A 144179-nucleotide genomic window follows, 5' to 3' on the forward strand; every position below is an offset into this window, starting at 1 on the left:
CATTGCTTAGTTTTATCTTTTGCATCAGTGTGGAGTTTAGGTTCTGTCCTTTAATTTCTGAGTTCTTACTTTGCTGCTGATCCATTGTGGTGGTCAGTGTGCAGAACAGGTTGAAGTATTTCCTGTAGAGCTGGTCTTGTTGTGGCGAATTTCCTCAATGTTTCTATATCCGTAAATGATTTGATTTCTCCGTCAATTTTGAAGCTTAGCTTAGCAGGGTACAGAATTCTGGGCTGGAAATTGTTCTGTTTAAGTAGATTAAAGGTAGATGACCATTGTCTTCTTGCTTGGAAAGTTTCATTAGAGAAGTCTGCGGTCACTCTGATGGATTTGCCCCTGTAGGTCAACTGGCGCTTACTCCTGGCAGCTTGCAGAATCTTTTCTTTTGTCTTGACTTTGGACAGGTTCATTACAATGTGTCTTGGAGAAGCTCGGTTAGAGTTGAGGCGACCTGGGGTCCGATAGCCCTCTGAAAGCAGTGTGTCAGAATCTTTGGTGATATTTGGGAAATTTTCGTTTATAATATTCTCTAGTATGGCTTCCATTCCTCTGGGGCATTCTTCTTCCCCTTCTGGAATTCCTATAACTCGTATGTTGGAACGCTTCATAAAGTCCCATAATTCTGACAGTGAACGTTCTGCTTTCTCTCTCTTCTTTTCTGCCTCTTTTACTATCTGAGTAATCTCAAAAACTTTGTCTTCTACCTCTGAAATTCTTTCTTCTGCATGGTCTAACCTGTTGCTGATACTTTCCATTGCATCTTTAAGTTCCCTGATTGTTTCATTTCCTTCAGCTCTGCTATATCCTTTTTATATTCTTCATATCGTTCATCTCTTATTTGGTTCTGTTTTTGGATTTCCTTTTGGTTATTTTCCACTTTATTAGCAGTTCCCTTCATTGTTTTCAACATGTGTATTCTAAATTTCCTTTCTTTCATTCCTAACATTTCTGTATAGGTGGAATCCTCTGCAGTAGCTACCTCATGGTCCCTTGGCGGGGTTGTTCTGGACTGGTTCTTCATGTTGCCTGGAGTTTTCTGCTGATTCTTCCTCATGGGTGATTTCTTTTATGTTTCCTTGCCCTAATTTTCCTTTCACTTCCTCTTGCTCTTTAACTTCTCGTGCCTGTGGAAGTTGCGGGCGGGTTTAGACGGATTGAACACACGCAACCACTTGCTGGTTTTCCACTGTTTTAGTCCTCCTCTTGGGGTCCAGAAGTCTCTCGCTGACTCCCTGTATCCTCTCAGGGGTGATGATAGGCAGATCCCACCAGCCAGAGATGCCTGGAGTTCTATCTCCCCAGACTCACGGTGCCCAGATGCAAGGAAGCTGTTACTCGGCTGCCATCTTGCTCCACCTCAAGGGCAATTACTTTCTAGTCTTATTTTTTTTAATAGAAAATGGAAAGCTAGTTCATACAACGTGGAAACTCAGAGATAGTTATTCCAGAAAACTTGTAGAAATTAGGTATTCTTCTCACTTTTGTTACAACATATAGTGTATCTTCTGGAAAAGGAACACACTGATATTTGGAGAATCTGGGTTATCAGCAAACTCATCACTCCATGGGTATCCAAGCAACCACCAGAAAGCCCCACTTCACCCCAACAGTGCCCTCTGCTACTACCTGGTAGATTAATATGATAGATGATCAATAAATATTTGCTGAAGAAATGATTGAAGAATGAATGAATAAATGAATGTTGTCGATTTTCCAGTTGCTATAGGTTGGATGTGGTTTGTCCCACCCTTCAAATCTCATGTTAAAATTAGATCCCCACTGTTGGAGGTGGGGCCTAATGAAAGGTGTTTGGGTCGTGGAGGGTAGTGTCCTCCATGAATAGATAAATGCCCTCATTCTATTCACTCTGAGAGAGCTGACTGTTAAAAAGAGCCTGGCCCTCTTCTCTCTCTCTCTTTCTGGCTTCTTTTCTCACAATGTGACCTTTGCACACACATCAGCTCCCCTTCACCTTCCCTTGTGAATGGAAGTGGCCTGAAGCCCTCAGGAGAAGCAGCCTGAAGCCCTCAGGAGATGACAGTGCCATGTTTCTTGTACAGTCTGCAGAACCATGAACCAAATAAACCTCTTGTCTTTATAAATTACCCAGCCTCAGGTATTTCTTTATAGCAATAAAAATAGATCAAGACACCAGCCTTGATAAACATTGCCAATACCTTAGAAGCAGGTACCTGTGACAGATAAATGGCAAATCATTCATTTTTCAATCATGTTAATACATTATTTTTCTTAACTTCCTGTGATTGATAGCAACACTAATACATTAATTCCATCTGGCCTGAGTACCTATGGGGGTCTCTGGAAGGCATGTAATTAGATTTATGAGGGCTGTCTGCAATTATAGTTGGGCTTAAGACATGAGGAGGAATAAAATGTGCACTACATTCATGCTCCATGAAATTCCACAGATGCTCAGAATGCAAAGAGTTATTCAGGAGAATAATTACATTGTAATAAAGTATTACATTGGCTGGATTGGACCTGTGCATTTTCTATCAATAATTCATTTACTTCCATTTCATTCAGCCTGTAATGTATGATGAAGATACTCTAGAGGGAGGAGAATTAGCAAACATTCAACAGCCTCACTGGGGACACAAGACATAACTTTGACATGACATTGAGAGAGTGGCCCATCCAACAGACACGTGGAATCACAAAGCAGGTACACCAGAGGCAGTGAAAATCCAAGGGATCAAATGCAAGACACCAAACTCATAAGGGAGTATGAAATCAAACCAGTAGGAGTCAATAATTTAAAGCAGTCATTATAACCTTCCTGCATGAGGTAAATATAAGCTCTTCTGAATCAAAAAGAAAGAAACAAGCTGTCAGCAGAGAAAGAGAAACTATAATAAAAAGAGCCAAGTAGAAATTTGAGAATTTAAAAATAAAATATCTGAAATTAAAAATGTACTAGGTGGGCTCAACAGCAAAAAGGAGATGGCTGAGGAGTGTGTCAGGGAACTTGAAGATAGATCAGTGGAAATTACCTAATCTGAAGAACGGAGAGAAAAAGGATTAAAAATAGGTAAACAGCCACAGGACCTGTGGAACAATCTCATTGGAGTCCCTGAAGAAGAGAAGGAATATACTGAGACAGATAGAACATTTGAAGAAATAACATCTACAAACCCTCAATTATGGTGAGAGACATAAATACACTGATTCAAGAAGTTACTGAACCCAAACAAAATAAATTCAATGAATACCATACTGTGCACTTCAAAATTAAGCTACTGAAACCCAAAGATAAAGGGAAATTTCTTGAAAAAAAAATCCATAACAAATTGATACATTTTGTGTAGAGGAACAATCCAAATATTACAGATACTAGAGAATATTAACAATTCCTCACCAGAAACCATAAAGGCAGTAACTGAAAGAAAAAAATATATCAACTTAGAATTTTATAGCCAGTGAAAATATCCTCCAAGAAGGATAAGATAAGGTAAAATAAGAATATTCTCAGATGAAGGAAAACAAAGAGCATTTATTGCCCATATATCCACACTAAGAGAAACTCCTAAAAAAAGTTAAGGCTGAAGGAAAATGTTCCCAGTAAAATACTTAGAACTTCATGAATGAAGAAAAAGCAATAGAAATGATAAATATCTGGTTAAATAATGTATTTAATATCTTTTTTAAGTTATTTAAATAAGGTATGAAGGGGTGGCACCTGTGGCTCAGTCGGTAGGGCGCCGGCCCCAAATACCGAGGGTGACGGGTTCAAACCCGGCCCCGGCCAAACTGCAACCAAAAAATAGCCAGGCGTTGTGGCAGGTGCCTGTAGTCCCAGCTACTTGGGAGACTGAGGCAGGAGAATCACTTAAGCCCAGGAGTTGGAGGTTGCTGTGAGCTGTGTGAGGCCACGGCACTCTACTGAGGGCCATAAAGTGAGACTCTGTCTCTACAAAAAAAAAAAAATAATAATGTATGAAGGTTAAAAGTAAAGACTATAAGCCCAGGACAGTCAATGTATTCAAATGTAAAATATGCCAACTATAACATAAAGTGGGCAAGGAGATATGGATGCAAGTCTTCTAAATTTTATTTGACATTGTTAAATATTAATTCTATATAGACTGGGAAAACTTAGGGATATATCTTATAAGCCCTAGAGCAACCACTGGGGGAAAACACACACACACACACACACACACACACAAAGATACAGCAGAAAAAGCTAACGGGTAAATTGAAATGCAATATGCAAAACTCTTCAAAAGAAGACAGAGAGACAAAGAAATAACAAAATGGTATCATTAATCACATTAAATGTAATACTCTAAACACATCATTTGAAACAAAGACTGTCAAACTGGATTTTCTTTTTTTTTTTGAGATAAGAGTCTATGTCACCCTCAGTAGAGTGCTATGATGTCACAGCTCACAGCAACCTCAAACTCTTGTGCTTAAGCGACAGCCTCCTGAGTAGCTGGGACTACAGGCGCCCACCACAACACCCGGCTATTTTTTGTTGCAGTTGTCATTATTGTTTAGCTGGCCCAGACGGGGTTCCAAACTGCGAGCCTCTGTGTATGTGCTGGCACTATAACCACTGTGCTATGGGCACTGAGTCAAATTGGATTTTTTTTAAACAAACAGCATGTCATCTACAAGAAACCTACTTTAAATATAATGATAAACATATATTAAATGTAAAATGGTAAAAAACCAGATAAATCATGAAAACTCTCATGAAAAGAAAGCTGTATTATCTATTAATTCAATAAATTAGACTTTAAATAAGAGAAAATTACTTACCAGGGATAAAAAGGGACAGCACAAAATGATACAAAGTTCAGTCCATCAAGATGTACAACATCAGTTTGTATCCACCTACCAGAGCTCTGAAAAGAATGAAGCAAAACCTGATCAAACTAAATGGAGAACAGACACATTCACAATTCTACTTGGTGGCATCAACATTCCTCTCCGCTATCGATAGAACAAGAACACACAAAAAAAAAAGATCAGTAAAGGACATTTAAAGAATATCCACCCAAGCAAGGCATGGTGGTTCAGGCCTGTAATCCCAGGCCTGAGGGAGGCTGAGGCAGATGGATTGCCTGAGCTCACAGGTTCAAGACCAGCCTGAGCCAGAGCGAGACCTTGTCTCTAAAAATAGCTGGGCATTGTGGCAGGGGCCTGCAGTCCCAGCTACTGGGGAGGCTGAGGCAAGAGAATCTCTTGACTCGAAGAGTTTGATGTTGCTGTGAGCTATGATGCCACGCACTCTACCGAGGGCAATGAAGTGAGACTCTGTCTCAAAAAAAAAAAAAGAATATCCACCCAACAAGGATAGGATGTACATTCTATTCTAAGGGACATGGAACAATCACCAAGGTAGACTACATAGCAGGCCATAAACTACACTTTAACAAGTTAAAAAGAATTGAATTCATATAAATTATTTCTGTAGAGCATAATGGAATTAAACAAGAAATAAGTAAGAGAAAAATATCTGAAAAATCCCCAATACTTAGAAATACCTTACCTTCCCCACCCTCAACACCAGGCATGTGCTCTTCACTGGCTCCCAGGGTTCACTAGCAGAACTGAGCTTCTGTCCAGAGGTAACCTACTTGATATTTTGCCCTCTATTTCCTGCCTTTCCTTGCCTCTCTTGCTTTCTTACACCCATGGAAATGTTTCCGGGGATCAATTCCCAAATAAACTCCTCTCTTGGGGTCTGCTTCTAAGATAAGCCAAACTAAAACAGCTGCATAATATGCTTATTTCTCATTATTCATGGTAATTAGATTTTCTAAAGTCAGAAAAGTGTGACTCAATCAATACTAACTTATTTCTAGGGGTAATACAAGATTAGATTCCCTTGGCCAGGTGAGGCGGCTCATGCCTGTAATCTTAGTACTCTGGGAGGCCAAGGTGGGTGGATTGCCTGAGCTCATGGGTTCCAGACCAGCCTGAGCAAGAGAGAGAGACCTCATTTCTAAAAAATAGGCAGGTGTTGTGGCAGGTACTTGCAGTCCCAGCTACTTGGGAGGCTGAGGCAAGAGAATCTTTGAGCCTAAGAGTTTGAGGTTGATGTGAGCTATGACGCCACTGTACTCTACAGAGGGCAACAAAGTAAGACTCTGTCTCAAAAATATATATATATATATTGCTTTCCCTTGAGCCGCTGGTTACATTTTCATCTACTGGTTATAACCTTATTCTATGTGTTTTACTATTTAAAGACACCTTATTTAGTGTATATCAATGGTTCATTAACATTGAACTCGCAAACAGCACTATAGCTTATGCCTGGACAAAACTTATCTAACACATGTGTTTCCTCTGCAAGGCACAACACAGCCTTCTTATACTTAGGGACACTAGACAGCACTTCAGCATTATGCTGAGGGGCCACTTTCTTTCTTTTTCTTTTTTTTTTAGTTCAGATTAATATGAGGGTACAAATGATTAGGTTACAATGTTTGTGTTTGTTAGGTAAAGTCCCTGTTGTAGTTGTGTCCCACACCCAGGAGGTGTGCCCTTGGGAGCCATTTAAATAGAAAATCACAAACCACAAACCACAAAGATTCTCTTGCTTCAGCCTCCCAAGTAGCTGGGACTGCAAGTACCTGCCACAACACCTGCCTATTTTTTAGAAATGAGGTCTCTCTCTTGCTCAGGCTGGTCTGGAACTCGTGAGCTCAGGCAATCCACCCACCTTGGCCTCCCAGAGTACTAGGATTACAGGCATGAGCCACCGCACCTGGCCAAGGGAACCTAACCTTGAATTACCCCTAGAAATAAGTTAGTATTGATTGAGTCACACTTTTCTGACTTTAGAAAATCTAATTACCATGAATAATGAGAAATAAGCATATTACGCAGCTGTCTTAGTTTGGCTTATCCTTATCCTTATCACAAACCAAAAAAGCACAAAAATATGGGGAAAAAGTGGCACTAAACAGACCACAAGGACATTTGTTCACATTAGTTGAAACAGGAAAGTAGAGCGTCACCTGGTTCAAACTCAGCTGTGCGTGTGAACTTCAGGTGAGTCGAGTTTTCCACCACTCCGGGGTTGTCTGTGAATGACTGCAAAGGCTGTGTGAGTATTGATTTGGGTACTACAAATAAGTTTTAGTGACTCAGCAAATTTCCAAATACAGAATCCATAAATAATGAGGATTGACTGTGACTTTTTAATCATTTTTAGAGTCTTGACTTGGTGATTTATGGATGGAATTCTTAATTTACTTCCTTCTTGTACACAACAAAACTTTTGCTTAATCAACAAGGACACCATTCTCTAACATCTTTCTCAGCCCTCCAATGCATGTAAATTATATAACATCGTGCTTAATGTGTATTTGACAACTTTCTTTGTGGCTCTCCTCAGCTGACTTTATTGTAGCCATCCTTCATGTTCTTTTCTATGCATTTGGACAGGTTGTAAGTTAAGTTTTGGTGTAAACAAGAAAAAGTAGAATGGCTCTGGAAAAAAGACTAGCCATTTCTTACGCAATACTATCTTATCAGTTCCAATCATTCTCAGAGGGATAACAGAGTATTTGATCTATTGATCAAATATCCTGAGGGAGACAGAGTAGTTGAAAAGTAATCTCTGGGCACAAGTTCAGGTTAATCCTGGTGCAATATACAAAAGAGTGGATAGAATTGCCTTGAAGGAATGAACAAATCCCACAGACATAAGGAACTTAAAGAGAGGTGGTAAAATGAGTCAAATGTTTACTTCTGAAATGTCTTTCTTCTCAAAATCATAACGTTTGGGAATAAGAAAGAATACTCAATAGCAGATAAAATTCCGTATATTATTTTTAATATCTCTGGCATGAACTCTGACATTTAAGACTGTGTAGGAAGGTGATACAAAGCCTCGCTAAAAAGAGAGAGAGAGAGAGAGAGAGAGAGAGAGAGAGAGAATGAGAGAGGATAAATTTTGAAAAGGAAGCATAATAATAGCACAGTTTAATTTATCTCCAGCAATGTCACTGAATTAGAGCAGGACACAATTATGATACAAAACATAGACCATGGACCAATAATCTTTAATGACTAGAAGAAGCTATAATACAACGTCCCCCTAGAAAGTTATAGAATTAAATAATACCATCATTTCCGTGGTGCCACTTTTCCTAGTTCGTTTTAGCACAGGAAACTGGCAATAATCAAATTCCTTTGTCTTGAGCTACCACTCACTAAAAAAGAAATATTTCAAAGCACAAAACACTCATGTTCATGCCTTCTGACAACTTAATAAAAAGGTAGCAATAGGGTGGCGCCTGTCGCTCAGTGAGTAGGGCGCCGGCCCCATATGCCGAGGGTGGCGGGTTCAAACCCAGCCCCCGGCCAAACTGCAACAAAAAATAGCCGGGCGTTGTGGCGGGAGCCTGTAGTCCCAGCTGCTTTGGAGGCTGAGGCAAGAGAATCGCGTAAGCCCAAGAGTTAGAGGTTGCTGTGAGCTGTGTGAGGCCACGGCACTCTACCCGAGGGTGGTACAGTGAGACTCTGTCTCTACAAAACAAAAAAAAAAGGTAGCAATAGACTCACAACTTATTATCAAATGTGGAAAAGAATGGTCTAGACAAAACTTTCAACAGTTCATACATCATTCAATAAACCTTCAACAGAGTACAGTATTTTGTGTCAAGCCATGTGTCAGAAAATGGGAAATGAGATTTAATATAGGATTGAATTTTCCCCAGGTGTGCCCTCTGTAATGAGACAAGTTACTCATCCGACATGAACATACTGACTTAGGAGCTAGCAGAAGTCCAGGAGACTGTAGGAGCTCACAAGGAGAGGACAACATATCCAGGAGGTGGGCCAGAGAAAATTTCCTGGATATGCTAGTGCCTACACTGAGAGTGCATGGAAATGTGGAGACTCTAAGAAGCTGGGCGTCTCAAGTCCACCTGAAATGGAAAGTGCAAGTGTGCGGCTGGAGAGAGATGACTGGGCAGGTAGGCAAGGGCTAAACTTTACGGGCCTGATATTCCAGGCAAAGAAGACCCACTGTGAGATTTGTAAGTCATGGAGGAAGATGGGGGAAATTATGAGTAATGTGAGATTTACAATTTAGAGATCAGTCAGAAAGCAGAAAGAGAATGGATTGCAGAGGTAGAACAGAATCAGCAAACCTGTTACGTGGCTGCTACAGTAATCCAAGTAATAATAATCCCAAAATCAATAGGGGCCTGAATTAAGACCACATAGAGGGAAACCATAAGACAGAAGGAAATCAAGAGCTATTCAGGGACAGAATCACAAGTTTTTGGTGACTGATAGATGTTAGTGAGGTGAGAAAATCCAGGAGTCAGAATCCAGGAGAGAACCAGTGGTGCCAGAATAGTTCCTTACGACAGAATGTAATGGAGTTTTTATATACTGTGACTTAGAATCTGATGGCTTAAACATCAGAAATAAAAATTATCATTATGACTGACAGAGTCATAATGGAACATTCTACTCCGGTATGTTCTACCCTGTTATCTTAAAAAAGAAAGCTTTTCCCCACCATTGAGCATAACACTGTGATGTAGTAGATACCCTGACCCTAAAGATTTATTTTAGCCAGAGACAACATTTCCCAGGCACCTGTGACTGCTAAGAGGGTCTGAGATTCCCTGTACCCAGAACATCATCAACTCTGCTCCAAGGCAGCAGTGGTCCCCTGCAATCAATACTTTTAAGATAGGGTCTAACCAGCCTGGAAATCCCCCTCCCCAAGATGTTCATAAACACAAGGTGGAACCTGATTATGTAAAGGGGTGGAGATTAGAGCTTTGGATGAGGTCTTGAATGGGCTTTTAACTTTCTTTTTTCCATAAGTATTACACTCTGAGGATATACTGGGAGTCTACGATTTCATTGAGAATTGGATAGCCAGGCATGCCAGCTATATCTTCACTGGCTCTCCACTTGCTCTCAGCATAGAATCTAAACTCGTTAGCATCATACAATGATCTTCATGCTCAGGTGGACCATCTACCCAAATCACAATGGTTCCCTTTTGCTGAGAACCAGCTTTGACATGGCAGCCACGTTTCCACAGCACAGTCTGAACTCTTGGTAAAACAGTTTAGCAGAACAAAAGTGGGCCCAAGATGATCATCTGTAAGGAATATTTCCACAATCATCTCCCTTTACTCAAATGCTGGCATACAATGGAGCTGTAGTAAATAACTATTACAGATGCAAATGATTTATATGATAGGAAAAAAATTGCTCTAGAGGTTACAGTTTTACTGTTCTATAGAATATTAATATATTACAGCATTTTTGTATTATACTGGCTGTATAAACTGGTCTTATAAATTCTTCTTTAGCATACTGCTGATTCCCTAATTAATAAGTTAAATGAATCTTTCACACATGCTTTTTCCTAGTTTTAAATTATACTTTGACAAAGACAGCTAACTTTTCACACTTCAATTTTCTCTGTGTGAAACATGGTTAAGTATAAGCCTGAGAAGAATTCATTCATACTGTGAACAGTTTCACTGCCCAACTATGCTTACCAGTAAGAGTTTTCAAAAGTATTTCTATGAGAGCTGTTTCATCTTCTGGAGAACAGTGATCTCTCAATATCTGTAATTTCTGACTAACAGCATTCCCATTATCTTTGAGGGTCAAAGGTAGCCTGCGTGTAGGTCAAGGTCTTTTAGAGATGCAGCTCAGCCTAAAAATTACCACTGTGTTGTAGCTGGAGAAAGGTTTTTTGGAATAAGCTCAAATTGTTCTACCTGGCTTTCAATCATGCTCCCACCTACACGATTATCCACACCTGCCTGGTGAAACAATGGAGCCATCAGCATGGAATAATAAACTTACTAAGTCTTGAACTCTGCCCACTTGCAAGTCTCAATCTTTGGGCAATTCACCTGATTAATCTTTCTGGGTCTCACTTTCCACTACAGCACAAGGCAGTATCATTTTCCCTGCAGGGATGTTGAAAGAATTAAAGTAAGCCTGGCTCACCCCAGGTAGTCCACAAGTGTCAGCAACAAAAATCTAAAACACCCAAGAGTACTCAGATTCTGTACCTTGAGCACTCAATTTAGAGCTATGATTTTTCTTGGAGCAGGGAACTGGCAAAGCAAGATAGCCAAAGGCCCTTTCAACTGTTAAGAATTATTCCCTAAAGAAAATACATTGTAAATTCTTCACCAGAACTCAAAAATACCCACAGACTATTAGGTTAGGGATGCCAGGTACTCTGGCCATTAACGTCCCCTGGTTCTTGGCTCCCACAGCCAAAGAATGAGCATTGATGTCTAGCTGATGGCTGAGTGATCACAAACGCAAAGCAATCACAGTCACACATACATACACATTTATTGCAGAACAATGTAAACGACAAGGTGAATACTCTCAAGGAGTGAGAACCTGAAGTCAGAGCACACACTATCTTTTCCATGTAACTAGTTTGTCCCACTTTTCCTCCTCCCAAGATTGGCTGAGGCCTCCAATCCTTTGGTGTAACTGACAGGTTGGGGTCACACAACAAACTCCCTAATATCACAGTCTCCCCAACTTTAGAGAAGGTGGGTGTCAAAATTTGCGAATTTAATTACAGTAGAACCTCTGTAAATTGACCCCCAAGGGACTGTCACAACCTAGTCAACATATGGAGGGGAGTCCACATAAGGAAGCAGGCCTGCTGTACTGGTACCTACAAATTAGGTCAGCCTAAGGAGGTGGCCAATGTAAGAAGGCAGTCAACCATGGAGGTCCTACTGTATATATGAAAATGAGCCCAGGTCAGTTTCACAAGAGAACAGTCCCTAGCCATAACCTGCTTCCTGCTTCCTGCACCCCCCCACCCCCCCCCCACCCCTGGTCCCTAGACACTTCCCTCTGCCCTCCGCCCTATCAAGGAGAGGAGCTGCAGGGACAAAACAGCACGTCCCCCCCACCCTCCAGGTGGAGAGATGCCTGGGCGAGGCAACCTGTCTCCCTTCACGCCAGGCGGCCAAAGTTGCACATCTCCCCCACAGGCAGCAGCCCTGGAGGGCGGGCAGGGACCGCGCGCGTCCAAGACCCCAACGAGGGCCTGTTCAGCGTGAGCCTGGCCTCGCTCGACGCGCTCGGCCAAGGAACTGCTGGGCGCGCGCGTCTGGCTGCATCTCCACGGGGCACTTGGAGGTGGCGCCCAAGCCTGGCCAGCACAATGGACACGAAAAAGTTTGTGTAAAACATCCCAGAAATCATTTCTGATCCCCAGGAGTCCGTAAACCTTCCATTAGGAGGTGAATAGCGTGGTTATTTTTAAGCACACGCCCCGGATTGTTACTCCACCTCCCGTTTCTAAGGCAGGGTCTGTCCCTTAGGAGCTCATGGCCGGCCCTCGGAGCCCGGGGGTACAGCCGCTGGCCGTTCAGCGCAGGGAGTCCAGTGCCCTGGCCCCTGCAGGATTAGCATTAGTCGGGGTGTTTACGCGACACACTGCCGCTCTCCTACTGAGAAGGACACTGGGAGCAGCCGGCGCCTCCAGCTCCAAGTTTGCTGAAGAGCTGCCCGGCCCAAAGTGCACCCCACGACTCGTTCTTCCACGCGGCGTCCGGGCACTGAGCTCTGCCAGATGGGCCAGCGCCCGCCCCGGGGTCCTGCCCCTCCTCTCCGCGGCCGCGAGAGCCCCGGCCCCGCCCCCGCACTTTCGCCCCGCCCCAAGCCCCGCCCCGAGCCCGGCTCGCTCACGCTCCTGGCGTTGAGATGGCGTGTGTGTCGGTCAGAGTGGCGCGCCGCTGGTGTACGAGGTAAGCTTGGAGTCCAGGCCTGCCGGCGCAGGGTCACCCACGGACTCCCCTCTTTGGGTGAGGGTGTCCGCCCATGGGAGATGCCCTTTCGGTTTTCTTGTCTGGGTGGCAACAGGATTTTACTTTAATGATTTCCCAGCGAGAGAGGACTAAAGTATGACCTTCTCACGCGCTCCCTCTGCCGCTGGGCCGGGGATGGTCAAGAGGGACGCGCGTCCAGGAGGCCAGGGCCCGTGGTTCGCTGTCCGCCTGTCCTCAAGGCCGGCGCCCACCTCCGGGCTCAGTGCGCTGCGGGATCCTCCCGGGGCCGGCTTCTCCCAGCGCCTCTGCGGCCTCTGCAGCGCGTGGTGCTTTCCTGGGAGCCCCGGCCTGCGCCCCACCCTGGGTGCTTTTGGGGTGCGAAGCGTTGCTTGCTGAAGTGGGGTAGAGCATCTTTAGGTTTGTTTGGTGAGTGCTGTGGAAACGCAAGCCGTTGGCATCAACCCGGGCTTAAACTGTTTTTCAGAGAAGATGGTGTAATGTTAAATGTCAGGGTACGCTGCCACCGCTAGGAAATGACCCCAAACGAATCTGCATAGGGAACAAAACTGGAACATGGTGGGTGCCTTGGAGTGATGGAATTATGAGTGATTTCCCCGACTTTCTTTTCTTAAATGATCATGCTTTCTGCAATTTGTTTTTAAAGTTTACACTTTATTTTCAAAGTAAGTTTACACCACAATTAGTGGAAACTTCCACATTTCGGCCTTCTTTGGACATTTGAATTTTTCTTTTCTCCTAGGAATTTGCCGCATAGAATGCAGAGCTTTCCCCTTTTCCAAAAAAAAAAATAATAATAATGTATAAAACTTACTGTATAGTGATTCCGTTGAATCATGTACTAATATTCCAAGGCTTGAACTTAAGAGTAGTTACATAATTCCAGGGGAGGTGATACTTTTGTTAGATTTGAGCTTTATTTGTGGCCTTATTCTGTTGCCCAGGCCAGGTGCAGTGGCACATAGTTCACTGCAGCCTTAACCCCTGGGCTCAAGCCATCCTCCCACTTTTACCGCCCCAGTTACTGGGGTTACCCATGAGTCACCTCAATGGGCTGTAGGTTTGGGTTTTATTTATAACTTTATTATTTTAATCATCTTTGTTACCATTAACTTCATTATTCAGGGTCATTATTAACATCCATTTTTTGCTCATGGTCTCAATACTGTGCACTAAAGGTCACCACCCCACCCCACCCCACTGCATGTGGTTAAAAACTTTTTGTTCAGCCAGCAAGCTGGCTCAGGCCTATAATCCTAGCACTTTGGGAGACCAAAGCAGGAGGATCACGTGAGGCCAGAAGTTCAAGACCAGGCTGAGCAAGAGGTATACACACACACCCCTGTCTGTACAAAAAAATAGAAAAATTAGCTGGGAATGTTGGTATGCCCCTGTAATCCCAGCTACTCTGGAGGCTGAGGCAGGAGTCATTTGAGTTCAAGGCTACAGTGAACTATTAGGAAGCCAAGGCACTTCACTCTACTAAGGCAACAGAGCAATACCCTGTCTCAAAACAAAAAACAAACCATTACTTTTCAAGAGCTTGCTGTTTCTTCTCTGCTCCTGGTTAGCTAGTTAAACATCTTCCATGAGGATGAGGTAGTTCTAGATGAGGATGGGGTATACCTGCTGAACCTGGGCTTACTACCTTCCACCACAGGTGGATTCCCTCCCAGCTGCTGAGAAGGCTGCAGCTCTCTGGAAGGCCAGCATCTGCTCATCTGTCCTTTGGAATATATTTTGTCTCTTCCTTCTTCTTCCCTCTTTCCATTTGTATGTTGGGACACATTTTGTGAGCAGAGAGGCAAGAATTGACCTGACATAGTTTATACTTCGTTAATCAGTGAGGGCAGAGGCTATTCCAGCTCTCGGGACATTTGATGATGAAATACCATGTCCTTTATCTTCTTGGTTGCCTGCCCTCTACTTTGCATGCTCTTCTTTTACATCCTGCCTGTGGCAGAATTTACATGGCTGTTCCAGTTTTGTCTGCTTTTATCTTTGTTTAATTGTACTTGTTTACAAAGACCTCATTTGATTTTACCTTCCTTTTTATCTTAAATTTACCACAGTTAGCTTCTTCTTTTTTTTTTTTTTTAATTAAGGGAGTCTTTTTAACTCTTACTAAACCTGACCCTTGCACCCTGAGTCAGAAGAAAAGGATGGAACAGTGAAGGTCACACAGCTGCTGTGTTGATTTCTTATCTAGGAATTATTACTGCAAACCATTTGTAGCCAGCTGGCTGAGGCAAGTATAGAGAAGATAACTATATGGCGTTTGGGTCTATAAGGGCTGGGAACAATTAGGAGTCAGGCTGCAGAAGTGTAAAAGCTGGGAACAAGTAGAAATCAGTCTCCTCCTATTTGTAGTCCTCCGCAGGCTGTTCATTTCCCAGCAGTTCAGCTGCACATGAGCAGAACAGCAATGAGAGCCAGTCAGAAGGACTTTGAAAATGCAATGAATCAGGTAAAACTCTTGAAGAAGGATCCAGGAAATGAAGTGAAGCTAAAACTCTACGCACTGTATAAACAGGTAAATGCCTAAGACCTAACATTATTTGGAGAAATTTTTTTTTTTTTTTGGATTTTGGCCGGGGCTAGGTTTGAACCCGCCACCTCTGGCATATGGGACCGGCGCCCTACTCCTTGAGCCACAGGCGCCGCCCTGTTTGGAGACATTTTGATCAAATGACCCCTTACATAAATATGCTGTATGTTTACTAAATTGTAACTTTAATATTTTGGGTTTGTATTGTTGCCTTTTCTCCAAAGAATATGTATATAGGGGTTTTTTGTATATTAGATCTTGAAATACTCGTACTATTAAGGACGGAGTAACCCCTTGTGCCAGAGTAAAAGAGACAAGATCTAACAATTAACTTTTAGATATTATTTGGATCTTGATTAGAATAAATCAGTTGAACAAGATGTTTTGAGACAATTGAAGAAATTTAAATATGGACTGAGTATCAGGAGATACCTTCGAAGTATTGTTACTGGAGTCATGGTTATGTAAGAAAATACTTTTTATTTTTTTGAAATGCATACTAAGTATGTACGGGTGAAATAGCATATGTTTGGAATTTACTGAAATTAAACAAAAAGGAGAAAAGAATAGACAAAGCAAGTAAGGCTACTTGGTAATTATTGAATTTGTCTGATGGTACTGGGAATTCATTATAATATTCTACTTTGGTATGTTTGAAAATTTTTATAACAAAATTTTAAAACTAAAGCTTTTCTCTGGCATTCCTGCCTCTCTGGGCTCCTGTGTTGTTATCTATTTTTCTGTTCTGTATGACCCTCTCTTTATTACATATGGGTGTGTATGGTTAATTTAACCTTGCCCCCAAAGAGGTCTGGCTTTGGCCTCCGTCTCTGAGACATTAGTCTCTAAGCATTTGACTGTCCTGTCCGATAAGAGTGTTTGGTGGAATCATCTCAACAATGTGATTTAGGATGAGGGCTTCAGGCTGCATGATCACACATACATGATGGAACCCCAGTAAAAACTCTGGACTCTGGGGCTGGCTTGTCACACATCAATTCTGGGAGAGTGACATTTTCACTCCGCGTGGAGAAGACAGCAAAAATTCCACATTTGCTACTGCCCCAGACTCCATCCTGTGTGCTTCCTCCCACAGCTGATTTTAGTCTCTTTCCCTGTAATAAACCATAATGTTAAGTATAACAGCTTGCAGTGGGTTCTGGGAATCTTTATGGAACCTAACAGTGGTCTTGGGACCTGCCCCCCCCCCCAACTTTGCAATTGGTGTCAGCCGTGAAGATAGAAGTTAAGGGCAAACTCTTGTCTCTTATGAACTGTGTTCCCCCCTCCATTTCCTTAGTCGGCTAACTCTTGCAGTGTTTGTCTATAAAAACCCATAGCCTCCTCTACTGCATTTATTTCTCAAAGCCTCTTTCTTATTTGGTCTGTTAGCTAGCTGCATTATAAAGTTTTAAAATTTTTAAATGGAGTTTTAAATAGCCATTTCTGAAAAGTAACTGAGTGGGATATTTTATTCGTCTTGAAACACTCACTCCATTTCCCCTCAATCAAATAAAGTTTAGTTGTTTTTTGCTTTTTCTCTGCCTGTCCTGCAGTTAAGTTTCCTAAAGGCCAGTGATTCTGATAGCCCCCAACACAACCCATATCTCAGCTGCAATTCTGTTTCCCAGTTACCAGAAGTCCACCTGAATCAGTGGTGTTTTTGGTACCTTTAGATGAGCTTTCAGAATATGCTGTGGGCTTCCCAATGTTTGTTGATGAGGTCCTCTTGAAGATTGTTTGCTTGAATACTTTGTTTGTGAAAAATGTTATCATCAATAGAAAACTATTAGAATTTTTTTAGAAGGTACTTTCCCAGAACCTTTATCTTGCTTTATTTTTGTGGGCAGGAAGTTACTACATATAACCTATCTTAGGGACTTATAGCCAATAGTATCTTTTGTCTTTCCAGTCTCTTTGTTGTCTGTGCATTTCCAGCCACAACATCAGAGACAAGGTGAGGAGGAAGTTCGGATTCAGTTTACATCTCCTGTGAAAGGATCTGGGAGAGGCATTCATGGCCAGCTGTGGTTTTTATGGATCTTAAATATTAAGGGCTCCAGTTTGCATAAATATTTGACCACTGTCCTTCTTCTTTTCACAGGCCACTGAAGGATCTTGTACTATGCCTAAACCAGGCGTGTTTGACTTGGTCAATAAGGCCAAATGGGATGCGTGGAATGCCCTTGGTAGCCTGCCTAAGGTGAATTTACTTGTTGCTCTGCTTTTATTTTATTTGCTGTACTTCGAAAGAAGCTTGGAGCTTCTCTCAAGCCATCAGAGATGGAATGTTTGAGATCTTGATATGCCAATACTGAACTAAAGTCCCTGATCTTTCTTCATTGCAAGATGCTATTTATTAGTATGATAAGTTTCTCAACATACTAATTCAGCCACAAGCTTGAAGTACCTGTTGTCTTATCTTCAGGAAACTGCCAGGCAGAATTATGTGGAGTTGGTATCCAGTTTGAGTTCTGCATCACAGCCCTCTAGCCAGGTGGAGCCTGGAGCAGACAGGAAACCATCTGGATATGAAACCCTGGAGGTGATCTCAGAAGATGGCATCACAAAGATCATGTTCAACCGGCCCACCAAAAAAAATGCCATGAACACTCAGGTAATGTTACCTATCTGGGAAATTTGTTCTGGTTTTCTTTTTTCCTCTCTGTGTTTCATCAAAATTGAAGCCTTTCAGCATCATTTTTATTTTTGTGGTGTTTCTTATTTGATTTATACAGGAAGATTAATAATTGTGGCCACTTCTTATGACCTTGGCATTCATTGTTTAGTGTTCGTAAGCTTCAGATAAGTTCTGACATACCCAAAAGGCACTGCGACTTTCCTAATAATGGAAATACAAATAAGGTAATATAAATGAAACATGTGGATGTAAGAGAATCACACAGAGGCCCTCTAACGTTGGTATAGACTGCCCCTTGAAGTGTCTTGATGTCACTTAGATGACTTGAGAGTCTTTCTCCTCACATGGAGTTCTATTTTGTACAAATAGAGAAAGAAGAAAGGGACTTCATCTTTAAATAGCTTTTGTGAACTGCTTCACAAGGGCAACTTTAGATTGTGAATATCTCGTTGAACTTTAATGATAATAAAATGGCCATATCAGCCCCTTTCTCCTAAAAAAAAAGTTATAGGGAATTAATTGGATGCTTGGGGCTGAACAGGGGCTAAAATTTGAAAGGACTATAACTATTAGGGTTTATAATTTCCATGGTGGTAGAAAGAGCACACTACTTAAAATGGTCTTAAGGATTCCATGAAGTGGAATATGTGACATTCAGTGAATAAAGCATTTAATTCTCACACCTTATTTCCATTTCCCCCTGACTCATTTTTCTACAACCATGGTAATAATAGCTATGCTTTGCAGAGTGCCTAGTAAGCATCAGCACTTTCCACACAGAGGTTCGTTTAATTCTCACAAGGAGCCTCTTTATCATTATTTAACAACAAAATAATTAGGCGAAGAAGAAACTTGCTCAAGTTCACATAACTGATAAGCATCACAACCTAAATTGAAACCCTGGTACATCATGTCCTAATCCTGGTCTCTGCTCTGCTGTGCTGTGTATAACTGTAGCCATGAGGGAGTTACTTCCTTGTCACCTCCTTCTGGGGAAGTGATCACATTTTTACTCATACATAGTCATCTCTCAGTATCCATGGGGCACTGGTTTCGGGACCTCTCACAGAGATATAAAACGGTGTAGTATTTGCATACATGTAATCTACACATATCCTCTCATGTAATTTAAATCATCTCTAGTTAATACCTAATTCAATCTAAATGCTATATAAATAGTTGTACTATTTAAGGTATAATGACTGAGGAAAAAAGTCTGCATGTGTTCAGTACAGATGCAGAAATTTTAAGAAGTATTTTGATCCATGGTTAGTTAAATCCATGGATGCTGAACCTGTGGATAGTGAGGACCAACTGTATTATATAAAGTCCATGTTTGTGTGTTTGTTTGACGTCTTTGTATCCATGAATAACAGCCCTCTTCATTGTTCTTTCCCACATTGAAATCTCATCTAAGGTAGATACTGTACCTATTTTAAATGCATTAAAAATTACAGCTGCATGTTCAAGATTTTCAGAAGTGTTACTGATTTAGAATTTTGAGGTGTTGTCCTTGACTATCATAATAATGTCTTAGCTGTCCCAGCCTCTTGACGTTCATTAACACCTCCACACTGTCTGGGACACTCGCTCTTCCTTGCAGTCACAAGGGTGACCTTGTTTTGTGGATACTTTTCTCTGACCACCTCCCATTCTGCTTGTCCTAGACAAGCCTCAGTCCTCTTAGTTTTCTGGTGCTTTTTACCTTCCACCCCTGACCCTATTTAAGTATCAGAATCCTCTGTTCAAGGCCTATTTTTTTTGTTCCTTTTGGAAAAAAAGATGTTTATCTCCCCTCCAGTATCTACCATAGCACCCAGTCCATATTACACACCAAGTAATTGTAAAAGGAATGAAAATCCTTTCAGGGGTTTGGGTCTACCTGTTAGGTTATAAATATAACCAATTTAAATATTTAGCTCATTGCTGAGACCAAGTTTGCAGACTGACATTTAGTGAAGCTCTTAGGTTATAATCCTTATCTCCAGAGTTACCTTTTCCTTGTCTTCCCATTCATCAGATGTATCATGAAATTATGCTCGCACTCAAAGCTGCAAGCAAGGATGACTCATCGGTAACTGTTCTAACAGGTAACATGTTTTCTTAGACTTCTTAATTAAATTTCTGGTTTTGTGGGGCCGTCTCTTACTACATAGGGAATTAAGTGGCTCTTAAGATCTTTTCCGGTGCTGTGATACTCTAATTTACATATTTCCATAATGCATTATAAAGTAATAAACACAGGGTATCTGCTCGCTGGCAATTACCCAAGATAAATTAAAGTGTATGACCATACAAAGACTTGTACAATCTTTTTGGTACAAAAATGGTAGCCTGATTCACAGTAGCCAGAACATAGGAATCAACTCAAACATACAAAAACAGATGGATGAATAAGCAAATTGTTGATTGTTCATACAATGAAATATAATAAAGAGGAATGAATAAATGGTACACATAAGAATATGGATGAATTTTTTTTTTTTGAGACAGAGTCTCTCTTTGTCAACCCTGGTATTGTGCCATGGCATCACAGCTCACAGCAACCTCCAACTCCTGGGCTTAAGCGATTCTCTTGCCTTAGCCTCCCAAGTAGCTGGGACCACAGGCACCCACCACAACGCTCGACTATTTTTTGGTTGTAGTTGTCATTGTTGTTTGGCAGGCCCAGGCTGGATTCGAACCTGCCAGCTCTGGTGTATGTAGCTGGCACCTTAGCCACTTGAGCTACAGGCGCCGAGCCATACCTGGCTATTTTTTGAGACGTGGTCTTGTTCTTGCTCAGGCTGGTCTTGAACTCCCAAGCTCAGGCAGTCTACCCCTCTTCTCCTCCCAAAGCGCTAGGATGATAGGTGTAAGCCACCTCAGCTGGCCATGAGCAAATCTTTAAAACATAGTTCAGCAAAATAAGACCAAGGCAAGAGGGTGCATATGGCACAAGTCCATTTATAGATAGTGCTGCAGGAGGCAGAAGTTTTAATCGGTGGTGACTGAAGTCAGGGAGTGATTGCCTTCGGGCAGGTGGGGTGGTATGACTAGAAAGGAGCCTAAGGCAACATCCTGGGGCGATGGAGATGTTCTGAGTCTTGCTTTGGATGGTGATCACGTGGGTATTTACAGTGATCAAAGGTCATTGGACTGAACATTCAAGAACTGGACATTTTATTGCACATAAATTATACCTTAATTAAATACATACTCATACGTACCCCTTTACTGGCTCTTAGAACAAAGGCAGAACTTATCAGGATCTACAAAGCTCCACATGACCTATCCTGCATATCCTCACCCTTCACTGACTTATTCTCTCCAGCTTTTTCTGCAGCAGCTATGGTGGCTTTGCTTTCAACACATCATAATATACCAAGGATATCCTCTTCAAAGAACCTTTACACATGCTAGTCCCTCGGCATGATATTCCTCTCACCCTTCTCTTTCTAGCTAACCTGGCCTCCCCTTAGGAAAGATCCTCCCTAAACTCTCCAGTTGGACCAAAGACCCTGCTACATAGCCTCATATTATTACTCATCTCTCCTTCATACCGTAGCTGGATTATTTATATTTATTTTTTATATCAACATTCAGTTTACTCATTAGTTTGTAAATTACAGTAAGAACCATAGCTGATTCTCCAGTGTATTTCTAGCACCTGGCATAGAGCCTGGCACATAGCAGATACCCAATAATGATTAAGCAAATAAATAAATGAATGGTTGGTTTCATTCTTTACAGGAAACGGTGATTATTACAGTAGTGGGAATGATCTGGCTAACTTCACTAATATTCCCCCGGGTGGACCAGAGGAGAAAGCTAAAAATAGTGCCATTTTACTGAGGTAAGAGTGACTGACATTTATCTGATCCCAGAGGTCTCATCCTTACTCATCAAAGTGGTAATAATTGAACAAAAGTGAAATAGCTACTTTTCTGTATCAATGCAGTTAATTGTGACATGGGACACGCATATTTCTCCAGACTGCCTCCATCAGCAGATGGGCTTTTCTCTTTCACTTGGACTTCTTTACCTGTTCATCCTGCTGCTCTAGGGGAGATGCGACTGGAAAACGTAAACATGAGCTATAGATATAAATAGAATTCTCTTTAGATCCACATACCTGAGACTTGGCAAAATAATAAAAAATGAATAAAATAAAATTCTCCTGTATTAAGGCAGAGGAATTTGGTAAATTCTGATCCAGCCAGAGGAACAGAAGACTTCTATGAATTCTGGTAATAGCAGACATGAAGGAGCCTCGAAAAGGACAGAAGGCGGTCATGAAGGCTTTGCTCTTCCTATCACTTTTATCCTTGCCAGGTCTCTAATTCCCACTGAGCTGTAATATTGCAACATGTGCTCAGCCTCCTGCCATAATTGTGAAGACTACAGCTTTTCTCCTAGAACATGTACTGTAGAACTAATAAGTTAGGGTAATTAGTAGATTCTTAAGTGACTTTTACTTATGTGTTGGTAAAATTTGCTGATCCACAACCTTGTAGAAAACATAGAAGGTTTTTTTTGTTGGTTTGTGACTTTTTTTTATTCAGACAAGAGTCTAATTCTGTCACCCAGGTTTGAGTGCAGTGGCATCAGCCTAGCTCACGGCATCCTCAGACTCCTGGGTTCAACTATCCTCTTACCACAGCCTCCCCAGTAGCTGGGATTATGGGAGTGTACTACCACGCCTGGCTAATTTTTCTATCTTTTGTTGAGATGGGGTCTCACTCTTGACTCAGGAGTGTGGAACTCCTGGTCTCAAACAGTCCTTCCTGTTTCAGCCTCCCAGAGTGCTAGGATTACAGGAGTGATCCACCACACCCAGCCAATATATGGTTTTTACCACCAGAGAGAACCCTAATTTATTTGGTTCAGAGGTATTTTTCCCACCAATAGATAGGCCCATATTTTAGAATCCTTATTTCTTTGGATCTTCTTTTGTTGGATTTCATTAAACTAGATTGGACACGTCTACAGACCTAATTCTCATGAATAATTATCCCATATAAGCAGCAAATGAGATTCTAGGTTCTGGGCTGCCCCAACACTTTGCAGGCCCTAAACAGCCCCTAACTCACTGCTGAGAATACAATATTTGAACAACGGTTGACCTGTAGATCTAACTGCATCTGCTTCAGTCAAGCGCCATACAGATGGACATCTGGATGAAGCTGGTGTGTGAACCAGGCTGTGGCTGGACTGGGAAACCCTGCTCCTGGTTGGTGTGGAAACACCCAGCTTGACCAGGAGGGTCTGTCACCTCAGATTCACACTGTCATGCCTATACTCCAGTCACACTGTTTTGGAACATTTGATGATTTTTATATTTTCCATTTCTGTAGAGATTTTATAGGCTGTTTTATAGATTTCCCGAAGCCTCTGATTGCAGTGGTAAACGGTCCGGCTGTGGGGATCTCCGTCACCACTCTGGGGCTGTGTGATGCTGTGTATGCGACTGACAGGGTAAGTCAGCTACCGCAACAGCAAGCGGGCAGGCAAATAGAGGGAGTTAGGCCTTGGGGATCCTCCTCTGTTATTGCTAGTGGTAAGCAGATTACATGTGGTTTGTGGTAGAATGCACTATATTTAGATTTTTGTCAAACAATTAGCCTAATGTGGCCGATTTTATTTTTCCTTCATTATTAACTCACATTTCCCTAAACACAAGTATTGTTGTAAACATTGTCCCACCTCTGATGGTTCTAAATTCTAATCAGATTATATACCATAGTTATTCAATTTTCAATTTTCATTTTACTCTGAAATACTCAGGAGACACTTGAAAGCTTTACAGGAGGGAAGAATAGCATGTTTGCAGGTTGTGCAAGCAGATTATTTGAGCCTTTTTTCTAAGCAAATGAGTCCTGGTATATATAGGATTTTAGAATGAGAAGAGACAGTGAGCATTAGTCTCACTTCCTCCTTTGCAGATAAGAAAACAAAAGCTCTGAAAAAAGAGTTCCTGTCCCAGACATAGTTTAGCTTTGTGTTTATCACTGAATTACATAGATTTTAATTTTTACTCTTAGAATACTGGTAATATATAGATATCCTAGTGGGAGAAAATGTGAAAACTATGGAAAAGTACAAAGGAAATATTTAAGTTAAAAATCACTCCTTGGCTGGGTACGGTGGCTCATGCCTGTAATACCAGATCTTTGGGAAGATTGCTTGAAACCGGAGTTCAAAGATTGGGCAGCATAGTGGACCCTATCTTTATAAAAAATAAAAAAAAAAAATCACTTCTTATCTTATCACTTAGAGATAGCCAAAGCTAACATTTGGGTTATTTAAGTTATCTAATCAGTCCCTGAGTATTGAACCCTGCGCTATTTCTAGGTTTTTCATCATTAGCCAAAATGAAATAAACATGTATCTTAAAACTTTTACCCAAGAACATTTATGGTAGACCCAATAACCACTTTTAGGGTTATCAGATTATTCAAGTGACTTTTGCTTACGTGGTGGTAAAATTTGCTGATCTACAACCTTGTGGGAAACATACGGTTTTTATCACTGAAGAGATTGCTAGTTTTGTTCAGAAGTATTTTTCCACCAATAGACAGCACTATATTTTAGAGTTCTTAATTCTTTGGGTCTTCTGTTGCTGGATTCCATCCAAACAGATTGGATATGTCGGCAGACCTAATTCTTATGAATAATTTCCCCATAAAAATAACAAATAACACTGTAGGTACTTAGGTGGAAGTTTGTATTCAAAGGCAGAAATCAGTAGTCTTTGTTCACATTCTGTGTGGTGGGTACCTGGTTAGTCATTGATCTGCCTTTAATAGAAGCTGGGTAAACAGTTCCTGACCTGAAATCGGAGATCTCATTCTTCAGTACTTGGAGAACAAACATTATCATATTTGAATCTTGTCCTGATTCTCCCACTGAATTCAAAGTTATTTTCAATTTATATCATCCTTGTAAATATTTTGATGACTTTTGTCTTTTGATAAAAATTGTAATGAAAATTAAAGTCAGAGGATGTATATATTCTATATACATTAGAATAAACATCCTGCATATATATTAAAATTGTAATACTCAAGTCACATTTGACTTCTGTTACTCTGAGATACAAGACACAATATACAAGATAAGCAACATTATCAGTATATATTGAATATTATAAATTTTATACAGCTTTTTCCTTTCTTAAAATGTGTATACATTTTTTTGGCACCCACTGTGCCAAAGCATCACTGTACATTAGATGCTTTAAAATTTTGATCCAAAGTAAAATTTATTTGTCAAATAAAGATCTCTGGTAAAAAGCATACCCACTTGAATTAAACCAAGCATCGATGTGGAGAGTGACTAAAGGAAGAATCTGTGGAGAGGATTGGGTTTTATGTAGGATTTATCATTATTGGTTTCATGAATAAATGCCATATTAAATGATGGGTTAATATTTAACCCATGTGAACAAAGTATTAGTCTGTTTTATCCATTCTGTATTATAGGCAATGGTGAAAAATGCCTAGTAGCGTCTTTTGTTAGTACATGATATGATTCCTGTAGAAGTTAATAAAAGGTGGAAATCTTAAAAATGCTGAATATTTGCATGCCACTATGTAGTAGGCATTCGGTTAATACACATTTTATATATATCATAAATATATTTCATGTAATACAGGGGCTGTTGTTCCTCATTTTATAGATGACAAGACTGTGGCATAGGGAAGATAAGAAACTCTCCCTAAGTTGCTGAGTAGTCTGATACCAGAGCCTAAAGTTCGAACCCTTAACAACATCTACTGTTCTGTTTCTGAAAATAAGCACTTAAACGCTGCTCATTGCCAGTTTAGTATGCACCATTTTTTGTTTTTGTTTTTGGTTTTGGTTTTGAGACAGTGTTTCACTATGTCAGCCTTGGTGGAGTGCTGTGGCATCACAACCCACAGCAACCTCAAACTCTTGGGCTTAAGTGATTCTCTTGCCTCAGCTTCCCTAGTAGCTGGGACTACAGGCGCCCACCACAACTCCTGGCTAATTTTTGTTGCAGCTGTCATTATTGTTTTAACTGGCCAGGGCTGGGTTCAAACCCACCAGCCTCCATGTGTGTGGCTGGCACCCTACCTACGGAGCTATGGCCGCCGCCAGTACGTACCTGTTGGTGGTCCCTCTGCTATCTTTGGGCTTTTTTTCACTGTTCCTGCTCATGTTCCTTTGGCTGTGTCTTCTCGCAATAGTTTCTTGAATAAGATATCTTTTTGGATGAAAAAAAGAAGATATGGGACATGAACAAAATTTTTTTATTTTATTTTGATTTATATGCTGCATATATTATGTATTTATATCTTCTAACAAAATATGCATTAAAAATAACACCACGTCTAATTATAGGAAAAGAAACCTAAATATTCTTTTACATATTATTATAAATTAATTTTCTTTTATGAAGATTTATCGTTTATCAAGAAACACGAAAATACTTCTCAAATCTAGAAAAAAACTGAAAATGACTATATTCTAAATATCCAATATTGAAATCAATTCTAGTAGTTAAAGCCAATCAAAAACCTCTGGGGCAAAGTTAAGACAAATGAGAAATTGAAATAATTTTTCATGACAAAGGCTAATGTCTCTAAAATATTTTTTAAGTATATATAATAAAGTGACAGATCAACAACATTACATAAACGTGGGCAGTGGTGAGGAACAAATAGGCCACAAAAAATGAAGTAATAAGTGGGTCTTAAAGTCACATGAGAAAGACACCATTAAGAAAATGAAAAGATAAGCTACCAGGGGAAGATATTTACTTGACACTTACCTGATAGAAGCCATGTTGCCTGAATATGTAAAGAACTCTTACAACTCAATAATAAGCTAAATCGTGTAACTTAAAAAATAGTTGACAAAATATTTTCATAGTTACTTCACCAAAGAATATATACATATACATGGAAAGATACTCAGCATCATTAATTATTAGAGACATTAAATTAAAACAACAGTGAGACACTGATACACACCTACTAGCAAGATTAAAATGAAAAAGACTTTTAATAATTAGGTGTAGCAGGAATGTGGAGCACTGGGAACTCTCTTAGGTTGCTGGTGGGAATGTCAGATGAAAATAGTTTTGTAGCTTCTTTTAAGTTAAATATACATTGACCACACAGCATAGCTATTCTACACCTAGGTATTTACCCATGAAAATTGAAAACATAGGTACACAGAGACTGGTAGACAAATGTTCATAACAACTTATTTTTGTCAGAATTAGCTGAAAAAGATATTTAACATTTTTTTCAGTCTCACAGAGATAAAATCGACAAATAGGAATTGTACAATCACGTGCCATTTTGCAATATTCTAGTCAGTGACAGATTGTACGACTGTGGTCCCATTAGATTATAACACCACATTTTCACTCTCCCCTTTCTGATGTGTTCGGATACACAGATAACTTACCATTGTGTTACAATTGCCTGTAGTATTCAGTACAGTAACATGGTGCACAGTTTTGTAGCCTAGGAATAAACAAGCTACCAAATTTTGCTGGGTATAATGTGCACCCATGTTTTGGGCCCAAATTTTCAGGAAATAAAATCTTTTGTTTTAATTTTGTAATTCAAATTTTTAATTGCTTATATTTAGATACTTGTTTTTTGCATTATAGAGGAATTGTAACTTTTAAAAACATTATGGTATAAAAATGTTATGTAATAAATAATTACAGAACATAAGAGCAGATACAAGGTACAAGGGATTTTGCAATAATTTTTGTAAGATTATCAGCCTAGATTGCTAGCTCCCACCTAATATATATGAACAGAAATAAATTGCTCATTATTGGCCAAAAATGCTTTCGTTGCAAGTTCATTGTAGATTCAACAAAACCAATAACTGTAATCCAGGGTATTATTTTACATCTGGGTATTGTTATTGCTTCATAGAGTTACACACTTTTAACACATAAGCATAAATAAAAGAGTTAAAAACATTTATATAGATATGGAATCAGTACTACCCATGTTTAATACACATCCTTATTTTTCCCTCAAAAATTTGGGCAAAAAAAATGGACATTAAACATAGTAAGATACAGTATTTCCTACAACCTAGGTGTGTAGTTGGCTATACCACCTAGGTCTGCATAAGTACACTCCGTGATGTTTGTACAACAGTGAAATAGCCTGCTACTACAATTCTCAGAAAATATCCTTGTCATTAAGCAACTCAGGACTATGTATTTAAGATGTACAACTTGATGTTTTTCATGACACCCTCAGTCATAATAGCCAGAATACTGGAAACAATATCAGTGGTATTAACTGGTGAAGGGAGAAACAAATTATGATGCATCTGTACAATGGAAAACTTCTCAGAAGTAACTACTAATGGATACAACAGCCTGGTGATTCTCAGAAGCCTTAGGCTGGGGTAACACAGTAAGACTTGAAAGGCTGCAGAAAGCAGAATTCTGTTTATGTAACATCCTAGGAAAAACAAAACTTTAGGGACAGAAAACAGATCAGTAGTTGCTTGGGCGGGGGGGAGGGCTCAGAGGAGGTGATTGAATACAGAGAGGGATAAAGGAACTTTTTTTTTTTTTTTTTTTCAGTTTTTGGCCAGGGCTAGGTTTGAACCCGCCACCTGTGGCATATGAGGCCAGCACCCTAGCCCTTTGAGCCACAGGCACGACCCCATAAAGAAACTTTTGAGGGCGATAGATATGTTCCACATCTTTATAGTGATGATGACTATGTAACTATATTTATTAAAACTCATCAAACTACATACTTTAAAAGAGTGAATTCTGTGTGTGAACTATGCCATATAATCGTAAATTTTAAAAAATGTCATCAAATATTGTGAAGTTATAAGCAAATAGTGATTTTTTTATAATCACATATGAAAAGTTTCTTTTTCTCTCCCCCCACTATAGGCAACATTCCATACTCCATTTAGCCACCTAGGCCAGAGTCCAGAAGGATGCTCCTCCTACACTTTTCCAAAGATAATGGGCCCGAGCAAGGTAACTTTGGGAAAGCTTAAATATAAAATTTAATGAGTCATCTCTATTCTAGAAGTAATCTCACACTCTCTTCTTTCCCTTGCTAATATGAACAGAAGAGATAGAAGCTAATTATTCACTCTTCAACTCTCCAAAGAGTTTTGCATGTGGAGAAACTAGGCTATGGAAAGTGTCTGGTATAAAGGAAAATTAGACGTTCTCTCTGCAGTCCCTAGAACTGGCATTTTCCTCTTTCAGCGAGTTGTCTAGTGCCAACTACTTGCAAGCAGCACAAGACCTTGTCCTCCACAGCTGTGTAGCATTGGTCATTTGAAGGACTGGGGCTGTGCCAGTCTCCCTTGGTCTACTGAGCTCAGGGGCCCTTAATTCCTTTCTGGATGACCAGTGTCCTCTGAGAAAGAGGATGTCTTCACTTTCAGTTTTATTAAGTACCAGCAGCTGTGAGGCTTCACAAGGGTTTACTCCTTCCACAGCCACTCTCACCCACAATAGTCTTCTCATCAGCCAGTTTTGAAAGTGTAATTGTGATTCTCAGGGTGGTTAAGTGGCTGCTAAGTTCTCTCACTGTGTTTATGGAAACCTAGTTGTTCATGCTTCCATGGCGTGACTCCAAGGGAATTATGAAAAGACTGGAGAGCCAGGCAACAGGGAAAGGCTTCACAAAACTTCTTCAGTATTTCAAAGTATGATTGGAGGGAAGGAGGGAGAATTGAGTCTCCCATTATTAGGCCAATGGGAGAAAAGGAGGGAGAATTGAGTCTCCCATTATTAGGCCAATGGGAGAAAAAAATACACACATATATATATATTTTAAATTCGTGAAGCTGTTACAGATTGTTCTTGGATGATTTGAACTTTTTAAGTTTGAAGTTTGGGCAGAACCAACTCTAAATCTTAGAGCATTTGACTATGAAATAATCTTTACTCTTCTGAAGAAGAATCGCAAATGTGGAGAGGATATCCCCATTTTTTTTTTTTTTTGTAGAAACTAAACATAAGTCTTCACTTTCTTTCAGTCAAATAGAATTAATTTGAGTGTCTGTACAAGTAAAGAAAACTCTTAGAGCCAGACCCTGGGTAGAATTTCCAGGGAGTGGAATTTTGAATATTTCTGAAGGTTAATCCTATGACCATGAATTTTTCTTTTCTTTTTTTTCTTTTGTGATGTTTTATAATGTACAAAACAAAAAAAAAATCATAGCTGCCATGGGTTATAGGAGCAGTATCTGCTTTAGGTCATTTGTGCCCCAGGCTGCCCAATCTTGCTTCTCCAGCAAGGCACAGATAGAAACAGCAGCCTTTCCAGACCTTTCAGAGACCTATGGTGTCTCAGCACACAGTTTGCAAACTGTTGCTCATTGAGGTCATCAGCTTCTCCCTTACTGAGCAATATCAGCAATCTCAAAAGATCACGAGTAAATCAATTCCATGCCTCTTAAAAGCAGTCAATTCTGAAGTTAACTGAAGCCTTGTTTTATTAGTGTCTTAACCTCTTTTTCATTTCAGGCAACGGAGATGCTTATTTTTGGAAAGAAGATAACAGCAAGAGAGGCATGTGCTCAAGGACTTGTTACTGAAGTTTTTCCTGATAACACTTTTCAGAAAGAAGTTTGGACCAGGCTGAAAGCACATGCAAAGCTCCCCCCAAATGTTAGTATTCATCCTTTACTCATAGGAACCATGGAAATAATTTCCTAAGGGAAAAATGTGCTTGCCTTCAGAGAATAAGTCACAAAAAAGACAAGATACATAGTTAGTTAGCTTTAAGCACATCTGAATTTGGGTTTAGAGATAATTATAATGTTGGAAATACCATTGACTGTTTAACAACATGGGTGCTGACCACTTGCACAGTCAAAAATCCACATATAACTTGACTCCACACTTAAACTGCTAATAGTCTACTGTTGACCAGAAGCCTCACCAATGACATAATTGTTGAATAACACATACTTTATATGTTGTGTGTATTATATACTGTATTCTTATAATAAACTAGAGGAAAACAATGTTATTAAAAAAACATTAAAGAGAAAGTATATTTACTTAGCATTTAGTAGAAATGGATCTCATAAAGGTTTTCATCCCTATCGTTATGTTGATAGGAAAAGAAGGAGTAAGTAGAAGGAGAGGCAGGTATGCTCAGTGTAACATTTATTGAAAAATATCCATGTATAAGTAGATCCATGCGATTCAAACCTGTGTTGTTAAAGGCTCGACTGTACTGGTTCTTACAAAACTTGCCAAATACACATTCCATTTCTATAAGAGGTCATAGGGTTAATTCTTTATGGGAATAACTTGAGCAGAATGATAGGAAGTATTGATAAATATGTAAATGTACATAAATATATGTAATCCAGGAAGCCAGACAGGTTAACTGAACTTCAGGAAACTCTTACTCTTACTGTATGACACTTTTGTTTTCATAAAATGACTGATTGCTCATATGCTCTTGCTATTTAAAATGTGGTTCTGGAACCAGAAGCTTTAGCATTTATCTGAGCTTTTTGGAAATGTATAATCACAGGCCTGCCCCACACCTACTGAGGTGATTCATATGCACACTGAAGTTTGGAAAGCACTGTCTTATATTACACATGTATCTTAAGAGTTAGCAGGATCAGTTAAATGAACATTGGAGAAATAAAAATCAGAAACATAGAATAGTCCCATCCCTATTAGAATAACTCTTAACCTTCTTGTTGGTTTTGTTTTTCCAGGCCATGAGAATTTCAAAAGAGATAATCAGAAGTAGGGAGAAAGAAAAGCTACATGCTATTAATGTTGAAGAATGCAAGGTCATTCAAGAAAGATGGCTGTCAGATGAATGTATGAATGCGGTCATGAATTTCTTATCCAGAAAAGCAAAACTGTGATTGATGACCACTACAGCAGAGTTAAGCATATCCAAGGAAGAAATGTGCTGTTAACTTATTTCTAGCACTTGAACTAAAAAACTTCATTGTGCCTTTTTTGTAGTGAGAAAATATCAATTATGATAAATATATTTTATCGCAGCTCTGATAAATAAAAAATTTTATAAAACAAGCTTTAAGAATTCACATAGGTTTTTGGTAATAGACATTCTTACATCTTGCCTCAGGAATTTTTGTTGCCAGGAACACTGGATCATGGTGCCTGGAATCCTGCTTCCAAAAGCACTCACAGCATTACAAGCTGAAATTATATCTTTGTACGCCACTATTGCGGTTTGCTGTCCACACACAGTGACTGACTGGATTGTGCCAAACGCTGACAGCCGATAGATCACCAACTTGAGATCTTCGGTGGCTTTCACGTTGTGTTTCAGCCATCTAGCAAGGCAGTAAATAGAAGAAATAGTATTACTGGAAAACAAATAATATTAGTTCTCCCCACCCCCACCCCAATAAAAAGGCATAAGGGGAAAATTGGGTCAAACTGCTAAAAAGTAATGCTCTGTGTCACTAATAATTTCCTTGTTTGTTGTAGAGCCCATTCTTGTCTAATGGGGTATTTTATGAAAGATACCTGCAAGCTGCCTGTACTGTCTTTGCAACTTCCTATTTTGATTAGTGCCTTATGTATCATTGACCAGGGTGGAGGGTGTAATTCCAAGGATAACAAAAGTGGTGTGGGATATTTTGCTTTTCTACAAAATTGACCTTTCCTTAGTCATCAGTTTCCAGGTAGCTAACTCCACCAGATCCCTAACTCTTTAGTTCTTACTTTTATTTTTATTCCAGTAATCCAAATCCAAAATGTTAGGTCTTATAGAAAATATGTGAATAGAAATAACCATTAATTTCTCCTGGGCACTTACTGTAACAGGTGCTTAATACCCATTATCTGGGGCGGCGCCTGTGGCTCAATGAGTAGGGCGCCAGCCCCATATGCCAAGGGTTGCGGGTTCAAACCCAGCCCCGGCCAAACTGCAACCAAAAAATAGCCGGGCGTTGTGGCGGGCGCCTGTAGTCCCAGCTGCTCGGGAGGCTGAGGCAAGAGAATCGCGTAAGCCCAAGAGTTAAGAGGTTGCTGTGAGCCGTGTGACGCCACGGCACTCTACCTGAGGGCGGTACAGTGAGACTCTGTCTCTACAAAAAAAAAAAAAAAAATACCCATTATCATACATTATATTCCCCCCAAAAAAGATGCCAAAAATTAAAAATGAGGTAAGTTCTATTGCTACTATCTTTTATAAGTAGGCATCTTGAAGTATGGAAATTGAAGTAGGTGTTCCAGAGTCAAACTCCTGGTAAGTGTTAAAATACAGATTAACCCTTTCCAATCCAATTTTTTTGCCATCCACATACTCCCCAGCTCTTATTTATTTGGGGAGGGAAAGAGGTTGGTGTGTTCCTTGTAATTATCCCCATTTTAAAAGAGAAAAACAAATATGAACTCACCTGATGGTTTTATTATCTATTTTAGGCTACATAAAGTGTTTTTGTTTATAAACAAACAAAAAAAAAATCATTATGTCAGATGAGGTCAGACATGGGATCAGAAAGGGTTAAAACCCCAACCAAAGTTTTCCAGTTCTACTACTGTGGCATAGACTATTTCCCATTTCCCACACTAATTACAACCAAACCCCCTAGACAACTATGTAAAAGGACTACCTGAGGACACTAATTATACAAAAGCAAGTAAATTGTGGAAGGTAGTGAAAATACAGGGAAGCAATTTTATGCTGTGCCCAGTGGTGCTGTGCCTTTGAGGAAAAAATACCATATTCAAGACAGCCATTGGAATTGTGCTTTGGTGGCCATGTGGCATGGCCAACCAAATGTTGAGAAAAACAAAAACATCTTTCTAGCTAGGAAAAGCATCCCCTGAGAGCTAAAGAGTGAGAGTAAAAAGAAATCCCAGAGCAGAGAGAGAAGTTACCCTAAGTATGAACCTATATAAATCTCAGGTTCATGAGTGAGATAGATTCAAACCAACAGAGCAAAGGCTTTGAAACTTGAACTGGGATTTTAGCTACCACCCACCTAAGATCAAGACAAAGCTTATAGTCTGAACCTAATCATGTTGATTTGCTAAAACAAAAACATCAACATTCTCTAGATGACTGCCACTAGATCCACAAAAACACCAATATCTTCCAGATGATTGCAACAGGACCCAGGATCCATGAGAAATAATAGTCACAATGCCCATAATACAATACAAAATTATTTGACATAAAAAAAAAAAAATCATGAAATAGCTGGGCGTTGTGGCGGGCGCCTATAGTCCCAGCTACTTGGGAGGCTGAGGCAAGAGAATCGCTTAAGCCCAGGAGTTGGAGGTTGCTGTGAGCTGTGTGAGGCCACAGCACACTACCAAGGGCCATAAAGTGAGACTCTGTCTCTACAAAAAAAAAAAAAAAAAATCATGAAAATCTGAAAACTCAATTGAGTTATTAATAGATGACACATATCAGTCCTGAGACAACCCAGATGTCAGATTTGCCACAGTCTTTAAAGAAGTTCTTACAACTGTATTGCATGAGGTTAAGAAAAACACACTAGAAATGATTTAAAATGTAAGAATTTTCAGCAGAGAAACAAAAATGATAAAACCAAATCAAAATTTTAGAAATAAAAATGTGAAAAAAATTATCTGGAGGGATTCACTAGCAGACTCTAGATAACAAAGGAAGGAGTCAAGGAATGTTGAAGATGGATTAGTAGAAATTAGTATGAAGAACTGTTAGAAAAAAATATTGGGGAAAATGAATAAAGTAACATCAGCAAGATGGCAAAATAGTAAGTTCTATGTCCTCATTCTCATGGAAACATCAAAGAAGCAGCTACAGACTGACTAAAATAACTTTATACTATGTAAGAACTAAGAAAATCAGTCAAGCATCTATTGCAAATAAATGAATGCTGAATTCAGAAAATGTCATATCGAAAATGATTGGAAATTTTATGGCCTTTTTACTCACTCTTACCCTATCTACTCTCCTGTGTCATGCAGTCTGAAGGAATCGACCTAATCTCCATTTCCCTCCTTAGGATAAAAGGAGCAGAGTGGAACTTGATTGCAACATTCTGGCCTGTCTGTGTATTTCCTGACTCAGACAGGAAATAGCAGCACAGTTTCAGTTTTAGTTTGAAAGCTGCAGAAGGCAGTGGTAGACAAAGCAGAATAGGAAAAACCACACAAGGACTGCAGACCTTAAAGACAAGACATTACAGGTAGAGGAATACAATAGAACACCTGACGCCCTGAGACTACACAGGAATGAGAGTTCAGGAAATTAAGGCATCTAAAAGCAGTTTAGGGGAAGTTTTGGGAAGCACACACACAGAAAGGAAGCATGCCCAGAAAAGCCTTGAGAAGACCTCAGTTCATCTTAAGGCTATTGGCCCACAAATCAGTAAAAGTCTTACACAACAGTCTGCAAAGACTGAAAGAGCGGTTATTTTTTAGTGCTCAGTTTTCAACCAAAGGTCATAAGGCATGCAAAGAAACTGAGAAAGATAGTCCATTCAAAAGGACAAAATAAATCTCCAGAAACAGTCCTGAAAGAAATATAGGCATCAGGTTTACTAGATAAAGACCATAAAATAATTTTCTTAAATATGCTTAAAGAGTTAAAGACAGAGACAAAGAACTAAAGAAAATCAGGAAGACAATATATGAAAAAAATGAGAATATCAAAATGAGGCAAAAGCTATAATTAGTTTGACGTAAGTACTCCAAATTGTATTTAAAAAATCAACACATAGTACCCCACATATGCATAAATGTATTCATGATCCATGTGTAGATGACTTAATAAAAAAAAGAAAAAGAAAAAACTTCACACCATCATCCTGACCACACTCATGGCAGCAAAGGTGGAAGGAACCCTCACCTGAATACCTCACAGCTGACTAAAGAGAGCTTCATTGCCCCAGAGAAAGAAAAGGTAACTTTTAAAACAGTCAACATGCCCTGCTCCAGCCACATACTGAGAGCTGGCTGGTCCACGCACGAATAAAGCCTGAGGAAACTCCTCATGAGACTTGTCTTAATTAAACTTTGAACTTTGGAAAAAGGGAAGAAGGAATGTAATCTGTGTACCTACATCACTGAAACAAAGAGTGTCTCCTTAAAAAAAAAAAAAAGAAAGAAAGAAAGAAAAAGAGTTTTGAAGCAAGATGGTGGCCGAGTAACAGCTTCCTTGCAACTGGGCACCGTGAGTCTGGGGAGACAAGACTCCACGCATCTCTGGCTGGTGGGATCTGCCTATAATCATCCCTTTGAGGACACAGGGAGTCAGCAAGAGACTTTTGGACCCCAAGAGAAGGATAAAAGCAGTGGAAAACTGGCAAGTGGTTGCATGTGTTCATTCAGTCTAATCCCACTGGCAGGTGACTCATCGAAACCCTAGTCCACAGGCATGGCAACTTAAAGAGTAAGAGGAAGTGAAAAAAAAGTAGGGCAAGGAAACAGATAAAACAAATCATTCACGAGGAATAATCAGCAGAAAACTCCTGGCAACATGAAGAACCAGTCCAGAGCAACCCCTCCAAGAGAACATGAGGTAGCAACTGCAGATGATTCCACCTATACAGAAATGTTAGGAATGACAGAAAGGGAATTTAGAATACACATGATGAAAACAATGTAGGAAATGATGGAAACAATGAAGGAAACAGCTGATAAAGTGAAAAATAACCAAAAGGAAATCCAAAAACAATCAAATAAGAGGTGAACGATATGAAGAATATAGAAAGGATATAGCAGAGCTGAAGGAACTGAAGCAGTCAATTAGGGAACTTAAAGATGCAATAGAAAGTATTACCAACAGGTTAGACCATGCAGAAGAAAGAATTTTGGAGGCAGAGGACAAAGTTCTTGAGATAACTCAGATAGTTAAAGAGGCAGAAAAAAAGAGAGAGAAAGCAGAACATTCACTGACAGAATTATGGGACTTTATAAAGCATTCCAACATACAAGTTATAGGAATCCCAGAAGGGGAAGAAGGATGCCCCAGGGAAATGGAAGCCATACTTGAGAATATTATAAAAGAAAATTTCCCAAATATCACCAAAGATTCTGACACACTGCTTTCAGAGGGCTATCGGACCCCAGGTCGCCTCAACTCTAACCGAGCTTCTCCAAGACACATTGTGATGAACCTGTCCAAAGTCAAGACAAAAGAAAAGATACTGCAAGCTGCCAGGAGTAAGCGCCAGTTGACGTACAGGGGCAAATCCATCAGAGTGACCGCAGACTTCTCTAATGAAACTTTCCAAGCAAGAAGACAATGGTCATCTACCTTTAATCTACTTAAACAGAACAATTTCCAGCCCAGAATTCTGTACCCTGCTAAGCTAAGCTTCAAAATTGATGGAGAAATCAAATCATTTACGGATATAGAAACATTGAGGAAATTCGCCACAACAAGACCAGCTCTACAGGAAATACTTCAACCTGTTCTGCACACTGACCACCACAATGGATCAGCAGCAAAGTAAGAACTCAGAAATTAAAGGACAGAACCTAACCTCCACACTGATGCAAAAGATAAAACTAAGCAATAGTGTCTCACGAAACAAGATGAATAGAACACTACCGCACTTATCAATTATCTCAATAAATGCTAATGGCTTGAATTCCCCACTGAAGAGGCATAGATTGGCTGAATGGATTAAAAAACACAAGCCATCCATTTGCTGTCTGCAAGAAACACACCTGGCTTCAAAAGACAAATTAAAACTCCGAGTCAAGGGGTGGAAGACAATTTTTCAGGCAAATGGAATTCAGAAGAAAAGAGGAGTTGCAATCTTATTTTCAGATACATGTGGGTTTAAAGCAACTAAAGTTAAAAAAGACAAAGATGGTCACTTTATATTGGTCAAGGGAAAAATACAAGAAGAAGACATTTCAATTCTAAATATTTATGCACCCAATTTAAATGCTCCCAGATTCTTGAAACAGACCTTACTCAGTCTGAAAAATATGATATCCGATAATACCATAATAACTGGGGACTTTAACACTCCTCTTACAGAGCTGGACAGATCCTCTAAACAGAAATTAAATAAATATATAAGAGATTTAAATGAGACCCTAGAACAACTGTGCTTGATACGCATATATAGAACACTCCATCCCAAAGATAAAGAATATACGTTCTTCTCATCACCCCGTGGAACATTCTCCAAAATTGATCATATCCTAGGACACAAAACAAACCTCAACAGAATCCAAAGAACTGAAATATTACCTTGTATCTTCTCAGACCATAAGGCACTAAAGGTGGAACTCAACTCTAACAAAAATGTTCAACCCCACGCAAAGGCATGGAAATTAAACAACCTTCTGTTGAATGACAGATGGGTGCAGGAAGAAATAAAACAGGAAATCATTAACTTCCTTGAGAATAACAACAATGAAAACACAAGCTACCAAAACCTGTGGGATACTGCAAAAGCAGTTTTGAGAGGAAAATTTATTGCTTTAGATGCCTACATTCAAAAAACAAAGAGCGCAAACAACAAACTCACAAGCCATCTTATGGAATTGGAAAAAGAAGAACAATCTAAGCCTAAACCCAGGAGAAGAAAAGAAATATCCAAAATCAAACCACAGATCAATGAAATTGAAAACAAAAGAATCATTCAGAAAATTAATGAAACAAGAGGTTGGTTTTTTAAAAAAATAAATGAAATAGATAAACCTTTGGCCAGACTAACTAGAAATAGAAAAGTAAAATCTCTAGTAACCTCAATCAGAAAGGATAAAGGGGAAATAACAACTGATCCCACAGGATACAAGAAATCATCTCTGAATACTACCAGAAACTCTATGCCCGGAAATTTGACAATGTGAAGGAAATGGATCAATATCTGGAATCACACCCTCTCCCTAGACTCAGCCAGGAAGAAATAGAGCTCCTGAACAGACCAATTTCAAGCATTGAGATTAAAGAAACAATAAAAAAAAATCTTCCAACCAAAAAATGCCCTGGTCCAGATGGCTTCACTCCAGAATTCTATCAAACCTTCAAGGAAGAGCTTATTCCTGTACTGCAGAAATTATTCCAAAAAATTGAGGAAGAAGGAATCTTCCCCAACACATTCTATGAAGCAAATATCACCCTGATACCAAAACCAGGAAAGACCCAACCAAAAAGGAGAATTTCAGACCAATCTCACTCATGAATATAGATGCAAAAATTCTCAACAAAATCCTAGCCAATAGATTACAGTTTATCATCAAAGAAGTCATACATCATGATCAAGTAGGTTTCATCCCAGGGATGCAAGGCTGGTTTAACATACGGAAGTCCATAAACATTATCCATCATATTAACAGAGGCAAAAATAAAGATCATATGATCCTCTCAATAGATGCAGAAAAAGCATTCGATAAAATCCAGCATCCTTTTCTAATTAGAACACTGAAGAGTATAGGCATAGGTGGCACATTTCTAAAACTGATTGAAGCTATCTATGACAACCCCACAGCCAATATTTTACTGAATGGAGTAAAACTGAAAGCTTTTCCTCTTAGAACTGGAACCAGACAAGGTTGTCCTCTGTCACCAAGGTTGTCCTCATTCAACATAGTGCTGGAAGTTCTAGCCAATACAATTAGGCAAGACAAGGAAATAAATGGAATCTAAATGGAGCAAAGGAGGTCAAACTCTCACTTTTTGCTGACGTCATGATCTTATACTTAGAGAATCCCAAAGACTCAACAACAAGACTGTTGGAAGTCGTCAAAACTATAGTAATGTCTCAGGATATAAAATCAATGTCCGCAAGTTAGTAGCCTTTGTATACACCAATAACAGTCAAGATGAGAAGTTAATTAAGGACATAACTCCCTTCACCATAGTTTCAAAGAAAATGAAATACCTAGGAATATACCCAACGAAGGAGGTGAAGGACCTCTATAAAGAAAATTATGAAATCCTCAGAAAGGAAATAGCAGAGGATATTAACAAATGGAAAAACATACCATGCTCATGGATGGGAAGAATCAACATCGTTAAAATGTCTATACTTCCCACAGCCATCTACCTTTTCAATGCCATTCCTATTAAAATATCAACATTGTACTTTCAAGATTTGGAAAAAATGATTCTGCATTTTGTATGAAACCCGAAAAAACACTGTATATCTAAGGCAGTTCTTAGTAACAAAAATAAAGCTGGGGGCATCAACATACCAGATTTTAGGCTGTACTACAAAGCCATAGTGGTCAAGATAGCATGGTACTGGCACAAAAATAGAGAGATAGACATTTGGAATCAAATAGAAAACCAGGAAATGAAACTAACATCTTACAACCACCTAATCTTTCATAAACCAAACGAGAACATACCTTGGGGGAAAGACTCCCTATTCAATAAATGGTGCTGAGAGAACTGGATATCCACATGTAAAAGACTGAAACTGGACCCACACCTTTCCCCACTCACAAAAATTGATTCAAGATAAAGGACTTAAAATTTAAGGGATGAAACAATAAAAATCCTCAAAGAAAGCATAGGAAAAACACAGGAAGATATTGGCTTGGGAAAAGACTTCATGAAGAAGACTGCCATTGCAATTGCAACAACAACAAAAATAAACAAATGGGACTTAATTAAACCAAAAAGCTTCTGTACAGCTAAGGAGACAACAACCAAAGCAAATAGACAACCTACAAAATGGGAATGGATATTTGCATACTTTGAATCAAACAAAAGCTTGATAACTAGGATCTATAGAGAACTCAAATTAATCTACTCAATGCAGTCTAAAAGTTCAGATTTCACTTCAGATCTAATGCCATGAATAGGAAGAAAGTGAAAGAATGGAAGAAGATATTCTATGCAAAAGTAATCATAAGAGAGCTGGGTGGACATACTAATTAATAAAATAGACTTAAGTCAAAAAATGTTATGAGAGACAAAGAAGGACATAATATAATGATAAAATAATTCACCAAGAAAATAAGACAATTATAAACATACATGAACCAAATATTAGAGTTCTGAAATATATAAAAGCAACATTGACCAAATTGAAGAAAGAAATACCAGATGCCTTCAATATTCCAATTTCTACAGTAGATAGAAAACCAGGCAGAAAGATCAATAAAGAATTAGAGTACTTGGACAAGACTATAGACCAATTCCACCTAACATATACAGTATACTCCACTCAAAACAACCAAATGCCTTTTTTAAGTTCCCAAGGAACACTTTCCAAGAGAGACCATCTGGTAGACCATAGAACAAGTGTTAATAAACTTAAAGAGATTGAAATCACAAAACTATTTTTTTTTATCACAATGGAATGAAAGTAGAAATTAATACAGAAGAAAAACTGGAAACTTCACAAATATATGGAAATTAAACAACAAACTCTTAACAACCAATGGATGAAGAAAGAAATCATGAGGAAAATTTAAAAATGTGTCAACACAAATGAAAACACAACAAATCAAGGTTTATAGAATGAAGTGAAAGCAGTACTAAGATGAAAATGTATAGTTGCAAACACCTTTAAAAAAGAAAGATTTCAAGAGCTTTACATCTCAAAGAACTAGAAAATAACAAACTAAACCCAAAGCTAGAAAAAGGGAAAGACAAAGATTTAAGTTAAATAAAATAGTATAAAACAGCAAATTCAACCAAGAGCTGGTTCATTGAAAAGATCAACAAAATTTACAAATATTTAGCTATATTGACTAAGAAAAAAACAAGAAAGGACTCAGCTAAAATCAGAAATGAAAGGGGGACATTACCATTGCTTTTACAGAAATACAAATAATTATTATTAATAACTGTATGCCAATAAATTGGATATCCTAGGTGAAATGGATAAATCCCTTGATAGACAACTAGATATACAACCTGCCAAGACTGAATCATAAAGAAATAGAAAATTTGAATAGACCTATAATTAGTAAGGAGATTGTATTAGTAATTCAAAACCTTCCAACAATGATAAACCCAGGACCACATGGCTTCACTGGTGAATTCTATCAAACATTCACAAAGGATTAACATGAATCCTCAAACTCTTTGAAAAAGTTAAAAAAGAGAGAGCACTTCCTAACCCATTCTACAAGGCCAGCATTTCCTTGATATCAAACCCAGTCAAAGACACTACAAGAAAAGAAAACTACAGACAAATATCCCTTATGAACATAGATACAAAAATCCTTAACAAAATACTAGCAAAATAAAATTCAAACACATGCTAAAAGCATTATATGATATAACCAAGTGAGATTTATTCTTGGAATGCAGGGATAGTCCAACATATGAGAACCAATCAATGTAATATGCCATTAACAAAATGAAGGGGGGAAAAACATATCTCTCAATTGCTATGGAAAAAGTATTTGACAAAATTCAAAATCTTTTCAGTATAAAAACACTCAACACACTATGAAAATAAGGAAAGTATCCCAACATAAAGTAGGTCATATATGAAAAACCCACAGCTAACATCATACTTAATGATGAAAGACTGAAACTTTAAGAGCAGAGACAAGGATGCCTACTTTCACCCCTTCTATTCAAAAAGGTACTGAGAGTCCTAGTTAGAACAATTGAGCAAGAAAAGGAAACAAAAAACATTCAAAGCGGAAAAGGAGAAATAAAATTATGTTTTTTAATGACATGACCTTATATATAGAAAACCAGTGAGAAAACCTTATATACAGTAAACCCACGCATACACACACATGCGCACACAAAACTGATAGAACAAATTTGTCAAAGTTTCAGGATACAAAATCTACACACAAAAATTAGTTGCATTGGCGGCGCCTGTGGCTCAGTGAGTAGAGTGCCAGCCCCATATATTGAGGGTGGCAGGTTCAAACCCAGCCCCAGCCAAACTGCAACAACAACAACAACAAAATAGCCAGGCATTGTGGCAGGTGCCTGTAGTCCCAGCTACTTGGGAGGCTGAGGCAAGACAATCGCTTAAGCCCAAGAGCTGCAGGTTGCTGTGAGCTGTGACGCCACAGCACTCTACCGAGGGCGACAAAGTGACACTCTGTCTCTTAAAAAAAAACAAATTAGCTGCATTTCTATATAATAGCAATTGAAGGAGGTTGAGAAAAACCATTCTATTTATAATAACATTGAATTAACAAAATACTTAGGAATAAATTTAACCAAGGAGGCAAAATACTTGTACAATGCAAACTATATAATATCACTGAAAAAAATTACACAAGGCATGAATAAATGGGAAAACATTGTATGTTCATAGATTAAAAGATTTAATACTATTGAGATATTAATAATGACCAAAGTGTACGGCAGATTTAATATAATTTCCATCAAGATCCCAACAATGTGTTCTGCAGACATATAAAATTTATCCTAAAATACATATGGAATATTAAGGGAACCCAAATAGCTAAAAAAAAAAAAAAAAAAAGTTTTACAAAAAGTTGATAGATCCACTTCCTTTAAAATTCTTGGAGGAAAATATAAGGGAAAATACATGGCATTGAATTTGCCAATGATTTCTTGCATATGACACCAAAACCATAACAGCAAAAGATAAAAATAGATACAATTGGATTTCGTAAAATCTTAAAAGTTTTGTGCATCAAATGACATTATCAACAAAGTGAAATTATAGCCCTCAGAGTGGGAGAAAATATTTGCAAATGATATATCTGATAAGTAATTAATACCTAGAATACATAAAGAATTCTTACAGCCCAGTAACATAAAAAAAAAAAACTGAATTTAAAAACTGGGTAAAGGATTTGAAGATATTTCTTTATAGAAGACATAGAAACACCCAATAAACACATGAAAACATAATCAGCATCACTTTTTGATAGGAAAATGTGAATAAAAACCACAAAACAATAGAGAGGTATTATTTTATAACCATTAGGACAGTATTATATTAAAAACAGACACACCTAGGGAGGCACCTGTTGCTCAAAGGAGTAGGGCACCAGCCCCATATACCAGAGGTGGTGGGTTGAAACCCAGCACTGGCCAAAAACTGCAAAAAAAAAACAAAAACAGAAAATAAGTATTGGCAAGGATGTGAAGAAATTGGAAGCCCACTTGATCACAGAGGATTTTTTTTTTTTTTAATGTGCTGCTGAATTAGGTTTCTGAGTATTTTGTTGAGGATTTTTTGCATCTGTATTTATAAAGGATATTGGTCTGTAATTTGTTGTTTTTGTGTCCTTTCCTGGCTTTGATAGCAAAGTGATGCTGGCTTTGTAGTATGAATTGGAAAGGATTCCCTCCTTCTCAATGTTATGGAATAATTTCTGTAATATGGGCACCAGCTCTTCTTTTAGGTCTTACAGAATTCTGCTTTGAATCCATTTGATCTGGGTTTTTGTTGTTGTTGTTGTTGTTATTGTTGAGAGGGTTTCTTTTCTTTCTTTTTTTTTTTTTTTTTGGCCAGGCTGGGTTTGAACCCACCACCTCCGGTTTATGGGGCCAGCGCCCTACTCCTTGAGCCACAGGTACCGTCCAAGAGGTTTTTTGTTTTTTTAATTGCTTCTCATTGGTCTGTTCAGGAGTTCTATTTCTTTCTTATTGAGCCTTGGAAGGTTGTGTGTTCCCAGAAATTTGTCCATTTCCTCTATATTTTCTGGTTAACATGTGTAGAAATGTTTACAATATTCATGAATGATATTTTGTTTTTCTGTGTCATCAGTTGTAATATTTCCTTTTCAATTTCTGATGGAGCTTATTTAGGTCTTTCTTTTCTATTCATGGTTAATCCAGCAAGATATCTATTGATTTTGTTTATCTTTTCAAAGAACAAACATTTGTTTCATTAATCTTTTGTATTATGTTTTAGTTTTCCATTTCATTTATTTCTGCTCTGAGATTTTATGTTTCTTTTTTTCTGTGAGCTTTGGATTTTGTTTGCTCTTCTTTTTATAGTTCCTTGAGATGTGACATTAAGTTGTTAATTTATGACCTATATTTTTGATGTGGGGATTTAAGGCTATGAATTTGCTCCTTGGGACTGCTTTTGCTGAACCCCATGGATTTTGATAGCTTGTGCCCCCTTTGACATTTAATTCAAGGAATATTTTGATTTCCATCTTAATTGTCTCTTGACCTAATAATTGTTCAGCAGCAGGTTGTTTAATTTCCATGACTGTGTATAGTTTGGAGTGTTTCTCTTAGTACTGATGTTATCCCAAGGATGCAAAGATGGTTCAACATACACAAATCAATAAATATGATTCACCACATAAGCAAAAACAAAAACAAAGATCATATGATTATTTTAACAAATGCAGAAAACACATTTGGCAATATCCAGCACCATTTCATAATAAATAAAACACCCTCAACAAAGTAGACAAATAAGGAATATGTCTCAAAATTATCATATCCATTTATGAAAAGTCCATAGCCAACATTATACTGAATGGGGAAAATTTGAAAGCATTCTCCCCTAAGAACAGGAACAAGACAAGGATGTACACTGTTATCACTTCTAAGTATATTCAACAAAGCCAGGGCAATCAGGCAAGAGAAAGAAAGAAAGGGAATCCAAATCAGAAAAGAGAAGGTCAAACTACTACTTTTCACTCACAATACAATTTGATATCTAGACAATCCCAAAGACTCTACCAAAAGACACTGAAATTGAAAAATAAATTCAGAAAGTCTCAAGTTACTAAATCAATGTACACAAATCAGTAGCATTTCTATATACCAATAAACAGTCAAGCTGAGGGTCAAATCGAAGAGTTAATACCATTTACAATAGCTATAAAGAAAATAAAATACTTAGGAATATACTTTTTTTTTTTTTATAGAGACAGAATCTCACTGTAACACCCTTGGGGAGAGTGCCATGACGTCACACGGCTCACAGCAACCTCCAACTTCTGGGCCTAAGCGATTCTCTTGCCTCAGCCTCCCGAGCAGCTGGGACCACAGGAGCCTGCCACAATACTTAAACAAGGAGGTGACAAATCTCTAAAAGGAGAGCTAAGAAACACTGATGAATAAAATTGCCAGTGACACAGATAAATGGAAAAACATTTCATGTTCATGGATTGGTAGAGGAAATATTGTTAAAATGTCCCTACTGCCTAAAGCAATGGTTCTCAAACTGTGGGTCATGACCCCTTTGGGGGTAGAACGACCCTTTCCCCTTTCACAGGGGTCTCCTTAGACCAAAACCACATATTTTCGGTGATCTTAGGAACCAAGACACAGCTCTTCATGTGTGGGGGTCACCACCATATTAAAGGGTCATGTCATTAGGCAAGTTGAGAACCACTGGCCTAAAGTAATTCACAGGTTCACTGCAATCACCAACAAAAACGTCATATTTCATGGATACAGAGAAATTATTCTACACTTTGGGGAAACAATGAGTCTGAGTAGCCACAGCAATTTCAAGCTGAAAATACAAATCTGGAGGCATCACATTAACAGACTTCAAACTACACTATTATAAGGCTATAGTAACCAAAAGAGCATAGTATTGGTACAAAAATAGAGACATAGATAGACCAATGGAACAGAACAAAGAATCCAGATATAAAACCAGCTACCTATAATTAACTGACCTTTAATAAAGCAGACAACAACATACACTGGAGAAATTAAGCCCTACTCAAAAAAATGGTACTGGGAAAATTGGATAGCCTCATGCAGAAGAATGAAGCAGGACCTTTATTTCACCATTAACCAAGAGACTTAAATGTAAGGCATGAAACCATAAAAATTCTAGAAGAAAAGGTAGAAAAATTCATCTAGACATTGATGTAGGCAAAGAATTTATGATTAAGACCCTAAAAACAATTACAGCAAAAACAAAAATAAATAATTAAATCAAAAGCTTCTGCACAGCAAAAGAAATAATTGATAAAGCAAACAGAAGAAAATATTTGCAAACTCTACATCTGATAAAGGGCTAATATCCAAAATCTACAAAGATCTAAAGCAAATCAGCAAGGAAAGAGCAAACATCATGAAAAAGTGAGCAAAAAAAAAATGAATAGAAGCTTTTTAAAAGAAGATAGACAAATGTCCAATAGTCATATGAAAACATGCTGAACATCACTAATCATCAGGGGAATGCATATTAAAACCACAATGGGAAAACCACAATAAGATTACCCTGCCAGAATGGCTATTATTAAAAAGTCAAGGCTGGGCACAGTGGCTCACACTGTAATCCTAGCACTCTGGTAGGCCAAGGCAGGCAAATCCCTTGAGCTCAGTAGTTCGAGACCAGTCTGAGCAAGACTGAGATCCTGTCTCTATTAAAATTAGAAAAAGTTAGCTGGCATTGTGGCAGGCATCCGTAGTCCCAGCTACAGGGGAGGCTGAGGCAGGAGGATGACTGAACCCAGGAGTTTGAGGTTGCTGTGAGCTAGGCTGATGTCATAGCACTGGCCTAGGCAACAGATTGAGACTCTGTCTCCAAAAATACAATAACAAAAAAAAAAAAAGTCAAAAGACAATAGATGCTGGCATAGATGCAGAGAGAAAGGAATGCTTATACACTGATGGTGGAACTGCAAACTAGTACAACCTTTGTGGAAAACAATATGGAGATTCCTAAAAGAACTAAAAATAAGCCAGCAATTGACTCACTCAAGGAAAAAGACAGCGGCCAAGTAACAGCTTCTGTGCAGCTGGGCACAGCAAGGGTGGCGAGAGAAGACTCCAGGCACATCTGGCCAGTGGGTTTTGCCCAGAGGCTTCCCTTTGGTGACCCAGGAAGCCAGTGACAGACTTCTAGACCCCACAAGGAGGACAGAAGTGGTGGAAAACTGACAAGTGGTAGGTGCATTTGTTCGGTAGGAGGCTGTCTGCAGTTGTAACCCACAGGAAACAGTGAGACTGCAAGCAGGAAAAGCCTTACCTGTGGGCTCTTTTGGTTTTCTTGTACTTGGGCACCCGATTGAACTGCCTTGGGAGATCTTGGGCTGGTGTGTGCAGACAACTTTGGGCATTATCTGGGGCCCGGTCTGAGCCGCTGAACTGAAAAGGAGCTAATATCATTCAGCTGTGGGCTGCCCACACAGCTGCTGTGGAAGAGCTGCTCCTGTGTGTTGCAGCACAGAGATCAGCCGGGAGACTTTGGGAGAGCAATCTAGTGATTGAGCTGTCCTAAGGTGGGGACTGAGATGCTGGGGACGTGCGGAGATCTAAATGTGGCAGATTAACAGCCTAGCCCTCAGTGGCATAGTAGGAGTCTGGACTTGGCACACTGGATAAGCAGGCAGCCACACCAGGAGAGATCCCAGGGATAAGTGCTTTCCTTGGGAAGCTTCTGCTCAGCCAAGGTTCATAGTTTGGAGTGTCTTTTAAGGGGGCTGAGGAGACTTTTGGGCTCCCAAGCCTGCGGGGTCCGAGAGATCAGCAGAGGCCTCCAGTCTCCATCTCGTACAGCTATATAAACATTGTGATTAACGTCTTATACCTCAGAAGATCACTTGTTGCCAGGACAATATTCAGCAAGATATATATTGTCTGGTTTTTGGTTTGGGGGGGTTGTTTTTGTTGTTGTTGTTTGTTTGTTTGTTTTCTTAATTTCAACATTTTTCCTTGGCATTTTTCTTGTGTTTTTTTTTTCTTTTTTCTCTTTTCACTATTCTAGTTTAAATACAATCTTTCATTTTTGCTTTCTTTAATAATAGAATTTCATTTTTTCCAGTGTTTCTGCCCCTATTATTTGTCCCCACCCCACCCCCCAATGTTATCCCATAAGGGTTCTTGCTTGTTTGTTTTGGTTTGATTTATAGTATTTTTGGCTTTCCTCTCTACTTGGTGGAGGTGGGGGGGGTACTGTGTCTGATCTGGCTGGCAAAGAGCTGTTGACCTCAAGGGAATCACCCAACCTAGCACCCCCAGAGGTTGGGGGTCTTCAAGGTTGGGTTATAGTACCCTACTGTACACCTATATTACTCCTGTTTCTTTCTTTTGGTGCCTTTCTTCTTTTTGTCAATATTTCCTTCTACTCAACCCCTCTTCTTTCTATTTTTTCTTTCTTTTTTAAATGTTTGTTCCCTTCTTGGTCTTCAATTCTCATCCTTCTGGTCCCGTACCAAAAGAACTCATTAAAACTTTAAAGAGCAAGAAGAAGTGAAAGGATAATTAGGGTAAGGAAACAGATACAAGAAAGCACTCATGAAGAAGAATCAGCAGAAAAATCCTGGCAACATGAAATACCAGTCCAGAGTAACCCCTTTTAGGGATCACGAGGTAGCTACAGCAGAGGACTTCTATAAACAAATGTTAGAACTGACAGAAGGGGAATTTAAAATACAGATAATGAAAACAATGAAGGAAATTGCTGCTAAAGTGGAAAACAATCAAAAAACAATGAAGGAAATTGCTGACAAAGTAGAAAATAACCAAATGGAAATCCAAAAACAGACTCAAATAAGAGATGAATGATACGAAGAATATAGAAAAAATATAGCAGAGCTGAAGGAACTGAAGCAGTCAATTAGGGAACTTAAGGATGCAATAGAAAGTATCAACAACAGATTAGATCATGCAGAAGAAAGAATCTCAGAGGTAGAGGATAAAGCTCTTGAGATAACTCAGATAGTTAAAGAGGCAAAAAAGAAGAGCGAGAAAGAGAATGTTCACTGACAGAATTATGGGACTCTATGAAGCGTTCAAACATATGAGTTATAGGTATGCCAGAAGGGGAAGAAGAATGCCCAGAGGAATGGAAGCCATTCTAGAGAATATTATAAATGACAATTTCCCAAATATCACCAAAGATTCTGACATACTCCTTTCAGAGGGATATCAGTCCCCTGATCTCCTCAATTCAAATAGAGCTTCTCCAAGGCACATTGTGATGAATCTATCTAAAGTCAAGACAAAAGTAAAGATTTTGCAAGCTGCCAGGAGTAAGTGCCAAATGACCTACAAGGGCAAATCCATCAGGGTGACTGTGAACTTCTCTAATGAAACTTTTCAAGCCAGAAGACAATGGTCATCTGTCTTTAATTTACTTAAAAAAAACAATTTCCAGCCTAGAATTCTGTATCCTGCTAAGCTAAGCTTTAAAATTGACAGAGAAATCAAATCTTTTATTGATATGCAAACACTGAGAAAATTTGCCACAACAAGACCAGCAGTACAAGAAATATTTCAACCTGTTCTACACACAGACCATCACAATGGACCTTCAGCAAAGTAAACACTCAGAAGTTAAAGGACAAAACCTAGTTTCCACAATGATGCAAAAGACAAACGTAATCAATGGACTTTCACAAAATAAGATGAATAAAACGTTACCACACTTATCAATTATCTCAATATATGTCAATGGCTTGAATTCCCCACTGAAGGGTCATAGATCAGCTGATTGGATTAAAAAACACAAGCCATCTATTTGCTGTCTGCAGGAAACACACCTCACATCAAAAGACAAATTAAAACTCAGAGTTAAAGGTTGGAAGTCAATTTTTCAGGCAAACAGAATTCAGAAGAAAAGAGGGGTTGCAATCTTATTTTCAGATACATGTGAATTTAAAGTAACTGAAGTCAAAAAAGACAGTGATGATCACTTCAAGGGAAAAATACAACCAGAAGACATTTAAATTCTAAATATTTATGCTCCCAATTTAAATGCTCCCAGATTCTTGAAACAGACCTTGCTTAGTTTGAGCAATATGATATCCTATAACACTATAGTAACAGGGGACTTCAATACCCCTCTCTCAGAGCTGGACAGATCCTCTAAACAGAAATTAAACAAAGATATTAGAGATTTAAATGAGACCCTGGAACAACTGTGCTTGATAGACATATATAGAACACTCCATCCCAAAGATAAAGAATATACATTCTTCTCATCATCCCATGGAACATTCTCCAAAATTGAGCATATCCTAGGACACAAAACAAACCTAAACACAATCAAAAGAATTGAAATTCTACCTTGCATCTTCTCAGACCACAAGGCACTAAAGGTGGAACTCAACTCCAACAAAAACATTCAACCTCACACAAAGGCATGGAAGTTAAACAACCTTATGCTGAATGACAGTTGGGTTCAGGAAGAAATTAAAAAGGAAATCATTAACTTCCTTGAGTATAACAACAATGAAGACACAAGTTACCAAAACCTATGGGATACAGCGAAAGTAGTCCTGAGAGGAAAATTTATCTCTTTAGAAGCCTACAATCGAAAAACAGAAAGAGAGCACATCAACAAACTTACAAGTCATCTGATGGAATTGGAAAAAGAAGAACAACCTAAGCCTAAACCCAGCAAAAGAAAAGAAATATCCAAAATTAAATCAGAAATTAATGAAATTGAAAACAAAAGAATTATTCAGAAAATTAATGAAACAAGAGGTTGGTTTAATAAATAAAATAGACTAGACTAACTAGAAATAAAAAAGTAAAATCTCTAGTAACCTCAATCAGAAGTGACAAAAGGGAAATAACAACTGATGCTACAGAGACACAAGAGATTATCTCTGAATACTACCAGAAACTCTATGCCCAGAAATTTGACAATGTGAAGGAAATGGTTCAATATTTGGAATCACACCCTCTCCTTAGACTTGCCCTAGATGAAATAGATCTCCTAAACAGACCAATTTCAAGCACTGAAATCAAAGAAACAATAAAAAATCTTCCAACAAAAAAATACCCTGGTTCAGATGGCTTCACACCAGAATTTTGTCAAACCTTCAAAGAAGAGCTTATTCCTATACTACAGAAATTATTCCAAAAAATTGAGGAGGAAGGAATCTTCCCCAACACGTTCTATGGAGCAAACATCGCCCTGATACCAAAACCAGGAAAAGACCCAACTAAAAAGGAGAATTTCAGACCAATTTCACTAATGAATATAGATGCAAAAATTCTCAACAAAATCCTAGCCAATAGATTACAGTTTATCATCAAGAAAGTCATACATCATGATCAAATAGGTTTCATCCCAGGGATGCAAGGCCGGTTTAATATACACAAGTCTATAAATGTTATTCACCATATCATCAGAAGCAAAACCAAAAACTATATGATCCTCTCAATAAATGCAGAAAAAGCATTCGATAAAATCCAGCATCCTTGGGCGGCGCCTGTGGCTCAATGAGTAGGGCGCCAGCCCCATATGCTGAGGGTGGCGGGTTCAAACCCAGCCCCAGCCAAACTGCAACAAAAAAATAGCCGGGCGTTGTGGCGGGCACCTGTAGTCCCAGCTGCTCGGGAGGCTGAGGCAAGAGAATCGCGTAAGCCCAAGAGTTAGAGGTTGCTGTGAGCCGTGTGACACCACGGCACTCTACCCGAGGGCGGTACAGTGACACTCTGTCTCTACAAAAAAAAAAAAAAAAAAAATCCAGCATCCTTTTCTAATTAGAACACTGAGGAGTATAGGCATAGGTGGCATATTTCTTAAACTTATCAAAGCTATCTATGACAAACCCACAGTTAATATTTTACTGAATGGAGTAAAACTGAAAGCTTTTCCTCTTAGAACTGGAACCAGACAAGGTTGTCCTCTGTCACCATTACTATTCAACATAGTCCTGGAAGTTCTAGCCAATACAATTAGACAAGCCAAGAAAATAAAGGGTATCCCAATGGGAGCAGAAGAGGTCAAACTCTCCCTTTTTGCTGATGATATGTTCTTATACTTGTGGAACCCTAAAGACTCAACCACAAGACTCTTGGAAGTCATCAAAAAATACAGTAATGTCTCAGGATATAAAATCAATGTCCACGAGTCAGTTGCCTTTGTATATTCCAACAACAGCCAAGATGAGAGGTTAATTAAGGACTCAATTCCCTTCACCATAGCCCGAAAGACAATGAAATACTTAGGAATATACCTAACAAAAGAGGTGAAGGACCTCTGTAAAGAAAATTATGAAACCCTAAGAAACGAAATAGCAGAGGACATTAACAAATGGAAGAACATACCATGCTCATGGCTGGGAAGAATCAATGTTGTTAAAATGTCTATACTTCCCAGAGCAATGAACCGATTTAATGCCATCCCTGTTAAAATACCAACATCCTACTTTCAAGTCTTGGAAAAAATGATTCTGCAATTTGTATGGAACTATAAAAAGCCCTGTATAGCTAAGGCAGTTGTTAGTAATAAAAAAAAAGCTGAGGGTGTCATCATACCAGATTTTAGGCTGTATTACAAGGCCACAGTGGTCAAGCCATTGGTATTGGCACAAAAATAGAGACATAAACATTTGGAATTGAATAGAAAACCAGGAAATGAAACCAACAACTTACAGCCATCTAATCTTCGATAAACCAAACAAGAGCATCCACTGGGAGAAAGACTCCCTATTCAATAAATGGTGCTGGAGAATTGGATATGCACATGTAAAAGACTGAAATTGGACCCATACCTTTCTCTACTCACAAAAATTGATTCAAGATGGATAAAGGACTTAAATTTAAGGCATGAAACAATAAAAATTCTCAAAGAATGAATAGGAAAAACACTGGAAGATATCAGCCTGGGGAAAGACTTTATGAGGAAGACTGCCATGGCAATAGCAACAACAGCAATAATAAATAAATGGGATTTAATTAAACTAAAAAGCTTCTGTACATCTAAGGAGACAGCAACCAAAGAAAATAGACAACCTACCCAATGGGAAAGGATATTTTCATATTTTGAATCAGACAAATACTTAATAACCAGGGTCTATACAGAACTTCAATTAATCCACAAAAAAAAAAAAAAAAAAAAACAATCCCATACATCAGTGGGGAAGAGAGATGAACAGAATCTTCTCTAAAGACGGCAGACGAATGGCCAGCAAACACATGAAAAAATGCTCATCATCCCTAATTATTAGAGAAATGCAAATTAAAACCACCCTCAGATATCACCTAACCCCAGTGAGAATGGCTTATATCACAAAATCTCAAAACTGCAGATGCTGGTGTGGATGTGGAGAAAAAGGAATACTTTTACACTGTTGGTGGGACTGCAAACTAATACAACCTTTTTGGAAGAAAGTATGGAGAAACCTCAAAGAACTAAATGTAGACCTCCAATTTGATCCTGCAATCCCATTACTGGGCATCTATCCAGAAGGGAAAAAAAACCTTTTATTATAAAGGAACCTTTTATTATAAAGACTAGGCTGTTTATTGCAGCCCAATTTACAATTGCCAAAATGTGTAAACAATCTAAATATCCTTCAACCCAGGAATGGACTGGTAAGCTGTGGTATATATATACCATGGAATATTATTCAGCCATAAAAAATGGGGATTTTGCACCATTTTTACTAACCTGGATGGAGATGGAACACATTATTCTTAGTGAAGCATCACAGGAATGGAGAAGTATGGATCCTATATATTCAATTTTGATATGAAGACAATTAATGACATGGTGGGGCATGGGGGAAGGGGAGACCAGACAGAGAAGGAGGAAAGGGGTGAAGGAAAGGAAAAGAAAAAAACAAAAACAAAACAAGAAAAGATAAGAAAATAGTGACTAATTCTCACATAAATTGGATTTACTTTTGACCAAAGTACATTACTTAAACATTAATTTTTAATTCAACTTGTTAATATGTTGTTTAGGATATTGCATCCTCATTTATAAGTGACATATGTTTGTAATTTCCCCTTTATAATAACATATTTTCTCCAACTTTAATATCAGGTGTACCCAGATCAAGTAGAATAATTTTGAAGTATTTCTTCTTTTTCTATTGTCTACAGGGGTCCTCAAACTTTTTAAACAGGGGGCCAGTTCACTGTCCCTCAGACTGTTCGAGGGCGGTACTATAGTTTAAAAAAAAAAAATGAACAAATTCCTATGCACACTGCACATATCTTATTTTGAAGTAAAAAAACAAAATGGGAACAAATACAATATTTAAAATGAAGAACAAGTAAAGATAAATCAATAAACTTACCAGTATTTCAATGGGAACTAGGGGCCTGCTTTTGGCTAATGAGATGGTCAATGTCCAGTTCCATATTTGTCACTGCTAGTTGTAACAAGTGATGCAAGTGTGCATCAGTTAGTCTAGATCTGGTTGGAGATTTCAGATGTTTCATTCAGGAAAAAGTCTGTTCACAGACATAAGTGCTGCCAAAGATGGTTGCCATTTTGAGTGCATGGTTCCTGAGATTAGGATATGTCTCAGAGGGGAGAGATGCATAGAAATTAGGAGGGCTGCTTGACTTGAATGCGTCTTTCAGAGTCACAATTTTGCAGTTCAGCCATTTCCATTTGGTAAATCGTATCCACATTTTCAATGTTAATAGAAAATGGGTTACGGAAAAGCTGTATGTCCTGTTCATGGAAATGAAGCTCTTTAAATCTAAATTGGAACTCCTTTTGCAACTTTTCCAGTGAATCCACACATGTTTTATTTGGGAATGCAACCAATGGATTTTCCACTAACAGATTTTGAGTTGTGGGGAGGTGGCAGAAATTTTCCTCCTTCACTTGTTTGACGAGGAGGCCTAATTTTACTTCAAGTGCTTTCACATGTGATCACATATCACAGATGAGCTTCCCCTTTCCTTGAAGTTGCACATTGAAACTGTTGAGTAGCTCTGTTACATCTGTCAGAAAGGCAAGATGCCATTTCCATTCTGCATCATTGAGCTCTGGTATTTCTTTGTTTTTTGAAAGCAGAAAAGCTGTAATCTGTGGAAGTAAGTCATAGAAATGTTTCAAAACTCTCCCCTGACTTAGCCAACAGACTTCTGTGTGGTACAGAACATCTTCATAGGCAACATTTAGCTCAGACAGAAATTCCTGAAATTGTCTGTGGTTTAGTGCATTAGCTCTAATGAAGTTAACACAAGATACCACAGTTTTCATAACAGAGTCCCACGTCAGTGATTTACTACACAGCACTTGTTGGTGGATGATGCAGTGTATGGCTATTGGATGAGAATGGTTATGTTTGTCCATCTCCTGGTTAATATGAGCAATTACTCCTTTCTTAGACCCCACTATGCTAGGAGCACCATCATTTGTCACACTGGCTAGGTTAGCCCAGTCCAGCTCCAAACTATCCACAGTTTGGCAAACATTTTCATAGATATCGTTTCCTGTAGTTGTTCCTTTGATGCTTTGTAGTGCAGCAAGCTCTTCTGTGACTTCGAAATAGTCATTCATCCCATGAATAAAAATTAGAAGTTATGCAGAATCACAAACATCATTACTTTTGAGTGCCAAGGAAAAATAGGAAAGTATTTTTGTGGAGTTTTGCAAATGCTGATGCAAATTGTCTCCCATTTCTTCAATCCTTCATGTAATTGATGGTCCTGAAAGACTCACTGTACTAAATAATTCGGTCTTCTCTGGACACATCTCTTTGGCAACAGAAAGAAAGCATTCTTTAACAAATTCTCCCTCCACGAATGGTCTGCCAGTGCACGCTATTAGCTTGGCAACTTGCAAACTTGCTTGCAGTAATGAAGTATTTAGCTCTTTCTGCTTCACAAAAGTATTTTGCTGAGTTGTCCATGTATATTTTAGTTTTAATATTTTATCTCTTCTCACTTCTCTGACCAAACAATCATATTTATCTTTATATTGAGTTTAATAGTGTCAATACAAATTGTATTCTTTGAACACAGACACTATATTCTGGCATATCAAACACACAGGTCTTTCCTTGTACTGCATGAAAAAGTAATCATAAGTCCACTGTTCTTTGAATATCCTACACTCTGAGTCAATTTTTCTCTTTCTTGATATCATTGTTTCCTAGGGATTCCAAATTGCTATTAATAAAATACCTATATATATATATACAGCACTCCCAAAACAATATACCAGCCATAACTTTGCCCACACAGAGACATATAGACTGCACTGGCCATCGATGCAGTCTGATCAGTGTCCATCAATGCAGCCTTGCCAGTCCACATCATTTCAGCTTCACCAGTGCCCATATGGTGGAACTCTGCTTTCACCTCTGGCTCACACTGGTGCAGTGTGGCAACAGGCATGATTACAGAGCTGGTTCTTCCACCACCTTTCTGGTTCACACTACCCTGTGCAAACCACACTGCAATCTGTGAACTTCTCACCCATGCGATCAGATTCCACTGCAGGAAAAAAGAAGGCATGTATGCCTTTTTTCTTCCGAATCTAATGCGAGTTCAGCCATATACAAGCATATTCTGAATAGCAATCAGAATATAAATATACTTACTGTCAATTAAATTGGGTTTCCTACTCCTCGGCTGTCTGCAGAGCCAGATTAAGTTCCCATGGGGCCCTAGGCAGATTACCAGTTTGGGGCCCCCATGTGATAACACTGAGCACTGACCATTTGCATTAACAATGACCACTGGCCATTTGAGAAAACACTGACCACTGACAATTTGCATTAATACTGAGTGCTGACCATTTGCATTAACACTGAGCACTTACAATTATCATTACCTTTGAGCACTGACAATTTGCATTAGCACTGAGCACTGACTATTTGCATTATCACTGTGATGCAACCCCCAGAAACCACCCCCAACCAACTAACCAACTTAAGAAAAAAAAGGCTCTCCTAACTTCAAAAAAAAGGCTCTTCTAACTTCAAAAAAAAAAGAAAAAAAAAAAGCCATCCCCTACTACAAAAAAAAAGACCTCCTAACTTAAGGGGAAAAAAGGCCCCCCTTAACCACAAAAAAAAAAAGGCCCTACTAACTGCAAAATAAAAAAAAAAAATAGACCTCCTAACTTCAAAAAAAATAAATCCTAACTTGTTCTTACCTCAGTCCTTAGACAGCAACAGGCTCTCCACAGGCAACCTGGTGACTCCTCCCATTATACCAGAGACTGAGAGGAGGAGTCGAGAGACAGAGAGAAGGAGGGGAGTCGGAGAGTGTGGGGCACATTCCACACATGTGCACTGTGGGCCAGTACGAGTGGGCTGCTAAGCAGGACAGCAAAAACACCCAGTGAGGAGAGACAGAGAGAAGGAGGGGAGTTGGAGAGTTGGCGCACATTCCACACATACGCACTGTGGCCCAGGACGAGTCGGCTGCTAAGCAGGACAGGCAGCTGTGGCAAAAACACCCGGTGGGCCAGATAAATGTCCTCAGCAGGCTGCATGTGGCCCACAGGCCATAGTTTGAGGACCCCTGGTCTATAAGATTTGGCATGATCTGTTTTTCAAAATTATCTTTTACTTTTATTTATAAATATTAGTTGTCTATTTTTTGAGACTTAAAATAAAAAAAAAGAAGTTAACTGATGACTCCATACTGAATCTCAGAGTCAAAGCATTCTATAATAGACATACTCTTATTTGACAACATGAATGCTGCTTTCTTTGCATCATTATTATTATTGTTATTGCTTAATATTTCGATATAGCAATTATCTGATTTCCTTTCTGATCACATTTATGTTCGTTCGCTCTTTACGAGGTTTTTGTTTCCAGTACTTATCTGAAACATTATTATTGTTATTAAATTTTAAGCCTTTTTAATTTTGTGAAGGAAAAAAAGGAAACCTAATAAATACATGTATATACATGTATATATAAAAATTAAAAAAAATATCCAGCAATTTCACTGCTAGGTATATACCCCCCCAAAAGAAATAATTTTATCAAAAAGACACCTGCACTTGAATATTTATTGCAGCACAATTCACAATCACATATATATGGAATCAACCCAAGTGGCCAACAATTCATGAGTGGATTAACAGAAATTTGTTATATGTGTACCATGGAGTACTACACAGCCATAAGAAAGTGAATTAATGTCCTTTTTAGGAATGCGGATGGAACTGGAGATCATTATGCTAAGAGAAGTATCTCAGAAATGGAACAACAAACAGCACATGTACTCAGTACTAATTTGGAAGTGACCTATGGGCACACTTGGGCAAAGGCACAGATGGAAATAAATGTTATTAGAAATCAAGAAGAGGGGAGTGGGAGGAAAAGGGAAAAAACCGACCCAATGGGTACAGTGAATACTATATGGGTGATGGGCACACTACAAGGTGTCCCAAAAGTCTCCCATAAAGTCACAACACATAAAGAAAATGGGAAATCATAGCTAAATGTACCTTTATTTACAAAATATTCAGTACAAAATTTTACAAAATATTCTCTACACATTGGCCACTTCTTTGTAAAATTTTACCCCTAAATAAAAAAGAGTGAGAGAAAAATTAGAACCCTCATCTGTTACTGGTGCTGTTGTTTAACGGTACAGCCCTTGCACATAATAGCATAGCAGTTACACAAAAAATTAAACAAGTCATTATCATATAATCCCACAATTCCACTTCTGGATATGTCTTAGTTTGTGTTCTGTTGCTGTGAAAGAATGCCACAGACTGAGTGCTTTATAAAGAAAAGGTTTTTACTTGGCTTATGGTTCTGGAAGTTGGGAAGTCCAACATCAAGGGGCTACATCTCGTGGAAGGCATCACATGTCAAGGAAGTGCACATACACAGAGAGAAAAGAAGCTGAACTCCTGTGATAACTCACTACCATGATAACATTAATCCATCCATGAGGGCAGAGCCCTCGTGACCTGATCACCTCCTAAAGATTCCACCTCTTAATGTAGTCACAACGTCAATTAAATTTCAACAAGATTTTGAGGGAGACATTCAAATCATAGCAGGATATATACCCAAAAGAATTGAGAAGCAGGAGCTTGAACAGACATTTGGATACCCATGATCATAGCAGCATTATTCACAAAAGCAAACAGTAGAAACAACTCAAACATGCATTGAGAGATGAATGGATAGACAAAATGTGGTCTATCAGAGAATGGAGTATTTTTGTGGCTCAGTGAGTAGGGCGCGGGCCCCATATGCCGAGGGTGGCGGTTTCAAACCCAGCCCCGGCCAAACTGCAACAGAAAAATAGCCGGGCGTTGTGGCGGGCGCCTGTAGTCCCAGCTACTCGGGAGGCTGAGGCAGGAGAATCGCGTAAGCCCAAGAGTTAGAGGTTGCTGTGAGCCGCGTGACTCCACGGCTCTCTACCCGAGGGCGGTACAGTGAGACTCTGTCTCTACAAAAAAAAAAAAAAAAAAAGGAGTGAAATTCTGATATGTGCTAAAGTACAGATGAAACTTGAAGACATTATACTAAGTGAAATAAGCCAAACACCAAAGGATAGATAGTGCATGATTCAGTTTAGTTAAAATGCTTAAAAAAGGAAAGTTCATAGAGTCAGAAAGGAGAATAGTGGTTACCAGGTGGGGAGGGAATAAAATTATCACTAAAAACGGGAAAAGTTTTGTTATGAGATAATGAAAGAGTTTTGGAGATGGACAGTTGCTGATGGTTGCACAACAGTGTGAACATACTAAATGCCACTGACTTAAGTTTACTTAAATGCTTAAAATGGCAAATTTTATGCTATGCATATTTTATCATAATAAGAAATATTTTTAAAATAATGCAATTTAACATATTAACAGAATAAAAGATACACGTGTTTAATTTAGCAGATACAAGAAAGCATTTAACAAATTTCAACAACCACTTGTGATAAAAGCAAACCAGCAACAGCAGGGAACTTTCTTAAACTTAGAAAAGGAATCTAGAAAAAACCTACAATAAACGAATAGTGAATTTTTTTTTCTCTGAGATTGAGAACAAATCAAGGACACCTGCTTTTCCCACTTTCATTCAACATTGTACTGGAAATCTTAGTCATTATAATAAGGCAAAAAAAGAAAATAAAAGGAATAAAGATTGGAAAACAAAATGTAAAAATGTTCCTATTTCCAGACAATATAACCATTTACATAGAAAACTCCCCAGAATTTACCCAAAAGAATTGAAATCAGGATTTTGAAGAGATATGAACATTCCTATATTTATTGCAACTCTATTCATAATAGCTAAGATTTGGAAAAAATATAAATGTCTATTGACACATAAGTAGATAAAGAAAATGTGATGTATATATATAATGGAATACTATTCAGCATTAAAAAGACAGAAATTCTGCAGTATGTGTCAATGTAGATGAACCCTGAGGACATTATGCTAAGTGAAATAAGCCAGTTGCAGAAAGACTGCATGATTCCACTTGTGTGAGGCCTATAAAACAGTCAAATTCATAGAGTCAAAGAGTAGAATGGTGGTTACTAGGAGGTTGGGGGCGGGGAGAATGGGAGTTACTAACCAACAGGCATAAAGGTTCATTAAACATAAAGATGAATAAACTCTAGAGATCTGTTTACTACATCATCAACAATAATGCACACTTAAAACTTGTTAAGAGGTTTTTTTAAGATCTCATGTAAAGCGCTCTTAGTACAATAAAAGAAAAAATCTCAGAGAATCAAAAAATAGCTACTAGAACTAATAAATTAATTACAAGTGTGCAGTTTACCACATTAATAAACAATTTTATGGTCTTTCTAAAAATTTTTCATTTATTGCATGTTTTTATAAATTTTAAAGTTTTATAGCATTTACAGTAGTGCTATAAAACATAAAATCCCTCGTGTTAAGACTCAGAATACAATACCCCAAAGTATGGTGCTTTCAGATGCTGAATGATTTGAATTGAAGGCAAGTGGGAGGCCTTAGAGCTGCCTCAGAAGCAAAGACTCTCAGACCTACCCCATCTCTCCCCACAAGTTCAGGAAGGGACTCTCTTTGAAGTTCCTGAGGGAAGTTCTTCCTAAAGAAATATAATTGCCTTTAATCCTGTCTCATTAATGAGGAAACGGTCATCACTAAAGAAGAAACCTAAAAGCCATCACCAGGCCTGGATAGACTTTTCATCTATTCTTCTGAGGGCAATTCCCTGAGAGACAATCTTTGTTTACAGTTCAGTTATGCCCCTCACTTTCCCGTAATTTATTGGCACCTCTGCCAGAGCTCAGAGGAACTTTGGTTTTCTGGGGCCCAGTAATCTCCCCTAAAAATCAGTTACTCTGCCTCTGAAATTCTTTACATTTTCCACTTTCCTCTCCCCTGTGAAGAGAGTATTTAAGCTTTAACCACTTGCCCCTTCTTTGAATTTTCATACTATGCATGACTCTCACGCACTTGCACATTAATAAATTTGTCTGCCTTTTCTCCTGGTAATCTGTTGTCAAATTTAGTAAACTGCTTCCATTAAAACTTCAGAGGGCAGAAAGGAGGCTCCTTTCACCCCTGTACTGGTAATAAATATAAGAAAAGGTGACCAAGACTTCTTTACTAAAAACTATAAAACATTGCTAAGAGAAATTAAAGAAGACCTAAACAAATGGACATATATATTGGAATTGGAAGATTCAGTGTGATTAAGATGACATTTCTCTCCTACTGATCTATAGACTAAACTCAATCCCAACCAAATTATAGTAGACTCTTTGTAGAAATTGACAAGCTGGTTCTAAATATTTATGGAAATTCATAGACCTTAGAATAATTAAAGCAATTTTTAAAAGAAGATTGAAGTTAGATGATTTATCCCACCATTTTGGAGACTTGCTATAAATCTACAGTAAGAGTTTTGTGCTGGGTGTGGTGGCTCACGCCTGTAATCCTAGCACTCTGGAAGGCCAAGGCAGGTGGATTGCCCTGTTTTCATAGGTTCAAGACCAGCCTGAGCAAGAGTGAAACCCCATCTCTAAAAATAGCTGGGCATTGTGGAGGGCACGTAAAGTCCCAGCTGCTCAGGAGGCTGAGGCAAGAGAATTGCTTAAGCCCAAGAGTTGGAGGTTGCTGTGAGCTATGATGTCACAGCACTCTACTGAGGGTGACAAAGTGAAACTCTGTCTCAAGAAAAAAAAGGGGGGGTTGTCAAAGTCACATAGAGAAATGGAGCAGTATAGGGACCAGAAATATACCTACACTCCACATGTATAGTCAATTCATTTTTTTTTTCTTGAAATAAGGTCTAACAATGTTGGCCAGACTAGAGTGCAATCTGGTGTCATCATAGCTCACAACATCCTCAAACTCCTTGGGTTAAGCACTTCTTCTGCCTCAGCCTCCCAAGTAGGTAGAACTGTAGGCACATGCCACCATTCATGGCTCATTTTAAAATTTTTTGTAGAAGACAGGGTATTGCTATGTTGCTCAGACTGGTCTCAAACTTCTGGTCTCAAGCAATCCTCCTGCCCTGTCCTCCCAAAGTGCAAGGATTGCAAGTGTGAACCACTATGGTCAATTCCTTTGAATGAAGGTGCCAAAGTAATTTAGTAGAGAAAGAAAAATCTGTTCAACAAATGTCAGTGGATCAATTGGCTAGGCAAACAGAAAGAAAAAAATTCCTCAAATTAACCTGAAATAAATTTACTTTTTTAAAAAAAATAAAATAAACATAAAACTAATGAACTAATGAACAATAAATCATATATAAAAATAAGTTCAAAATGGTCTACTAACCTAAATTTAAAACTTCAAACTACAAAACTTCTATAAGAAAATATAAGAGAAAAACTTTGCAACATTGGGCTGGATAAAAAAATTCTTAGAATGCAAAATGCATGAACTGTAAAAGAAAAAAATGATGACTTGATGAACTTCATCAAAATTTAAAACTTTCGCTCTTCAAGGTAACATGAAATACTGAAAGGCAAGCAGTATGGGAGAAAATATTTGCAATGTTTACATTAAAAAATTTATAATAATACATAAAGAACTCTTACAAGACAAAGAAAATTTTAAATAAGAAGATTTGAATCAGTTGTTTCACAGGAAAAGACATTTCAGTGTCTAGTAGAGACATGAAGTGATACTTGACAATATCAGGAAATACAGACGATATTTGAATCAGCACAGATTTGTGAAAGTCAGCAGGTGTGGGAAGTGTCCTCAGGTATTCACCTAAGTCCTGCCTCTGAATTCCAGGGGGGTAAGACACCCCATGACCAGGGGTGCCACGCCCTTGGAAGGAAGCCTTCACACCAGAGTGAGACCTTCCATCCAAACCTGCCTTGGTTGGGCACTCAAGGGCCGTTTTCCTGCCTTTCCATGTAGATTGGTTTGCCACCGCTGCTTCAGCATTTCTGCTCCCACTTCTAGGGGAAAGCATTCTTTTTAATGAGATCTAGTCTTTCAGAGACTCCTTTTTTCCTCTCAGGTATTTTCTTTTCTCAAAAACTTCTGATGCTAAATTTGATTTCCCAGTACCTTCAGACTGTTTCTAGGTTTTAAAATTATTATTATTATTTCCCCCAGTTTATGGGGACCCTTTTACCCTCATTCATGGTCTCCAGGGCAGAAAAGAATTTTTCAAGGCTTCCTCTCCCTGCAAGCAATGTGGCCAGTTGTCACTGTTCCTGGGATGCTGAAAACCAGTTTCTATACATCCAGGAAAATTATTTCTGTTTTTGTAGTTTCTGACTTACAAGGTTTCAGTGCACCCCTGGCTGTGCATTATTACCTGTCAAGCATTTTAAAGTAGCAAGGCTAACCCCACCCCTGAGGTGATGACTCAGTGGTCCTGGATTGGCCCAGCAGGCATGGGGCAATGGTAATGTGCTGCAGGGTTCAGAGCCACTGGAAGGTTAGCAATGAATGACTTCCTCTGACAAAGATTCCTTGCATGGCTAACATTTAATTAGGCCTCCAAACCACCTTCTAGACCCCTGTGTGGTCTTCCTTATAAAATTCAGCTTCTGCAAATAACATTGCCCAGGCAGTTTAGCAAGAACCTTCCACACTCAACACCTGATTGCCCTCAATAGCTGATCAAAGTTCTTCACTACCCACCCTTGGTATCTGACCATTCCTGCCTTCCTGTTAGGCTGGTTCTGCCAATAATTCCTCCTTACCCCCAGAGTCTTCCTGACTCTTCTCAGTAATTGTCTATCCATCGACCCCCTTGCTCCTTGGCCATAAATCCCCACTCATCCCTGCTGTATTTGGAATGGAATGCCATTCTATACTGGAGTCTCTCTTCCTCTATTGCAATAGTTCTGAATAAAATTTGTCTTCACAACTTTAACTTCTGTCCAGCTCTTGTTTTTCTCTGACACCTCCTAGGTCCTCCTGTGCATTTCCCAAGTTGAGTCAGTGATATCTCATCACAATGCATTTATCTAGAGGCTTCATCTCAGCGGTGTGCCCAGTAGACTGCTACTGCTTCCAGGTGGACAATGCTAGTGACACAAGAGAGAGGTGTGATAACAGTCTTCCCTTTCTTCCTTCAGAAATGCATACTCCTCAATCACCAGTCCTGCCCAGGCTAGTATTCTCATAGGAGGCCATTTTTCTTAGGCTATGCAAACAAAACAAAACAAAACAAAACAAAACAAAACTTAAGCCTCTCTGGAACTACACAAATGCCAAATTTATGAACTCTGTTGGGATTCTCCAGAGAAACAGAGCCAATAGAATATAGATTACAAGGGCATGAATCAGCAGTGTTATCAGTATCTATATTTAGGTCACTACAAAAGTTTTGAGACAGCCTCTGTTATGGTCCATTATTTAACTTTCAAGAAACATAGTCGACAGTATCTTTGCTGATTCACCTGTACAAGTTTCAACTCGCTCGGTCTGTCAATGTTGCTGGGAGGGCTTCATTTATTTCTGTCTTTGTGGATTTTATACTTCCTGATTTTTGTGTATCTTAAAACTTTCATAATGACCCACACTTATCTATACCCATATACTTGTATCTACCACGTATCAATATGGAGAGAAAGAGAGATTTTAAGGAACTGGCTCATGCAATTAATCACTGGTGGTGAGAGGTCTTGATATTTGCAGGGCTGGCAGATGGGCTAGAAATTCCAATAGGAGTCAGGGCTGCAGTCTTGAGTCCAAACGCCATCTGGAGGCAGAATTCCTTCCCCTTCAAGGGACATCAGTCTTTTCTCTTACAGCCTTGATCTGACTGGATGAGGCCCTTGCATGTTATGGAGGGTAATCCGGTTTACTCAAAGTCAGCTGATTTAAATGTTAATCTCATCTGAAAAACACCTTCTCGACAATACCTTTGCCACTGTCGGACCAAACAATCGGGTCCTAGGGCCTAACCAATGACACACATGGAATGTCCATCGGTGAGGTTTACTCTGCCTTGCAGATGAACTAGGGACCTTAATGAATATCAGTGTTGACGAGTAGACAAGAAACTCAACACGTTCAAGGGTGGCTTGGCTCTGCCACTGTTAGATGTGTGCCCTTGGGAAAGCATCTGCCTTTCCTCATCTCAGTCTCCTATCATCTCAAGAGGACCAAAAGGCTCTGCCCAGAGTTTTTACAGCTCTCAGGGCCTGTGAGCCCCATATAGGCTAGAGGAACAAGTAACAAAAGGGAGGGGAAAAGAGACAGAGGAGGATTTCATTTGGCTACATTTAATCAGTTCTATTTTTCATTGATCTTGTGGTATTAATTTGTAGGAGAAAATATTAAATGTTTTTCTTGAATACCTACCCAGCATCCACATGGAGAGCTTAGACTGGAGTAGCAAACCAACATGTACTTACACTTAAGCACAGTAAGTACAATAATAGATGAATGGTACCATAGAGAAAGGGTGATAAAGAAACTCCCCTCTTGGGAGCTGGCCCAACGTCTAAGGCAGAAAGGAGGGCAGAATAAAACCTATTGACTGCAGGTGTAATACATGTGAAACTTAGTAAATGTAGAATATAATTGTCTTAACACAATAACTAAGAAAATGCCAGGAAGGCTATGTTAACCAGTGTGATGAAAATGTGTCAAACGGTCTATAAAACCAGTGTATGGTGCCCCATGATCGCATTAATGTACACAGCTATGATTTAATATTAATAAAAAAGTTTACTAAGATTCAGATTGCATATGAAACCCGCATTTTGTACCCCTTGATTGCACTAATGTACACAGCTATGATTTAACAATAAAAATAAATAAATTAAAAAAAGTTCACTAAGAAAAAAATAAATAAATAAAAAATAAAACCTATTGACCACCAGCCCCTGACTTCAGTTACTACCATGCTGATGCAATAAAAACATTTTGGAATCTGAACTGAAGTTCCTAGATAGCATATGAAGCCCTCTCCTCCTGAAGTCCTGCTTTTGTCACAATTTTTACAAGAAAAAAAAAAATTAGGCCCTAGATCCCAAATGAATATGACATATTGAGCTAATAAATACAGTTTACAAGTAATTAAAATTTACACAAAATATTCAGTATGGATTTATAGTATTATAAAACTTGGGGTTGGTATCCTGCCAAGTTCTCCAACAGGGACAAGATACCACCATCTGCAGTTCTAGACTCAGAAAATATGTTTACCAGCATGGTCCCAGGACTCCTGGGTTTTGTGCCTGCTGCTTTATTTACATAGCACAGCATCAAAGGAACTTTTCCAAGGCAGCAGACATCAGATATGAGCTGCCTGTTTTGTGGCCCTAAAACCATTATTTCTACATGAGAGAATGGCCTTACCCTCTCTGTGCTAGTAAGGACACGCAGCATAAATCGAGCAGATGTTAGCCAGGCCAAGTTCAAGATTAGTACCTATAGTTGGCTCAATTTAACATGTGGAAAAACTGTACAATGCATCTGAATATACTTTATACTTGCCAAACTCAATTTCACAGTCATCTTTCCATCAGTTTTATGAGTCTACCTGATACAATATGAGGTATTAGCAGCCCAAAGGCAAATGCCCAAGGACATTAATCAGCAGTGTTATCAGTAGATCACAGAGACAAAGACAAATCAATGCTTTAAGAAAATTGACACATGATGATTGTACATATTTTCAGGGTACAGTGTGATTTTTTGATATGTGTATACAATGTAATGATCGAATCAGGGTAATTAGCATATCTATCACCTCAAACAGTTGTCGTTCCTTTGTGTTGGAAAATTCAAAACTCGTAATTATTTGAAAATATATGACAAATTATTGTTGACGATAATCACCCTACAGTGCTATTGAAAACTAGAACTTACTCCTCTTATCCAGCTATACTTTTGTACCTGTTAAGTTAACCAACCTCTGGCTATGCCCCCCAACTCCTTACCCTTACCAGCCACTAGTAACCATGATTCTAGTCTCTACTTCCATGAGACGAACTTTTTTAACTTTCACATGAGTATATGTGATATTTATCGTTTTTTTTCTGGCTTATTTCACTAAACACAATGTCCTCCAGGTTTATCCATGTTGCTTCAAATGACAGGATTTCATTCTTTTTCATAGCTGAAAAGTATTCCATTGTGTATATATACACATGCCACATGGTCTTCATCCATTCATCTGTTGATGGATACTTATATTGATTCCATATCTTAGCTATTGTGAGTATTGCTGTGATCAACATGGGGGTGTATGTTCAACACATTGATTTTCTTTCCCTTGGATAAGAAGACAGTAGTAATATTTCTGGGTCATATGGTAATTCTAACTTTTAGAACAAAGCTATCATTGATAATATTCATCAAAAATAACCAGGTTTGCCATGGCTAAAGAATGGATTCTCTCAAGGCTTCCAGTTAAGTCACAAAGGATTAAAGATACAGTTGCACAAAAATAGAGACAAAGGCCAATAGAAAAAAAACAAAAAATCCAGATATATAACCATCCATATATATCCAACTGTTCTTTGACAAAGCAAACAATGATGTACACTGGGGAAAAGAAGTCCTATTTAATAAATTGTTCTGGGAAAACTGGCTAGCCACAAGCAGAAGAATTAAAAAGGATCCCTGTCTCTCACACTCATAAAACTTAATTAAGATGGGGCAGCGCCTGTGGCTCAAAGGAGTAGGGCGCCGGCCCCATATGCCAGAGGTGGCGGGTTCAAACCCAGCCCCAGCCAAATACTGCAAAAAAAAAAAACTTAATTAAGATGGATAAAAGACTTAAATATCAGGCATGAAACTATAAGAATTCTAGAAGAAAACATGGGGAAAACTGTTCTAGATATTAGCTTAGGCAAGGAATTTATGAAAAAGACCCCAATGGCAATTACAGCAACATGGGACTTGATTCCATTAAAAAGCTTCTGCACAGCTAAGGAAATAATTGACAGAGCAAACAATCTATAGAATGGGAAAAAAAAATTACAAGCTATATATCCAATAAAGGGCTAATAACCAGAATCAACAAAGAACTGAAGCAAATCAGCAACAAAAAACAAACAACCCTATTAAAAAGACACGAACAGAGGCCTTTCAAAAGAAGACAGACAAACAGCCAATAGACATATGAAAAAATGCTCAACATTACTAATTACCAGGAAATGCAAATTAAAATCAGAATGAGATGTCACCTGACTCCAGTTAGAATCACTTTTATTAAAAAGTCCAAAAACAATAGATGCAGAGAGAAAGGAATACTTATACTCTGTCAGGGAGACAGTAATACTTATACACTGCAGATTAGTACAACTTCTATGGAAAACAGTAAGGACAGTCTTCAAAGAACTAAAAGACCCACCATTTGATCCAGCAATCCCACTACTGGGTATTTACCCAAAGGAAAAGAGGTCATTTTATCAAAAAATACGTGCACCCAAATGTTTATTGCAGCACAATTTACAACTGCAAAGATGTTGAGTAAGCTCATTTGCCACCAATTCATGAGTAGATTAACAAAATGTGGAATATGTATACTATGGAATATTACTTTGCCTGAAGGACAACTTAAGGCCTTCTGCAATAATTTAGATGGAACTGGAGACCATTATCCTAAATGAAGTATCTAAAGAATGGAAAAACAAATACCACATGTACTCACTATTAAATTGGAACTAACCAATGAGCACAAGTGCACAGAGGAACATAAGACTCAGTGGAAATCGAGCCAGAGAGAGGAGGTAAGAAGGGATGGGCAAAAACCTCCCTAAGGTGTACAACGAACACTTTTACGGATGATGGGCACACTTGTAACCCTGACTTAAGCATGACAAAATTGATAATGTACCCCAAATCACTTGTACCCCCATAATATTTTGAAATTTAATAAAAAAATAAGAATGATATAGTTATCATGTGACTGCATTCACCATGTTACCCAGTGGTAGGGCAAGAATCACTGATCCAGGGAGCATCAACAGACTAGACCAATGATTTCAGCAGCTCCTTCTGGAAACTGGAATCACATAAACCAAGAAAGGCTCATGATTGATTGAAAAATGGCCCCTTGGGCGGCGCCTGTGTCTCAGTCGGTAGGGTGCTGGCCCCATATACCAAGGGTGGCGGGTTCAAACCCGGCCCCAGCTAAACTGCAACAACAACAACAACAAAAAATAGCCGGGCGTTGTGGCAGGCGCCTGTAGTCCCAGCTACTCGGGAGGCTGAGGCAAGAGAATTGCCTAAGCCAGGATTTGGAGGTTTCTGTGAGCTGTGTGATGCCACGGCACTCTACTGAGGGTGATAAAGTAAGACTCTGTCTTTAAAAGAAAAAAAGAGAGAGAGAAGATGAAAAATGGCCCCAATCCTCCCGCCTTGCACATCCATGCCCTGTGCAACATGACTTTGGCACTCCATTGAGGCCTGTTTACCCATCTCGTCAATTCCTACCCAATAAGGCTTCCTCCATGCCTCTGGATGCTACGCCACACCCAGGAAACCTTTTACATTCTCAATTCTGTCTCAGCACTTGATTCCCAAACACCCCAATATAATTTTATATTACTCAAAATATAAAAATAAATAAGATAGTCCCTGAATTTAGGAAAGTAAATGAATGCTTGCAGAAAGAAATGAAGGAGGCGGAGGAGGAGAAAAATTATGCCACTGAGAACACTGAAAAGCAAAAGTAGGCCAGCAACCTTAGGCCAGCAACCTCAGTGGAAGCTTCCAGTACGAACAAATTTGTGAGCTAGAGCTCTCTCTCTGTATCTGTTACCTTCAAATCAGAAAGAACTCTTGTCTTTAGAACAAGATATATCTTCTCCTGTCAGCCAGGCAATGACACTTTTTTGAATACCTACTATGTGCAACATGTAGGCATCATTGCATTGAAAAGCAATACATGTAACAATTCTATAGAAACAGATTCAGATCTATCTGGCACAGCAGGGAAGGAAGTGCACCAAAAAAGATAATATGCCAGGCAACCACAGTTTAGGACTGTGAGCACCAGAATCCAACCAATTCCATATCCCCACTGTTACCACCTGGTCTGAGGCCACCATCCCTCACAGGCATAACTGTAAAAGCTCCCAGCAGGGAGCTTCTGCCCTGGCTCCCCTGGCAGCCAGAGAGGATTTGAGTCCACTCATATCACCCCTCTTGTTAAGAGCCTGCAATGGCTTCCAGTATCTCTCAGCGCAACATCTGGCAGTCTAGGATAAAAACAAGGTCCGGTCATGCCATTTTATTGTAGCCTGGCCCCTGGTCATGCTAATTAATGGTGGAACTGGTGCTTCCTGGTTTACGCAGCCAAAAAGTCCCACAGCTCCAGCCCTACTAGATTCCCGCTCACTCATCTAGACAGCAATGGCCCATGAGGGACTCACACACCTGCTCCCTTCTCTGTAACTTTACTCTCCTGAGGGCTTCCCCAGCAGCTCTGGGATGTGTGAACCTGGGGCATGCCCACTTTTTACACAGAGCAGTGCTTGTTTTCAACCTCACTGTGTATCTTGAAATCACCCTGTGTATCTCTAAATATGTCCAGCCTAGGGCAGAAATTAGACAGAGCCTACCTGACAATAATGGTGGCCATTGGAGGGTCTTTCGTGCTTCTGTTCCACTGGGGGCATTTGTACCTGTCACTTATAATGTTGGTGGCTTTTTTTTTCTGTGTGATCATTCTGCTTGGCTTTGGGGTCAGGTTAATCTCTTCTGGAAAATGATGTCTTGCTAAAATTCTTTCTAAGCCAGAGAGTTCAGGATCCTCACCTAGTAATAGAAAAAGCATTAATACAATTCAATATTCCTTCCCATTTTTGCATAGCAAGAGTAATGTGTTGATAAATATGATTTGAACGAATTTACTCATTCATCCAACTTGCATATCATTCTACACGTTGAAGGAGTAAATTGATTTGATAAATATGTATGCCACTTAATTATTCCTATTTAGTTTTGTCATTCTTCTATTCCAACAATATGACTGAGCAACATTTAGACCTTAGCCTGGTCCTAAACATCTGACAGATGTATTATAAATAAATAAATGAATGAACAAACAAGCAAGGCATGGCTGTACTACACAAGTTGGTTATTTGTGCATGATTCTCAAACTAATGGTAATTTGCTGCACAATTATTACTATTGTGATTCTCATTTTCACTTTCATTGCATACTTAATCAGAGATGTACATTTTGAAGCTTCCCAGAAAAAGTTAGGTGAATGTTGCCATTATTGTAAAGCCCATACCTTGGAGCTGTAACATTCCACTTAAAATAACAACATGCTTTATCAGTGACCAAGAAAGGACAAAGACTAATTTTTATATGTAGAGTAGAGGACATGTGGTGATGTGGGATTCCATATGCCTAACCTCACTTATATTAAGCCATATTTAACTAAGTTTGTACAATTTACAATATCTTAACTGCACTCTACATTTATTCCACAGTCACTTGTTCACATTGACCTCAATGGCCTGTAACCCAAATTGCCCATCTGCAACGAGACAAGACACTGACTCCAGAGTGTAATTCAATATACTGCTTCCTTCACAACACTCTTGCAGTTAAGGAAAAAAAGGAAAAAAAGAAAGAAAGAAAAGAGTCAGCGAAACTACATCACACCTTGAGTAGCTCTGCAATCCATCTGAGTAAATTAGACAGCTGTCTAATCTACTCTAATTAGGAAATTAGACAGCTGTCATAATCCTCATGTGGGAAGAGAAGCCGAACCTTGGAGAGACGCATGCTGACCGTGTATAAAAGTAGATTGAAACCTGATGGGTGAAAGTCCAGCACCTTTTTATCTCAGGCTTAACCACTGATAGACCCTCCAGTAGCACAGTAGTAAGCAGACACCCCAAAGTACCAAGAATTGGCTCAAGGGACCATAGCTTGGCAATCTAACTGGTATAATGACTTGATGGCTAGATTGATCTTGAGAGGCAAGAAAAGCACTCCAAGTGCATTAGGAATAGGGCTGACACTGCCCTTAGCAGTTCCATTAGCTCAGTGACCACATGCTGATATCCAGAAGAAGCTGTCACAAGCACACTCCAACAACAAGAAAGGTATACGTGGGCATGCTCCTGTTGTCAGAATGCTAAAGCTAAATTTGATGTTCAACCGAATTCATTCATTCTATTCAGTTACTTAGTAACAACCCTTAAAAATATTTTTTGGGGGTCTCAACTGAATTTTTTTTGGAGACAGAGTCTCATTTTGTTGCCCTCGGTATAGTGTCAGGGCCTCATAGCTCACAGCTACCTCAAACTCTTGGGTTCAAATAATCCTCTTGTTTCAGCCTCCCAAGTAGCTGGGACTACAGGCACATGTCACAACTCCTGGCTATTTTTTTAGACATAGAATCTCTCTCTCTCTTTTTTTTTTTTTTTGCAGTTTTTGGCTGAGACCAGGTTTGAACCCACCACCTCTAGTATATTGGGCTGGCACCCTACTCCTTGAGCCACAGATGCCGCCCTAGGCTGGCACTCTTGCTCAGGCTGGTCTTGAACTCCAGAGCTCAGGTAATCTACCTGCCTTGGCCTCCCAGAGTGCTGGGATTACAGGAGTGAGCCATTGTACTCAGCCAACTGAATTGTTTTCGATAGTCTTGTTTGCATATATGCATGTACATATTTTAACATTGTAATTTTTCTCAAATCCTTTGTAAGCAACTAGGGATACATTTTAGAGAGAGAGACTGAAAAAACAATATTTAACAAAAATCACAAATTTTCATATTGTCTGGGATGATTAATCATATTTTAATACTGCACACAAATGTGATAAAAACTTAGAACTCTCTTTGAGTATTTAATTGTGCCTTAATCCCGGCCTTATTGAACATTATAAGCAACTGTTCAGGTTTTTTGACAGAAAACGGGATAAGCAAGGGATAACTCAAGAAATTATTTGAAGTGATATAATATTGATTATAATTTATAGATGAGATTTTGGTGATACTGCTTGGTAAGCTGCTTGAAGGTCTTTTTTTATTATTTTAATGTATGGAATGATATGCATGTTGGATGGATGAGTAATCACATTTAATACAAACCAACATAGACAAGCTATATGAACAGGTATGTATACCAAGCAACTGGGTAAGTGTGTGTACATGTGTTTATTGATGTACCAGAGACAGTAAAAGAAGGTAACTTAAAGCTTCAGGCTCTAAGGTGATGCACCTTACAACTTCATTCTCCCATGTTCCTGCTGAAGCCACGGATTTGGCAGTCACCAGTGAGACTGTGGTACATGAATTGCACAGGCTGTATCTGAGAGTTGCCCTCTGGGTTTCCCAAGGCCACATTCTCTGAGATCCATGCTCCCTGCTGGCCATGCTACCTCCTCCATGTGCCCACCGTCTGGTTAGGCAACTTCCCAAAATATTTTTGGGAAAAAAAGCAGTGGATTAACCAAGACAGGTTATCTTCCTCAGCACTAAAAAAAATAGACAAACAAAAGCTTTAACTTTCCTCCTGCTTCCTGCTTTTTGTTTGGTGCAAGTCCGTTGGGGAGTTGGGATGTGGAATGTATTAAACATCATTAAACAGCAATGAGGAGATCTCAGAGCAGCTCTTTACACTGCTGGACTGTGGCACGGGTGGGTAAGCGAGAGTGTTTATTCCAGGGAGTTTCAAGTATACAGAGGCTTTTTGTTTTCAAGACAATTATCTGAACATCAGTATAACTAAATCCATATACACATAGCATAACAGATCTTCATTTCTCACTTTTAGGTTATGATTTAACTTCGTATTTAAAATATAGAAGGAAAAACCTAGGTTTTTAGCCATAGATGTTCTTTTTCTTTCTTTGTGTGATCATTTCTGGGGAACCAATATAGTCTAATTCAGGCAAAGCATCCCTGCCGATGAAGAGGTGGTTGGCAGGGAAAGGGACAAAACCTATTTTTAAGATCAAATGAAATTTCTTCCAGAAGAATGGCTTTAGACAGTAGTAGTAAAATCAGATTTACGATCTGATGGGTTAAGGTCAGAGAAATAGGGTTGCCTCCTTGTAAGGCAAGTCACTCACTATACATTTGAAAATGGCATTTTGGAAATGAAGCAGACTTTTAGTGAAGAATTCAGAGCATCAGAGGTCAATGTGTCCCAATGACTGGGACTCAGCCTCCAGCCAGGTCCCTGAAAACACCAAATTGGGATTCAGAGGAGACATTTCTTTCCCCCTTAATGCCATTCACTTCAGCCACATCATGCACCTCTTTAAATTGGCTTCCGATTATAGCGAAGAATCACTGTACCCAAGCACCACGGGGGCAAAGGCACCTCATTGCCGTGTGGCAGTTTTACAGACATGGCAGCAACTACCAGCTCCTGAAGGTGTACGGATATCTACCGGAGTCTACATTGGGAGGCTAACAAAATCTAAGTCAACAGAAAATGGGAAGGTCACTAGAAAATCAAAACCCATTTCTCCAACCTCACTTAAATACTCATTGCACTTTCAATTGTAAAATTGTATTTTGATTACAAAATAATCCAAGAAAAGATTTCTGTTGGAATACATAAAATTGAACAGCTCAGAAGAACATTTTACTTCTCTGAGAGGCAGCTAATGTCTTGAATTTGCTGAATCTCTTTCCAGGACTCTTTTCTATGCATTTATTTAATATTTGTACAAACAAATAAAATGTAAAATTTTCTTTTTGCATAAATAGATTTATACTGTGCTTCTTCTTTTGCAGCTTATTAAAACTCTACAGTATGTATTGCAGGTATTTTAATGTCAGTCTTCTTTTTAATAGTGTTCCATAGTATGGATATACCCATCCGTTCAATCATTTTGCTATCAAGACATTAGCCTGGTTTATACTTTTTTCACCATTATAAATAGGGTTCCAACGCACATTTTTTTCCTCAGACCCTTGGTGGAAATTGGTTCCACGTCACGTGAATGCATCTGTGTGCATAGCTATGATACTTCTGTAGGATAATAACTAGCAGTGGAATTGTTAAGTTGAAGGACATGCATATATAACAAGATGTGAAAATATGAACTTTTCTGTTGTCTCAGTTTTTGCCAATGCCATAAAGGTCTGAGGAAAAAAATCAGTAGATGCCAGATACCCATCTCTGCACAACATGCTTATCTACCTAAGAAAAAGCCAAGCACTGTTTAAGGCACATGAGGCCCTTTTTAGGCACAGAGCTATTGTAGTGCTATGCACTCAGCGTTTCCTTCCCCCTCCCTGGCTCCTAGCTTTAAGAGGTGCTTTAAAAGAAACTACCCAGAGAATCAGACCATGTTCCCTGGACCTGCTGGATTAGTTTCCTAGGGCTGTCTCAAGAATACCACAAACTGAGTAGGTTAAAATAACAAATTCATTGTCTCCCATTCAAGGTCAGAAGTTGGAAATCAAGGTGTCAGCAGGGTTATGTTTGCTCAGAAATCTCTAGGAGAAAATTTTCCCATGGGTCTTCCTAGTTTCTGGTGCTTGCTGGCAATTCTTGGTATTCCTCAGTTATGGACACATCACTCCCATTGCTGTCTCTGCTGTCACATGGCCATCTTCTTTTGGGTGTCTGTCTTCTTATAAAGACATCATTCATACTGGATTAAGACACCCCCCCCAACTCTACTATGACCAGATCTGAACTTAATTCATTATATCTGTACCCTGTAAGATCCTATTTCCAAATTTGGTCACATTTTGGGGTACTGGGAGTTAGGACCTCAATATATCTCTTGGTGGGGGGACACAATTAAGCCCACAACACCTGAAACACATCAAATGTTGAGTGGCTGGGATCACAGCTATCTATGGCCACAGAGAAGAGGGTAGGTTAGAAGTCAGTGTGCTTTTGGGGAACAGGGGCTCAGATTTTCTATGAGCTAAATGTAGCACAGGAACAACACAGGGGTTAATGGCACTGACCCCTGCATAGTCAAAAATTTGCATATAACCCTTTTTTGAGATAGGATCTCACTATGTTTCTCATGCTGGTCTTGACCTCCTAGACCAGTGGTTCTCAACCTTCCTAATGTTGCGACCCTTTAAACAGTTCCTGTGGGTCGTGACCCACAGGTTAAGAACCACTGTCCTAGACTCAAGGGATCCTCCCAAGGATCAGCCTCCTAAGTAGCTGGGGTTATAGGCACATGTCACCTTGTCTGGCTACTTTTGACTTCCCTAAAACTTAACTACTCATCGCCACTTTGACCAGAAGGCTTACCAATGATATTCACAGTTCATTAATACATATATGTTATATGTTTTTTTTTTTTTTTGCAGTTTTTGGCCTGGGCTGGGTTTGAACCTGCCACCTCCAGCATATGGGGCTGGTGCCCTACTCCTTTGAGCCACAGGCACTGCCCTGTTATATGTATTATTTACTCTATCCTTACAATAAAGTAAGCTAGAGAAAAGAAAATGTTAAGAAAACTATGAGGAGGGCTCAGCACCCATAACTCAGTGGGTAGGGCGCCAGCCACATACACCAGGGCTGGTGGGTTCAAACCCGGCCTGGGCCTGCTAAACAACAGTGACGACAACAACAACAACAACAACAAATAGCTGGGTATTGTGGCAAATGCCTGTAGTCCCAGCTACTTGGGAGGCTGAGGCAAGAGAATCACTTAAGCCCAAAAGTTTGAGATTGCTGTGAGCTTTGACACTACAGCACTCTACTGAGGGCAACATAGTGAGAAAGAAAAGAAAAGAAAAGAGAAAAGAAAGAGGGAGGGAGAGAGGGAGGAAGGAAGGAAAGAAAGGAAAGAAAGAAAGAGAAAGAAAGAAAACCATGAGGAGAAGCTTTCTCCAGGATTCTCCTGGCTCAGCCTTAGGAGTAGCTGAGACTACAGGTACACACTACTACACCTGGCTAACTTTTTGTAGAGATGGGGTCCTGCTATGTTGCCTGGGCTGGTCTTGAACTCCCCGACCTCAGGTGGTCCTCCTGCCTCAGACTCCCAAAGTGCATGAGCCATCAGGCCCAGCCTATGATATTTCATTAGAACAACTTAAACAAAGACAAGTAGGGGTGGTGGAGTGGAAAGGGGGGGAAATGTCAGCAGGTGGCTATGCAAATGAGAGCCAGCCAGTTTGGGAAAGGAAGGAACCCACACAAATGCCCCAGGAAAGAGAGTCAACTTTGGATAGCTGCCTCCCTGCAGGCACACATGCCAGATCACCAGCTGAGATTTGACCAGCCAAGAAAAAGCTTTTCAGCTTCTTATCCCTCCTCCCTCCCACCCTCACCTTAGCCTAACTGAAGTCCAAGAGGGAGGGAGGAGCAAAGTAGAGGAAAGAAACCTGACATGCCACTAAGGCACTTGGGGACTTTTTAGGCACAGAGCTGTGGTAGTGCCATGCACTTAGCATTCCCCTTCCCCTCCCCACCTTCTAGCTTTCAGAGGTACTTTAAGAGAGTTACCTGAGAATCAGACCATGTCCCCTGGTGTGTTAGTTTCCTAGGGTTGTCACAAAAGTATCAGGCTTGTAAGTCAGGCTGGAGGAGTGAGAAGCAGGGAGATTTTAAACTAGGTGAGAGGTTAGAGCTTGGATATTAAACTTTTTATTATCTGAATATGACCTGGAAAGCTATGGGATCTGCCTGCAGTTTCACTCAAGGGTGGCACAAGTCAACAGAATGGGTCAAAAGGAGGAATTATGGAGAGAAGAAAATTATTTTCTGCTTACTCTCTGCCAAGTTCACCTATAATAAGCCAGTAACATATATATGAAATTTTGACAAAGGCTTTTAAATTATCTTTCAAAAAGCTTAAATTAAGTCACCAGCAATAGTATGAGGGCATTAATTTTCCCCACATGTTCTTTATTATTGATCATTTTAAATTTGACCAGCATGATGACCTAAAAATATCGCCTTAATTTATCTTTTACTTCCTTGATGGCAGAGGTAATGATTTGTGGTTAAATGTTGTGAATTGCCCGTTCATGCATTTATCTACTCTCTTAGGTTGCTTATCTTTTTCTTGATGATTTGTAGGTACTCCTTCTGTAATCTGTAATGTAATCTGGATATTAGGATTGCTTCACAATACTCCGATTCAGGAGTTAGAGATGCATCAGAATACAAACAACCAAATTTGCCAGAGTGATATAAAATCATCACACCATTACCCGCCTTCATTCCCTGGATTTTGTCTTAATTATTGTGGCAGCTGCTGTTTTGTTTTCTAAGCTCATGGGCATTAGGTGGCTGCCATCTACCTTTGTTTTCTGAGTAACCATGAACAATTCAAGAGGCAGGCTCCACACAATTCTACAAATTGCTCTAATTGTCAACTACCCTAACTGCCACTCCAAATAACAAAAAGTACAGGTCATTTACATTCCTCAGGGGGAAATAAAATATCTATATTCTTCCTGGGGTAGTACAGTCATGGCAATAGGAAGAAGGAATAGTAGGAACCAGAGCAAAGGAATAAAGTTCAAAACCTGACCTTCAAGTTGAAAGTTCTCTTCCTAATCTTAAAATCAAATCTAAAGCTTAAATTGCAAACGTAGTGGCGTTTTCCACTCAGTACCCTCTTCCATCTGCCTAAAGGAGAGGAACAGACTTTTGTTGGCTCATAAAAGGCTATTTAAATAAAAGGAACATGAAGAAGCAATTGTTAAGTCAGTGCATGGGTAAATACTAGAGTAAAACGGTAAGCCCATGGGCAGGGGCACAGGTCTCAAGGACTAATCACACTTACAATGTTAAGAGTAAGTTCTTACTCATGGCTAAAAGAAAAGGCAGTTTGTATGGACATAAAGCATGTGCTTTCTAAAAAGAGCCCATACCCACCCTCTACCCACATACATTTCTTTTGGTCCTCTTCACTCTTGTAGGAATAAAGCATCTCCATCAGATTATTTGGAAGCAGCCTGTGAAGGTTTGCTAGAATCTCAAAGGTGTGATCCGGGTCATTAGAATGGGCACTGTTTTTTGGCTTACAGAATTTGTTAAGGAGTGGAAATTCCGGCACACTACAATTGTTGCCAGCTGTTTCCATGATGCCTACTGAGTTACGGAGAACAAATCAAGAACATGCGAAGTGGAGTGCCTTGTAATCACTCTTTCTCCAAGCTTTCCCCCATCTCAAAGAAGATAACGTGGAACATCCCAGCCTCTGACTGCTTCGCATTCTGAGAGTCACAATGACCCTGATAGCGACCTGGAACCCTGAGAGCTCATCCTGCATCCTCCAAGCAGAGAAATCCAGCCCCTCGGAAATATCCTGCCAAGTCTTTCAGGGATTTTTGGCAAAAACTCCAGTTTCCTGTCTGGACATGGAAAAAAGAGAGCTTTCCTAAGGGGAAAAAAGAGAGCTTTCCTAAAGGGAAGAGGGGAAACCGGGTGTGCACAGGTCCAGTGTTATATTCCCATCTGGCACTGAGTAGATGCCTGCAACCTGTGTGTACATAATTAAGGCTCTACAGACCTACCAGGCCCCTAGAGAGAGTGGTAACATCAGCACAGTCCTTGGCAGAACTGAGCAAAGAGCTTCATCACCCCAAACTGAGGAAATGTCCAGATTAACACAGGTGAGAAGCCAAACTGCTTCTTATTCTCTTATCCAAACTAACACTGAGGAAACCAAGTAAATAAACAAAAATGCTGAACTCTAGCTTTACTGGTCAGAAGCCATTCTTCATTATAGACCAAAGACCAGAGGACAACAGATGTACTTGATAACCGTAAACCACCATATTTTCTTTATATATTTTTTTAAGTCATTTGTACATAGATCATAAATAACCAGCATATTTGATAGCACAGCCCTGAGCAAGATAGAAGCTTCCAAGATTTGAGAAAAAAATGCAAATAATAGGCTTTTCTTTTTATAGTGTCTCCTTAGTTTCAGCCTGCTCTACCAGCCCAGGTTCCCCATAATTATTCTTTATAAACCAGCTGGGGACCCATGCTTCAGAATGATGAGAAACACAGAAGACAGGTGAGCCAGGAGATAGGCGACGGCTAAAGCTGGTAGTGTTGGCCAGCTGTTTACCAAACATAAAAAAACCTTTAGCCAAGACTCTTAAAAGAAAAATCACAATTATACTATATGATACATTAGTGTCCAGAGGAGGTGGAGTAAAATTTTATTTCTTAATTTTCCACTTGCAAATTTAAAAAGGAAAACTTAAAAAAAAAAAAAAACTAGAAAAGTATACTTTGAATGCAAATATATTTAAAATGTTAAAGAACTAACAAGAACTACTTGAATGTATTATGCTTCACACACTTTTATGGGTGTTTTAGGAGAAAGAAAGGAATTGGTGGAGGTCATGGGGTAGAATATTCTGGCAGCTGGAAGACATATCCAGGGCTCACCCTGCATCCTCCAAGAAAGGTTGAGTAATTCCTCTAAACTCTCATTTATATAAATAAGAACAACATTCAATACATCCAGGATGTACTATATTAAAATGTAATTCTTTAGACTCCATGTAAATTGACCCAGATGTTCTTTTTTTATTATTATTATTGTTAAATCATAGCTGTGTACATTAGTGCAATCAAGGGGTACGATGCAATGGTTTCATATACAATCTGAAATATTCTCATCAAACTGTTCAATGTAGCCTTCATAGCATTTTCTTATTTATTGTATGTAGACATTTGTATTCTGCCTTTAGTAAGTTTCGCCTGTACCCATTCTAAGATGGACCGTAGGTGTGGCCCCACCCATTACCCTCCCTCCACCCTAACCTTCCCCCTCCGTTCCCCTTCCTTGGGCCTTTCCTCATAGTCTTGTGCTATAGTTGGGTTATAGCCTTCATGTGAAAGCTATAATTTAGCTTCATAGTGGGGCTGAGTACATTGGATACTTTTTCTTCCATTCCTGAGATACTTTGCTAAGAAGAATATGTTCCAGCTCCATCCATGTAAACATGAAAGAGGTAAAGTCTCCATCTTTCTTTAAGGCTGCATAATATTCCATGGTATACATGTACCACAATTTGCTAGTCTATTTGTGGGTCATGGGCACTTGGGCTTCTTCCATGACTTAGCAATTATGAATTGGGCTGCAATAAACATTCTGGTACAGATGTCTTTGTTATATTGTGACTTTTGGTCTTCTGGGTATAAACCTAGTAAAAGAATTATAGGATCGAATGGCAGGTCAATTTTTAGGTCTCTAAGTATTCTCCAAACATCCTTCCAGAAGGAACTATTAGTGTGCATTCCCACCAACAGTGTAGAAGTGTGCCCTTTTCTCCACATCCACGCCAACATCTCTGGTTTGGGGATTTTGTTATGTGGGCTACTCTTACTGAGGTTAGGTGATATCTCAAAGTAGTTTTGATTTGCATTTCTCTGATGATTAAGGAAGATGAGCTTTTTTTCATGTGTTTGTAGATCGTGCGTCTGTCTTCTTTAGAGAAGTTTCTCTTCAAGTCCCTTGCCCACCTTGAGATGGGATCACGTGTTCTTTCCTTGCTAATACGTTTGAATTCTCTGTGGATTCTGGTTATTAGACCTTTATCAGAGATATAACCCGCAAATATTTTCTCCCATTCTGAGGGCTGTCTGCTTGCTTTACTTAACCATGTTCTTGGCTGTGTAGAAGCTTTTTAGTTTGATCAGGTCCCAGTAGTGTAATTTTTGATACTGCTTCAATTGCCTGGGGAATCCTCCTCATAAAATATTCACCCTGCCCTATTCCTTCAAGAGTTTTCCCTGTACTTTCTTCAAGTATTTTTATAGTTTCATGTCTTAAGTTTAAATCTTTTATCCATTGAGAGTCTATCTTAGTTAATGGTGAAAGGTGTGGGTCCAGTTTCAATCTTCCACAGGTTGCCAGCCAGCTCACCCAGCACCATTTGTTAAATAGGGAATCTTTTCCCCACTGAATGTTTTTAATTGGCTTATCAAAGATCAAATAACAGTAAGTAGCTGATTTCATCTCTTGGTTCTCTAATCTGTTCCAGACATCTACTTCTCTGTTTTTGTGCCAGTACCATGCTGTTTTGATCACTATCAATTTATAGTACAGTCTCAGGTCTGGTAGTGTGATTCCTCCTGCTGTGTTTTTATTGCTGAGTAATGTTTTGGCTATTCGAGGTTTTTTCTGATTCCATGTAAAACGAAGTATTATTTTTTCAAAATCTTTAAAATATGACAATGAAGCTTTAATAGGAATTGCATTAAAATTATATATTGCTTTGGGTAGTATAGACATTTTAACAATGTTGATTATTCCCAGCCATGAGCATGGTATGTTTTTCCATTTGTTAACATCTTCAGCTATTTCTTTTCTTAGAGTTTCATAGTTCTCTTTGTAGATATCTTTCATGTCCTTTTTTGGGTATATTCCCAAATATTTCATCTTCTTTGGCACTACTGTGAAAGGAATAGAGTCTTTGCCTTTTTTTTTCAGCTTGGTTATTGTTGGTATATATAAAGGCTACAGATTTATGGGTGTTGATTTTGTAGCCTGAGACATTGCTATATTCCTTGATCACTTCTAAAAGTTTTATAGTAGAATCCCTAGTGTTTTCGAGATATACGATCATATCGTCTGTGAAGAGTGAAAGTTTGATCTCTTCTGACCCTATATGGATACCCTTGATCACCTTTTCTTCCCTAATTGCAATGGCTAAAACTTCCATTACAATGTTAAAGAGCAATGGAGACAATGGGCAACCCTGCCTGGTTCCTGATCTAAGTGGAAATGATTTCAATTTAACTCCATCCAATACGATATTGGCTGTGGGTTTGCTGTAGATGGCCTCTATTAGTTTAAGAAATGTCCCTTCTATACCAATTTTCTTAAGTGTTCTGATCATGAAGGGATGCTGGATATTATCAAAAGCTTTTTCTGCATCAATTGAAAGAATCATATGGTCCTTATTTTTTAGTTTGTTTCTGTGCTGAATTACATTTATAGATTTACATATATTGAACCAGTCTTGAGACCCTGGGATAAATCCCACTGGGTCGTGGTGTTTAATTTTTTTGATGTGTTGTTGGATTCTGTTTATTAGGATCTTATTGAGTATTTTAGCATCAATATACATTAGTGATATTGGTCTATAATTTTCTTTTCTTGTTGGGTCTTTCCCTGGTTTCGGGATCAAGGTGATGTTTGCTTTGTAGAATGTATTGGGTAATATTCCTTCTTCTTCTATATTTTGGAAGAGGTTTAGTAGTATAGGTACTAGTTCTTTTTTAAAGGTTTGGTAGAATTCTGACACAAAGCCATCTGGTCCTGGGCTTTTCTTTTTAGGGACATTTTGTATAGTTGATGCTATTTCAAAAATTGATACAGGCCTGTTCAACATTTCCACTTCATTCTAGGCTAAGTCTTGGTAGGTGGCATACTTCCAGGTCTTGGTTGATTTCTTTCAGATTTTCATATTTCTGAGAGTAGAGTTACTTGTATTTGTTAAGGATTTTTTGAATTTCTGAGGGGTCTGTTGTTATTTCATCGTTACCATTTCTGGTTGATGAAATTAGAGATTTTACTTTTTTTTTCCTGGTTAGGTTGGCCAAAGGTTTATCTATTTTATTGATCTTTTCAAAAAACCAACTTTTGGATTTATTGATCTGTTGTATAATTCTTTTGTTCTCAATTTCATTTAATTCTGCTCTGAATTTGGTTATTTCTTTTCTTCTGCTGCGTTTGGAGTTGGAGTATTCTTCCTTCTCCAGTTGCTTGAGATGTCCCATTAAGTTATTAACTTCCTCTCTTTCTGTTTTCTTGAGTAAGGCTTGCAGTGCTATAAATTTCCCCCTTAGGATGGCCTTTGCAGTATCCCAGAGGTTCTGGTAATTCATGTCTTAATTGTTGTCTTGTTCCAAAAATTTGGTGATTTCCTTCTTAATCTCGTCTATAACCCATCTATCCTTCAGCATAAGGTTGTTTAGCTTCCATGTTTTTGTATGGATATGCAGGTTCCTGTTGTTACTGAGTTCAACTTTTATTCCATGATTGTCTGAGAAGATGCAGGGGATAATTTCTATTTCTTTAAATTTGCTGAGGTTAGATTTGTGGCCGATTGGAGTATGTTCTGTGGTCGATTTTGGAGTATGTTCTGTGGGCTGATGAGAAGAATGTTTATTCAGTTTTGTAGGGATGAAATGTTCTGTAGATGTCTGTTAAGTCCAGATGTTGAATGGTGAAGTTTAAATCTAAAATTTCTTTGCTTAACTTCTTTTTGGAGCACAGCTAAAGGGGTGTTAAAATCTCCAACTACTATGGAACTGGAGGAAATCAAGTTGCTCATGTCTGTTAGAGTTTCTCTTATAAATTGAGGTGCGTTCTGGTTGGGTGCATAAATATTAATAATTGAAATCTCATCATATTGAGTATTACCTTTAACAAATATGAAGTGTCCATCCTTATCCTTCCTTATTTTGGTTGGTTTAAAGCCTATGGCATGTGTGAATAGGATTGCAATGCCTGCTTTTTTCTGCTTTCCATTTGCCTGGAGTATAGATGACCATCCCTTCACCTTAAGTCTAAATTTGTCTTTTATTGTAAGATGCGATTCTTGTATGCAGCAGATATCTGGCTTGAGTTTTTTTATCCAGTCAGCCAATCTGTGCCTCTTAGAGGACAATTTAAACCATTCGCATTAATTGAGAATATTGATAAGCCTTTTGAGAGTCCGGTGGACATTTTTAATCCTTTTGTGACTGTGGAAGTTGGAATTTGATCAAAATTTTCTGGTTGGGTTTACTTTTGTGGTGGAGGATTATGCTGGTATTTATGGAGGATAGGGTCTGAGAATATTCTGGAGAGCTGGGTTAGTTATGGCAAATTTCTTCAACATGTGAATATCATTGAAGTATTTAATTTCTCTGTCATAAACGAAACTCAGTTTAGCTGGGTACAGGATCCTGGGTTGAAAGTTATTTTGTTTTAGGAGATTAAAAGTCGATGACCATCCTCTTCTAGCTTGAAAGGTTTCAGAAGAGAGATCTACAGTTATTCGAATATTCTTGCCCTTGTAGGTGATGGTTTTCTTTCATCTGGCTGCTTTCAGAATTTTCTCCTTCATATTAACTTTAGTGAAGTTGATTATGATGTGTCTGTGGGATGTCTTATTTGGGTTGAGTCATGCCGGAGTTCTGAAACTGTCTGCTATCTGAATTTCAGAATCTCTGGCATGTCTGGAAAGTTCTCCTTCATAATCTCACAGAGAAGAGACTCTGTGCCTTGTGAAGTCACTTTGTTGCTTTCAGGGATCCCTATAAGATGAATATTGGTTTTCTTCGAATTATCTCAGAGCTCTCTGAGAGAGTGTTTTGTTTTTCCCCTCCATTTCTCTTCCTCTTTGAGAGTTTGGAAGCATTCAAAAGCTTTGTTTTCAATGTCAGAAATCCTTTCTTCTGCTTGCTCCATTCTGTTACTGAGGGATTCTACTGTGTTTCTCAGATCTTTGAGGGATGCAACTTCTTGTCTCAATGTGTCAAAATCTTTGGTCATTTGGTCTTTGAATTCATTGAATTCTTGAGACATCTTTTGGGTTACTGCTTGGAATTCTAATTCGATCTTATTTGCTATCCAGATTCTGAATTCGATTTCTGACATCTCAGCTATTTATGCATGGGATCTTGTGCTGTGTCTGCCCCATTGATCCTTGGGGGAGTTCATCTACTCTGACTATTCATATTGTCAGAGTTTCTTTTGTTGATTTCGCCTCATGATTATTTTTCACCGTTGCCTCTGGCCATCCTCAGAGTTAGGGAGGTGTTTCTCCAAGATCAGACCCCAGCAGGATCACTCTATTGTTGCTGGATTTTTGTAGGGAGTGACCCTGTGAAGATCCTCTGGGACTGGCCCAGCCCGGGATTTCTGGTTGTGGAAGCAGCTCCGGAGTGTGACATACCCGGATCCACCTACAGGGTGCGAGTTGGCGCGCATGGTTCTGGGAGTGCCTGGCGCCCAGTGACTTTGGCACAGAGACCCCAAGGCTCCAGCAGTCCCTGGCCAGGAGAAGGGCTCTGCACAGAGGAAGGGAAGGCACCGGAGGGCATGCGGCTACCAGAGTCCCTGGCCAGACAAGTGGGCAGGTGTGGAGGCAGGGAGGGTATAGAAAAGAGGACGCAGGGTTGCGCAGCATGGATAGCGGGTTGGGAGTCACAGCACAGCTCTTATGGAGGTCCAGGCGGCGCCAAGCCCAGGAGTTTGAGGTTGCTATGAGCTGTGATGCCATGGCACTCTACCCAGGGCAACAGCCCGAGGTTCTAGTGTGCCAAAACCGGTCTCCTTCTGCCCCTGAGGGTTAAGGCTGTAAGGCAGCTCAGTCACCACCTTTAGGGTGCTCAGTCACTAGGTTACTAGCTCCCGCCCAATCCTTGCTCTGCGACCCTGAGGGCAGAGCTTGCTGGGGCAGTTCTCTCACAATGACTCCCTGTAGCCCACAGCCAAACACTATTAGCTCTGTCCAGCTCACTGGCTCAGTCTGGGGCCCTGGACAATGCCCAAAGTTCTCTGCACTCCTGCTCAAGCTCTCCTGAAAGGCAGTTCAACTGAGTGCCAAGTCCAAAAACACCGAAACAGTTCACAGGTAAGGTCTTTCAGGTTTGCAGTCTCACTGCTGCTTGTACTTATGGCTGCTGGTGGGATTAGGTCGATCGAACACATACTTATGGCTGCTGGCGGGATTAGGTCGATCGAACACATGCAACCACTTGCCAGTTTTCCACTGTTTTTGTCCTCCTTTTGGGGTCCAGAAGTCCCTTGCTGACTCCCTATATCCTCAAAGGGATGATTATAGGCAGATCCCACCAGCCAGAGATGCCTGGAGTCTTACCTCCCCAGACTCGCCATGCCCTGTTACAGGGAGGCTGTTACTCGGCCGCCATCTTGGATTGTCTCGACCCAGATGTTCTTAATCGTTGCTCAAAACAGCAAGAGATGAAACATTTATAGTTATCTGAAGCTCCCTGACATTGGTAGAAATCATAGTTATTAGATTTTATTTTTAAATAAACTATCGGATGGATGCTTTTTTTAAACAATGAGTAAGGCTGCTTCTAGGAATCAATCTCATTCATTTTCTCTAATTATGATGTAGTGGAAAGAACACTGTTAAGGATGGGAGTTAACAGTCATGAGTGAAGTCTGTCAAATATTCTGCAGCTAACCACCTGTGAGATATTGATCTCAAGCCTACCAGGTCTCAGCCAATGGTATGAAAATTCTTTGGTCAAACTGACACTTCTGTTTTTGTATCTTGTTTTATATTTCTCTTATTTTCAACTCTATTCTTCAGTGACCAATATATTTATCTTCTCAAAACTGTGTTTTTAATATATTATTATTTTCTCCCAAGGAGAGATTAGAAAGAATTCTCCTAAGCCAGAATTCCTTTTCTTGCTGTGATGAGTTGCTATGCCAGCCCAGCAGCCCAAGGTGCTAGCCGTGTATTATTAACTAAATTGATCCTGCAGCATAGCAGCTGCAGAACTCTGGGTTGTTTTTCTTGTTAGGCTGATCTTTTACTCATGACTTTTAGGTAAATTGCAATTCCTTTTTTTTTGTTGTTGTTGTTCCAAAGAGGGCTGTTGTGTCTCCTGAACATCTTCCCCTTTCCCCCTGCCATGGTGGATGTGACAAGATCAGCTGGTTTCCAGAAGCCAAAGTGTTCAGTAATGTTCAAAGAGAGAAGATCATCTCCAGGTTCCTTAAGGAAAGCCTTCTGAAGAGAGTGTTCCGTTCACAGCAAATGAGGTGGGAGCGTCCCAACTCTCTGAAGGAGGATTCATGCTATACTTTTCCTGTCACCAGAAAGTAAGTTCCGATACTGAAATCTACACTAAAATTTAAAGTGAATTTATGATGTAAGGATAGGAAAACATACATACAGAATTTAAGCATCTGAAAGATAGGAAGATCTATGAAGTAATTCCAATTGTAGAAAATCAAGTCTTAAATCAAAATAAAGAAGAAAATATATCATTGAGAAGGTATTCAAGTGTACTAGCTGCAACATATACAGATGTAGAATTTACTGATACAGGTGTTTATCTTCCCTTTGAAAATATCATTATATATATCACTATTGTATTCATTCCAGGAATATGTAGATTTTAAACAAGGTTTCTTATATTTTTTTTCAATCAAACTGTGGCCTCCCTAAAGAGACATTGCTAAAGGAGCAAAGTGTTAAAAGATGATTTTTAAAACTTGAAATTGGAAACATTTTCATATATATTTCTTAAACAGGAATTCTAGGAATGCAAGAAAGTTAGAATATTTAAGATGAATGGATCTGGCTCAGGACTTTGGGAATCCAAGGGAAGAGATCCCTTGAGCCCAGGAATTTAAGATGACAGTATACCGGCTTGGAACCAGTACATCAGTGGTTAGGGTGCTGGCCACATACACCGAGGCAAGCAGGTTTGAACCTGGCCTGGGCCTGCTAAAACAACAATGACAACTGCAACAAAAAAATAGCGGGGTGTTGCAGCGGGTGCCCGTAGTCCCAGCTACTTGGGACTGAGGCAAGAGAATCACTTAAGCCCAAGAGTTTGAGGTTGCTGTGAGCTGTGATACCACTGCACTCTACTAAGGGCGACAAAGTGAGACTCTGTTTCAAAAAAAGAAAAAAAAATTACAGTATACAGAGCTATGACTGTATCCCACACCCATCACTGTGCTCCAGCCTGGACAGAATAAGACCTTCTCTCAAAAAAAAATAAAAAAAAATGGCAGCACTGGTGGCTCAGTGAGTAGGGTGCCAGTCCCATATACGTAGGGTGGTGAGTTCGAACCTGACCCCAGCCAAACTGCAAACAAAAAATAGCCGGGCCTTGTGGCGGGTGCCTATAGTCCCAGCTACTTGGGAGGCTGAGGCAAGAGAATCACCTAAGCCCAAGAGCTGGAGGTTGCTGTGAGGGTGACAAAGTGAGACTCTGTCTCTTAAAAAAAAAAAAAGCATGCTCATAGACACAGTCCTAAATCAGGATTAAAAAAAAGATGAAAAACACTAGTTGGCAAAACCATATGCTAAATACAAATTGCCCATAATTGAATTGAAAGGTTTCTGCCTGGCTTAGCATCTTATTTGTAAACCAAAATGCATATTATTAATCAGAAAATATTGTTCTTTCTGAAAATATTTACATAATCACCTTGAACAAGCTTCTCCTGTATTATGTAACCAGACATGATCTGGCAATACTGAAGGGAAGAACAAAGAGCGATGGGGGCAAATGCATGGGTAATATTGGAACATGAAAGATACTGAAATAGGTAGTCTCAATTAGAAGCCTGTTCCCTCCAGAATAATTAGAAACTAAGAAAAGTTGCTACTGACATTTCTTTGCACAATCCAGGATAATAAAAAGGAATGTATGTCAAGGTGCTTTCCAAAGTAGCTTTGTGACAATGTTGTCACTTTTATCACAGAAGGAGAAATTGAGGTGGGCAGTGAGGCATGCTGGCCCTGCGAAGTGATTAGTCCAAGGCTTGCTCTTTTCTTCTTATTAGACCACCTCTATTGTAATTAATGAAAGAGTTTGCAAAATGCCATGAGATAGAGAGCATCTACCTTATCCTACTTCATTCATAAATGTAATGACTTCACACAGGATTAGCTAAAGTGGTACAGGTTTAAAGTAAGGCAAGTTTAGGTTATCTTCAATATACTGATTTCCTTTCTTTTGGATAAATACCCAGTAGAAGGATTGCTGGATCATATGGTATTGCCATTTGCAGCTTCCTACTGTTCTTCCATACTGTTTTCCATAGTGGCTGTACTACTTTACATTCCCATCAGCATTGTATAAGCATTCCCCTTTCTCTACTTCCTGACCAGCACTTGTATTTTCTGGGTTTTTGATAATGGCTATTTCAACCAGAGTGACCAGAACAGTTTTCCAGTGATGAGGGTACAGTAATGAACTAGACAGGCAAGGCCCCAGTCCCATAGTTTTATATTTTACTGGGGAGAGACAGACAAGAAAAAAGAAAAAAAAAAAAACAGACAAGAAGGCAGATTAACAATCAAAACTGTAAAAGAGTGTAAAGAAGTAAATAAAGTCATGAAATAGAGTAAGGTGTGTGGGAAAGGGCTTCTTTAAAGGGAAGGCCTGGGCAACGCCCATGGCTCAAAGGAGTAGGGTGCTGGCCCCATATACCGGAGGTGGCAGGTTCAAACCTGGCCCAGGCCAAAAACTGCAAAATAAATAAATAAAGGGAAGGCTTTTCTGAAGGGAAAATGGAAAATACAGAGGAAGGAGATAGGAGCAGGGTGTCAAAGATCAGAGAAACCATTGAAATTGTGTTCAACAGGTAGTGAATAGGTGGGAAGATTCTCAAAGGGACATGGGATATCTTCCCATTAGATCAGTGATTTTCAAGTGGGGTGCCATGGCACACTGGTGTGCCCTGAGAAGTGTGCCATGATTTTAAAGATCATTAATTATTTTCAAAAGAAGGTCAAAGCACAGTAAGCATATTTTTTTATCAACGTTTTTTATAACGTAAGTTTTCTGCGTAAGTTTAATTATAGTTTTAAGTGTGCCGTGAGATTAAAAAGCTTGAAAAACACTACCCTAAATGTTAAGAACCAGTATATTTAGATGCTTATTGAAATGTTTTGGGTTTTGAATTTAGAGCTGGGTGTTCAACCTGACAGAACATGAGGGTATCACCAGCAAAAAGATTGAAAAAATTTCTTCTTTGATGTCAATGCTTTATTAGAAAAACTATAAGTGACATTTTCAGTGTTCATTTACTGTACTTACATATATAATTAGTTTTAAGTTTTTCTCTATATCAAACTGATGTGGGAAAGGGAGCTATATAGAGAGGTATATTCTTTTCCTTTCTTTCCACTTAACTTCATGAAACTGTACAGATACATGCATTAGGGGGTACAAAATGGGGCTCCTGCTATATACATGTATCCCAGATCAGCAAAGAATAAATTTTGTTCTTTCCATTATAAGACCGATGACTGACCTGAAACTGACCAGAGGTGGGCTTGCTTTCAGCAGGTATACTGTTCTTCCATTTTAATTATTTACTATATTATATATAATAAGCACAGTTAAAACTTTACATATATATGCATGTTTCTATATGGTCTGTCTAGAGTCGTGCAGGGCAAACCTCCCGGCTTTATTGGAAGGGGCAATGGAGGGGAGGCCCAAGGACTAAGCCCTGGGCACCAGAGGCCTACTGGCCGCCACGCGGAGCCCTCAGCTCAGGAGGCCCAGAGCAGGGCCAGGAAGGCCCTGAAAGGTCCAAGAAAGTCCAGGAGGCCCTGGAAGGCCAAGGAACCACGAGGAGGCACGGGAAGCCTCGGGGAAAGCAGGAGGAGCCTCACGAAGGCCCGGGGAGGCTCAGGCCTTTGCGCAGGGAGCCCGGGGCGCCCCTCCACCCCGCGATGGCCGAGTGGGCAGGGCAGCCCCTGAGAGGGCCCGGCGGGGAGCAAGGGCAGAACCGGAGATTGGGCTCCCGGCCCCGGCAGCGTCGTGCGTCCCGAGGGCTCCGCGGCCGGATGATCCCCCAGAGGATCCGAGCCTGGGCGACCGCCGACGGATCCGTGGCCCCAGAATACCGGTGGATCCGGTGGAACGCGGGGCCGCCCCGGGCGCCTCCGCTCTGCGGTCGTTGCCCAGCGACCCGGCCGGTGGGGAAGCCCGCGGAGCCACAGCCCCGGGCGAGGCTGGCCTCTCTGGGCCCGGTCTGGGCCCGGGGCCCGGCCCCCGCCCCGGCACCGGCCCGGGCCCGAGCCCGAGCCCGAGCCCGAGCCCACGGGCCGCATAGGCCCTTCACGGCTGAGGGCGCCGCGCCGGCGGCCGGCCGCCGCTCGCTGCCCTCTTTGTCCGTCCACTGCAGGAAGGTCGAGTCCGAGGGGGCGCCAGCCAAGCCGTTCGCCCCACACACTGAGGGGCTCCGGCCTCGGGGCGGCAGCGCCCTCGGAGAGGACGCCGGGGAGGACACGTGGGCCTGCGGCGCCGTAGGGTAAGAGGCCCGAGTCCCAGGGCAATTCGTGATTCCCCACCTGCAGCCCGTGGGCTGGGCTGCTCAGCGAGGCCGCCAGCGCCCAAGAGGGAAAGGGGCCCACTCTCTTGTGGGCCTGGCACCACCCTCTCCAGCCCTTGAACCTCATTTCCCTGCTCACCAAGGCCTACTTGTCTCCAGGCCCCTCCTTCAGGAACCTTGGCCTATTCCAGTCTCTTGGCGCCCTCCTCCAAGGCACACACCTGGGTGGCCTGAGGCAGCGCCACCTAACCAGCAATCTCCTTACTCCTAACCCAGTGCCTGGCATACATAGTTCAAATCCTGAACTATATCTCATCTTTCTTCAGGATACACCTTTCTCTTCGGGAGACAATAAATTGTAAATGATTAGTAAATACACTGATTACTGCTGTGGCTTTAATTTGTGATTCTTTCCAGATAGCTATACCTCAGTCCTTTACTGCTTGTCCTATTGTTAGTTCTCTAATACTTTTACCTTAAACGGTAGTGCGTGTTTGAGGCACCATGGTAGTTTGGTGTGGAAAATACAGTTTGGTCCCTTGGGCCCTTTAGTTCTCTGAAACATGCACGGAGTGAGTGCTTGCTGTGCCATTATTTAAGATTAACCCTGCTTTCAACTGGAGCACTTGTTTCGAATGATTAAAACAGGATTCATAGCCCTGTTTTACAAGTTCCAGATAATTCACCGTATTTTTTCTAATGCATATTTTATCCTCTTAGCTGCTATCTCCTTTCTCACCTCTGACCTTAATTTCCTACTCTTCTGTCAGTTAGATCTTCCCATTTACTTTTGTCTGTGTTCTTTTTTGGTCTGGCTTGCTGCTTGTTTCTGGTTGATTTCAGGTTGTCACCTGCCTTGCCCCCCTAGTTCCTCTTCAGCTTAAGCATTTTCTTAACCTCGGTTAGCTAAGAAGTCAAAGCTCATGCTTTCTTTTTCATAAATGTTGACCTTTACCCATAAATGTGCCTGTTCTTACAACCTGTATAGGATTTTAAGGAAACAGAGAAGCAGCTACAACAAAATGGGGAGAAGAAATGGTGAGAACTGTAGCACCAACCTGCGTGTGTCAAACATCTCTCATGAGGTATGGCAGATGCCATTGAACTTAAACATTTGGTCAGCAGCCCTCATTGCTAAGAGGTAACTCTTAGTGAGTCTTACTATGGTGATAACCCTTGCTGCTTTTGCTTTGTGAGCAGTTTGTCCTGAGTTTTCCTCTTGGCACATTTGGAATAGCAATGTGGAAAATTTTTATTTAACATAGGGAAAGTTAGCCAGCCTTTCAGAAAAATCTCAAAAAACATTTCTAGTTGCAAATGGGTTTTGTTAAAGATGACACTTTGTTATCAATCGGGCAGTGCTTTTTTATTTTCTGGCACATACTTTATGAAAAATATTGGTAAAGGTGGGTTATCAAAAAGTACAATCAAGTCCCAAACTGTTAAGAAATTTGCTAACTAGCTGACTAGCTTTCCTTACCAGTTGACAAATTTGATTGTTTTCATTTTATTGTATAATCTCAACAGGACAGTTTTCATCAACTTTCCTTTACTATTTTATTATAAGGGTATTTCTTTCACATGTATATTTAGTGTATTAGTGTACCAGGATCACACAGCTGAAAGCAGCTTGAGAATCCATTGAGAGGTTTAAAACTACAGATCACTAGGCCTCATCTTTATCCCACTGAATTTGTAGTTATATATATACATATTTTTTTTTGCAACTATTATTTCTAAAAAGCTCCCCCTGGTGATTATGGTGTATAGATTAAACCTGATACATATTATTCCAGAGAGAAGAGAATCAATTTCATCAATTTTATTATTCAAAAGCCTCCAGAAAAAGATGATCTGTGATGTCTCTTTTAATGTTTGACTACCCTTGCTATTAGGAGATACCTCTTTGTGGGTAAATTAAATCCTCATGCTGTATTAATGTAGAGATGATACCAATAATACCAATGTTTCATTTGCTTAGAGCTTAATTTACAAAAGCTTTTCTTATTTGAGCTGGAAACTGAATTCATTGTTTAAAAATTACTTTCAGGCTGGGCGCCTGTAGCACAGTGGTTATGGCGCCAGCCACATACACCAAGACTGGAGGGTTTGAACCCGGCCTGAGCCTGCTAGACAACAATGACATCTGCAACAAAAAATAGCCGGGCGTTGTGGTGGGCACCTTAGTCCCAGCTAATTGGGAAGCTGAGGCAAGAGAATTGCTTGAGCCCAGGAGTTTGAGGTTGCTGTGAGCTGTGATGGCACAGCACTCTACCAAGGGTGACATAGTGAAACTTTGTTTCAAAAAAAAAAAAGAAAATTACTTTCATATAAACTAATCATCTCTTTCACTTTCCATTTTCCAGAATAAATTATAATTCTCCCCAACAGCCATCTTACATTTTCCTCCCATAGCATTCTACACAATGTGTGAATCATAAATACTCAGTAAAAATTAGTACCTTTCCCCTTTCGTTTATTTTTTACCTTTCTTTTGAGTATTTCCCAAGTGTTTCTCAACATCTGGAATCTAAAATAAGTAGTGGGACAGTTAGTGTGAAATATAATGTGAGGATTAGAGATTTTCTATGATCAATGGAAAGATTTTTATAGGCTGTCAGATCTGGTACTCAGATACAGAAGATTGGATGAATGTGTCATTGTGTAGCAGAGATACACTGAAGAGGACATTTCATTAGAATACATTTTAAAAATCAATTTTGAAATCCTGTATCATTATTTTTGCCAAAATGAGAATCACAAATGATTATAAAAGTCTTTCAAGATGCTGATCATATTCTATATTCTCATAATGAGGGAGAGGGGGTCATGAAGCTTTGTGTCTTTTGTCATACTTTACCCAAAGAGCATGTAAAAGTATATATTTGAACTTGTTAAGTTTTTTTACTGTTAAGTTTATCCTAAAAAAAAAAATATATTGTTTTAGAACTTACCTCACTGGAATTTGGATTCAGAAGTACCAGTTTCTGAAAATAAAAACCTCCCACCTGGACGAGATAGTGCAGCAGGTGGTAAGAAATCCTAGATGTGCATATTTATACTGGAATAATCACCCATATTAAAAGGGGATTTGTCTTGACTATAACAGTTTTATGTAACTATTAATTGTCATTTTTTCATGCACATTCTTTCAGGCAAAATTAACAAGGTAAGGATAAATATTTGGTTTTAAATTATTCACAAAACATACTGTTTTAAAAGTATATGTATGTTCTTGAAAAAATTTTCTTCCTCAAAGTTAAATCTTAAGTTTCATTTCTGTAGAATTTTCAAACAAGCCTTTACTATTTCACAGGGCTACAAATTTGTCATTGAATTAATATTTTGTTATAATAGGTGTGTTCAACATAACAATACTATAAATGGTAATTGACACTAGGTTTGGCTTCTTTTTGGTTTTTAAACTTTACTGTACTTTAGTGAATATAGTCTTTTATAGTCATTGCCAAAGGGGAAGTAGTCTGAACACTCAGGATGTCTTGAAGCAGTTGAAATGGTTAATACTTTGTTTTGAAGTAGTGGAAAAAGATTAATCTTTTTATTTACCTTTTTTGATCAAAATAGAAAACACAACTGTAAAATAAAAACTATTAATGATATTCAAGCCTAATTAACACTGGTTAGTTGGTATTTATAATAGATTACATTAATTAGATTAACATCATTCTTACAAGGGTATATGTGAAACTTAGTAAATGTGGAAAGTAAATGTCTTAGCACAATAACTAAGAAAATGCCAGGAAGGCTATGTTAATCACTGTGATGAAAATGTGTCAAACGGTCTATGAAACCAGTGTATGATGCCCCATGATCGCATTAATGTACACAGCTACGATTTAATAAAAAAAAAATTCTGCATATAGATTAACAGCATTAATTAGATTAAAATAATCTAATTAATGTGACTGATTCCTGTTGAAATCAGTAGAAACAAATCATTTCTTTTTTTTTTTTGAAACAAATCATTTCTATATGTATAAAGGGAATATCGCGGGACTTTATATCCCTTGGTTAGAATAAGAACTAGACATTCTTGGAATGAGAATAGGGAACAGAAATATGTTGTGCTTAAAATTAAAAGTCTTCTGCTGCTTTACAGAACCATTTAGAAATTCCAATAAAGTAACTGATTCTAGAACTTAATTTGTCAGAGCATGTTCACAAGACAACACAAGTGGGATTTTATTCATCATACTGATAAAATACTACTTTTAAATCATTTGTAGTTATTAAAATATTGTTAATGAATTTTCTATTCTCAGAATACTATTAAACAAGGGATATTTCAGTTATGGAGTTATCCTTTCACTGAAGGAAGTACTATGGAGAACAAGTAAGAGAATATTTATTTTTGTAAAACCCTAAATTACTGAAATAAATTTAAATACAGCTAAGTTAACTACTCAAAATACAAGGATACAAACAAGCAGGAGAAAAATTTTGTGTGAATAATGGAAAACAATAGAAATTCACCCTAAACTAGGAAGTGGCTGCAGACAGAACAAGATAATCAGAGTAGGTAAGAGATAAGAATTTACTGTGCCCTTACAGTGAAGGTTTAGATGGGTAGAGTTTAGACTTGTTGAAGGGAAAGGAACTGTTTGAAGTACTATTCCATATGCCAGGAACTATTTAATTGCTTATGTGTATTAACTTAACTCTCACACCAGTCTTATAAGTAGGTACTGTTATCATCATCCTGTTTTACAGATGAGGGCCTTAAAGCATGGTGGCAAGTAACTTGTCCAAAGTGACACTACTAACAATGGTAGAATCAGGCCATAAAAGCTTGGTCCATGCCCATAGCCACTATAGACCTTACCTAGGTTTGGCTTTTAACTTTTTGGTTTTCAAACTTTATTGCACATTAGAAAAAACTAGCATGCTTCTGGAAAATATAGATTACTAGCATTTGAAAATACTTATAAACACTGCTTTGTGTCATTTTTACATAGTATCTTAGTTCATGGATCCTGAGTTTCAGGCCTCCACTTTATCTAGTTTCAGCAATAGAGTTCACTTGATAGCAGCTATCTCTTAGCCAGAGGATTTTTCCTCCTGGAGGCCTAGGGTAAAGCTCACCTTATCTTAAAACAAGGGAGAAATCAAGAAATGCTAAAGGAAATTATGGTGACTAATGTTCTGAGGGGGACAGGAAAGGGTATTTCTTTGTGACAGAACTCAACTGGGAACAAGGATTTCAAGGTAAGAGGTCTAATGAAGTGAACAAATTTCATCATTGTAGCAGAGAAGCAAATATAAATTGATTCAGTAGAATGTACTGGGTAGGATCATAGGCATGGGTTTCCACCACCCTTCAAATCCCAGTTTCACCACTTAAAAAACTTTGCCACTCTCTACCTCAATTTCCTTATCTGTAAAAGGTGAAAGATAAAAAGCACATGTCTCATGAGGTTGTTGTAAGGACTAAATAAAACAATGTCTTTGATAAGTATTTGCAGGTAACATTGGGTAGGCTTGCTTAATAATGTTGCAGAAGATGGCAGTTTGGGATCAATAAAGTATTAAGATTTTTCTCAACCAAGTGCAGTGGTACACACCTGTAATGCAATTACACAGAAAGCTAAAGTGGGAAGATCCTAGAGGCCAGGGAGTTTAAGACCAGCCTGGCAACATAGTGAGACCCCCATCTCTAAAAAAAAAAAAAAGTAGCCAGGCCTAGGGGTGCATGCCTGTGGTCTCAGCTACTTGGGAGGCTGAAGTAGGAGGACTGCTATGATCATGTCCCTGTACTCCAGCCTGAGTGATAGAGACCCCATTGTCTCTAAAACATTTTTTTTCTCTTCAATATATAATCAAATAAAAAGAATAAAATTATAACTTTCATTTAGTGTTTAATATTTTGCAAAGTGTATGTGTATAAATTGTCTCACTTCTCAGACTACCTCTGATGTAGGCATTATCATTTCCATTTTGCTCACTCACCTCTGGCAAAGGGGTTCAAGCCTAGGCCTTCTGCCTCCAGAGTTTTTACTATACTATGTGACTTGTGTCTACTAACAATTATAAATTTAAGGTGATTTTCCTGTGGTTTTTAGAAGGCAAGGCAATACACCTAGTATTTAGCTAAATGAGTAAATTTTTATCATTTTCTGTAAATGAAAGTATTTTTCAGAACCCTTTTAGATTACTTTTATCTTTATTATAAAGTGGCCTTAAAGGAAGCTAGAAGATATCAAGACTATATGTCAGCTAGTACATGAAATGTTTCAATGTCAATACTTCAAGTTTTCTTAAATCTACAAAACTTTGTGTTCTATGGCCTGACATTTTTACAGTTTAATTTTAATATAATTTTTGGAAGTATTATTCCTAAAATAGAAGAGGCCCATTAGATGAAAATTACTTGGGATTATATCTCTGATAAGTTTTGATATATATTGTTTGCTTCCTTTTTTTTTTTTTGGTAGAGATAAGTTTCACTTTATTGCCCCCTGTAGAGTGCTGTGGCGTTATCACACAGCCACAGCAACCTCCAACTCCTGGGCTTAGGCAATTCTCTTGCCTCAGCCTACCGAGTAGCCGGGACTACAGGCGCCTCCCACAATGCCCAACCATTTTTTTTTGTTGCAGTTTGGCCAGGGCTGGGTTTGAACCCGCCACCCTCAGTATATTGGGCCGGCGCCCTACCACTGAGCCACAGGTGCCACCCTGCTTTCTTTTTTTTCTTAGTTAAAAAATCCCAATGGCAAACATAGAAGGCTTTGTTAAGTAACCTAACTACATTCTTTAGAAGTTTCCTTTTATATCTAATTCTGGGTTAATAAACATTTCACTGTAATTGCATATACATGTATAATATAGGCAAATAGATACAGTTAGCCACTTTTAGCCCAGTGTTTATTCATAGTGACAGCTATTTGAGGTATCATCATCTAGTTACCTTTGCTTGCACAAAAGGATACCTAGTTAATATTTGAATCTATACTAACAAAATTTATATAGTTGTGTATAATTAGAGGACATCTTGAAAATAATGTATTTCTGTTAGCTACACATATGCCTTTGGGAAGAAAACATTAACTGATTTGATAAAGGTTAATCATATTTTAATAGCATTTAAATTCTAGTCAACAAACCATTCATTAATTAAATTATTTTTTTAAGGGAATTCAAAAAATCTTCAATGGAAACTGGCTTTAATGTAACCAGTAATCCTGTAAGGCTTTTTACTTTGAACCACTCATTGACAAGTGCTTCAACTGACAAGCAAGCTGGTCCTGACCTTGGATTGCCAGTTTCATTAGGTCTCTGCTGGCCCTATGCTGATGGAGACTTTAAGGACAGAAATGAGCTTCATATGAATTCATGTTCAACTATAGAAAACAACAATGGTGAAACTTTATCTGCTCCAAATTGGAATTTGAAATATGGAAACAGTAGTGTGGAAGAAAATTTAACAGATGAAAGTGATTTATCAGAAAATGAGAAAGCAAGTGATACTTTACTTAGCTATTTTAAGAAGATGGACTTGAACTTAAAGCCAGAAACAATAGAAAACGTTGAAGAATCTTTCACTGAGGAACCCAATGAAGTATTTCCATATCCTGATTTTCTCCCTCCTCCTTTAAATTCTCTGGACTTGCACAAGTTAGCCCTCTCAAAATCTGAAAATTGGAAAGCGACAGTGGAACCTCCAGAAAACTCTATTGAAAATTTGGTAACTCGTTTACTGGAACTAGAAAGATTACAACATATGACTATACAAAAAGAGAGGCCAAGATTACAAACTACTTTCTGTACTCCAGCAGTTACGGAACGACCCTCTTCCTCCAAGGCTATACCAAAAGTGAGACAGCCAAAACTTTCCGACTCTTTGAGTCTTCAGACGACTTGTGTAGAAAAAAGTCGAGAAAAAAGAAAAAATTCTGGTACTTGCAAGCTGGAACAAAATACTTCAAAATGGAATTGGAGCAATGCTGGCAAATATAAATGGGATTCTAGACCACCATCTCTAAAAAGTTCATCCACAACAAAACAACTGATTGCAACTTACGATGATTTTAAGAATCCCAAAAGTTCCATTTTAAATCCATGCCAAGAACTCTCATCTAAGCCTACTACTGCCCAAACAACTCAATCGCTAGTTAAAATGGTCTCAACAAGATGTCTGCCACCAAGGTCTCCAATACCAGTTTCACCTGTACCTCTATCTTTTCCTGACAGTCTAAAGGAAGAAATTAAAGGACCAAGGACCAAAAAGAAACTCTACCGAAAAAATATAGTGTTGAATAGACCATTCTATATTCAGAAGTTAAACTGTTTGTCACCTTCTTTTATTACTAAGGATAAGTACTCACCCATTGACCAAAAATAACTTCTTTGATACATCTCAGTGTGAGCAAATCTATTCCAAGAAGCTCAGCTAAGATATAGTTCATTATTCTGAGATAAAAGTATTAAAGAAACAAAAAAAATCACACAAAACAATTGCTTGATGTGGTATGGGAGTGGAATTTGTGAAAATCACCACTGTCTATAAATCCAAGGGCTACTATACTGACATATTTGACAATCTTTTGCATGTTATGTTTCAAAGAAATGTTTTACTTAGTAAACTATTCAAAAGATTGTTTTTTATAGTTTCCCAATATAATTCCATCATCGATAAATGGCGTAACTGACTTATTGCTGCTGTAGTTATTTTTTTACTGTGTCTTATTTTATATTCACAAGAGTTACAGTTACCTCTATTGAGATTTTTGAAGTATTTCTCACTCTGGTAACTTTTTTCCTCTCCCCGTCTCCACAAATTTTGACCTAGCCTTTGGGAATTTGCTTCCCCCTTCAAAGCTCAAGTTGTTCTGTTAAATAAAGACCTTTTCCTCCCAAATTCTTAAAACTTTCCATTTCCCAGGCCTTTTCTTTGTTTCATACATGACAAGATCAGTTCTCTTTGGTGCCCCAACTACAGGGTTGGGCATGAAATAATCCTCTTCCATTCAGACCTGATAGTTATAAATTGTTAAAAATTTACAATGATCTTATCCAAATGAAAAATTGGGTAAGATTATTGTCCACAGAGCAGCCCAAATCTCACATTACTGGAACTTTGAAGTTTCTAAGTTTTAACCCTGGTTAGTTGAAACTCTCAAATAGCTAAAGCTTAACTCATTAACAGGTGAAAAAGGGAAACTACCTGATTGACAAACTTTACTGCATCTAAGAATCAGAGAAATAAATAAAAGAGTCCTGGCTTCTATTTCAAGCCTACTGAACAAAATCTTCAGAAGTGGCACCCACAGACAAATCATAAGCAACATTCCACGTGATTTTAATACAGGTGGTTCTTGGATCACACTTTCAAAAGTGCAAAGGAAAAGACTTGATGCAACATGTGTAAATCAAAGGTTTGGATGTTTTGGGATACACTGTGCTTTGGTTTTAATGGATAGTTGGTAAATTGAAATTAATTTTTTAAACATTAAAAAATAACATGATTGGGTGGCGCCTGTGGCTCAAAGGGGTAGGGCACTGGCCCCATATGCCGCAGGTGGAGGGTTTAAAACTTCAAATATTATCCAAAGGTACCAAATAACCTCTCTCCACCCAACCCCACACACAGCCCCTATTAAGTTTTTGTGTATCACATCCCCAAATGAGTTGGACTATTTATGGGATGGTATGAGATGAATTAAGGGTTAATTCAAATAAATGTTGGGAGAGCAGCTGTAGCTCTTTTCTACGTTAGAAAAAGGGTCAAATTGTTTTAGAAATGGGTCACCAGCATGCTTAATTTTTAAATTAATTTCACAAAATATTCTAGAACATAGCAATACAAAAGCAACACAGCATTAGAAAATAAACTGGTCAGATTCCCTTGGTATAATGGAATTATACTCATTAATCCAAAGCGTTATATCCTTTTTATAAAATTATAATACAAAACAGATTTACATTTTCACTCAATTCCAACTGTGACCTTTGTTTCCCATCAACCACTTTTACTCATTCTTGCAATTCCTTTCAAATTGTGTTGACCCTTAGTTTTTACCAGCCCTTTGTAAACCATTCTTTTCTAGTTTCATTACCAATCTAAATTTTGAAGGTTGCAAAAACCTTCAAAAGGGGGCATGCCTGCTTTGTTCACTACTGTATCTGGCAGGTAGAAGATATCCCTAAATTTTAAGAGTATGACTGACAAAGGGTTTTTTTCATCATTGTTGTTATGCATGAGATAATAGAAGTGACAGCTCCACCACCACTGTCTCATTTGAACCCAGTATCTGCCACTTGACAGCTCTAACACCTTTGGCAAGTCTGCTTAACCACTCCGTGCTTCACCTTTTCTGATTTGGAGAGTATCTTTTAATTTCATAATCACTTGAGGATTAAATGACCTAAGTGCAAAACTATCTGGCATATAGCAGATACTCAAAAAAACACACAAGGGAGGTAAGAATGATGCAGGAAAGCAGACTAGTTTAAGAATGAGCTGCCTCAGAACTAATTTATTCAAAGTGCAGAAATAGTAATTCCTAACAAATTAATGTCCTGCTTCTTGCCAAGCACAAGGACATGGTGTAAGTAAAACAAACACTGAATTTCCTTGGAGGCCAGCACTGGCAGTAGGCATAGGAGATGGAAAAGCGACCAGAAGTGGGAAGTTTGTAGAGACTAGAAATGTACCATCTCAACTTTACCCTATAAATAAACACAGGAAAAGACTTGGTTCAAATGAGCAACACATACTAATTTAATGAAATGTAGAGGTCACCACAGAGGGGATAATGGGAAAAATGAACCCAACTTCTACCATTATCTTTGAAGAACAAAACGTGGAGTTTATAAAACACATAAATTTTGTTCAGGAAAATTTAGATTAACTTGGTTTGCCCTTAACTTTTTATGTTTAGCTCTCCAGTAATACTTTCTCAGTCCCTTGTTGGGTCTTTGTGAGGTCAAATCTGACTTTCTAACAAGAGAAACACACATAAAAGGTCCTCAACCAATACACTCTTATCAGTGTTGTTCAACCTTTATCTCACAGCACACTCGAAGCTATAAACTTCCATGGCACACTTATTTTGGTGAAAAAAAAAAGTATACTGAATGTGCTTTTAACTTCTTTGGAAAATAATTATAATGATCTTTAAAATCTTTTACAGTACATCTAAGATCCACTCACAGCAGTAGTTGAAAGTCATTGCTCTACATACTATTTTCCCTAGAATGGACCAGTTACGACGACCCCACTGGCCACTTTAGATGATTATATAGCCCCCCAAAATTACAACTAAGGCCTTAACAAGGCCAGCCAATATATAATCTGACCTATTTCTTTTAAAGCCATGACTGAACAAGACTAGCCTCTACTTGCCTTGAGATGGGGTTAGTTCTAGCTGGGGTGAGAGTATTCTGTAAAACCAGATGCCCTATCACAGTCACATAACTTCCCTGTTGCTGTTATTTTATTCACTGTTTTTAAAACCCTAAAACAAGGCTCGGCGCCTGTGGCTCAAGTGGCTAAGGCACCAGCCACATACACCTGAGCTGGTGGGTTCAAATCCAGCTCAGGCCCACCAAACAATAATGACGGCTGCAACCAAAAAATAGCAGGGCGTTGTGGCGGATGCCTGTTGTCCCAGCTACTTGGGAGGTGGAGGCAGGAGAATCGCTTAAGCCCAGGAGTTGGAAGTTGTTGTGAGCTGTCATGCCATGGCACTCTACCCAGGGTGATAGCTTGAGGCTCTATCTCAAAAAAAAAAAAAAAAAAGCCTAAAACATGTCCTTGAAAGAGAAAGTGGGCAGATTAAGCATAAAAGCCCAAGATTTGTCAGTCTTCCATATGGACAATTAATCAATTCACACTATTGTAAAAAAGGGAGTTAGCTCATCACTTATTATGTTTCGATTACTAGGAAAACCAAAGCAGAAACATACATAACAGCAACTTGAATATAATATACCCTTAGTGTTCTGCACCTAGTGATTTGAACATGTTATGATGTTTGTGAGGAAAATCCAAACTCAAGCAAAGATAAAACCAGGAGACAATATAGTAACAATAGGCATATTTTATTAAGTGTCCCAATAAGTTGTGACTGGGAACATGCACTGCTCAAATGCAAGTTACAATTCAAATGATACTATGAACAATTAGAATACACATCTGAGTATTTTCAGAGATCAGCTTTCATTATCTTGATCACTAAATGGAAAGGTTCTTCAGAAGAACAGTACCTTACCCTATATAGAAGGAGAAGAAAAATTAAGGATGCCGTAATATTGTCTAACAAAGTAACTGAAGAACATTTTAAAGCTAATTTAATGTACATTATTGACATATAAAAAAGATGAAATTGTTGTGAACATTTCTATAAGGAGGACACTCCATCTAGAAGGACAATAAAACTCATATTGAATATAAGCTGGAACTGGGACACTATTAAGAAAGAAACACATTTATGAAGCCAAATTGGTGATGATGTCATTGTTAACTAAAGGAAGGAAATCACACATTTGAATATATGGCTTCTTTCCTACTTTAATATTTAAAAGGGCATTCTTAAACTGCCTAAATCTTAATATATATAATTCCTTTGTGTTCAGAGATTTTATTTTTACTCATACACAGCTAGAATATTCCTTAAAAATGATGATAAAATATAGGTACAACATAGGAAGAATGAAAATATGGAACTACACCGAGAATATTACATTTCACTACATCTACCTACATAAGACATTATATAAATAATTTCATATTGTAAAAGTGTCCTGAGTATTTTTGTAAGGAAAAAAGTGATAATTATAATGGTAAGATAAAAACTGGATTATCTTAAAATTATTTTGACAGAAAGTGAAAGGAGATAGCTATTGGGGAACGAAGAAACAGGATGTTATTAATAAGGATTTAAAGGGTAACTATAAATACTAAGCTCAACATTCTGACCTCATTTCTTCTGACCTTCAAGAAATTCTAGTGCATTTAAAATGTATATGCTTTCCAGATCTCAATTATTCTACCAACCCTACAACTATAAGAACTTTGAGAGCTATTCCTAAGACTTTTGTGAACCCTCAAGTCTGAGCACTTGCTATCATTTTTTCCATGAAGTGTAATAAAAACCTTAATGATAGGTAAATGTACTTGAAAACTATAACTACTCTGAAACATGAATGCAGGTTTATTAAGAAGCATCATTCACTAAACGACCTCAATCTAACAGAGGTCTTTTGCGGAGTTCCAAATTTCTGCCTCAGCAAAATTACAAATTCTAATACAATTATGTACATGTATATAACAACATTTTACAGAGTTCCTTTAAATAGGTAAGTCTAGAAATGCTAAATTTGGGGGATGTAAAAAAAAAAAATCTTACAGTATCACCTCCCTTAAGAAGAAAAACTGACAACAGTTCTGAATATTCTGTCTACTATGAGATTGAAGCATTTGCTAAAAACAAGGTCAGAAATGGGAAAGTTGGAGAATAGGTATTAAAGGAGCTAAACAGTTTTACTAAAATTTAAGTTTCTTCTACATCTACCTAAAGCCGAAGATTACCGTTAGATATATGCTATTTTGGTGATTGCTGTTTTTCTAATAATCCTTAGGATCCAATTTTGACAACGATGTGTTAAATGGAATTTCATCATCTAAGAGCCTTCTACATGTGTATCACTAAATTTGACCACTATTTTTGTTTTAGGGGAGGAAGAATTAGGGTAAAGGCAGGAAGTATGATAAAACAGGCACTTAACAGATGAACACAATAGCACTATTATTCTAAATACCAAACACTAATGAAACCCAAATCATAATGCTGAAAACTAAAAAAATTAGACAAAAACTAAATGGAGGATTCTTTTTTGTTTTTTAATCTTTTATGGGACAGAAACCTTAGCTCATGTCTTCTGGTTGTCATCATCTTCCACTGAGCTGCACCTAAAACACAAAGAACAAGTAACAAGCAACTTTGTTTTTTAAGGAATAGGTAATAGTTTTGAAGGCATATGATGAACTGTTTCTAGTGGAAGTTAACTTACTTAAAATTACATTAAAATAAAGACATATATTATCACAAGAAGCATCATAATGTTTAACTATCTGAGTGAAAAGTAACTACAAAAGGCTTGAATATGCAGCATACTATCACCCAAATAAATAATGGTGGGAAAAATCACTACCCATTTCATTGAGGTGGAAAAGCTGCACCTGTGATGCCTTATTTAAAAGGCTTCACTCTACCTGAAGATGAAAATCACCTTGTATTTATTTTAGTAAGTCTAAACCATGAAGAGACGGGATGTAGGCTCAGAGTTGGGTTATTATATCATCTATCACCTTCCTGGCTGTAGGTCATTTCATGTCTTTAAATGGAGCAAAACCCACCAGAAGAATGCTGCTATTCTGATTTTCCATTCTTGAATGCACCAAAATGTGCATGCTTGTTGTAATTAGGTGCCTGGGTGAATAAAAAAATCCCATTTACAATTTAAAAATATAATTTAAGCCCCTAAAATTTGATTATTTTCCATATTACTCAGGGAGACAAGCATTTAATTCACCCCCAAACAGAATAGAGTAGATATACTTCTGCAAATGCTCTTCTATCACGTTAAAAATACAAATTCCTTTGTGTTGCAAAACCAAGCTGATTTACATGATTTTGTTTTAAATTGTTGCTAAATGTTTATCTACACATGCTGTCAGAAATAACCTTGTTAAGAAGGTGAAGCTGGTGTCTCAGCAAATCAGACCCCTTGGAGAAGGCGTTGAATGGCCTGTGCCCCGTTTTCCTTTTTCTCTTTCCGCACCATCAAAAGGAAAAGTGAGAAAATAGCAGAAACATTAGTTAAATCCTGAATTATATCCCATAACCTACAGGAATAATCTCACTACACTGAAAACTGACAAAATTTGTAGGATTTTTGATGAAATAATTAGGATCCTAATTATTAATAAAATAAACTTTTGGCTAGTTTTACATCTTTAACAAATAATACTTTCAATTAAAGACTTTCAGGAAAAAAATTAAAGGTAGCTTTTAACTAATTTATGGTTTACCTGACTTACCAGCACTGAAGACAAAAACTTTTAAAAATGGCTACAAATGCCTTGTTCACAAAAGACTTTATTATCTAGTGATGCATACTGAGAACATACAGAAATCTGCATGGTCCACTTCACATGCAGGAGAACAATCTTCCCTTTACAATAAGTGAGTGTCAACTGTTTTATGCAATAGACAACACCTTAAGGTCACATTCTTAAAGAAAAGCTTCATTTACAAAAGAAATAAAAGGTAAAGAAGCAATTACCGCTTTTAAAAAGCAGCTGCTTTGTTCAAGAGTGGAAGGTTTATGCCTGTATTGAAAGACAACATGATCACAAATAATGAAAACAATGAACAAATGAAAAACACTTTTACCATAAAGCAGTACACTTTCAAAATGACATACAAATAGTTAAAAATTTCATTATGTTGTCTATCTAACTTTTAAATATGAGGACTTTTAGAATTGGGCCTCAACATTTGTAATTAGTAAATGAAAACTACGCATTGTCTATGTCACTAAGAACTGTATTTAACAAAATGTATATAAAGTCTATAGCAAGTTGATTTTAAAAAAGTAAAGTTATTAAGAAACAGTACACTGAAGGCGCTCTATCCATCAAGCGCGTACTCTTTAAATTTTAAATGTGATGAACAGAACAGAAATTGTAACTATGCCACAGTTGCAATGCCAAAAAATAAAACAAGATCAGTTATCACACATGCAGGAAATTCTGCCACAAAGCTAATATCCCTCATTTGTCAATTGTTCCAATAAAATAACATCTTAAAACACCAGTGATGTTGATGGTTTAGCTTACCTTCAGTGTACTGAATGCTGTACACAACCTGCTTTAAAAGAGGAGACCATCCCTGCAGGCAGGCTCAAGAAGGAACAGACCCCTTTCGGCACTGACTACACCAAGGGCATGCTGCTGTGGCCTGCACACACACACCTAGGAAAACGTGAATATAAACAGCATTTATGCTGGCCATTTTATCTGAAGACCAAAATGAAGCCAAGTCTGCTAAAAACAAATCAACCACCCAGTATTACTACTCATTTTTTAACAGATGCTTTTGTCTTTTATGTGAACTGCAACCATATACATTAGCACTGTAATTTTGTGCAGTCTTGGCAATTAAAACAGTTCTACAGTGAAATTTCACGTAAGACACAAAACAGATTAGCTAACATTTCTAAAAGAAATTATCACCCTTGGTGTTAATTCAAATATATCATGCTTCCTCAAATTTGCTGGAGAAATATTTATAAGTTTATATACATTAATAAACTGCTGTGAAATTTCTTCAGTCTTTGTATTTAATTACTTAAACCCTTGGAGTTTCTTCATCTCGTTTAAATTTTTTCCTGAATGAAGGCATGCTGTAGGGCCTGGTTGATGCTAATTCGTTTAGCTGGGTCCAACATTAGGATCTGGTCCAACAAGTCCTTTAGCTGGTGTACTTTTTTACGTTGGTCTTCAGGAAGTCGCTGGCACCCAATCAAGTCAGCCAACAGGTCCTTAGTTGGATTAATGGTGCTCATAACAGTAACTTTCTCCTAAAAATAATTTTTAAAATGCATATCTCTAAATAAGTTACTAAACATATATAACTTAAATCAGACTGTTTCTGGGTCTATCAAAAATATTAGGAATATATACATAAAAATCAATACACAGTCATGTGCCTGCTGCTTAACAATAAAGCAAGAACAGACTGCATATTGACAGTGGTCCTGTAAGAGTAGAAGACTACATTTTACCTATACCTGTTCTGTGTGTCTATTAGAGACAAAAGTATTTACCATATGTTATAACTGCCTACAGTATTCAGTATAGTGACATGCTATACAGTTTTGCAGCCTGGGAGCAACAGGCCATACAATAGACCCTAGGTGTACAGCAGATTGTCTTCATCTACGTTTGTCCAAGTATACCACATGATATTCACACAATGATGAAATCTAACAACGCGTAGTTCCCGGTCATTAAGCAACGTGTGATTCTCTATCATTATCTACTAGCTAAAAATTTTTATGTGGCTTCCTCTATCCTTTACATTTTATCAAGAAGCAATGAAAAGACTAAAATGGAAAAGGTCAACCCCACCATAGTAATGAAAACAGTTAGCACTTGCTGTGTGAAATGTAGCTTCCCTATCCCTTACCTGAAGGGGTAAAAGACAAACATGTAAATAAGTCAATGCTCTGAGAAAGTCAGGGACACATAGTTATAAGGTGGCAAAAATAAGGAAATCATTATTTCTAAAATAAGGAGGTTTTAGAAAGGCTCATACAGAAGTGTATTTCAGCTGAGGCGTGAAGTTTGTAAATTTTTTAGGGACTTGGGTAGTGCAGGAAATGAATAAGCAAAGGCACAGAGCCAGCATGTTTTCTGCTCAAGTAAAATGGGGTGGGTTTACTGAGCACACTGAGGGAAGGGGGAACTGCTGAAGGCAGAGTTCATATCATGAATAACCTGGTCTTTCATTCCTAAGTACTCAAATATATCTTATACATAGTAAGGACCCAATGAAGAGTTTTACGCACAAAGAATAACATCATCAGAGATGTTTAAAAAAAAGCCTCGGCACCTGTAGCTCAACAGCCAGGGCGCCAGCCACATACACAGAAGGAAGCAGGTTCGAGCACAGGCCGGGCCTGCCAAACAATAACAACTACAACCAAAAAACAGCCGGGCACTGTGGCAGGCACCTATAGTCCCAGTTACTTGGGAGGCTGAGGCAAGAGAATCACTTAAGCCCAAGAGTTGGAGGTTGCTGTGAGCTGTGATGCCATAGCACTCTACTGAGGGTGACACAGTGAGACTCTGACCCCAAAAATTAATTAATTAAAAAAAAAAAAATCACTCTAGCATCATTACAAAAGATACATAGGAAGACAGAACAAGAAAGTAATCCAAGGAACTGGTGATGAGGGCCTAAATATGACCTATAATAAAATCGAATTCCTCATACTAGAAAAACATTTTAAAAATCCTTTCATCTTTTTCATAATTTATTATTCAGGAACTGGCCAATAACAAAAACAGAACTATTTTCTGTTTTTTTTTAAAAAAAATTCACAGCTCCTAATGCCACCTTAGTACTCAATTCATTAATGATGAAACAACTATTTAATGCACATAATTTAAACACTTACCCTCTCCGTTACTTTATCAACTTCTATGTACATGAAGTTCAAATTTTGATCAAAATGTTGGTCTTTAAATACACCTTTACGAATCATCTACAAAGCAAAACAGAAAAACTTGGGGTTTGAACTATCATGAAACAGGTCTACTAACAATTTAATACATAGTTAAGTTACATGACATATTTAGACTGAGTTTGTTTGATCTCAGATTCCTTTGCTTTCAGTACTTTTTTACACACCTTTGGAAAAGTTAATAAAAATGCTGTACCTATAATAACTGAATAGCATGAAATAATATTTTCTTTTTTTTTTTTTTTGAGACAGAGCCTCAAGCTGTCGCCCTGGGTAGAGTTCCATGGCATCACAGCTCACAGCAACCTCCAACTCCTGGGCTCAAGCTATTCTCCCGCTTCTGCCTCCCAAATAGCTGGGACTACAGGGACCCGCCACAATGCCCGGCTATTTTTTGGTTGCAGCCATCATTGTTGTTTGGCAGGCCCGGGCTGGATTTGAACCTGCCAGCTCAGGTGTATGTGGCTGGCGCCTTAGCTGCTTGAGCCACAGGCGCCGAGCCATGAAATAATATTTTCTGAAGCAGTAACTTACAGCCAATTATTTTATTGAATTCGGCTTTCACTATGTAAAACCGGAAGTAAATACAAAATCATTTGTTCTTAGTAAAAATACTGAGGTCTTTTCTCTGCGCAGTTAGAAAACCTAATAGTATTTTACACATGTTCCAACAACAGCACTGACATTACACAGGTCAGACTTCATTAAATCAAATATCAACACAGCTAATTTCTCTGCACAACTTACTCTAAACAAGCTCAACATTAATTTGGACAGTATCTGAACATCATAATGGCTTTCTGACCTACAAGGAGAAAAATAAGAAATTCAGCAAATAAGCTGAAATCTTAAACAATTAAGATATGGTCCTCAGATATTTTAATGAACACCTAAAATTCTTGCTTCCTGTTAAACAAATTGGCATCATTAGCTGAAGCAGCAAGGGTGAGTTAGAAAGGTATCATATCAAATGAATTTTCTTGGTACCCTTCTTTCCCAAATAACCTCTAATCTTTAATAAACTGATCATCATCAAGTTCCTCTCACGATATCCAATATTCATCTTTTCATTCTCTGACCACAAAATACCTCCTTACATTTTAACTTACATTTTAATGCATCTTTTCTCCACGCCATCTTGCAAATTTGCGACTTTTACCAACAAGTTTATATGCCCAAGAATACTGTTGCTTCTGTGCCCATCACTGACAAAGTTCTCTGATTCTCTTTTGATAGCTCTTAGGTGATTAGAAACACTAATTTAAACACCAGAAATGGGGGAAAAAGCTAAGAAATCTTTGTAGCCATCTATTTGCCTCTGAAACCTTTGCTCTATAGCTCACTACTGGTGAGCAAGTATCAGTGGTCCATCAGTTTATGAAACAGTTAAGACCTTGAAAAAATAAGCTTATATTAATGTCCTACCTTATTTGGCATCTTTCCTTTGAGATCCATAGCGAGCTTCAACATATGGTTATTGGTTTTGCCAGGAAATAAAATTTTTCCAGTATAGAGTTCATATAAGGTACAACCTACAGACCACATATCTATACCATAGTCATAGCTTTTACCTATAACTGAAAGCAAAATGAAAAGCTGTAATGAGGATAAAATGACTATTATTTTAATTTCCATTAATGGGGGACTGACTTAGTATAGAAGATAACCACAATTTCAATACCTTAGTTTGGTGATTAGTTTCATGTTCTTTCCCACTAATTCTTAATAAGAGACTCAAACTTAAAAAATGGGAGTACTGGGCAGAAATTGAAGAGGTAAAAAAACACCTTTCTTCTCTTATTTTTCATTTCACCTTTTAGTGAAGGTGCTAATCAGCCTAAACCAAGGCAATAGCAAGAGAAAAAACAAAGGTCCCACACAATCTATAAATGTGATAATCAGACCTTGAATTATCAAGAGCAGTCTTCTAAAGTCGAAGATTTTCCACAACTGTTTTGCTACTCCTGCCCGACATGATCAAGACTCCTGTCACAACTACCTTCATTCCACCTGAGGAGGATGAACTTGCTATGGTTCCCTTTCTCATGAATGAACTTGTGCAGCTGCTGAAGCATGACGGAAAACAGTGCTTAGACATTAAATATACTGCTTCCACCACATATGATGGCCTAGGTCAAAGAGTATTTTAAGAAACTTACTGATTTCAGGAGCACGATAAAATCTACTGACAAGGTAAGGTGTTATGTCGTTATCCGCAACATGTGAAGCTGACCCAAAATCACAAAGCTTTAAAATAGTTTTTGATTCATTAACCTGAAAAACATTTTAAAAACATTTGTAATTCAAGCCAGGATTAAGACAAATAAATAAAAATAATTGGTTCTGAGAAGCCAACAATGAGAACAAAGGCCCTCATTTTAAAATTCCTCTTCTATTTGTTTAACTCAGTTTCCTACTTTAAGAGTAAAAGCTATCAAATATTTGATTGCAATTAGTGAACATTTTTCAATGAGGAAATGTGAGATAGTACCAAGTAAATTTAATTTTAATAACATTTTTTAGAGGGTGGGTAGTGAGAGAAAAATGTAACTTCATGTAGCATATCTTCTAAAAATGCCCTGAATACCTGTCTAAAGTTTTATTAATAAGGAATCAGACCTACGTTAACTTTCAGATGCCAGAAATTATAATGGCAATGAAAGCAGGATGATTCAGATTAAATTCAGACAAAAACATTCTTCATCCGAAGGTGCTAGATTCCCAAATTTAGCAATCCAAGCCTAAAAATTATTAACTCCCTTAAATATAAAGAAGGTATTAGTCAAGAAAATGTTAAATACATCTGGCAAAACGGATAAACATGAACTCTGTTTTAGTCATTTGTTTGTTTTTTCCTTTGTAAATACTTCAACATACACAGTAACAGTGACATCTGTTGAGTAAGACTGGAGTTGCTCCCATGACTGCTGCCACTCATGAGTCAGAAGCATGTTCAGGATTAACAAGTGAAGATTATTCATATTCCAGAATCCCTTCCCCCCTTCAAAAGAGACACACACAAATTCCGAGTTGAGACTTGAACTTGGCCTGCTGTTCCCACCCCAAAGAAACACAATACTTTAATCAGCCCCAAGCATTCTCTATAGGAGTAGCATAAAGCTTGGTCAGTGTTACAAATGGGACTATTACATGTACAAATGATATCCCCAGAATTCAGCTAATAGTAGAAATGATAATTTTTAATTGTCACACTGATTACCATTCTCTTCATCTTGGGAATCAGGAAACAAGGTTAGCTTAAAATGGAAAGGCTCTTTTGAAGCTTTTTTAAAAGTCTAAGTTGAATGTAACTACTTAAAAAGATACAGTTTTGATACTGAGAGAAAACACCTGCAATCATTTTAAAATTAGAATCTATCCGTGAAACTCCTGAATGAAATGCACAGTGTCCATACTCATGTGCACTTCAGTTTACTATCTAAATTGTACTCCCTTCATGAGCAATGTGGGAGGGACTTCTACCACAATCATGGCTAAAATCACCGGTTTAGGCTTTCCATGTGTCTCCATGGTTTATTGTTTACTTCCTCAGGAAGAAGGGGAAACAGTTTCTGAAACCTGTTATGGGTTTTACATTAATTCAAGGAAAAATGCAGTTTTAAAAAGAGCTAAGACATTGGCAAGCGTCTTATTCTCTGTCACAATGGTTATAAAGACGTTCGTTGTATAATTACATTTTAAATTGTACATGCTTTATACATTCTTTGAGATGGAAAATATATTCTAAAATTAAAGAAAAAAATGAGGTTAAAAATCAACTGTGAAGTTGGCTAGGCAATTCTACAATTCCTTATGATGTACCTGCCATTTCAATGTAATTACTCAGCTCTCCTAAGTCATATTAGATAAACAATGCTATATAAACTCAGACAAACATAAAAAAGGAATGTGCTTCATTCAATATTAACATGGTGGTCTGGAAAGAAATATTTTAAGTTATTAACAAAAAAGAAAACAGAAATATGAACTGAAAGGCTTGGTTATTAAAAAGAGTCCTTAAACTTTAATGAAACCAGAATCTTTTAAAGAATTTATTTTGTCATAGTTCAAATATCAAGTATCTTCCTTAGGAGACTTAACATGCCTGGCTTTTCCTAAGAATCTCTCAACAGGCATCAATTGCAGGAGAACTGATATAAGGCATCCATTTTTAAAAAATGCAATGCAGAACAAATATGTTACAGGCACACAAGCTAGGAATTTTCCAAATTGTGAACATGTCCCAAACTGTGAACCACAGAACATGGTAAAGGAACAGGTCCAGGGAGAAGAGTGTGTGTGGGCATTACTCACACCACTATGTGAGGTTATTCCCAAATTTCAAAAATACAAACATTTAAAGTCTATATAGTACTATACCAAAACTCATTAGTATGAGACATTAAGACTTCAAAAGGGATGTCTTTCAATACAATATCTAACAACTGAGGTTTACTGGGTTTGGGGCCCCAGGAGCCCAACTCAACTCAACTCTATACTTTTGCTTAAGAGTAGGTAATTCCCTTTAATGTCCCTAATTCCATCAGTCCATAAAATTATAGGGGGAAAAAGTCTGAACACTCTTTAGTTCAAAGCAGCAATAATCACTTGCAGCATTTCTTCAGATACCTGAGCCTACACATTATTACTACAGTAAAGCATTCTTTGGGTTTGTGCATATTTTGAATAAAATCAAAAGAAAAAATGGCCCACTTCCTTCTTCTTCATACTTTTCTATAAAAGTTCATGGCCTAATTTCCAAAAAAGGTAAACATGAGTAAAGTCATTTGAAATGGTTAATACATACACTGAATTATATTTCTACGATAGCATTTCTGGAACAATATAGTAATCATCACATTGCCAGTAAAAAGTGGTATAGGTGTACAGAGTAGCCTAGTTGTTTGACTTACCAGGATATTGTCTGGCTTGATATCAGCATGTAAGATATTGCATCTTTTAAGGAGTTTCAATGCCAGGAACAACTGTTGACTATAGGATCTTACAGCTTTAATATGAAGACCAACATCCTTACCGTATTTTTTTAACACCTCTCGTAAATTCATACTTTGGGACAGAGAAAAAAATAGAAGTTAAAATGTAAAATGCATAAATACTTTCTAGCATAAAGTAACCTCAAGGACAAAATATGATAAACAATGAAAATATTCTGTTTATGAGTCTGCACCTCCAACATTTGATAAATTACTTTACACTAAGATGAGAGCATATTTTTTTTTTTTTTGTAGAGACAGAGTCTCACTTTATGGCCCTCGGTAGAGTGCCGTGGCCTCACACAGCTCACAGCAACCTCCAACTCCTGGGCTTAAGCGATTCTCTTGCCTCAGCCTCCCGAGTAGCTGGGACTACAGGCGCTCGCCACAGCGCCCGGCTATTTTTTGGTTGCAGTTTGGCCGGGGCTGGGTTTGAACCCACCACCCTCGGTATATGGGGCCGGCGCCCTACCGACTGAGCCACAGGCGCCGCCCAAGATGAGAGCATATTAAATTGTGTGTACATTAACACAATGCCCCAATAAAATTCATTTTCAAAGAAAGTAGAAAAAAAGATATGCATGGTAAAATTTCTATTTTGATTTTAGAATGGGTTTACATTTGAAAGCACAACAATGAAGCCATATTGTTGAAAGTGAAAATTGTATTTCTACCCCACCACTGTCATTTCTTTTCATTCTGGATTAATCCTTCCTTGAAGTATTTAATTTCAAGAAAATCTCTCTATTGACGTATAGGCTACATGAGCTTAGGGCCTGGGGCCTGATACACAATATACAGTCACCGGTGTCGATATACTTCAGAAAGCTAGCTCTTAACCAAAAGTTAAACCTGAGAGCTGAATGGAAAAAAACAAATCAAATACCCCCCAAATTTGCCATTTATCCAAAATGAGGTTGGTAGAGACCAAGAAGCTAAATTTTTAGTTTAATGCATAGGTTTTGACATTGTACCTGAGAGGCTCAAACACGAGACAGAGATGCTGCTTGTGATAAAAGTGTCTGAAGAGTCGCAGACAATGAAATTTGTCATCAGGATCAGCATCATTAAGTTTTTTCAAAAACTCTAGTTCTTTTAAACCAGTCTTTTGCCTAAAAGAAAAGTAGGTCAAAATTGAATGTATACAGAAAACTAATATTTGCTAGTCCTAGTTTGATCTAGTATAGGTAATACAAGGAATTTGTATTTTTAAAGTACTAATACATCTATTATCGAGGAGATAAGTTTCTACATACATCACTCACACAACACTTTATGTATTATTTCCATGAATAGAGTTATTTCCCAAATAATCAAGGTATAAACAGAAACACTGAGAATCACACCCTGCTTGAAGGAAAATTACTCTTCCATGTTTATTTCAAAATGTCTTGACATAATTATTTTTACCAAAAATAGAAGCCATAACACTGTTGGTTCCTTTAAGAATATGTAATAATGGATGCCTTACCAAATTTTAATACTTGGTTATCTCAAAAAACTCTGGTTACAATTTGTCAAGCTGCATTTTAAAGTAAATGGCTGTAATTCAGCAGTTGAGGATCTCATCACAAAAAATGCCAGGCATGGCAACTGTGCCTATAATCCCAGCTAGTCAGAGGTAGAGATGGGAAGATCCCTTGAGGCCAGGAGTCTAAAGCTGCAGTGAGCTATGATGGTGTCACTGCACTCCAGCCCGAGTGACAGAAACTGTCTCTTAAATCACAAAACAAAACAAAAAAACCCCAAACCTACAACCCAAACAATGTAAACTTCCTCAGCACTTCCTTCCCATATTATAAAAACTTTACAGCTACCTGGCTTATTGTACCCTCATTGAATCCCTAACAATAAAAAAAAATAATATTAATAATAAAAAAAAAACTTTACAGCTTAGTGTCTGGGATAGATTATGTTTTAAAATATATGGGTATGGCAATTACCTATTCTGTTAGTGGAAAAAGGAGAGAGACAAAAGATACAAATAATTCCCATCACTCTAATAAATCAGTTTTCACTTTTTTGTAGGCCACCATATTATTCTGTGACAGCTAGCTAATCAATAAAATCTCTTCATTTCTCCCTACTGGTCTTGGGTTAAGATATTCACAGCAAAAGGTAGCATAACAGAAGCAGCAGAAGGAAGGTGTCCAATTTGGTAATGGTGCACATAGTAGATACTGAAATGCACTGAAATGGAATCAAATACAATCAGCCTACTGCATTCTTGATATGAAACTCAGAGAAACAACAAACAGGAAACTTTGGATGCCATGACTATAAATTAAAAATCCTTGCTCAAGTAGGGACAAAAAATGCAATCACAATAAACTGTCCCTATCATTTTATAGATGCAATACTCATCTTACAGACTGTGTTATGTATTACGCTTTTTAAAAATGGCATTTAGGCCAGGTACAGTGGCACATGCCTATAATCCACTTTGGAAGGCTGAAGTGGGAGAATCACTTGAGCCGAGGAGTTCAAGGGCTGTAGCGAATTATGATCACACTAGTGCATTCCAGCCTGGGCCAACAGAGTAAGCCCCTCTTTCTAGAAACAAAATTAAACAAGAAAGGTAGTATTTAAAAATATGTTCATTTGGCTGGGCACAGAGGCTCACGCGTATACTCCTAGCACTCTGGGAGGCTGAGGTGGATGGAGTGTCTGAGGCTCAGGACTTTAAGATCAGCGTAAGTAACAGTGAGACCCTATCTCTAAAAAAAATAGCTGGGGGGGCAGCACCTGTCGCTCAAAGGAGTAGGGCGCTGGCCCCATATGCTGGAGGTGGTGGGTTCAAACCCAGCCCTGGCCAAAAACTAAAAAAAAAAAAAAAAGCTGGGTGTTGTGGCAGGAGCCCACAGTCCCAGCAACTTGGGAGGCTGAGCCAACAGAATCACTTAAACCCAAGAGTTTGAGGTTGCCATGAGCTGTGATGCCACATAGCACTCTACCAAGGGTGACAAAAACTGTCTCAAAAAATTAAGGTTCATTTGTACATGATTTCTGTTAGTAAAGGTTTCATCACATATGTCTTCAGAACTTACATGAGCTCATTGTTTCTGATGATCTTTACAGCCACTTCTTGATTGGCTCTTGCATTGTCTCTGGCTCGTACAACATTACTGAATACACCTTGCCCAGTGTAGCCATACACGTTGTAACGTTTATCTAGGACTTCACCTATGTTCACACCTAAAAAGCAAATTAAAAAAATTAGAATATAACCATAATCAATAGGATCAGAAAGTAGAAAACACAGTGCAGTCACTTGAAACTTGGGTTAAATCTGTACTATGCCGTTTCCTAGAGACAAGGAAGACCCAAAACAATGTCTCCACTGATGACTCTTTCAGAAGCTGGTTAGAAGTTGCATCAGTAGAAGAGTTCATGCTATCCTAACTACTGATGATGATTTTAACACCAAGTAGGGAAGAAACGTGCTCACTGAAGTGTTTCTAATTGCAGTCCTACATGACAAATACTGCATAATTGGCATCCAAAGTTTCCTGTTTGTTGTTTTTCTCAGTTTCATATCAAGACGAACAAGTAAAATATCCCTTCCTTCTGGAGGATTATCTCATGACTGAAAATAACTTCAAATAGATTTACAATGTACATCAAGTTTTTTACCTCACTTCAATTTGTGATGTTTCTGCTGATAGGCTGCTTACCAGAATACAACATGGATTTAGGCAGCTGGAAGATGCTCCATACTTTTTAAGTGATGGCACTGAGATTATAATTTTTCGGAATTCTTCAACATGTGACTGCATCAAGCAACGTGCTTTTACAAAGTGTTATGGTTAGTATGAAATGACAACTTACGATAATAGCCTTCTGCATCAGTCCAGTTGTCTCTGAGGTTGGGATTCTCTTTGAAATCTTTTCCAATGCCAGCAGCCCGAAGACGAGCACTCTAAAATTAAAGAGGTAACATGCAGTTTACCCACTAATTAGATATTTAAAGCACTTCCTTCAAAACAAAAAAAGGGTAAGACCAGCTACAATTTAATAAAAGCATTTTATTGCAAATTACATAATCTCTTACGTAAAAACAATCAATAGAGCTAAAACATGATTACCAAAGTATCTTATACCACAATAATGCTCAGGAAAAAAATTAAAAGAATACCTTCAAAAAGTTTTTATGAATGATTAGGACGTTATAAATGAAAATAAAAACTTAAAACCAGATCTGATTTTCTATAGCTGTTGTAATATTTGCCTTCTTCATATAGATGCATGAAGTGCTAACGTTTACTGGCTACACTAGTTGAGTCTGAAAAGTTTCAAATAAGATTTGGTATTTAAGATTCTTTTTTGCAAATCACTTCCAATGATAATCTGAATATAAAATATGTGTGGATCCATTAGGAAAGTTTGGAAATACAGAACAATCAAGAAACATAAAATCTGTGTGGATGGAAAAATATGGAAGCCCACCCAGCAACTATGATAAGCTGAGCAAGTTGAAGCTTGCACAGGTGAATCACAAAGAACACTGTACACTGTGTTTCTTGGATGTGAAATAATGGACCATAAGTCTATCTCAAAACTTTCATAGTGACCCATGTATACCACCCAGGCCAATAGTAACTGCCACTACTTTCATTGGCTCGACAATAACTTGTCCTCTCCTAATCCACCTATTTTTTTTGTATTCCTGTCATGCGTAACATATTACTTGAGCTAAGGGGTACCAATACCTTCAAGGGCCTGTACACTGTTTATCCTATATCATTTTAATTCCTTATGTTTATACTTCCTACCTCATATTTCTCATGCTTTGAAATTTATGTTTTAAAAAGCCCCACACTTTTGAACATGTTTATAGATGTACACCTTTTCAATAAAAGACACTGATAAATCTTTAAGAAAGAAATACCTAAATGACCAACATGTCTTAATCCATGCCTTGTAACATTTTCAACTCTTCTATTAGATGCCAAGTCCTTAAGTTCTCCATTGCCCTCAATACTGAAGACCAAAAGGAGACTCTTCTAGTAAAGACCTGGAAAATATTGTTATCTCCTTATTTTACTTAACTACCACATGTATGTTTAAAGGTGTGTATATTTATATCTATACACACACACAACTACACACTGAAGTCATTTGGTGGGTGACATTTAAGAAGCTCTCAAATTGTTTTGCAATACTTGTTTTAAATTCTTGACATAATTTCAGATGTAAAGTGCAACTTTAGTAGTTTCCAGATTCCCAGCACCCAGATTGCCCAAATGATAACATTACGCTTGCTTTATCCTTCTCTCTCAATATAGAAACATACACATTATATATATAACTGTTTAATAACTGATTTAAAATTACTTACATCAAAATATGCAGCAAACATATCATCCGATTCTGTAAACATGTCAGGTGCCAAGAGCTTCTTCTGAGCCGAACCTTAAAGGAAATCAGCATTTGCATTTGAAAGAGACACAATACAGTCAATGGAAAGTCACTAATAGTAATTCAAGCTTTCTTCCTCTTGCACATCAGTTTTCCATTGATAATCAATTTAAAATCACTGCATTTCAGAAAGTTAAAAGACCTAAAATTAGCTTTCACCTCTGTTAGTTTAACTGAATAAACAATAAACTTGTATTAAAAACGAAGGTTCCTCTTTAAATCTCCAATGGTTGATATGCCCCCTACAAACATGGATTATAGATACACAACTATTTCGATCTTAAAAAGTCCAATAATCCCACAGAAAAACTAGGTAAAAAAAAAAAGTTAAAATGCATTCCTAGAAAGAATGCAATGGATTTAAGCACATAAACTTATACTCAATATGCCCTACAGTAAGGGAAATGCAAATTAAAACTACTTCTGATACTGGCAAAAAACTCCAAAGTATGATAACATTCTGTTAACAAGGCTCTGGATAAACAAGCACTTAGAAATTGCTTATGTGATGGCAAAACTATAAACAGCCCTATAAAAGGAGGGAATTTGGCTAAAAAAGATAAAAAATCACATATACTTTCACTCTTTTGACCCAGCTTGTTCATTCATTCTTCCACCCAGCAATCCCACTTAAAGGAACTATCCTAAAATGCAGTGGCCAAGGGTAAAAAAATTGACTTAATGAACAATGTTGTTATAATTAGTATCCAATGGACAGCCAACTGGCCACAATTCAAATATCCAAATAAACTATGGCATATCCTGTAAAAAGGCATGTGGAAGATCATACTAACATGTATACTATGTTTGTGTGTGTTCAGGTAGGATACAACACACACACATGCACAAAAGATAAATCTTTAAACAATTAAAAAAACAAAAAGACATTTCCTGAAAACCAAAAGCAAATGGAAATCAACCTAAATCTAGCAAATCGGAAGTATAACCATACAAAGAATTTTAAATAATTTTAAAACACAGAATTGGGCTTATATACGTTGGAATGTATCCTAACAATAAAAACAATCACTGAAATTTCACGTTCCATTCAGTACATTTGATCATGTTCATTATACTGATGTCTAACATGTATAAAGTTTCAAAAAAAAAACTTACAAGTAATCATGCTATTGTAAACTAAGTTTTTCATTGTGAAAGAGAGCTACAAAATCTCAAAACTGCTATAATCTCAAAATATTGGTAATATTAGGTCGGGCGCAGAGGCTCATGCCTATAATCCCAGCACTCTGGGAGGCCGAGGTGGGTGGATTGCCTGAGTTTAGGTTCGAGACCAGTCTGAGCCAGAGCATGACCTCATCTCTAAAAATAGCTGGGCCTTGTGGTGGGGGCCTGTAGTCCCAGCTACTCGGGAGGCTGAGGCAAGAGAATTGCTTAAGCCCAAGAGTTTGAGGTTGCTGTGAGCTGTGATGCCACAGCACTCTACCAAGGGTGACATAGTAAGACTGTCCCCACCCACCCCCCCAAAAGAAAAAAAATTTGGTAATATCAGTATAAACTCCTTTTTTCCCAAAAAAGTATATACGGAATGGCCATGAAGTTCACATGCAACCTTATGGCCACCGTGTATTTTCTCATTTCCTGTGTCCAAATGAAAAGGCTCAGAAATAATGGGCACCTCCTCCCCCAGGTATCCTGTGATGTTTTAATGGCATTTCCTATTAAATGGAACCAGGGTTCCTTGGAGAAATAGCTGATTCTGTTCCAGGCAGGATACATATAAGATGAATCTACGGTATCTTCCAAGGCTAGACAAGAAACCAGCAAACTACCTACAGACTGTTTGTAGGGGCCATTTGTCTCTGTATGCTCTATTTTTATGTTTTTAAGTGTTATGTGCGTGGGGAATCAAATACTTTGTGGAAAGTGAAAATTACACGAAATTCAAATTTCAGTGTTCATAAAGGCTGTTTTGTAACACAGTTATGTTCACTTATCAATCTGCTGTCTGTGGGCTGGTTGCATACTAGAACAGAGTTTAGTATAAAAACAGAGTGAAAATAAAGTTTAAAATACCGGAGAACTTCCATAGCTGACCACCTCCTTAAGTTGACCTAATTTTCATAGACCACACATATACCACCATGTACTCAATGGAAGTTCCTTATGTTGACCACCTCGGTATGCTGACCAGTTTGTTACAGTTTCTTGGGTAGTCACCTTCCAGAAGTTCTACTGTAATTATTAAAGGCTAAAATATTCACTGTTTGACTCCTTACATAAAAATGTGCTGGCCTCTGTCCTAGAAAGCTATATTCAGTATTAAAGGGACTAGGTCAAAAGGACCTTAGACTCCAACTTAAAAGGACTCCCTCTCCAAACTGGCTGGAGTACAATCTGAGCTTCAAAAAGAAAAGAGCAATGGACTGAAACACATCAAGTACATGGTGTCAAACAATAAAAACCTAACAAAAAAACAATCAAAACGAAACCTCATTAGTCATCCTGGATGCTACCAGGGCACCAACTCTATTCCAGGCTAAAAACTGTCAATAAAGAAAATAGCAGTAATGCATTTATTCTGGCTTTCCTGTACCAAGTATGTTTTGGGGCAACCAAAGATGGAAACTTCTTTCATATTATGTTTAAAAAGTCCTTCTCTGACAGAAATACAAAGCGAAGTATTTACAGGTGAAATAAAATCGTGGCCGGGATTTACTTTAAAATACTCTAGGCAATGGCTCGGTGCCCATAGCACAGTGGTTATTGCGCTAGCTACATGCACTGAGGCTGGCTGGTTCGAGCCACGCCTGGGCCAGCTAAACAACGACAACTACAACAAAAAATAGCCGGGAGTTGTGGCAGGTGCCTGTAGTCCCAGCTACTTGGGAGGCTGAGGCAAGAGAATCGCTTAAGCCCAAGAGTTCAAGGTTGCTGTGAGCTGTGATGCCACGACACTCTACCCAGGGTGACATAGTGAGATGCGGTCTCCACAAAAAAAAGAAAAAAAAAAAAATAGGCAAGCAGAACAAAAGGTAATGAATATGTGGGAGTTCAGCATATATTCAAGATATGTGAACTAATAAAAACAGATTTAATTTATAGAGAACATTTGTAAGGACGTATTTGATAATGTATTACTATAATATTTAGCAGGTATAATATTCCTAATTCCTTTTACTTTTTCCCCAATTACAAATCTGATCCCAAATTTGGTCTCTCGCTATAATGTTACGGAACTAAAAATTCAGAGAAAACCATGGTCATGACACAAATTTATCTCACTCACCATTGTTCTGCTCAACTGTCATTAGATTATGCTTGGCTTTTACAGAGGCCTCAAATGTATCGACATTTTCCCGTTCATACTCTTTAACATCGGCAGCTACTCGCTCCAAAATGTCATCTGGAGAAGGTGATCGTGTTCTAGTACTGCTCTGGGGACTGCTTGGTTCAGATGGCACAGACATATTGCTATCTTCAGCAAGATATTTGTATTTCTGCAATAAAACAGAAAATAACATTTTCATAAATCTGATGCTCTCCCAATAGATTAATTTGCTAAGAAATGCTGCACTGAAAAGTCAAAAATGTCAAATAATGTAAAGCAAGAACAAAAACAAAGATGTTTATACCTCGGTTGCACCAGATCCATAATCCCTTGTGTTAATTTCAAAATTTACAAAAATCTGGAAGTTTTTCTGTATTTGGTGCACATTCATCAGGTAGCAAAACTTGACCTGACTAGACGCTATGTAGTGTCTTATCCACCACCCCCACAATGTGGTTATTAGTGTGCCTCACTAGAAAGACTAAAGAGTTTGATTACCGGGTTTGCTCCAGATGGCGCTAAGTAATATACATAGATGCACCATATTACCTTTCTAAAATTCAAAAATTTCTGAGTTCTGAAGCACATCTGGCCCCAAGGATTGGAGATAAGGGATTGTGGACCTGGGCAAGAACAAAGAAGATTCAACCAAGTTATCAGGGCTATCAGTTTAATAACAATAATTTCACCAGTGCCCCCAGAAAAGAAAGCTTCCTTTGGAATTCAGTTTTGCCTTACTTCTTTTCTGGTGATTCAAGTTCTTTCCTTCACTCCAATGTGACATACCTGATTTATGGTATTCTAGGTATGTTTAGTTGAGCTGCCAGAGCTGTTCTTTCCTTTTGTCTTCTATCCAAGGAAGAGGTGGTAATTTTCCAAGGCAGCAAAACTTATTTTTAAATGACTATATCAAGATCTATGAACACCCTTTCCCCACCCAATTTTCTTTACCATCTAGCTCTTTTCGAATGTTTAAACAGTCATATTCACATTAGAAAATTTGCCATTATTTTACTTGACATTAAGTATAGTTTTTCATCTGCTAACAGGTCTAATTTTACTAAACAAAATCCTCTAATTTATCCTATATTCATTTATGTTCATTAACTTTTAAAAAAGAAAGCAAACTTTAAATTTTCATGTCCTACAAAAGTTTGTATCAGACTGTGTATAACCAAGATAACTATGTTTTACTAACTAAAGAAACTACCATATTTTCAAATCTCACAAAGATAATTTTATAGTTTCCTTTTCCAAAGATCTGTCAAACTGTTACTAATGCCACTTATTCATTAAAGTAAAAAAATATTTATTCAAACAGTGATTATTTTAAAAGACTGATAAAAATTCCACTAAAATGACATACCTGAACAATTGCCTGCCTTTGGATTCTTCTCTGTTCTATTAGGGCTTCTTCATCTTCTTCTTCTACATCAAAGTCTTCAAGGCTTTAAGAGGAAAAAAAAATCTTTCCAGATTCTGAAATCATTAACTCTTATACATTTTAATATCAAAGACTGGAAAATGTTAAGTATCATTAAGTTAAAGCAAAAGTCTCAAGCCATTTTACTCTCACATCTCAATTGATTTGGAATCCTGGCAAGTTCTTTAACCTCCCTTTGTTTTCTACTTATCTTGTGGTACCAAAATTTGGAACCAAAGAATAATCTCTAAATTTAAATGACATCATGGTTCTTTCATGACCTTAATAAAGTTATTTTATCTATTTGGCTTCAGTTTTCTCATCTATAAACTAAGGGTTGGGACAAATAAGTAAATTATTATCTTTTCTGGATAACAGAAATCTCTGAAAGCTCATGAAAAGCTACAACCTTATCCCTATCAAAAATACACATGCAAACATTTGCATATAATCTGAAGAATGTGGCTCTACCTCCAAATATGGCCCCTGACCATTTATTCCTCAAAGGCCTCTGCAATGTTTATAATCCCTCCCAGTACAACCTTTTCTATGATCCTATCTGCCCTCTGCAATGTTTATAATCCCTCCCAGTACAACCTTTTCTATGATCCTATCTGCTGAATGTTTACTAAAGAACCATAAGCATGGCTCAGCACCTGTAGCAGAGTGGTTACAGCGCCAGCCACATACACCCAGGCCAACTAAACAACTGCAACAAAAAAATGTGCGCATTGTGGTGGGCGCCTGCAGGCCCAGCTACTTGGGAGGCTGAGGCAAGAGAATCGCTTAAGCCCGAGTTGGAGGTTGCTGTGACGCCACAACACTCTACCCAAAGCAATATAGTGAGACACCGTCTCAAAAAAAAAAAAAAGAAGCATCAGCAAACTGCACTGTGACTATACTAGATATATAAAGAGCACCCTTTCCCTATTCAACTTTTTTAATCTCCTAGCTTTAATCAAGGTTTCTCAACCTTAGCACCGTTTGCCAGATCTTTTGGGGGGAGGTTATCCTGTACATTGTCGGATGCATTATCTCTGGCCTCTAGCCAATAGATGACAACTAAAAATGTCCCCAGAAAGGCAAATAACCTGAGAACCACTGCCTTTAAATCAGTTCTTTTTATTTTTGAGATATTCCACCTAGACAACTAAGTCTGCATCTTAAAAATTTCCCCACAAGACACTGAAATAGTTCTCCATTTTCATATAGTAACAAAGATACCTGCTTCCAGAGAGCTTTGATTTTAAAGTGTGTATCATCTGACACAAAACAAAAAATCTAAACTTTGTATAGATTATTTTCCTCCCAAATCTATCGGCAGGACTAATACATCAGTTGCCCAAGAGTCACCCTAGCTAAAGCTGAAACCCCTAAATTCAGAAAACCATTACCCATGGCACATAATCTACACAATGCGCACAAAAGATTAACTTTTAAATTCAGGACCAATATTCAAGTGGAAATTATTTAAAATCTTTCGAGTCAAATAGGACTTGTCTAAACTGGAAGCATTAAGTTATAGAAAAGTTCTATTCTTACTTATCATCAGATGAAGATTCCTGCTCAACTTTCATTCCTTCAGAAAGACTTCCTTTAAATTTATCCTCCTTTATTTTGCTTCTGCTCCTGCGTCTACGACCACCCCGTGATCGAGACCGCCTTCTCAAGCGTGATCTGCTCCTCCGACTTCTGTCCCTATTTAAAAAGGGACAGATACACATTTTTTAAAACACCAATTAAACTGGGGGAAGGCATGTGTGGGAGAGTGGGATATATGAGAACTTGACTTTCTGCTCGATTCAGGTATAGAGCCTAAACCCTTAAAAAAATAATCTATTCTAAAAACGTAATTTAATGCTCAGTGCCCGTAGCTCAGTGATTAGGGCGCCAGCCACATACACCAAAGCAGGCAGGTTTAAACCCGGCTGGGGCCTGCTAAACAACTGCAACTGCAACAATAAAATAGCCAGATGTTGTGGCAGGCACCAATCGTCCCAGCTACTTGGGAGGCTGAGGCAAGAGAATCACTTAAGCCCAAGAGTTTGAGGTTACTGGTTACTGTGAACTGTAATGCCACGGTACTCTACTGAGGGTGACATAGTGAAACTGTCTCAAAAAAAAAAAAAAAAAAGTTACTTAAAAATTTTAAATAACAATGTTAGAAAAAGTGAGACAATCAGCTTATTAGGTGATGCTGAAGACAACAAAAACAGAGCTACAGGGTTTACCTAATTTTAAACTAAAAAATGTTTCCCACAAATATGCATTTAACTGTGTGCTCTATGGGAATCAATACCTATTGTTTCTTTGTATTCTTACAGCATCAAGGTTGCAGTATACAGAAAGATGCTGGAGTCAAGGGAGAGATGACTTCAAAGGAGTATGGGGGAACCGTGGGGTGAGTGGAAATGTTCTCTACCTGGACTGTGACGACTATGTGACTCATAGTCTATCAAGATTCGTAACACTTCACACCAAAAAGAATTTTATGTAAGTTATTTTTCAATAAACTTGACTTAAAGAAAGCTTATCAAAAGTATAGGTAAAAAACATGTAAAAAAAATCCTCAGGCAAAGAGAATGTAAAGAGAGATGATAGCACAGATGCCAACAAAATCTTGAAATATGCAAATTGAATGGAAGAGTAGTAAGAGATCAAATAAAGCTGAATGCTAGTCCAATATGGATAAGGTAAAACAGAACTAAGTCAGTGTATGTTCAAATACCCCCAGAAGCCTCAGGAATTGCAGTTACTCTATTCTGTGAAAGATGGGAGTGTGAGGTAGAAGTCAGAACTGACTGAAAGCCTTTAGAAACTGCTAGACTTATGTTTTCTTCCCCAACTCAATGGAAAATGTCAACCACTCCTTTCACGCCCTAGCAGAACACATACAATTTACTTTTTAAAGAAGTGTTGGTTGTTATAAAAACTGGCACCAGATGCTAGGAAGTACTGTACCAAAATTAGAGGGATTAAGGGGACATTTACATTATGAAGGACCAGAAGTCTACTGGCAGCCAGGTCTATATGCTTCCCCAACAAGAGAAGAGAGGATTATTGAAAACTTTCTAGTCTAAGAGGAAAGATCCATAGTCAGTGGTAGCCCCAAATCTCTACGTAATTACTTTGAAGTGATATGCACTAGTGACAAGTTCTATTCTGTCACAGTGGATGAAAGCTGTCCTTCAGCTCTCTCAGTGCCTAAACATTAAATCAGAATAGGCAGAAATGAAGGATCCAACTGTTTGAAGAAAGTTTTCAAATGAAAAGGTAAATAAGTCAAAAAGGAATCTAGGAAGAAACAAGGAATAGAGAACAAAGCTATAAAGAATAAAAATCTCACAAAATGAACTCAGTATCATGGGTGACATAAAGAATGTTATTTCCAGAAAACATGAATAAAAACCAAAATAAAAAGAAAACAAGGTCTTGTAATAAAAACCTATGAACACAGAAATTTAAACACATAAATTAAAATAATCACTAGAAGGGTGAGAGAAGGGCAGCGCCTGTGGCTCAGTCGGTAAGGCGCCGGCCCCATATACCGAGGGTGGTGAGTTCAAACCCGGCCCCGGCCAAACTGCAACCAAAAAATAGCTGGGCATTGTGGCGGGCGCCTGTAGTCCCAGCTACTCGGGAGGCTGAGGCAAGAGAATCGCTTAAGCCCAGGAGTTGGAGGTTGCTGTGAGCTGTGTGAGGCCACGGCACTCTACCGAGGGCCATAAAGTGAGACTCTGTCTCTACAAAAAAAAAAAAAAAAAAAGAAGGGTGAGAGAAGGCAGAATGAGTAAAATTGCCTAGACTGAATGTACAACAAAATGAAAAAAAATGAAAGGAAAAAAAAGAATATAGATGGCCCAATCTGGTGAGAGAGGAAAAGAGAGAAGCAATGAGGAAGAAGCCAAAAAAAAAAAAAAAAAAAAGAGAGAGAGAGAAAATATTCTCAAAAGAGAAAGCCATAATCTTCCTGATATAAGGGGCCTATGCAGCAGCAGGCAAAATAGTATAAAAACAGGGTGGAGGGAGGGTAATGGGTGGGGCCACACCTATGGTGCATCTTAGAATGGGTACAGGCGAAACCTACTAAATGCAGAATACAAATGTCTACATACAATAACTAAGAAAATGCCATGAAGGCTACGTTGAACAGTTTGATGAGAATATTTCAGATTGTATATGAAACCGGCACATTGTACCCCTTGATTGCACAAATGTACACAGCTATGATTTAACAATAAAAAATAAATAAATAAATCAAAATAGGACAAAAAGAGCCACACACCAAGGTACATTATAGTAAAATGTCAGAACACAGGACATTTATTAAAAAGAAGAAGAGATCGGAAAGTAGTAATCCTTTAAAAATGCTCAGGAATCATAACAGGACATCTCAAATAGCAGTATTAGAAACTAGAAATCAGTGAAACAATTTCAAAATTCTCAAGGAAAAATGATTTCAACCCAGGATTCTATTCTTTCCACAGAGTGAGAAAAAAAGCATTTTTTAGAGATATAAGCCCCCCCTCCTCCCACACCAATGTCCTTTGCATGTGATTTCCTCAGGAAGCTACTGGAGATGTGTTAACCAACAAGGGAGTACTGGACATAGAAAATGGATTCACACAGCAAGAGAGAAAAGAAGGGAGTACCAAAAAGATGGTGAAGGGACAGCAACCTCATAAAGATACATATATGAATAGTCCCTAGAGATCAATTTGGAGCCAGAACACTAGAAGTCTCAGGAGAAAGTCCTACCTTCCTTCTTCCCCTATTTGCTCAGTAATGACAATACGCAAATGTTCATAAAAATTTTACTGACTCTGGAAAAATAAAAAAAAGTGATGAAATTAGGCAAAACAGAAACGGGTGAGGAGCAGTACTAAAAAAGCTCTCGTTGTCCAAAGTACTCTTACTTCATACATTTCCATTTCTAGGACTACCACATACAAAACTTCTCAGAGATATGTAAAGATGACCATAGTATAAGCCTTTGCTATCTTTTAAAACTACATTCATGTATTACTTCAATTAAAATCTTAAAAAAAATTGGCAAATAAATGTCCATTTATGTTTTAAAGTTAAAATATTTAATGTATATGTGATTTTTAAAAATGATTCCCAGCTTTAAAAATCTTCTGGATTAACCAACTACTAAACTACGTGTGCTTCAGATAAAATGTGTTTCTATGGTGAATTAAATAGGTTTTTGCCCCAGAGTCCTCAATAAGTATCAATATTTGGGATATGAGAGTCTTACAAAGTGGCAGGAAACTGATTTACTATCTCTATGATCTATCCTAGGGATCTATCCCCAAGCCTTGCTCATTTAGTATTTAATCTCTTACTTTTAAAAGATTAGTTTAATTGCATTTTTAATGAGCAAGGATTTGTTTAAATTTGAAGGAAAAACTATATAAAAGAAAAATATAAGAATATGGAATTAGGGCGGCGCCTGTGGCTCAGTGAGTAGGGCGCCGGCCCCATATACCGAGGGTGGCGGGTTCAAACCCAGCCCCGGCCAAAGTGCAACAAAAAATAGCCGGGCGTTGTGGCGGGCGCCTGTAGTCCCAGCTGCTCCGGAGGCTGAGGCAGGAGAATCGCGTAAGCCCCAGAGTTAGAGGTTGCTATGAGCCGTGTGAGGCCACGGCACTCTACCCGAGGGCGGTACAGTGAGACTCTGTCTCTACAAAAAAAAAAGAATATGGAATTATACATCCTGGGGTAAAAGGAAACTATGGGACTACAGCTACAATTTTTCAGAGAAAAATAGTCTAAAGAAAACCTACCAACTGAGCTCATTGGAGTTGCAAAAGCATTCAGAGTTTAATGAATCAAAAGGATAACATATGTAATCTATCTTTACCTTCTTCGAGGAGACCTGCTTCTTCTTCTTGGAGACCTGCTACGTCTGAGTGGGGAACGAGACCTCCTTCTTATGGGAGATCTACTTCTTCTTCGAGTTGGAGACCACCTACTGATGGGGCTGGCATCTTTTGATCTTTCACGTCTACTGAGGATATCATCTCGAGGTCGTGTTCTTAAGGGGAACAAATGCAAATTAATAAAAAAATAAATTAAACTAAATGAATTTGTTGTGTACGTGTAAAGAACATCTGGAAGGCACATCCACCTAAAGAAAATAAACACTGGTGAATGTGTTTTTTAACAAAAAATTCAGATGAACACAATGACAATGTGTCACAGTAAGCACACAATAAAAAGTCTTACTTCTTCTGGTGTTATAATTTGAAGAATTATTGAAGGTTATTCATGTTGTTAAAGTACTGATTCTAGTTTCAAATTAACGCAAATAAAATTTACCCAGTAACTAGTAGTCCATTTCCCCAATACTAGGACTTTTTTCTTACACATTTTGACATTTCTGCAATTAAGAATTTCATTTTTGGGGTGGCGCCTGTGGCTCAAGGAGTAGGGCGCAGGTCCCATACGCCAGAGGTGGCGGGTTCAAAACCAGCCCCGGCCAAAAAAAAAAAAAAAAAAAACCACAAGAATTTCATTTTTGGTCTCTCTGCTAAAAAAGGGACCTATTTCCAACTTTCTTTGGAAGTGCTCTAAGCTTTCTCTTTGCTCTTAAATAAAATTTCTCCTTGTTACTCTAAAAAAAAATTCGTTTTTAATGTCAATTAAGTATTACAGCATCTTACAATCAACATTAATATTAGAACTAAATATCTCAGTCCCTCCTACTCAAAAACCAACTCTGCAACACCCATTTCCCAAGTGTCTTTCAACATGATTTACTCTTACGTGTTTAGTAACAGGTCTTTCTACAACTTAATTTTTTAAAATAGGTTTTGAACATTTCCTAGTGTTATTCCAGATTTGAACAGAACTATTCAATCTGAAAAGTCAGACTATAAGTAGGTTTGTCTCCACAACTAAACATCAGTATATTATTTTCCCCATTTAATAAAAGATAAAAATATAACCTGGGGTGGCGCCTGTGGCTCAGTGAGTAGGGCGCCGGTCCCATATGCCGGAGGTGGCGGGTTCAAACCCAGCCCCGGCCAAAAAAAAAAAAAAAAAAAATATATATATATATATATATATATATATATAACCTGGCATTTTTTAACACAATGTTTAGAACCTAAAAGAATCTTTCTCTAAACCAGCCAAATTAAGTAAGATAGACTTTGACTCAAATCTATATCATTATTTCTTGGCAGGGCCATCTGAGAAAATTCTTTTATTTATATATCATCTGTTTATATAAACATAGTGTCTCAAAGAGTGGTTAAAAAATATAAATGGAGAAAGTAAACGAGTGTAGAATGAATGGAGTGTTACATGCTTCAATGCAATGAAAATAAGAACATTCAATTTCACCAGTGATCTGAGAAATTTAGATTAGTTTTTTTTTTAATTAAAGAATAACAAAATGATACTATATAGTATCTTAGTAATAAAGATCTAGGGAAAAGGACAGCCCACACAGTCAGGGAAGTACAAATTGGTCTAACTTTTCTGGATGGAAATTCGGCAGTAACTTTCCAAAATGTAAATGTACATACTCTGAGACTTTACAAGTTTACTTCTATGAATCTACTCTATAAACAAACCTTATATATAACCCATGAACATCTTTGCATATATTAGTGAAAAACTGGAACCAATCTAAATTTTCAGTTTCAACAAAAGAATAATTATAACATATCTACACTGAAATACCATGCTACTATTACAAAGAATGTAAAAGTGTATGTACTGTCGTAGAAGTGTTTCATGGAAACAATGAGCTGTTTGTGAAAATGAACAGCATAACTCCATTTATGTCAAAAAAAAAAAAAAAAAAGCCCTTACTTTCATACAAATGTACATGCACAGAAAAAGAGCTAGAACAGCAGGGGAATAGGGTGAGCTAATATACAGATTTCTACATTATTTGGATTTCTTTTTAATTCGTATGTATCACTTCTATAATTAAAAAAAGAATTTGTTCAAAATACTCAGCTCTAGTTAATAAACTCCTCAGAATTTGGTCTTCAATTAAAAGGAAACTGAAAGACTACCAGAATAATTAAGAAACACTTTAGGTAACGGAATAACTAACAACTGCCTTAATGTAGAAAGCTAAAGAAAAAGGGGGTTATTTCACTATATTGCCACTTAGAAGTAATCAAAAGTCTCTCTTAGAACACGTTGCAAACATTCTTTAAAATTTCTCTTCAGAATATGATTTAATCTTCAAAACCAATTTAAAACCACATATGGAAAACATTAATATGAATATAGTAAATAGCTAAGAATTCATGATACCTTTTCATAGCATAAGCCAATATTCTCCTTTTGTTTTTTAAAGAGACATGGTCTCATTCTGTTGTCCAGGCTGGAGTACGGTGGCCCAATCATAGTTCGCTGTAGCCTTCAACTCCTGGCTCAATCAATCTTCCACCTCAGTCTCCTGAGTAGGTAGGATTACAGGCACAGGCCACTTTACCCACCTTTTCCTACACTTACGTAGAAATGGAGTCTTGCCATGTTGTCCAAGCTGGTCTCAAATTCCTGACCTTAAGCAATCTTCCCAGCTCAGCCTCCCAAACAAAGTACTGTAATCACAGGTTTGAGCCACTGTGCCTAGGCCAACATTCCTTTTAATAAGCAATCTTAACTTTCAATTTCATAATACTTAATTATTGAAAAAAATCAAATTTCAAGCAGTGTAGACTGGTCTAAACAACTCCCCATATAATTTAGTTCTATGATCCCAGGTAAATTATGTAAGTTCTCTATTCCCTCATTTATAAATTATGTGTAAGAGCCCTTCACCTTGTGAGGTAAGACAATCACATGAGGATTTGTGAAAAAAGAACTCTGATAGACTGTATTATTCAAATGTGAACTATCATTAAAAATGGTATAAAATCAAATCATTTCTTGCACCATTCTTCCTAAACTTCAGATACTTTTCTCAACAATAAGATTACATGAATATGTGTTTGGGATGTTTGGCCCCTCCAAATGTCATGTTGAATTTGATCCCCAGGCTTGGAAGCATGGCTAGGTAGATGTTTGGGCCATGGGACAGATCCCTTATGAATGGCTTGATAAAGGGATAATGAGGAAGATAATAAAGAAGTTCTCTCTTTATTACAGCTGTTTCAAGGAGCCTGGCACCACCTTCTCCCTCTCTTCTTCCTTCTCACCATGTGACATGCCTGCTTCCCCTGATTGGAAGCCCCTGAGACCCTGGCCAGAAGTAAATGTACAGTCTGCAGAACCATAAGCCAAACAAACCTCTCTTCTTCATAAATTGCCTAGCCACAGGTATGCTTCCGCTATAACACACACACACAAATTGTGTTCCACAAAAATAACATAATTAAACAAAAAAATTTTCCATTTTAAGTTTAATTATATTTTGGGGGCCAAAAAGGTTGTTACAGTTTCATTTTATATTGTTAAAATTCAAAATCATCCAAATGTAAGGGAATAATAAACTGCTCACAATTACAAAATCTGATTTTTCCTCCCCCTTTTCCAAGTTAGAGGAGTGGTCATTTTCTCTGCACCCGCCCTGACTCCTGAGCCAAATTACTTAGACTTGAAAGAATGATTTAGCAAATTAGATACTAAATTAACTCAAGAACCGGCAGGGGTGACTACCATCAAGCATAGCATTGTTAGTAGATAGTCAAAGTATCTACTGACAAAAGTATAGTTAATGGACTAGATTATACTTAACATTATACTCAATTACAAAGGAAGTAAAAACATTACTTGTACTTGTCCTCAAGTTCAACTTTCCTTTTAAAATCTGGTGTATATTTGTATTATTAAAAGAAAATTAACACATTATAAACAAGTTACCTTGGAGAAGAAAGTCGTCTCCTCTCTGGTTCTCTTCGTTTTCTTTCTAAGGATCGGCTCTTGGCCCTCCTACCAGGTGACACTGTTCGAGAGGGTGATTTGCTCTGCTTAGATCTTCTATCGTTTAAAAGTGGAGATCTACTTCTTCTTGATTTATCACGTTGTTTTGGAGACAAACTTCTTCTTTTAGGACTACGACCAGGTCTTCTACTGGGGGACCTGTTTTCTTTCCCAGATGAAGCATCTTTAGAGGGAGATTTAATTGGTTTCTTTTCTTTATCAGTTTCAGACCGTTTTGATTTTCTCTCTTTGGACCGTGATCGTCTGTCTTTGGATTTACCTCTTAAGTCAATTGGGGATCCAGACTTTTTACCTCGATCCCGACTTCTTTCATTTATAATTGGGGATTTTTTCCTATCTTTTGTCTTGATTTTATCTTCAACTTTAACCTTATCATCAGGAGGTGATCTAGTCTTTCCAATTTTCTCTTGAGAGCGCCTTCTAAGGATAGGAGATTTTGATTTTCTTGCTTGATCTTGAGACTTACTTCTTTTGGATGGGCTTTTAGACTTTTTCCTCTCTTTTGACTTGCTCCTAGTAGTTTTCTCTTTAATTATTTCAATACCTCCCTTACTTTTCTTTTTATCAGACCGGTGTCTAGTCCGTTCTTTGGATCTGCTTTTACTTCGTTTTTTTGTAGTATTTTTATTGTCCACAAGTTCAAGTTTCCCCTTTGTACTTGAAGATCTAGTACTAGACCTATTTCCATTTCTTGTCTTTTCATGAATCTCCCCCTCTTCTTCAGAGCCAGACTCATAACCTTGTAAAATGAGCCCCATTCCAGACTGGACCTTTCCTTCCATTAACTCATTATCAAGTTCAGCTTTAATCAAGGCTCTCTGTTTTTCCAAGTCTTCTAGCAAAGCTAAATCATCAAGTTTAGTTCTTTTTGCTGGAGACAAGCCTTCTTTGTCAGAAGCATCAATAACTTCTTTTCTTTTGTGTTTCTTATGCTTATGCTTATGTTTATGTTTTTTATCTTTGTCCTCTTCTGAGGAATGTTTATGTTTCTTATGTTTACTTCTGTGTTTATGCTTCTTTTTTTTGTGACGACTGTGTTTATTCTGAGATTGGTCTTCTGATACCTCTCCATTTTCTTCATTTATACTCTTTTCAGAATTATCAGCATCTTCCACCCTGTATATGTATTAAACACATTTTAAAATTACATTACTTAAGCATTCAAAGAGTTGCAAAATACAAGTAATGATAAGATACATCTCAATGCAATAAGTGAAGTTAATCACTAGAAGATTTTCAGAAGAGCTTTAGACATTTATCTCAAAGAAGATGTACAGCAAAACCTAAGTTAGATGACGATATAACTTTAACGTGGTTCCAACAGTTGAACTCACGTACCAAAAGCACTAGAGGATACTTAATAGGGTGAGATTTAAAAAATTACAATTAATAGAAAAAGAATCCAAACTGGATACAGTAGAACCTCGTTAATACTGATTTAGTTAAAACTGTCACCCAGGAACTTGATTTTTAAGCCAGCATTTCTCACACATACTTTAAAACAATTAAAAAACTTTCTTTCCTTTTTTTTTTTTTTTAGAGACTTATTTTGTCGCCCTCGGTAGAGTGTGGTGGCATCACAGCTCATAGCAACCTCCATCTCTTGGGTTGAGGCAATTCTCTTGCCTCAGCCTCCCAAGTAGCTGAGACTACAGGTGTCCGCCACAATGCCCAGCTATTTTTTTGTTGCAGTTTACCTAGGGCTGGTTTCAAACCTGCCACCCTTGGTATATGGGGCTAGCGCCCTACTCACTGAGCCACAGGCACTGCTTTTTTTTTCCCAAAGAGACAGAATCTCACTTTCTCGCCCAGCCTGCAGTGCAGTGGCCCGATCATAGCTCATAACACCTGGGATCAAGTGATCCTCCCACCTCAGACTTCCAAGGAGCTGAAACCACAGGTATACAATTACCATTGTTGGCTAATTTTTTGAAAAGATTTTTGTAGATATAGGGTCTTCCTATGTTGCCCAGTTGGTCTTAAACTCCTGGCCTTCAAGTGATTCTTCCACTTCATTCTCCCAAAGTGCTGGAATTACAGGCATGAGTCACTATACCCAGTCTCAATATGCTTTTTTTCATAAAGCATATTAACATTAACACACTGGTAAACTGATTTCCTCTACTTGAAATCCAGCAAACTTGACGTTTCTACAATAAACCTTGCAGGTCATGTGTTTTGAGATTTCACCTTACCATCTTAAAAAAATCTCTCAAGCTAATATTGAGCCATCTCCCAAATAAGCACTCAGTCAATGCACACAATGTACATACATGGTGTCAATTGACAGTATAAACATATCCCCAAAGATTAAAACTTTAAAGAGAATCAGGCAGGAGTTAGGACTATTGGCCTGTAGATGCCACTGAGCAATCAACCAACATCAGGCTGAACATGGAAGGGCCTTCTGCAGGTCAACAGTCTAATACTAGCAACTTTGTATGGCTCAACCCAGTATTTTTTCAGGAAGTTATTTAATCTTTTTGAATTTCAAGTAAGAAATTAGTTTCCCCAAATATGCTCAAATTAATAGGTGCTATGCAAAAATCATTAAAAGGTGTGCTATGTTTAAGTGGCGTTACACCGAGTTAAAAAGTTTATGATTCTGGGCGGCACCTGTGGCTCAGTCGGTAAGGCGCCGGCCCCATATGCCGAGGGTGGCGGGTTTGAACCCGGCCCCGGCCAAACTGCAACCAAAAAATAACTGGGCGTTGTGGCGGGCGCCTGTAGTCCCAGCTGCTCGGGAGGCTGAGGCAAGAGAATCGCTTAAGCCCAGGAGTTGGAGGTTGCTGTGAGCTGTGTGAAGCCATGGCCCTCTACCGAGGGCCATAAAGTGAGACTCTGTCTCTACAAAAAAAAAGTTTATGATTCTAAATTACTACATCAGTCCCCTGGTCTTCAATTATCCCAGGTTAAACAGTGGTTCAGAAACATTTAACTTTTCCCTTTAGATTCACTCCACAATTAACCAACACATTCTAGAATATGACACCAAAGGTGACTTTAAATTATCCATATTCAGGCCTTTATATTATTTTTGAAGGAAGATATGAATTATTTTGTCAGGCCTTCAAATTATATCCTCCTATACTTTTAGTAAGTTTATAATTTGTGCCATATACTACAAATAGCTCCTTGCAAGCTAAGAAATCATCAATCAACTTGTCAATTTCTTAAAATTTTCTAAAAATCACCAAATGTATGTAGGCATTAAGCTAGGTAGCAGGAAAACAAGGATGTTCAAGACCCGTATCTGCCTTTCCTTAAAAAATTAAAAGTCCCGTGGAAAAGTCATAAAACACTGGAGAAGTGTGATGATAAAGACAAGAAAAAGAATATTATGAGAACATTTACTTTGAGAAATCATCAGGGCAGGTGTTTTGTAGGTGGTCACAGGAAAAAAAAAAACCTATCTGTTAAGCAGAGACTTTAGGGGAAGAGAAATATTAATTAAGGAGAGAGAGTGGATTAAAAAATAAAAGCTGGATAATACAGTCTTAGAGAATGAGTAAGGAATTAGCCAGGGAGGAAAGAGGCATTTCAGGTAGAGAAAGAAGGTGATAAAAGGCATAGTTTTATATAAAAAATAAGTAGATTAGCATTGCAAGAGTACCAAACTTGTGAAAGACACTGGTCTAACAGAGGTTACAATTCCAAGTGGACCAATTTCAGGTGATAATAAGATACACTATATTCTGGGAGTGAGTGGTTGAGACATTAGAGATCACTGGAGTCAGAGGCCCAGAAACTGAAAGATCAGGCTGCTGGTTAAGTTGTCTATAACAACACTGGCATTTCTGAGAACAATGGGAGTAGTTGGGGTATAGACTCTGGACCACCAAATTCACTGAAAATCTTAGTCTTTAACAAACTCAGTGGGAAAGGGAGGAAAAATGGTGACATGACTGAGAAGTTATTAGCCGTTAACGATGAGGGGCAACAGAGACACAAAGCCACACTATATCATCAAGTTCAAAGAACTATGATTCTGGGAAGTCAAACTGCCAGCCTCCATTTCTAGTACTATGCAGTATGGGAAAGGAAAAAATATTGAAAAGATAGGCAGAGGAAGCTGTGTTCTCTGGTGAAAGTCAGATTTTAGTTTAGTCCAGATCCCCTCTAATGGATAAATAGTATGTATATTCGAGTTCTCTGAATTGTTAATATTTCTCAAAGACTTAGAAAAAGTATTATCTTGCTGTTAAAAGGCACCAACAGGCTCAGCGCCTGTGGCTCAAGCGGCTAAGGCACCAGCCACATAACACCTGAGCTGGTGAGTTTGAATCTAGTCCAGGCCACCAAACAACAATGACATCTGCAACCTCCCATGTAGCTGGGCGTTGTGGTGCGTGCCTGTAGTCCCAGCTACATGGGAGGCGGAGACAGGAGACTCGCTTGAGGCCAGGAGTTGGAGGTTGCTGTGAGCTGTGATGCCACAGCACTCTACTCAGGGCAACAGCTTGAGGCTGTCTCAAAAAAAAAAAAAAAAAGGCACTAACAATGCTCTATATGGAGGGAAAAAATACACAGATTTAGGAAAAAAATCCAAAGACATTTCAGCTTTACTTCTAATACAGGTCATACCCCCATATAGGTAAACCTCCTTCCACAGAAGGTGAGATTTGTCTTTTTCTCCTGAACTTTGACTTACGGGGGAAAAACTTTAAGAGAAATTAGGATAATTCAAGTTATGAAGCTAGGTATGAAGAACCTATTTAAAGATTAAGAATTGTTTCTAGGTTTATAAAACTTAGGTTTTATACACATAAAAAGTTTGAAATTCTAGTCATTAATTAATGCTGAAACTCAAACTACGTAACTGTCCTTAAGACAAAGGATAGTTGAGCAGTTAGCACTCTCTAGACCCACACTGCCTGGTTCTATTATTTAACTAGTTATGTGGCCTTGGCAAGTTTATAAGATGCCCAGTCTTCAGGCATTTCATCTACAAAATGAATAAAATAGTATCTACCTGAAAGGGTATTTTGAAGCTTACATGGGTGAACTGATGTTAAATGCTATGACAGTGCCTAGCACAGACAAAGTGCCCTTCCCATAAGCTGCTATTATTGTATATACGCTGGATAAATATATTTATTCACAACAACCCTGTGGAGCTGACAGGGCTGATATTAAGAATGTTATTTTACTCTTCCTCAAAAGGGCCTGAGGTGATCTGTGAAAATGGCTTGCTATTCACTTCACTCAGAAACTCCACAAAGTCATGCAAGTCAAGAGATTCAAATCTTCATGTTCACTTTAAGAATACACATAAACTCCCCAGGCCATCAAAGGTATACATACATGAAAAGCCACCAAGTATCTGAAGGAGGTCACTTTAAAGAAACAGTGTGTACAATGTGGGCACTGAACAAAGCACCCAAGATGCAATCGCCAAACTTACAGAGCTCATGGTTGCATTAAGCCATACCTGAGTTCCCCCTGTCACATTGGGATGATCCTTACTGAAAAGGTACAAATTATTGTTGGGCGGCACCTGTGGCTCAGTGGGTAGGGTGCCAGCCCCATATACTGAGGGTGGCGGGTTCAAACCCAGCCCCAGCCAAACTGCAACAAAAAATTAGCTGGGCATTGTGGCAGGCGCCTGTAGTCCCAGCTCCTCAGGAGGCTGAGGCAAGAGAATCGCCTAAGCCCAGGAGTTGGAGGTTGCTGTGAGCTGTGTGGCGCCATGGCACTCTACCTAGGCCGATAAAGTGAAACTCTGTCTCTACAAAAAAAAAAAAAGGTACACATTGTTCCTAAACCAGAAGACAAGGTAGCACAGACGAAACAAAAACTTATGGCATGGTAATAGATGCAACATAAAAAAACCCAAATAATAGTTAAAAAAACAACAGTAACAAAAAAAAAAAAAGTTATTTTGAGGAATACTATCAAAGAGCACTTGGAGTCAAACTACCTGGTTCAAATGCTGCCTTCAACATGAGAAAGCTATTGTAACCCCAGGAAAGTCGCTCCTCTGTGCCTCAGTTTCCCCAAATGTAAAAACTGGGAACATAATACTGACAAATTATAGGTTTATTATGATAATTAGATGAGTTCACACTATAAATGGCTCCCACAATAAGTGCTCAAGAAATGCTGTCTCCCTATTTGACAGATGAGACTTTGAGGTACAAGTAGGTTTATGGGTTTAAGCCAGTTAGAAGGCTGATAAAGTTAGTCAACAGCTCTCCCATTTGACTGAAGATGGTTTTACAATGTGATATGATGCTATGTCACTGTGCTTCATGAAACTAGAGTATTGCTTCCTCCTTATTCAAAGCAAAAATTAAAATCCTTAAAAGGCCCTATACTTACCTGTCCAACCTCTTCCAACTCTTTGAACCTATTCTTCTCTACATACTCATCCTGCTCCAGCCACATCCCTCACTCCCTTTTTAATCTACTCATCGCACATCGAACACACCACCTTCCTTGAACAACAGATATACTCACATCACAGAGGCTTGGCACTTACAGTTGCTGTTTCTCCGGTTGGAAATGCTTTCCCCAGTTACATGCACTGCCAGTTCCTTTGGCCTACCTTAGCGCTTTGCTCAAATGTCACTTTCTCAGTCAAGTTGTCCCAGTCAATCCACTTTAAGTATAACTCCCACCCCATCACACACATATTCCCCTTCTGTGCTTAAAATTCTTCTCTATAGCAATCGCCAACACCTGATATAATTCTTGTTTATCTCCCCCTATTGCAATGTAAGCACTATGAAAGGAGACTTTTATCTGTTTAGCTCATTGCTCTAGCTCTAGGGCATAGAAGATTATTTAACCTATAATAGGTACTCAGTATTTTACTTGTCAATGAAATGATGTATACAGTCAGAATAATCTATAAAAGCTGCATTCATTAGACTAAAGCTCGTTTATACTATGTACTACAGACTCAATACTTGTAAAGATTTTGCTTTTGCTTCATTATATCTCTACTCAGTTCTATCCCCAGTGCTTCACAGTGCACACATAATAGGCACACACATATTTATTGAATGCACAATACCCTAAATTAACTCTCCCTCTGAAGAAGTCTGCTTTTTGAATCCTTATCTTTTCTAATGCTTTCTAACAATTTATGAAAGTCTTAGAGGAATTTCACTCAAAATTCTTAAGAGTTTACCCATACAGGAAGCAACTTAGTTTAAAAAAAAAAAAAAAAAAAAGTGTAGCTCCTAGAGCTTCTGGGGATCAGAACATTATGATGCCTAGTGTTACGTACAAGGGTCATGCCCATGAGTGCCCCATTTCTATTGTAATTTAATGAATATTATCTCAAGGAATGATGAATAGTCCCTGGTAAAAATGCTATTAAGTTTCTTAGGGCCAACCAGGATTAACCTTAATAAACTCTAATCCTTAAACTAAGAGTTTACTAAGAGTTCTTTCAGTAGGTCTAGGCATATAGCAGACCGTCACTGGCCTTGGTTCATCTCTCAAAGAAAATTTCATAGAAAATAACAACTGAAGTTCCACTAGGTAAGTCAGGAAAACTTAAAGCATGACTCAACTGTATGCCATGTTACATACAGTGAAACTTGTGCTAAAGCAGCTAAATCAGTGGTTCTCAACCTGTGGGTTGCGACCCACAGGAACTATATTAAAGGGCCGCAGCATTAGGAAGGTTGAGAACAACTGTTTTAGAGCTTTAGGAAAAGTTTTCTTATTAAGAAACTAAAAAAAAAAAAAAAAAAAGAGAAAGAAACTCAATGGTCTTCTTAGATTGTTTATATTGACAATAAATATAGCGTATATAAATTCCATATATAAATATACACTTTAACATTTACACGTTACAATTTAACATTACACATTAAGCAAGTGGATGTGTAAACCAACCTGGTCTATAACACATTTGTCATAAAACAAACATTTATAGAGAATCTACTGAGTACTAGTTAACCATCCTTTTAGAAGCACAGACAATATGGGTGCTTAATAGTATTTATTCATTTGCTTTTTAAAGTTTTATCCTCAAACAACTTAGGTCTTAGGGCATCTGGCACAATAAAAATAACCATAAACAACTTTAAAATGATAAAGTGATCAAT

At 38.3% G+C, this 144179-nt stretch overlaps 4 protein-coding genes across 15 annotated transcripts in view; 2 read left to right on the forward strand and 2 right to left on the reverse strand.

Moving 5' to 3' along the window:
• The first annotated feature begins 12681 nt into the window (after positions 1-12681).
• On the forward strand, positions 12682-32024 carry ECI2 (enoyl-CoA delta isomerase 2). 2 transcript variants are annotated; one of them, XM_053602036.1, is made up of 10 exons: positions 12682-12758; positions 15168-15330; positions 17450-17548; positions 17774-17962; positions 20007-20076; positions 21719-21821; positions 23323-23443; positions 28884-28973; positions 30480-30623; positions 31697-32024. In XM_053602036.1, the coding sequence occupies exons 1-10, from the start codon at positions 12715-12717 to the stop codon at positions 31850-31852; spliced, it is 1179 nt and encodes a 392-aa protein (XP_053458011.1). In that variant the 5' UTR covers positions 12682-12714; the 3' UTR covers positions 31853-32024. The 2 variants fall into 2 exon arrangements, with proteins under 2 accessions (XP_053458011.1, XP_053458012.1); XM_053602037.1 differs by lacking the exon at positions 12682-12758 and adding an exon at positions 12830-13205.
• Positions 25200-79862, reverse strand: LOC128593733 (testis expressed protein 56-like). The gene is made up of 4 exons (XM_053602038.1): positions 79670-79862; positions 71441-71636; positions 32068-32290; positions 25200-26195 (listed from the first exon to the last, which is right to left on the reverse strand). Exons 1-4 carry the CDS (start codon positions 79860-79862, stop codon positions 26133-26135), a joined length of 675 nt encoding a protein of 224 aa, XP_053458013.1. The 3' UTR covers positions 25200-26132.
• Positions 79863-92562: 12700 nt separating this feature from the next.
• Positions 92563-101650, forward strand: FAM217A (family with sequence similarity 217 member A). Of its 3 annotated transcripts, none has more exons than XM_053602032.1 (5): positions 92563-92783; positions 93793-93945; positions 95752-95836; positions 97088-97158; positions 99954-101650. In XM_053602032.1, the coding sequence occupies exons 2-5, from the start codon at positions 93827-93829 to the stop codon at positions 101161-101163; spliced, it is 1485 nt and encodes a 494-aa protein (XP_053458007.1). In that variant the 5' UTR covers positions 92563-92783; positions 93793-93826; the 3' UTR covers positions 101164-101650. The 3 variants fall into 3 exon arrangements, with proteins under 3 accessions (XP_053458007.1, XP_053458008.1, XP_053458009.1); XM_053602033.1 differs by having other exon boundaries at positions 93793-93889; XM_053602034.1 differs by lacking the exons at positions 92563-92783; positions 97088-97158 and having other exon boundaries at positions 93859-93889.
• A 3198-nt stretch (positions 101651-104848) lies between these two features.
• Positions 104849-144179, reverse strand: part of PRPF4B (pre-mRNA processing factor 4B) — a 42571-nt gene continuing 3240 nt past the window's right edge. The window contains exons 2-21 of one of the 9 annotated variants that reach the window (XR_008382393.1): positions 136036-137232; positions 132068-132241; positions 127744-127899; positions 126145-126226; positions 124737-124947; positions 121410-121483; positions 119900-119990; positions 119119-119266; positions 117046-117183; positions 115991-116144; positions 113237-113351; positions 112503-112654; positions 111012-111098; positions 109132-109409; positions 108667-108801; positions 108111-108156; positions 107510-107596; positions 107182-107254; positions 106689-106734; positions 104849-105035 (exon numbers count right to left, since the gene is read on the reverse strand). Coding sequence is in view for 3 of the 9 variants with exons in the window: in XM_053601926.1 (XP_053457901.1) it covers positions 109206-109409; positions 111012-111098; positions 112503-112654; positions 113237-113351; positions 115991-116144; positions 117046-117183; positions 119119-119266; positions 119900-119990; positions 121410-121483; positions 124737-124947; positions 126145-126226; positions 127744-127899; positions 132068-132241; positions 136036-137232 (2983 nt within the window). In the remaining 6 variants the exon portion in view is untranslated. The other 8 variants (XR_008382394.1, XR_008382398.1, XR_008382395.1 and 5 more) reach the window with 8 other exon arrangements.

This window comes from Nycticebus coucang, chromosome 9 (assembly GCF_027406575.1).
Source record: "Nycticebus coucang isolate mNycCou1 chromosome 9, mNycCou1.pri, whole genome shotgun sequence".
Classification (NCBI taxonomy): Eukaryota; Metazoa; Chordata; class Mammalia; order Primates; family Lorisidae; genus Nycticebus; species Nycticebus coucang.

Coding starts and splice junctions, on each gene's coding strand:
- LOC128593733 (XM_053602038.1), bottom strand. CDS start 79,862: ATGGAAACAGCTGGCAACAATTGTAGTGTGCCGGAATTTCCACTCCTT. Junction 32,291..71,440: donor ATGGCCACCATTATTGTCAG/GTAGGCTCTGTC, acceptor CTGCCTTGCTAG/ATGGCTGAAACACAACGTGA. Junction 26,196..32,067: donor AAAAATTCCTGAGGCAAGAT/GTAAGAATGTCT, acceptor TCATCCAAAAAG/ATATCTTATTCAAGAAACTA.
- FAM217A (XM_053602032.1), top strand. CDS start 93,827: ATGGGGAGAAGAAATGGTGAGAACTGTAGCACCAACCTGCGTGTGTCA. Junction 95,837..97,087: donor ACGAGATAGTGCAGCAGGTG/GTAAGAAATCCT, acceptor TTCTATTCTCAG/AATACTATTAAACAAGGGAT. Junction 97,159..99,953: donor GGAAGTACTATGGAGAACAA/GTAAGAGAATAT, acceptor TATTTTTTTAAG/GGAATTCAAAAAATCTTCAA.
- ECI2 (XM_053602036.1), top strand. CDS start 12,715: ATGGCGTGTGTGTCGGTCAGAGTGGCGCGCCGCTGGTGTACGAG. Junction 23,444..28,883: donor CTGTGTATGCGACTGACAGG/GTAAGTCAGCTA, acceptor CCCCCACTATAG/GCAACATTCCATACTCCATT. Junction 28,974..30,479: donor AGATAATGGGCCCGAGCAAG/GTAACTTTGGGA, acceptor TTTTCATTTCAG/GCAACGGAGATGCTTATTTT.